The 109,106-nt window shown below is 38.4% G+C and overlaps 1 protein-coding gene across 4 annotated transcripts; it reads right to left on the bottom strand.

Moving 5' to 3' along the window:
* Positions 1-253: 253 nt before the first annotated feature.
* On the bottom strand, positions 254-107,007 carry LOC130438375 (A disintegrin and metalloproteinase with thrombospondin motifs 2-like). 4 transcript variants are annotated; one of them, XM_056770267.1, is made up of 23 exons: positions 106,810-107,007; positions 104,947-105,338; positions 65,173-65,344; positions 31,781-31,980; positions 24,902-24,985; positions 19,887-20,043; positions 19,586-19,691; positions 18,800-18,943; positions 18,420-18,552; positions 17,741-17,770; positions 13,513-13,626; positions 13,293-13,438; positions 11,763-11,938; positions 9,805-9,938; positions 9,604-9,724; positions 9,216-9,296; positions 8,965-9,128; positions 8,704-8,869; positions 8,241-8,373; positions 7,519-7,726; positions 6,777-6,906; positions 5,717-5,806; positions 254-2,354 (listed from the first exon to the last, which is right to left on the bottom strand). In XM_056770267.1, the coding sequence occupies exons 1-23, from the start codon at positions 106,892-106,894 to the stop codon at positions 1,465-1,467; spliced, it is 4,056 nt and encodes a 1,351-aa protein (XP_056626245.1). In that variant the 5' UTR covers positions 106,895-107,007; the 3' UTR covers positions 254-1,464. The 4 variants fall into 4 exon arrangements, with proteins under 4 accessions (XP_056626245.1, XP_056626247.1, XP_056626246.1 ...); XM_056770269.1 differs by lacking the exon at positions 5,717-5,806; XM_056770268.1 differs by lacking the exon at positions 17,741-17,770.
* Between the last annotated feature and the right edge of the window lie 2,099 nt (positions 107,008-109,106).

The raw sequence follows: 109,106 nt of genomic DNA, 5'->3' as shown, positions 1-109,106 counted from the left end.
AAAATGGTAAGCATATCAAGAAAATGATTACAACCCTTAATTTAACAGTTTAATCTGCGTTTATGTGAAGACTTATCGTTTAAATTACTGCAATATATATTACTATCTATAATTAATTAAAACGATAATATATTTAAAATTGTATGTCGAATCTTTATACAGTACATCATTGACCCTTATATAAGAAGGTCACAGACTTTTGTATTATAACTAAAGTGCGTCTGATGAAATAAATGAGGCTTTGAAAATGTACTTTTTGCAACAAACAATTTATTTCTGTTTTTGACATTTTTTTCTGCTTTTCACAAAAGTAAATGGTTAGAACTTTGAGGACTGGGTAGATGATTCTCACAATATGTCAATATCTCAACAATAAAAATCTGATCTGGCTTGATAAACTTTCAACAAAAGATTGAATAATGCCGCAAAGAAACACTTCGAAAGCATAAAACTCTAATTTGTGTAAGTATGGTGAATCCCTGAATTTGGTTTCAACATCATTTGACTCCTCATTTAAAAATAACATTGGCACAGTTTCTGTATCATAGATACACTCAAGTCAGGAGAGATTGCAAGAATTTAATGACTGATAAATGTCTTTTTTAACTGTATGTAATGTCAGTCTACAATGATGCAGTGTTTGAGTTTGAGCTTTACTCTGCAGTTCTATTACTGGAGTCAAATGAAAGATGGTAATGTACTGTATTAATGTGCCACATCACCACCAAAGGTAGCACATTTCATACCCATTTAGAATGAATAGACACTGTTATTATATGTATGTATCTTCAGCTGAAACATACAGTAGCCATAAGTACATGTTAAACTAGTAACACCTGAATATTACAACACTTTCATGCATTTTAAGAAAAAACAGTATGTGCCTCTTGTCTGTCATTAAGCATATTTGGAGTGAAAGAATTTGAGAAGGATAGACTAGTGCAAATTATAATGAAACCTACTCTCATTCATGCTAAAGATTACTTCAGTAAAATGTTGTGAATGGACGTGACCGGGGTTCAAAGCAACTGTGCAAACATTAGCTAGTGGTTCTGTTCCACAAAAATCAGTTTGCCATACCACTTATAGGTGTTGCAGAACACATTTCTTTGGAAAAAGCACACAGAAATGTCCTACCTGACAGATATCACTAAAATTGATGTTCTGAGAACTCACACCCGACCATTTTAAAAACCCTCATTAAACATTATTTTGCCTTTCCGGTTAATGACTTCATTTGGAGGCAGAGTTTTGGTGAGATGGCGTGTGCTTAAAGGGATCTAATTTAGTAGAGTTTAGCAGAACTTTGCGTATTGTCTAAAATAGCTTACAGCACTTTAAAAAGAGTGTGAGCGAGGATATTGTGGCCATTTTCCAGTTCTTGACTCAAGCACCAAGAAGGTGTCTGGATTCAGACGTAGCCTTTGACAGCCTCAGATGTATCTCTATAAGAGAAACTGGGGTTTAAATCCCCTGCGCCCTTTTCATCCGCATCAAAAGGTTCCGCTTCTCCTCAAGAAGTTCTTGGATGCGTTTATTTCGCGTTCTCTCATGCAGAAACACGAATCCTCTTCGGGAAATGATGTTGTTCTGATGAAACTCGTTGTCGAATGGCACTGTTTGGTATGGTATATCAATGGCATTGCTTTCGCTTGTTTCATCCACCTTTTTTGGCCGTCTGGTCATCTTCGCTGACTCTGTAATCGTTGTTATTGTAGTCGAAGATTCCTGCGGTGTACCAGATGTTGCCACTGTCAAAGTTACTTTCTTTGGAGTGGGTGTTGTAGTGGTAACTGCCACCTCTGCAGTGAACGTCACGGGAGCGCTGACATCCGGCAGGTCTGAAATGATTAATTCTTTGTCATCCACAAGTGGAATATCACTCCTCGCAAACCAGACGGTGGTAGGATCTGATGTGGGAATGACATATGTTGTGTTCTCATCTGACAGGAGATCCAGAGTAGCATGCACTTGGATGCGAGTTGTGGTGTATTGGTGATCAGGAGCTGCAGTGTATCCAGGAGTACTTGTCGACACAGACTTATAAAACCAAGGCGTGCCAACTGAAGTAACATCTTTCTCTGGTCTAGATCCCAGAAAATTACTTGTGGAGATTTTCTGAAAAGATGTGCTGGTCTCTGTGCGTGTGGGAGCACGGGTTGTGATGGAAGTTGATCTTCCCTGGTTAGGTTTTGTCGATGGGGACAGCGGCTTACTTGTAGTTGCCGAGGTCTTTGTGGAACTCCCAGGTCGGCATGACTTACAACACAAACGTTGGAAGCTTGGCAGTGAGCAGTACTGCTGCAGCACATTCATACGACAGAACGTAGAACGGTCGCCATAGCAACGGTATCCTGCAAGACAAGCGAGACAATGCTTAGAATGATTGAAATAAATATATATGGTCCATGATATATAATCATGTACATCATGCAATCTGTAAGATGTTTCATGTCCATTGCTACATAAAACCTAAATAAATGCAGAAACTAAAGTTATGAACTGACCATGCAGATGTGAAGAGCGGAAGAACATTGGAGAATACAAGAATGTTAAATGGATGAGTTACAGTCAAATTGCTGCTATCATGCTGAAACCTCCTATCTCCATATTTTGTAAGCATACTTTCTGCCATTAAAACAGTATTATTGGTCACAAGGTGTGTAACGATATGCTCAGCTCAGGATTGGATACGAAACATGATAAGGATTTACGGTTGAAATTGCGTCACGGTATTTGGGGGGAAAATCTGACACCCAAATATAAAAAAAAATGTTATTTTGTTTAAGAATTTACAACATTCAAGGTTGAATTCAACCATATTTAGTCAGACTATTAAAAAAACATCACAGAAAAATATAACAGATTTTTCCCATAGAAACATAAAAAACATATTTCACTTAAAAATGTATTGCCATAGCTTTGAGACACATATCTTAATAGCTCTACGAATCATATCTGTATGTTTTTGTATTGCGAATTGCGACACTTCGATATGTTGTTACACACCTAATAGTCACCCTTTTGTTTGTCACTGAGTGTTGGAAAATCTAACCAAAAAGAAGTACAAAAAAAAAAATCCAGAAAAACTGCAAATTCGGACATCGTAGGTTTTGGAAGGACAGCGACGAAATGTAGTTTCGTCTGTGTGTCCATTTCAAAGAATTGTTTATTGGTGTCTAGCCTACAGCTAAAACATTTAATACAATTGACCAAAATTAACGGTCAGTCAATATGGGTTTACATCGATATCAACTGAAGAGTGAGTGGCTGAGGGTCGATATACAGTACACTAGTTATGCTGAAAAGGTTCATGATAAAAATGTCATGTTAAATAGTCAAACAAATCCCACCTTTACAGAGGAGCAAGCAGAAAGGAAAGCCACAAGTTAAGAAACACACCAGAAAAAACGTCATTTACCGTTTTTATAACACTTTTTATTTCCTACTTTTGCAGTCGATCATGACAGAAACTTAACAATGAAATGCACTCCCACCCCCCTTGAAACACACAGATATAGTTGTCTTCTTCAGAAAAATAAATCAACTGTATTGAAAGGTACAAGTTCACAGTAACTTTGGTTAAACACTTCATTACTTTGAGAACAATTAATCCATTGGATATTCAGATGAACAGGTAAATAAATAAATAGGTCATTGGTTAAATAAAATACAGGATTTCTGTGACGATGTAAAAACTAGCATGGCACATACATGTGTCATATATTAAACATTTACAAAACATTAACAAAGTTTCCCTGATAAATCAAAGTGCATATAGACGCAGTGCACGTAAGTCCATCTGAATATTCCCCCGACAATTTCCCCACAACAGCCAGCCATGACGCGGTTAGGCCAGTGAAGTAACATGACAGTTACCCATAGTATATAATATTAGCATTTTTTTCTTATAAGTAAGGAGATAACAGTCATAAATGTTATTAAATACAGTAAACACCAACGTTTATTTACAGTATCTCACTGCAAGGTCTGGCTTTTCGTCATTTTTTTTTTCTTCACGGCTTTGAGCATGAAAATTCGGATAGCTCGCTACATAGTCACAACAGAAATGTGTTTCACAATACAATAATGTGATAAAGAGATGCCAAGAGCTGGTTTCCGTTAAAATGCTCTCCGTAACCAATGGGTTAGTGATCGTTCTTGGATGTGTATGTCAATTGGCTGATTGGTTGGTTGTGTAATACGTTTAGTTTGAAGCTGCCTCAGGTGTGACAAACCACGTTTCTGTGCGCAAAGCCATCACTTCCACACACAAATGCCGATACATTCAAACGTAGTAAGGCATTGTTCTTGCGTTCCGTGTTTTCTGTCTCGAAAAAATCAGCTCGGATGGAGATGAAAATTCATGAGGTATATTTATGTGTAGTTGTCTCTATAGTATGGCCACTGGTAACCGTCGTAAAAATGCATGCTGGAGAACACACACGTCGCATACGCTCGAAAACACACACACGTGCACGCTCTCATCACGTCGTTCGATGCGCGATGGACATGTGATTTATGACCCGCCATGAATCCGAAGAATGAAATCACTTCTCTTGGGAAAAACTGAGAAGAAACTGGCTGAGCAAGTCCTGCATAATATATGTCTTCCCCGCCCCCCAACACTTAACCTCTGGTATTAAATAGCAATAGTTCTGTATTTATGTAAAATCAATAAAAAAATACACGTAACAGTCAAGAATTAAAGCAATCGATAGCAGTCAAAATGTTAGGCTAATAAGCTACTGCTTATTCATGGTAAAACAAATTATTAATATTTCATATTATTGGTACCCATATAGATTTATAGTCATATATAAATACAAATATAATTATATGTTTGTTTAAACTCTGCAAGCACAAATAAGCTGCATTTATTGAATTTGTTAACAGTCAAAGAGAAGATGGAGGATGAGGTGGTTATGGCAATCGATCATGTGTAGTAAAGCGACCCTGTTTATCAAGTGCCACCTCATGTTCACCATCGGCCACCATCGGCCAAGTATGGCGGTGGTTCAACAGTACATCCCATGTTAACAGCGTAAATCCTGCCATCTCATGTGTTTGTGTGTTTGTTTGCTTGTCCCGTCGGTTTTCGAGAATGAACTAGGTTGTGGAATGAGCACTTAGCAAAGATTTCCTCATTGTGACAAGTTCACATTCACAATAAAGCTTAAGTTTTTTTTTTTAGCCACTTTCATTTTTATATTTTCTCTCACAACGTTTGCTCGGGCAGCGCCTCAAAACGTGTCTGCCTCAGGAGCGCGAGCCATACGGACGCAGCTTGCGGCGGACGGTAATTCACAAAAATGCGCCGCCTCCCGCGGAAACCTCAGCTAGCTTCACAAGCTGCCTGTCCGATCACAAATCAACAAACGTCCTCCAAATTTTTTTAATGTTTAGTTTTGTCAACATTTTCTTACTGGCCAGCGTTCACAACACAGAGCTCCACAAAGGAGAGAGAGAGAGAGAGAGAGAGAGAGAGAGAGAGAGAGAGAGCGAGAGACAGAGAGAAACATATAGATCTCCCCCTATCGGAAACGCCCCGTAAGGGAGGACCACCACCCAGGAAAGAGAAGCGTGCAAGCCTCGAATAAGAAAGGCAGTCAGGGGAGTTTGCCTTGCAGAGCCAGGCAGAGCGACAGAGGGAAGGTCCAGCTGAGAGACGACAGACAGCGCAACGCCACCACATGGCTGGAGAGAGAAGCTTTACTTGTCATCCTCTGCACGGGGTATTTCGGGTCGTGACGCGATAACCACTGTATCAGGAAGTTGCCATGCCTGTTGAAGTCGGAAGTGCTTCCTGTTGTGTGCGAGGGTAGAGTCGGTTTGGGAAGGAGGAAGCACAGGAAACGGAGAAAGCGAAAGAGAGAGGAAGAAATATGGTCAGCTGTATTAGTGCATCTGTTGATGTAAAATGAATTAGTATGTTATTAGTCTTCAAAACTGTGCAGCAAAGCAAGTTTATTTTGTTACATAATGTCTAACAGAACATGTTGCCTTTGGGCAAAAGTAAAAAAGATAAGAATATGTACATTTAAATTAGAATGTAAACAAGTGAATGTTTATACATTTTCATCAGCTCTTGAATTCTGATGGCCTGGGCTGCGTTTCCCAAAAGCATCGTAAGCCTACGTTGACCGTAGCTTCATTCGTGACAATGGTTCCAAGATCAACTTAAAGGGGAACTCCGACCAAAAATAAAAATTCTGCCATTTATTACTCATCCTCAAGTAGTTTACATCTCAAATTAAGTTCGTTTTGGAAGCTGCCTGACGCCTCCTTAGATTGCAACGCAAGCAATCTTCAAAGCGCTGAAATTGCGTAGAGACATCGTAAAATTGTGCACGCTAGTCCCTTGGTTCAGTAAAAATTAATATAATGCGACAAGGACACTTTTTGTGCGCAAACAAACAAAACTAACCACTATATTCAAAAACGTCCTGATTTGAGTGTTCATTTCCAGCATATGTTCCCGCGAGCCACATGACAGTGCATCCGCTCTAAGCATTGCTCGACGCATGCGCATGGCTGACACCGGATGCGATATCATGTGGCTCGTATGTGGAGTCAGAAAGCTACCAAAAGTACCTCAATTTGCGTTCTGGGGAAAAGCGGAGGTCCTAGGGATGTTGAAGTATTTGAGGGTGAGTACTTAATGTCGGAGTTTACCCTTTAAGATTACAATGCTTTTGGGAAACGCAGCCCTGATCTGTTAGGCATTATGGTTATGCATCATTACTAAAAGCGTCACTAGAAATGTATGTACGCACTTAGGCAGGGATCCATTCTGCAGGGTCTAAATGCCGCTGGTTTAGAGTCCAAACAGAGTCCGATGGTGTTGTCACGAGTGTGGCAAAGCACATGCCTCTCCTGAGTCCCATTGCCACATGTGACAGAGCACTAGAATAGTATAAACACATGCACAGGAAAAAAAACAGTAAAATGATACATCAATGCATATTTTATGTATACATATTTGTGTTGTTAAATGTGACCCTCGATCACAAAACCATTCATAAGTTCATAAAAAATCATGTTCCACAATTTCCAATACCGTAAGTCCTTTTTGTGAGTGGATGCAGCAAAATCTCCAACAGAAATGGTTGTAAACACGTCTGAAAACTTACAATTTCCACTTTTGGGTTCATCTACTCACCACAACCTCATTACAGCGATAAGCCAATAGAGGGCGTTAAAACAAACCTGTTTCTTCTTGGCAGCGGCCTGCTACAGAGCCTCTGATGGATAACTAGAAAGGTGATTTTCTCAAAATTGTGATTTTTTTGGCACCCTCAACTATTTTTTAAATAGTTGTATCCTGGCCATATATTGCCGTAACATTGAAACATATGTCAATGGAAAGTTTTGCATCAACGGAAAATTGATTCAGCTTTCAGATGATGTAAAATATGTTCCCTTATGACTTGAGGTTTTGTGGTCCGGGGTCACAATATAAAATCACAGAATCAAAGCAAAACATTGTGTTAGTGTGCTTGTGATAGATGTCTTCACCTGTGACCAGGGTCCCAGTCTCCATTCAGCGGGACACAGGTTGCGGTTGCAGTCCCTGCGGGACTCCGGGCGCTCGTCGCTGCAGTATCGACTGCGAATGGATTTGAACTTGCTGTCGCCAAGAGGTTGCACGCAGCGAACTGAGCGTGTCTGACTGCCCGTCTTCCCACAAGATTTACTGCATTCGCTCCACTCTCCAGCCACCCAGCTGCACACACAAACACACCGTCAACCTAAATTCAGCACAACATTTAGACTAAATTCACACTGATGGAACCCACAAATGGAAGCGGCTCAGATCAGATTTAGAAAGATCAAAAACAAATCGGTGGCAGTATGAACATAGTCTGTGAAAGACTAGTGTTGACATCTGCTGGATGTGAAATACAAATGCAGCCTACAAAATTTTGGGGAATGATCATTTCTGTTGAATTACTTAATAAAACACTACTGATAACTTAACTCAGACATTTTATTCCATGAGTGTTTTAAGCAAATTCCACACCCTAACGCTGGTAGAATCCTTATATTGGGCGAAATTAACTTTGACATTTTTTCTTCTGTAAAAACGAAATATATTTGCACAGTGTTCCGTCCATTCAGATCTACTCTTGCAATTCCTCCACAAGGATGTCCCCAAAGGGAAGTTTAGCTCAGGCATGTCAAGTTTTTCTTACCTTTTGGTACAAATTTGCCCCAAAAATATGGTTAAGCACACTTACATGGGCTGAGCACACTCTCTCAGGTTACAGTCTCGAAACATTGGTGGAGGCTGCCTGACTTTCTCGCAATATCTGCGATGAACCATCCTCATGTCTACGTTCTTTCGGCAGCCGTACCGTGTAATCTGAATACCTGTTCACAAGAAGAACACATCACTGAAACACACATCTTGGATACAAAAAGGAAAAATAGAATTGAAATGAAATGACATGGCAAACCTTCTACTGAACTAATGTGTGACAAAAACCACAGAGGCAGAATATCAAACACTAATATCACAATAACACATCTGAAAATCAAAATATAGGACTATAGATGTTCACACAAGCTGCAGTTAAAGTTTGATCACTACCTTTTTAAAGACAGGTCCTGCAAATGATCAATTGCATTTGACACTATTTCCATATTAAATGTTACAAAAAATAGATTCTGGTGACCTCTTGTGGTGAAACAATGAAATACCTCCTCCACAGGTTTTTGAACAGGGAGTCCACCTCTTCACCATCCAGGAATATGGCACAGCATAATCTGGCACCATGTTGTTTTCATTGGCACTGTCACTCAGCCTGTCACTGTCAGTGATGTATTTGATTGACACCTTCGCCTTGGCCGTCCCATGCATTCGGATCTGAAACACAAAAACAATGCAAATGCTCCCAAATAAGTCATTATTATAATTTGCTTAAATATTAATCCGCGTGTGAGCAACTCATGTGAAATTACCATGACAACCACATCATTTTTCAGAGGTCCGTTCATCTGAATGGTGTCCTTATTGTTTTTATTTTCATACTCCCATTCGAGCCCTTTCTCTATAACTGAGCGTGTCTCCGGGAAGTCACCGTGTGCGTTGAGAAAGAAATCACCTGATGCCTTATTCCTGACAGCTATTCACATAAAAAGAGAGAGAGTGCTTCATTGAGTGAAAACAGCAGCCGCTTCATTAAATACTACAGGAAATAATAAAGCTTCACCTAAAATATGAGAAGTCCCATTGAGTTCCTGGATAAGGAGGTGCCTCGCCCCTCGGGGAACATCCAGCACTTTAATGACACCTAAATCAAAAGCAGAACATCTGTTTCTTACAGTACATAAACCACAGCTCTGTCAAAACCCTTTGCTTTTTATTCCCAGTTTGTGTTCCATTTAGGATTTTTTTACTTGTCACAATGCATTGTGGGATGTATTTCTTTCAACCAAATTCTGATGAAGTAGCGCATGTATTCTTTGTATAAAGGCATAATAGAAGGCTACACAGTCATGCTGCCTATCTGTTGAAACCTGTAATACTATACGGTACCCGAATACATCCCTAGTTTTACAGATCCTACATACAGTACTACATAGACTACATAGATGTACCTTTTTTCTCCACGAAGGTGAAATTGAACTTGTGAGTTTCGCACTTGGTTCCGTCCCCCCCACAGACCCCACACTTATCTTCAAGTAGAGCTGATCCGACCACATTATCACAGCCCATTTTCTAAAGGGAGGGAGACACCATCAACGTCAGGCAACTTTACACACACAAACACACAAAAGAAACACAAACAATATACACACCTCACAGTCTGCGTACACACACATGCTGTAGGGATCTTTGTAGGAGCACTGTGTTCCAGGTTCCACTAGAGTCTGCATGTAGACTACAGCTCGAGTCTCTTTGGATTGACAGTACAATTTGCAGCGTTGCTTGGCTGCGGAAAAAAGACAGTCGTTGAATGATGTATGGAGAAGTAAACGACAACAAGATCAAGTGCATATTGAAACAAATTGAGAAGAAACTGTTTCCTCGTACGGAAGCCAATGGGTTTGTTTAATGAAGAAAGTTGGGATAACTTTAATGATAACCACAGCATAACTTTATTAAAGATAACTATATTGGAGTCCACACAAAAGGATGATAATGTAATGCGCAAGCCCTTTTATTTGGAAAGAATTTTGATTGGGTGTTAATGTTTTCTTGCTCTTTAGATTGAAAAAAATCCCTGTGAAAGCGATCCAAATAATAATATTATATATTCATAATATAAAATAATATTATATATTAATGTCTTTTTTTTAGAATTAATTAGTTTAATATTATATAATTTTTTATTTATTACGATTGTCTTCTTCTCTTACATTCAGAAAAGAACTTTATCTTAGTAGCTGTTGTCCTTGGCTTGGTAAAAGTGTATTTAATTGGAAAATAATACTTATATTAAATACCTAGGGATTATTATTAATACAGTATTTGATTAAACTACTACTAGACAACTAAACTTCTAGTAAACAAAACTTTTTTTCATTTAGCCTAGTAAAAAACGAACCACTATAAATTGTCTTAATTATGGAGTGAACGTCGAACGGCATCACTTAGGGACGAAATGACGTATGCCTTTAATAAAACTATGTAGTGTAACATGTAAAACGGGAACATGACAGGAATATTCTTAAAGCAACTCATGTAAATACCTTAATGGTAATATTGGCTTATTCAGAATAAGGCATATAATTCTATTACTGATGTACATGTAAATGTGGTCATTGTGTGTTATATCATCTCAGACAAATTCCCAGCATGTCCGTGTACAATTCCAAAACTGCATCCAGGGACACTTATATTCCTGAAGGGTTCAGCTCATTTTTCCATTACATGCTCATGAACAATAAGATGCCTGTCCAACTTCCCAGGAAGATTTACTTTTTTTTATATTTTACTCACAAATGTCAGAATAAATCAAGAACAATGGTGTTGATTTCTCACAAGTGGATGATGTAGAAAGCATCAATGCAAAAATTGTTTTTCTCAATTGCTCAAGGGTATCAAAATCCCTTCTAAACAGCAGGGCACAAACCACCATTTCTTCTGTGTATTCCTCTGCTTTGGTAATACATTTTATGACATATTGTAAAAGGCTCAAAAAGTCTCTCTTTGAATGATTTTTACTTTGGACTTGTCAATGTTGATTATGAAACCAATGATGTACAAAGTGAAGATGACTCTGTGGGGACTGTATGTACTACACGGACATGTGTGCGATGATGTCATTATCGGTGTGGAAGAATACGTGGATGAGATCATAACTTCATATATGCCCACAGCTTAAGCGAGAACAGCTGTGTGGAGCGAAACATTACATCAGCTCATTTACAGCCCTGGATAATACATTGAACCGAATAATGCAGAACAAAACATTCTAGGAAAGGATCTAATGCAAGCGTCATAATAATTCAGCTTACTACCAGAATCCTGACATGTTGTGGAATTAACATCAACGTCTAAGTATTAAAAAATACAGATTTGAACAGTACGTTAAATGTTTTGCCTGTGATGTCTTTCTAAAAAAATGTCTTTTGGTTTGCTATTTGCCAATGATATACATCATTGCTTACAGTCAACATTATTTTGGAGCCAACGCACTTTTTTTTAAACCTGTTCAAAATGAAAAGTGTAGTCTTCTTAAAATGTCCAGTCGGTCTTAAACAGAGCCATGTCTTAAATCTATATCTGTCTGTAATGTTTTTTTGTCACTTACAGTCAGGGTGTTCATAAGGCAGCCAGTGGTGCCGGGTATTCTGGTACTCAAACTTGTTGTCCATCATGCTACATTGCTCGGCTCTGTAGTCTTGGTAGGGGTCCTCGCACGCTTGAGTGTTACACAGTTGGAACTTATAACTCGGGCCAGAGCAAGAACGTCCACCATTAGCTGGACTGGAGGAAGTTAACGAAAGTGAAAAATATCAAGTAAAAGCAATAAAGTAAAACAGTAAAGTTCCTCAATTACTGTTAGCCTAGCCTAACAACGCTTATCGGACTTTAAAGGCACAGTTCACACAAAAATTCTTTCATTATTTACTCACCCTAAGGGGCTGTGTCCACCGAGGCATTTACGCCCACGGCTGGCGTGTTTATTCAATTGTTTTCAACGGTAACGCCACGCTTTTAAAAAAGCCATCAGTTGACGTTTGTTTTTTTTGCTCAGCGCTGGTGCTATGCGTTTTTCCCAGGATCAGCACCGGCATTCTACCGGTTGCCCAGAGTTGAAAAATGCTCAACTTTGGGAAGAACGCTGCGCCTGCAGCGGGCGTTTCCAGCTGCATAAATGCACCTCGGTGGACACAGCCCCTAAGGTTGTTTCAAACTTAAAATGTATAAAATTCTTTGTTCCGATGAACACAGAGAAAGATATTTGTAAGAATGTTTCACATCCTCCACTACCATAGTAGGAAAAATGTGGTGTTTTTTTACTACAAAATGAAATATTTTGAAGAATTTAGGAAAATAATCAGTTCTGGGGCACCTCTGACTACCATTACATTTTTTCTATTCAATGATGTCCCGGAACTGAAAATTACAAAAATTCTTCCAATATATTTCTCTGTGTTCATCAAAACAAGGGCATTTATAATATAGGTATTAAATTACATGAGGGTGAAGAAATAATGATAAATCAGCCCTCATTTTTGGGTGAACTATCTTTTGAATCAAATATTTTATTTAAGATGCAATAAAAATGTTAAATGCATGTTGCATCAATGTGTTCAGAGTACAAACTAAAGCTCAGCCTTGAGAATTCAGAAATAATTACACAAAATATATATGCAAAGTTTATAACACCTAGCCCAGGAGAATGACTATAAAAAAAATTACCATAAGAGAGACCCAACACATTTTAATAATTGTTAAAAATACAGTCAATGTTTGTATTATAGTCAACATTTTCCAATGAACGTTTTTTGCGATTCATTTCTATATAATAATTGTATATTTTCTTATTAAAATATACAGGACGTTAGTCTTAATGATCAGTTACTTCTGTTTAAATTTCACTGGACAACGTAATTCTGCTGTTTCAAACACAAAGGTGATAAATTATGACATAATCTTTGTTTGTGGGAAAACTTCCTCTACAGTACGTTGTTCATGGTTAAGCTATCATAACAAGCGTTGACTGACAGCGACGATCACTGCGGGTGAAAAAAAATCTTGAACAATTCCATACAATTGTAACATTTCAACACAATCACTCGACAAACAAAGTGCACAGATTCACAATTGTACGCACAGTGGATTGTTGCAATCTCGCGTACGAAACTGCACTCCCCTGCCGCAGGGGCGAGAGCAGGCGCCAAACTCACTCCACATGCCCCAGCTTCCGTCCTGTTTAATGATGTCTGGAGTCAGCCACACACAGTGCCCTTTAAAACAGTGCTGAGACACAAGAGAGGAAGTGAGCGGGTCTGAAACCTCAGGGCATATCTGCATGAGAGCATGTGTGCCGGTACCTTCCCGTCTCCACACGTAGTGCCATCAATGGGCGGTCCTTTTTTGGTCTTGCAGAAGAAGGGGTTGTCCGGGTGAGCACACCAAAGCTGCTTACAGGGGTCAAAGGTGCGGTACTGAGAGACAGAGGAACAGAGAGATAATTTTATTCTCCAAACTATCTAACATAAGAAATGCAGCATTTCAAATTCAGAGTCAGCACAGATTGGGCAGTGAAACTGCTTTTTTACAAACAGGCAGTTTACCCCCCCCCCCCCAAAAAATAATTCTGTCATAGTTTACTCACCCTCGAGTTGTTCCAAATCTTTTTTTTTGTTCTGATGAACGCAGAGAAAGATATTTGTAAGAATACTTGTAACCAAACAGTTCTTGGCCACCATTGACTATTATAGTAGAAAAAATGTTAATGGTAATCAGAAGTGCCCCAGAACTGTTTGCTTTCCTACATTCTAAAAACAGAACAGAACAAAGAGTTTGCCGAAACAAAAACAAACCCCTACTAGTCAATGGTGGCCAAGAAATGAGTTCATCAAAATTGATACTGATTTGGAACGACTCGGGGGTATGTGAATGATAACAGAATTTTCATTTTTAGGTGAACTTTTCATTTAATGATGTGGACAGAAGACAGATGCCAAAATACGGACACAAGTATAGAAGGTAAAATGCAGTTGATCCAGAAAGAACAAAAAACTTGTTTATTTGCATTACATTTACATTGCATTTAGTCTAGACATATCTTTTTATCGTTAAGCATGTTCCATGGGATCGAACCCACGACTTTTACGTGGCTAGCGCAAGGCCACCACCCAATGTCCAAAACCAGCTGAGAACAAGCGCAATAAAGTATAGGACAACCCTCTCTCTCTTTCTGATTTGCAATAATTCATGCATTTAAATTCCTGCAGGACATTAAAAAAAAATGAGACAGGACTCATGTCACATTAAAAGAAAACTGTGTGTTACAGCAACTGTGTACAACACAACAGACCCTGTGTTACTGCTTTGCGCAGAATTTAGGCTCGATAAAACAACCAATATTACACATTTACACCCACTCAAATTTTATGCAGTATATGTAACAAATTTCATGCAAAACAATGATGAAAATGTATTAGTTATGGGACAGCCTACGACCAATAGCACAGCTGGATGACGAAATGTTGCGCAGTGATGGGATATATTTTGTTTTTCCTCAGTAAGGTGCAGAAGACCTCATTCGAATGCGGTGCGAATGATGTCAGAAAGCTTTTCAAACACATCAAAACATCAAGAGCAAAATAATTACGGCTACTGTGATCTCTGTTTGAATAAGAGTTTTCTTTTGAAACAATTATTAAGCACCTGTAGAGATTTTGAAATGTTGAGGGAACTGTGTTGAACTGTATTAAACTTGAGATTGCAGCATATTCATTGCTTTACTTTTCTAATAAATGTAGAAAATTCATTGTGAAGCCCCAAAGGTTGCACTGACCTGGCTAAGCTGACATTAGGGAAATGTTCTGTGCTCAATACAAAATAACTTTTGTGGTTATATTCACTGCAGTGCTTTCCACTACCACAGAAAAGATTTTTGACCCTTAAAATTGTTTACAGCAAAGCACTTACAATAGGTCATGGCCCTAGAAGGTTTAAAAGCAGAAATGTAGGCCTTGTGCTTTTTAAAGGTGTAATTGTAACCTTATAATGAGTTATTTCCATCTTCATATACTGCAGGTCCCCTAACATAGAATTTGTCATGTTGTTTCTATAGTCGCCCTTAACAGACAAACTGCTCTACAGAACAAGTTTCGTAAATGTATTTTTTCTCGGGCAAAGAACCTAAAACGTGATAACATCTTTGTCCTGTGTCAGCCACCGTAGTGCTTCGAAAGGGAGAGGGAGATGTGGAGTGAGCCATTGGTTGCAATTCGCAACCTCACCACTACATGGCGCTTAAATCTTCAGCTTTGCTTAAAGGATTCTTAAGGCACTTACATAAATATTATGAAATGTGTTCTTTCAACTATAAAAATGTATCTATATTATTCTTCGAGTGACGGGATCGATCCAGGTGGATGGATCTATATGTTATGTTACGTATGACTGATGTCATTTCTGTGGGTGGAGTTTGTTTGCACCCTTTTCTGGCTATATCACATACAGTATATCTGGAATTCTTTTTGTGCCAATAAAATTGAACGCAAACTTAAAAAAATGAACAAAAATATACAATTAGAAAGAAGAAAAACACTATAAAACAATGTAAACAATAAACTCAATTGCAAAAATGTGACATGATTTTCAAATAAATTGCATATGTTTTTGACAATAATGGTCTATGAATTCGCTGATAGATTTTTCATTTGCAGTTTCCAAGTATTTTTATAGCTTCTTGAGTCTACGTTCGTCTTTCTGGCACAAATCTCATGTGTGGGCGGCATTTAAGATCACTCTACTCTAATTGGCTAGTGAGATTCGGATTAACAGCTCACTGACAAGGAAGTCGACACTGAAGACAGTACAGCGGATTAGAGAGTGATCTGCATGTGGTTTTCTGTATTGAATTGATTTTGTTTTAGTGTTTGTACATAAATGACTTTCTTGTTTTGGTAGTATATAAGATGGGTTGCCAACTCTCATGCACTTAGAGTGGGACACACGCGTCCAGGCTCTATCACGCCATGACAACAAGCCAACGTACAGTAAACACAGGATAGATAAATGAGCCAAATTCACAGGCAACTTTATGTGGGCCGTCAAGACAACACTGTATAATTTAAAATTACAATCATATCAGGAACATGAGATGCCTAGTGAGTTATGAGAAGATAGTACAATAAAGTGTGTCTGTTTTAAGTTCATATTTATTATTCATAGCTAATAATCGCGGTGGCATTTTATGTTTGATTCTATCTTTTTGTTTATTTCTATTTTACATTACATTTATGCATTTGGCAGACGTTTTTATCCAAATCAACTTACATTGCATTGTATTAAACATTTGTTTCTGACTATGTGCAATCCTCTGGGATCGAACCCATGACCTTGGCATTCCTAGTGCCATGCTCTGACCACTGAGCCAGAGATAATAAAATTGCGAAAGGTAGTTATCGCTGTACAGTATGCAGCAATGTTTACATTTACCCCATTTCTCACTCCCTAATATTCTGCAACTTGTCTTATAATTGAATGTTATGTTGTCCGTTGCTGTTATAGAAAATAATCTTTACAGTCCATAAAATAAAACCTGACGCAAAAAATAGAGCACATAATGAACGAGCTAAACCAGAATTGCTACTGTACAGGAATAAAACTTTAACAGATTTTCTTTATTACCTGAATAACATTCATTTACCTGAGGTGAGGATGATGATGAGGAAGACGCTCGGATCCACACCACGCATGACTAAACAACTAATAAATAACTAAGATACTAACTAAACAAGAGAGTCAATTTAAGTATTAAACAATAAAAAGAATACTAAACAATACAATAAAGTTAACAGCATACAGATCGCTCTCTAAAATCTTCTTTTTAAAATGTTCTCGACTTCCTTGTCAGGGAGCTGCCAATCAGCGTAAAGTGGCCATAAATCCCGCCCACACGTGAGATTTGTGACAGAAAGGCGAAAGAAACTTGAGAAGTATAAACAAAAACTTTGAAAGCCCAGATTAATAAACTACCAGAATTCAAAAACTATAATTGGCAAAAACAAATTTAGAAATTGCTAAGAAATTTTTTCCTTCTCATTGCATATTTTTTAAAGATTGCGTTCATTTTTTATGGCACAAAAATAATCCCATACATAAAGCTAAAATCATTGTGTTAACTGGCACTGCACAGGCCAAACAGATGTTTCAGACAATGTTAGCATGAGATTTTATTACAATTATCTCATGCTACCACTAATGTTGCTTTTAGTTTCAAAACAATAATTACTTTGCATTGAACCCAGAACATGTTTAAACTTCATATTACGCAGTTTTTAAATTTAACTAGTGTGGAAAGACAAAACAAAAAGAAAAACACAGTGCCAAATAATTCCGTCTTCCATGTGAGTGTCAGAAGCGAGTGAGTAATGAGACACAGATTGTGGGTTTAGGATCCCGCTGCGTACATGTCTGAATAACGACAATGAGTTTAACCACAAGCAAAAACACGTAATGAAACGAGTAACGGCAAGAACGTTCGAACTGAACCATGTTGAAACAAAACAGGTCACATGGCGACTGAGTAGAACACCTTACCTGGGCTCCGGAAGGCCCCACCTTTTGCAGCTGAGGGAATGTTTAACAAGACAGTGAAGTACAGACCAAGCAGTGCTGTTTAACTGGAATTTAATTTGTTCAATGTGAACAGAAATGATTCTTGAAATCATTTTTAATCCAGTTTCTTGATGCGACATCAAATATCAAGTGATTTCAAACATTTGCCATCTGGTTTTGATAATCTGATAAGCCTGATTTCTGTAAGGTGTTACAAAATATACCCCACATTTATTTAAAACAGGGGCTTAGCCGAATAAGCAGCTTTAGGTCCATAACGACTGAAAAGTCAGACAAAAAATGATAATTACAAATTCTGGGGTTTATAAAAAATGCTTCAAATTATGAATCTGCCAATTGTTTAAAAAATAAACTATACTTTGCTATGAGTATCTGTTTCATCTGTTCTTCCCTATGGCAAGTACAGATATCAAAACACAGTCGCTTAACAAAGTGTAACACCCATAATGCATCATTGGCATGTATAACACATACTGGGTCACGGTAATCTACTGTAAACCCAATGACTCACAAATGGTGATTGTTGTGGAAAGCTGATGGTTGTCAAAAGAGTTTATACATGCTCAGAGATTTTACAATCTCAGTTATAATGCATTATGTGAGAAGAAAAACACTGTGCAGCAGCGATTGTAACACTCACCGCTGTGCACATCATGTATCCTGCCCCGAAGTCAAAGCGACATTGTTCGTTCATGGAATAATGCAGTCCGGGCAGCATTGGAAGCTCCTCCCACGTGTGCTCAAACGGGTCATCACGTAGACAATCGTATGAACTACAGTGGAAGAATGGGATGGTGTGTAATACGCAATCATACTTTTTTTTACATACAAGTGTGGTTAGTTGTGTAATGTATGAGTATGCATGACTTGCACTCAATGTTGCCACTTAAATTTGCAGGGGCCGGCACAATGTGGGCCTTTCAAACCCAGACCCAATGAGTAGGCTGTAGCCATGTTGGACCTTAGTGGAAACATGTTCCCGGTTGTTCCACCCCTGACAACGGCCATGCAAGTACTCACTTTAGGTAGCGGCCTAGTTCTTGTTGACTACAATGGGACCAGTGGAACCGGTGGAAAGCAGCTTGCACTAGTGGGGCCATGATGCTCCCCATCTGCACCTCATCTCCACAACGATTCCCCTGCCCATCATGCTCCATTCCCAACCTATAAAACAAATCTTACACTAAACTGTACCCTTAAACTTTCATTACAGCTTTTGGAATTACTTCATTTTAATATTAAAATAAATAATGGTTCACTTATTTTAAAATCCATCATACAGATTGTCCATGACATTCCCAGTTGGTTATAAATACCGGTCATGGTTTTCCTGATCAATAAAACACTTCATTGCATAAATATTTGTTGATACTTAATACAGATGAAGAGTTTGGTCAATGTTTTCGAAAATCATGTTTTTTATTGTGCATTCCAGTTAATTTAAATCAAACAACAGTAAGTTTGCTTTGGTTTATGCCATGATTACTCAAAAATACAGCTTACTAACACAATAAAATACAAAAAAAACAAGATAACAATAAAAAAGATGAAGCAAACTCTTCAGATATTTCAATGAAAAATCTAGATTTTCTCATTTAAGAATCTAATGAGAATTCCGATAAAGTCGTCCCTAAAAGTATAATAAAATATACTTACTGCAAAAAAAGATTTGCAAAATAAACTTTACACAAAATTTACACTATATAAGTGGGACTCAAAAATTTGTTAGTTTATATTTCAAGATCTTTACAGCATCTACACCTTGACATCTTCAAGCAGGCATGCGAAAGTGCAGAAGATACTCACACGTGGCCGGTTTCATGCGCCACCACAAAAGCAGAAGAGAAACCGTCCTCATGATTGAGGGTGCAGCTCCGCACGGGATGACACATGCCTGTGACAGGAGCGTAACCTAGCAACACATAACAAAATCTGATTTAGCTTGTCTTCCTCATATTTTCAAGACTGAGGTCAAGATCTTATCAAGTCAATGTGGCACTTCAAGCACTTTGTCTTTATATCAACACAATCTACATTTTAATGATAAACAAGCTGAAGTATCTAGAGGTTGATGATGCTGGTGTGTGTCTGCTGTTTTTTACTTTACCCTGCATTCCCGTGGGCCCGAACTCTTGGCGAGTGAGAAAGATGGCATGATCGTGGTATTCTTTATCATTGGTGTCCTTCCTCTGCTGTTCAAAAGCCCAGCGACACACATTCTCCAAACTCTGGGATGGGTTGCCTAGCTCAATGAGGCTCGTGGACTGCAAAGGTGATCGAAAGCATCATAAAACACTATTTCCAAACGCATGTTTCTGCTTATATTGTGCATGACGTCTGGTCACATCACAGATCTTGTTAATATAGCTTATTGCGTATCCAACCCAGGACATTTAATCACAGGCACGTCTAAACAATGTTATCAACACATTCAAACAGTACAGTAAAATCAAACTTTAATGATTATATAATTAAAAAAACTTTTATATAGTTAATCACTGAGGGCATGATGTTATAACAGTTAAGCTTCCATTCACGCTTGTGTGGACACAAATGTAAACAAAGCTCCAGATCTGTGCAGGGAGAGAAACATTCAGGCGTGCGTGTGCAGCTGTATTTTGATGACGTGGCCACAAGAGTCATGGAAGTGAAAGATCCTTTCCAGATGTGACTATTCTAAAGCCTTGAACTTTTAACCAACACGTTTTTTTTTTGTAATTGGTGTTGTTGATCAGACTTAAATGACATTCATTATTCTTTCCTGTTTTTTATACATATATTTTTTACATTTTATAATATTATTTGTATCTTTTTGCAGCTTTTGTGTATATTGTTACTAAATTAAGCTTAAAAGAAGCTTTCCAGCTGCGTGTCCTAAAATGCCTCTCAGCCTTGCTTTTTACGTCCAATCAGGTTCACGACTACTCGGCAAAATGCTGTAATACCTCTAGTATGCTATAGGGGGCGACATATTCATTCCAAACCAAAGCGCCACGAGAAAGAGGGCGGTGGAAACATATGGTTAACTCGGCTCAGCATCACTCCCAGCACAAGTGGCCGCTGCTTTACTCTCTCATTACGCTTCAATTTATTTGCCGACTAATAACATCAATATAATAGGTATGTGTACATAGTTTCCCAGCGATTTATCACATCATTTCACCATGTTGACATTTCTTGATAATATCACAGCGAAGGGTGGTTCTCACAGGAGAGTTCCTCTCGTTCTAGTGAACACGAGACATGACAGACGTGCAGGCTTTCTCAATACAAGAACATCACTGCATCTTTATCTGCTCTCAACTATATAACACGCGATGTTTTCACTCGCACCTAAGCACACACGCGCACCCAAGCGCTCGCACACTCTTTCTCCGAACTGATGTCAGGGTCTCTTTCTGTGGGAAGAGATATGCTGGAGAAACCGTGATGTTGGAGGTGCGCAGGGTCAGTCTGTTGATCAGTGCGTGCCGCTGCCGGCAGCAACGGTTGCCACAGTAATTGGGAATGATGGACAACCTGCTGGCAAGACGGGCGAGGCTGCATGCTGATCGGGGCTGGGCGGAGGAGAGGAGTGGGTGTGGAGGAACCAGGCGTTTGTGGAAGAGAGAGAGAAAGGTGGAGAGAATACAGACGGAGAGAGATGTATAGATGACTGTGATGTTGAAATAAGTGGGTGATCTAGAGCAGTTGTTCTCTTAAAAGTAAAGGAGCTATGAAGAGTCGATTGCAGAAATGTCTAGGAAAACCCATTTATGGAACAATCCAATAAAAAGTTTTATATACCACTTTGTTTAATGTCCGACGCTGTTCAAGGCAGGTCCAGAAGAATGTCCGTTTACGTTTTTACCCAAACGTCTGAACAGAATACAACCAACAGAACGTTAAGAAATGAATCAAATTGTGAAACGTGTTTATATTTAAGATTTAATTGTACATTTAAGATTTTAAAATGAAATAACGGTAGTGCTTTTGGATCAGTGTTTACATCTCAGTGATTACGCCTATCCCTCACCCTAAACTGAACATTTCTGAATTCATGTTTCTTTTCAAGGACATTTTTGTTTGTTTATGATAATCAGTTATGGGGGTGTTGGGTCCCATGTCCAGAGAAAAATCAACAGATCTTAAGACAGTTACAATGCATACATCTCAGCAATATCTGTTTATTTACTAGGAATAAACAAATCAGTGCTTACCACATGTCAGAAGAAACATCGATGGCAATTTTATGCTCCCAACACACCCCAGTCTAATCGTGCAGCATTTGAGTTATGGTAGCCATGAATCCTCTCCGTGCACATTTTTGACAATGTTTAAAGACTTTTTAGGTGATCCTCATAAACCAAATCTCATTCTACTTACTGTATTTAATATGTCAGCATAGCAGTAGGAGATTTTGTAAAAAACATGACATGAGATGTCCTCAGTTGTACAGAGTAGAAACAAAACCTTTTTGTTTCTTAATAGGTTTCCATTCAAAAGCAAATCCTTAAATAGTAACTTTAGACAACATATCTTAAAATGTCTTGATTATGTTTAAACCTGGTTTATTTTAACACTTGTTATGATAATCCTGGCAAAACACGTTCAAATACGTTATGAAAGCTGCGGGGGAAATACTGCACGTCACATTCAATCAAATCAGACGTTTTTAAATTGAACACATAAATTGAGTCAGGGATGTTGGAAGAGTAAAAAAATCTGCAGACCTGTCTGCCTAATACAAGATATTGAAATGGTTATGGAAATAGCCATTTATTCCTTTAAAGTTACAAAGCTACATGCATTAAATAATACATTTCTAGTGTATATGTTTGTGTTTAAATACTGTAGAAATAAGTACCGAGTATTAGTTAAATTAGGATATTTAAGTTACAACATTACTGGTTCTGTATCTTGAGACAAAACAATGGCACTGATGTATTTTAAGTTTATTTATTTTCAAGTTATAAGACAGCTCAAACATTCATTTTAGTCTGAGACTAGCCTTAAGCCTTGTCTGTGAAACTGGGCATTAAACTGACCATTACAGAACATCCAAAACTCACCATTTGTGGTTTCACAAATGTGAAGTAAGGAAACAGGCGTAGCAATGGAGAAACATAAAAAATTATATTAAATCCAAAACACCAAAAATGAGCCATAAAGGGATACGTGAGGGGTGTGTCACCTATGCCTTCACAGTTCAACACCAAAGCACAAGTCATTTTTGACTTGATGTCGGAACTTTGTCTCTATTTGAAATCTTTGTATATTGTACCTAAATTTAGTTTCAACAGTGAGCCCACAAGCACACCATCCCACTGGGAAAAGTCTGGGTGCTCCCTATGGGAATTCCATCCCTGAATGAGTGAAACAACAGTTAAGAAGAGAAAGTGTTCCTGTAACTCGGCTGGTAGAGCATTGCATCAGTAATACCAAGGTCATGGGTTCAATTCCGAGGGAACACCCTGATAAAAATGTGTAGCTTTGGATATAAAGAGTGTCCTCCAAATGTGAAGAGAGAGATTTTGAAAGTAATGGAGAAGAAGAGATAGCGATAGAAGTAAACAGTGAAAGACCTGTGTGCCAAGCGCCTGGTGAGTTGATGCGGTACAGTTTGCATTTTAAGAACTTAATCCTGAAAAGACAAGGCCAGCGGGACAATCACCACAAATCAGCCCAGGAAACGCCATCTGCCTGACCCGCGGCAGACCTCTCTCTAACCCGAAACCGCATGTAATCACCATGAAACCCCCACACTATCTGTCACAGAGGAAAATCACCATTTATCATAATGGCTGGGGGGTGGATGTGCGTCTGAAAATGAAGAGCAGAATGTGAGGGCACTATAGTATTGTGAGCTATTCCTCCGTCTTGGTGAACTGACATTTGCGGTAATGGCAAGCTCCGTGGCCGAGATAGAGAAGTGAAGGATTGTCATGTTTAAGTGGCTTAAAAAATATCTTCCTTACAGGTTACATATCCACTTCTGGGGAAAAGATTCTACCTGGGTGAACCATTCATAAGTGGTTTATATGTTAACTTCTCCATTTATTCGTGCAATTACTATTCCAGACATCAAATGATTCAGATGTTCTCTAAAGAAAGGTTTTATTGTTCAGAAGAGGATATCAAAGCTCAGGCGTTCTCAGTTACGCTTCGTTTAAAGGCGAAATGTGTAATTTTGAATACATTAGCAAAATCAAATAGTAATGTTTCCCAAACACTTCGTATTATCTATTAACCCAAAAAGCCTACTATATACAACTATATATTTTATAGACCATTTTAAAATTGTTTTTTCATTTTGTGAATGGGTAAAATGATCATTTTTGTTTCATTCTGTGAATTACTAACAATATTTCTCCAAATAAAAAAAATATTGTTTCTATTCGCATTTATTCGCAGGCAATGGAAACCAGAGAAACGGGTTAAAATAACAGAAAAGATGCTCTGTATTTTTATCAGAACTCAACTACTGAGAAGAAAATAAGTTCATATTTACTTTAAAGCAATACATCAGAAATATGTGTACATGTATTTTGGAAAAGTTAAAAAATACTTATTATGTGATAACCTCAATTTCTATCGCAGTTTTAATGAATGAGGCATCATTGATTCTTCATTCTTCCCAGAATGTTTTGCCGGCTCCATAACGGATCATATGTGTGTGCGCATGTTTATGTATGCGTACGTGTTGGGGAGGGGGGTTCAGAAAGCAATTGCATGACATCAGCACTCTGTGTGCATTGGTGTTGAACTGTGAAGGCGTGCGACTTTGAAAAGACTCCCCTGGGAACGGCATGCTTTTAGTTCCCCGTGTGTTCAGTCCGGTGGAATAACAGGTCTAGGCCATGGTGAGCACCCAACAGGAGAGGTGGAAAACGATGTGCATGTAAGCCAAGTTGGCAGTGTGTTTATGTGTTTGTGTAGGTGCGAGTGTTCGAAAGATGGCATATGAGAGAAAAAGGGGTGTGTGCGCCTGTACATGTTAACAGCAGATACAATATGTCAAACTGTCACGATACAGAACTGCAAAGGTGCTAAACGAACACAGTCAACGCTGAGATGTATCGTTTTTTTATTTCTGTGAAAGGGAAAAGCGTTTTTTGGTTTAGTAATGAAATGCATGCTTACTTTTTTGGCATCCACCAGAACAATCCGGACTAGCACCACGTTAATTCGTGCCCCAAGAGATTGGTCATGATAGATCTCGTTCACCTGTGAACAGAAAAAGCTGTTAGATTCAACATAAAAAATACCCAAAGCCTTATTCTTTTAAAATGTATTTGGGTTCTTGAACCTCTAACAAGTTTGAACTCAAACACACAATTTTTGCATTTGCACATCACAACATTTTCCAAGCGTGTACGTGTCATGAAATATCACACCTGTCTCAGCCCTATGGCTATGTACAAAGCACAAAACTACAGTATGCAGTACATTTAAGCTTTCATCTTACTTGTTTTGGCTGTCATGCACCTTCTTTAGAGGGTGGGGTACAGTTGAGTTAGTGACAACATGCCCCAATTGTAGAGTTGAGAAGTCACCATGGAATATGCCATTAAATAGATCAAATAAATACAGCCGCGGAAAAAAATAAGAGACCATTTCAAAATTATTTCACGATCATTTTTGTTTCATTATGTGAACTGTTTAATATTACTACCAAATTTCAAATGACAATGTTTCGCAATAACAGCCGGCTGCTTGTACATTATTCCGCTTATTAAACGGCTACTTGCCACATGAGAAAAAAACGTAAAATGTGAATTTGAAATATTTTATTAGCAATTTCATTACCGAATGCAGACCTTCCGCGAGGAAAAGCCGGTTAGTTTCGGTTTTAAAGTAAGAAACGACGTTCAAACATCATGAACAGGCAAATTGGTTTTATCATTTGTGAACATAATGCCATATATGTTATTTAAAGCCATATTTATAATTCATTTTTGTATAAATGCCCCTCTCAAAATGATTTGCAGCATCCGGATTACAGGGTGTTATTGGTTTTGAGCTGTTGTTATTTGAAGATAACAATCCTTAGAATGTCGCGACTGGCCAATCAGAATCAAGCATTCAAATGAGCCGTGTAATAAGTTAAAATAATATAAAAGATGCTCTGTGCTTTTTCTGACCTCAAATACCGTAAAGAAACCAAGTTCATATTCACTTTAAAGCCATACAACTGTATTATTTGTACATCTAAAATCTGAAGTAATTGTTTTGCACCGACTTACTGTACAGTACTCTACTCAGAAATGTATACAAGCATTTCACATGTGTCAACTAGCCTCAGCATCTTTACATGACCATGCCTTCCTCACAAAGAGAGCAAAACCTGAGTCCTGACACACACATAAAACCACATACACAAGCCGTAAAAAATCGAAGTCTGAGCCAGAACCAATAACGCACAAGAGAGCCTTTTTCATTTCCCATGATTCTGCAGTTTGACTTTTCACCTCGCATCTCAGCCATCTTTACTTATTCAGTTCAATGAAGGATGGGCCTAATGCACTGTGGGAAACACGGTTCCCAGACAGAAAGGGAGACAGAGACAGACAAATTGGTACAGAAGTTCAGACATGGTGTCCTCTGCCGCTCTGGAAGCCTGCTAATGAGACACTGAGATGTATACACAGCCAACAATAATGAGATTTCTGATGGACAGACTGCAAAGAGGGAGAGAAAGAATAAGAAACGCAGACGGAGAAAAAGGAGTTTAAAGGAGGCCGGTAGGTAAGAAAGGTGAAAAAGGGGACAGAAGAGCAAGGAAAGAATTACACAACACGAGCACATGCGTCGAACCAGCTCACCTGCTTTTAATACGCATGATTCACCGGTTGCCAAGCAAACTGCAAACTTTACAACAGGGTAAAGTTTTTCGCTTTTACTTTCTGAACGCCCAGCATTCTTAAAAACTTTTTGGAAGATACAATTTTTTGAACCAGTATATACGCTTGTCTTTGAAACTACTGTGCTGGACTTTCCTGAGTGTTCGCAAAGATTTCTTCAGAAAGAAAAAGCGGAGCTCTCAGTCTCCGTTACCTTAGAAACCGCGCTAATACAGATGACTGCCAAAGGCTTAGATGACTTCCAGGTGACCATGACTCTAGTGTTCTCAATGTTAATGATGGTTAAACTGAGGCACGACTTTCATTCAGAACACACACTAAGAAACACCTCAGGACTCCACGTTGCATGGTGGGATATGAATACTGCCTTGTTTCCAGGCTCCGTTTCAAAGAAAAAAACAGCCACGGCTGGCCCTGAAAACCCTGTGCGCATGTAGTGAAAAGATTGAACAAGTCGGATGGATATTGTATTATATATTTTACTGGCACATCTTCGGCAACACAAACAGGGTCGTGAAGCTCTAACAGAATAAATGTGTGTGTTAATGGCTGTGAGAATGTAGGTTTCATTAGCTCGGCCGGCCTTGTCCAGCACTGGGTTTCATCAGCCTACAGGTAACTAATGGAGACCTGGAGGTCAGGAAGTCAGAAAATCATTAATATGTCATTAATAATGCAGACGAGGGGGGCATTGTGGCTTCACTGCTTTAGAAGATAGAGGAGAAAGCAAGGGTGCAGATGGAATGATATGGTTGGAGGTGAACTGGTAAGGCTTATATTGGGGAGTAAAGGACAATATGATGGGGGAAAATGTGAAATGTGTCGTCAATTAAACTCTACAATATCAGATAAATCAAACCAACCAACCAGAAAAGAGTATGTGAACGGAGCCATGATGAATGAACCGTTTTGTTCTGGGAACTAGAGTAGATTTTCAAAATACTGTAGCAACTTGCATTTCAGTCTGTTGATCATTAAAACTATTAAGCTGCTTTAGAAGAGTAGATTTATAGTCACAAGTGGAATTCTTTTTTAATACCTTTACGCTGACAATGAATTTCGTATATTTTTGTCTGTTTTTACAAACAAGATGTTTACTTGACAAGGTAAGTGACCTGAGATGTTAAGGTGATAGTTCTCCCAAAAATGGGAATTCATTTATTCGCCCTCTTGTCATTTCGAACCTTTATGACTTTCTTTCTTAGCAGAACACACAAAAGTTATTTTGAAGAAAGTTGGTAAATGAACAGCGCCGGCACTCATTCACTTCTATTGTATGGGCACAAAACCAGTTCCAGTGAATGGGTGCCGATTAACAACATTCTTCAAAATATTTTCTTATCTATCTTGTGCAGAAGAAGGTCAAACAGGTTTGAAATGACAAGAGGGTTAGTAAATGATGACGGAATTTTACTTTTTGGGTGAACGGTCACTCTGAAAAGAAAATATAAGAATTAAGTGTATGCCTAAAACAAGCAAAACTTTGCACCAATGGGGTCAAAAAAAATACTTAACAAAAAGGTAAAGCATTAGTTTATTCCTAATTTGCAGCTTTAAGCATTAACTCACATAATTTTGATGATTTATTTATTTATTTTTCAGAAAACAAGACTTAATACCATTTTGGCTTTGAAGTATCTTAATTTGACAGTTTTTAGATATTTGCACTACTGCAAAAGAAGACAAAATACTTATTTGGAAATTCATTTTTATCTTTGGCATGTCTTCATGTTTTTGGGACTACCGTGATACAGTAGCTAGTACACTCTTTAAAACACACCCTTGTGTTCCACAGAATAAAGAATAATAAATATATAAATATACAGTGTGTTTTTCACATATATTTTATTACTGTATAAATATATAATATTTGAAAACACAAATGACCGCCTTCCATCCAAACTTAATTTCAGCATCTTTAGACACCACTGATTTTATGTTAACATCCCACAGGTATACAATATAATGCAGGCGGACCGAATCACCATTGGTCTGTTTATCTGGACAGTGAGTGTGGTCTTCTTAACATTGATGTGTAATGTACAGGAATGCTCAGAGACCTGAGGGGACACACAGATGGACAGTATTTGCTCAGACTCATTTCTGAATCTCTGCCATTTTCACTTGACATTTTGGACCATTATTACCTGCCTGACATTTGAGGATGAGAACAACGTGTCTATGAAAAGTTGATTACATAATGGTCTGCCCGCCTGCACGTCTTGTTTACACCTGAGGAGCGACTAATATAGACGGAAGCAATTAATAAAGTCGACTTTCAATTCACACAATTAATGCTACACACAAAGGTCTCAGCTCCATTACACAGAGTAAATATGTGAAATGAGTCCGAGAACAAGCGCGGGGGAACAAGGACACTGTGGTTGTGTGTTTCAGGATCTGAGGAACACTGATCTTAGATCAGCAGGTTTTGAGATTTTTCAAGATAAAACAGAAAAGCAGTCAAACAAATGCATTCTGGGAATCCAACAGGATAACACGTTTTACTATTAAATAAAATATATTACTAGGAATTACATATAAGTTTAAGTTTGACAACTCATTTAAGTCGAGGGCAGACAGCTTGTTCTCCAAACAAGCAAAAATCCATTCACAACTACCTCGCAGAGACTAGTAAACTGAATTATTTTAGTTTCAGAACATTCACAAACACATAGCGGTTCTTGACTGGTTCTGCTTCAGGACACAGGTGGTGACCAAAACGGTAACAAAATTGTTTATTGTACCTAGTATAATCAGGTACAGTGAATTTATCAGTTTATTCCTTTTTTATCAGAACAGACCAGTAGAGAACAGCTCTAAAGCAAAGAAGATGAACAACATCCTTACACATCTGCAGGATTATGCACACCCCAGACATAAATTTTGGCATTTCCGAAGCCCTTCTGAAAGGGCTTTGTGTTGCCCACATGCAGTCCTGATGCCCGTAGTAAACTGATCTTTACTCAGACATCTCCTACTCTCTCTTCCTGTATTCTGAGACACCAGCCACTGACCAAAAGACCTGAATAAAACGCCGCTGATGGAACGAACAGCCGCTCTATATTTTCACTTTGACAGTCTCGCACAAATGCACACACCAATACGATAGAACGACAAACACATAACACATCATCACACGGCCCACAAATGCAAAAAGACAATCAGCTAAGAGGAGAATTCAGGGAAAATAGTTGGAGGAAAAAGGGCAAAAAATTTGCTCTTACACCTCGTCACATTCTTTTATGTCTCTCGCTTTTCTTTCCTTGACTCCCGGAGAGCGAGCGAGCGAGACATGCCATGCGAAAGTGAGCAAAGTAAACTTTCAAGAAGAAAGCAGCGAGAACTCAACGCGTGGGAGAGAGAGGAGACGCGATGTTATTTATATATTTCTGTTTATCTGTTTTTCTGTCATTTATTCCGAATGCTGTGTTTGAAACACCCCCTAGGACGAAAGGAGACAGGAGAAAAGGAAATAACAGTGGCACAGCTGCGGAAAACGTTCAGGGACCTGTGATAACCGAAGAAAATATGCAATATAGAGACAAATTGTGAGGTTATAACTGATTTTTCATCCGCCTTTTTTATCCCATCACATTTTGTCTTAGATGGAGTGATCCGAGATGTAGAAAAATGACTGCAGAACTGATCTAATATGTTTCAGATTTTACCTCCCATCATTGACCATTACGGATTACATAACATCAACCCAGCTTGTGTTTTTTTTTGTCATTGGTTAGAAGGTCTTTCTCTCTCTCTCTCTCTCTCTCCCTATCTCTCTCTCTCTCTCTCTGCGTAGGTTTAATTTGTGAAGATTAAAGGATGGATAGTGAGGAGCAGATGAGTGCTGTTTCGTCCTCAGGCATATTGTTCCCCGGCTTACAGTCACCTCGGACCACATGATGCAAAGCCACTGATCTGCTGGATCCAGCTTTACCTAAACTTAACACTAGCATCATTTTCATGAAAAATACAGATTTTATTCTGAAGTCTCTAAGGGTTTGAGTTGTTAACAGGACAGCACATATTTCTGTGTGTTATCTAAGAGGGTCTGACCTGCAGTATGCCCGGCTGCCAGAGTCAAAGTTTTTTTTTTTGTATACAGTACATCTTTCATTTCACTTAAAATTGTAAATATTGTTTCTTGTCAATAGGGAAAACGTACACTTCATGAAATCGTTAAAATTGTTTGATTTCACCTAATGTATATGAACAACTCCCTGGACAACAAAACCAGTCTTATGGGTCAAGTTTTCAAAATTGAGATTTTTACATAATCTGAAAGTATCTGAATAAATAAGAATTCTATTGATGTATGATTTGTTAGAATATGACAATATCTGGCTGAGATACAACCGTTGAAAACTGTGGAAACTGAGAGTGTAAAAAATCTAAATATTGAGAAAAGTGCCTTTGAAGTTGTTAATGAGGGGCACTGTGGCAGGCCATCCACTCACAAAAATGAAGCTTTTATAAATTTACAAAATATCTTTATGGAACATGATCTTTACCTAATATCTTAATGATTATTGGCATTAAAGAAAAATCGATAATGTTCCCGTGCTACTTAAGACTGGTTTGTGATCCAGGGTCACATATATTATCTTAAAGGGACAGTTCACCCAAAAATGTAAATTCTGTCATTGCTTATATACTTTCATGAATGCATAACTTTTCTTTTTTAATAATATTATGCGAAATTTTTCATTGGTTTTCTGTCCATACAATGGAAGTCGATGTGGGCCAATGTTGTTTGATTATCCACATTCTTTAAAATATCTTCTTTTGTGTTTTGCAGGAGAAAGAAAGTCACAGGATTGGAATGACATGAGGGTGAGTAAATTATAAAATAATTTGTATTTTTGGGTGGACCACCCCTTTAATTCCTATTTTGATATACTACTCATATACTCAAACGAATTGTTAAAAACCCCTTTCAAAACACTACAGAACTGAGAATAACCAAAGTATTTCTGGCGTCAACACTTTGCCTCTAATGTTTCTCCACCAGCCGGTTTTATCTTAGCTGTTTATTATAATGCTGTCTTCCGCCTGCAGAACTGCCACACTGTTGACAGGGTAGTTTCTATCGTTCTTTGATTTTTCTCAAGGGTAACCCAAACACAACAGGCAGCGTGGGTGGCTTTAGCACGCTTACAATGTTCATAAGAGTGAGGAGGTACTTCTCCACATGTTGCTCCCCGTGAAACTGCACCACGGAGTCATCCACCCCCAGCAGAACCTCGATGTTGTACGCTCGCTCGGGGGACTGTCTGCGGGCTCGCCGGCTCTGGTTTATGCTTCGCTCCACACCCTGATAGAGAGTCTCAAGATCCATCAGACCGCCCAGACCGGCACCTGTGGAGAAACAGAAAAATGCACAATTGTTTTAATTCTCGTTTCAATTATGCACTTAATCCATTCGTTTTTCAACTTGTTTTTCCCTGACAGACTTATTAAGTCACACGTTACTAAAAAGATAAAAGATAGAGCCACCCTGTGTTGTAAAAAGAAAGATATCACAACACTAGCCACTGTTTGGAGTGTCACAAGGTCATTTCCTTTCCAGGCAGATGGATGGAAAACGGCGAACAGAAGACGTTGAGGAAGATCTATCACCTTGTCTACATCACCCAATCAGCTGGGGGCATCTTCTATGCTCCAATTATGTAACGTTTCCTTGGCAACCTGCTCATGGGTAAACCAACGCTCGGTGCAGGCTAATATTAGCTCACCAGTCACTTTCTTATTGGATGATAATCCGCGAGTCAGAACAATATTCATCATGCTAACGCTGAGAGTCAGTATCACATTATTACAGGACTACAGAGGCAAAGAAAATTCCCAATAAAACACACAGATATGTTTTTTCTTCAACGCTGTTGTTATTTGGTAGGGTTGTAAATTTCCTGGCCAGCAGGGGGTTTGGTCCTCACAGCCCGTGTCAGCAGCTTTTTACTCAAAATTAGCAGAAAGCCTGCACAACAGAAATGATGAACGTGACCTTGGCTCTATTGTACAGTATGCATGTGAGAGCCCTTCAAAATAACCTACATTTTTACATTAAAGTGTCTTGACCCTTATAACTCTTTTTAGACATTCCAAATAACAGTATCTGTTTTGTTATAATATTATTATGGTATAGTCCGGAGAAAGAGCCATTATGTCGCAGTAGCTCGGTAACATCTTGTTTACCGGAAGAACAAAACAGGGAAGGTTAGTTGACCTCAGAAACAACTGTAAGACCTTAAAACCTGTTAATACAAGATGTGAATAAAGAACAGGAAGTATTAACTATTTGGAAGCACATTTCTATCAGAAAGGTTTGTATACAAGTATTATAAAATTACTAATTAAACCGAGACTTCTCATAAAAAAAGAGTTTTAAAAATGTCCAAATCAATTAAAAACAAAAGCAAAACATTTTTACATCCTATGCTAAAATTATTATTTTAAAAACATTTCCACTAAAAGAGACTAAAAATTCTCTCATCATTTACTCACCCTCCAGTTGTTCCAAATCTGTATTTATTTGTTCTGATAAACACAGAGAAAGACATTTGAAGAATGCTTGTAACCAAACAGGAAATACAATGGTAGTCAGAAGAGCACCAGAACGGGTTTCTTTCCTACAATCTTCAAATTATCTTCTTTTGTATTCAACAAAGAAATTTATAAAGCAACAACTATGGTAGTCAATGGTGGCCAAGAACTTTCTGTTTACAAGCATTCTGACAGATATCTTTCTCTGTGTTCATCAGAACAAAAATGCGTACATTATGGAACGGCTTGATTACGAGTAAATGACAGAATGATCATTTTTCGGTGAACTGTCCCTTTAAATGTTGCCAACATCTGGCTGTATATTGCCCTCATCCCTCAATTTTGTGCCCTACAGGTGATGGGAGTCCTTCATCTACTACGCCTGTCTTTTCCTGTCACCCCCGTTCAGCTCTATTACAAGATACTCTAAAACTTGACCCATCGCCCCGACTGTCAAACACGGCCGGCTCTGCTTTGGTCTCATGAGAGAACATTCACATTCAGGCTGAGGAGCCCTCGCCCTTATCAGGACACAAAGCTACTTTGTCTTTCAACCTTTGCAAATGTCAAGAGAACTTATGAAGGAGAGAAAGATGGAGGAAACACAAGATGGAGAGAGAAGGCTGGTCAGGACATTAAAAAAGATTGATATCATTGCACGGGTTAAAGATTTCCTTCGAGTATACGTACAACAGCTGATTCTACACATGCACGGTAGCTAATTTTAAAAAACGAATCGCGTCTCACTGAGTGACAGATTTACAGCCACCAGGCCAACAAAATGCAAAGGACTGAGGCGAAATAAAAGTTTGATGTATTTGCACGGACGAACCCTGACATTAAAGCACACACAAAAATACACACGAATACGCAAATGAAAACATTAGAGCGTGTTGCTAAACCTGAGAGCCTTCACTGTATAGATTTCTGTGAACATTGAAAGTAACACAAACAGCCCTAAAGTGAAAACTTCTGATGCTGAGATTCACAGACAATAATCACAAAGCGGTGTTCCGAATTTGAAGTTGCAGACAAAACGTCACAAATATGTAAACTGACATTGATGTAAATCTCTCAAAACACAATGACAGACAAAAAATTGAAGTAATTTGTAGTATTCACAAAATATTAAGTTTTGTGGCAAGAACGAAATCCAACTGTTTGCCAACATTGGCGGTATGCCGATGATGTCAGACAACGTTTTAATTAAAGTGTGAAAAAGTGTGTACACGCCAAGGATGTACAAGCAAGCTTTTCTGTGTTCTTGAAGAAGGGTATCGCAACCTTAGGGAAATCTGATCCAGCTACACACATTTTATAACAGCCAGTTCTCAACTAATGCTCTTTCAGGCTTTTAATCTTTAATGGTGTGTTGTAAAAGCCAAGATCAAATTAGGCCTTTAGGACCAGGCCATAGAGAGCCGGTAATGATATCAGTAACTAAATCATCTCCGGCGGTAATAAAGTATGCCATTTGATTAAGCTCTGTATTAATGCCAACAATGCAAAAATGTTTACTATATACTAAGTAAACTGACTAAGTTACTATAGAGGACGTTGTAATGTGACTATTAGAAGAACCGTAAGATATGCTCACACATGAATGATGAGATTTTGGAAAGATGATGCAGCTTTGCAAAATCATTTATTTCCATTTAGTGCAAAACAATTTCACTTTCTTTTAAAGGTTTAGAGTTTCATATTCTGTATAGCAATTCATTGACTGTATCAAACACAGACACATACTGTATAATGTACTGCTAAGCATCATGGGAGAAATTCTCCGCTGGGCTATATCAAGACATCCAAGCAATTCACACATTTTACTCTGGATGTCTACACAAGAGAAAGATTTCATAAGAGTGCCATAAGAACGCCTCTTATGAAATATAAGAACGGGGAAAAAAGACAGTTTGCAGCCTTTTTTTGTCACTGCCAGATCTCGAAGATAAACAGAAAATTCCACCCACTCAGGCTGTGGTGGGAGGGGCTCTGCTGCTTCCCAGCGTCTCTGCACCAGACGCCCGCTCTCCCACAGGTCAGCTTTCTATTCTTCATTTCTTATACCTCTTCTCTCTGTCTATCAGTGGCTAGAGAGAATGAAAGATGCTGTGGAAAGGATGCTGGGAGATCCGACAGACACACACACACACACATCTGTCTTAATATTGAAATATAAAGAATACAAATAATAAAAAGCATGTGCTTCTTTCGTCATGATTGTGTACACTGTGTTATAATTTTGTTCCGGTATTAATTTATCACACCAGTGCATCAATACCGCTTAAGGTAATTTGAGAGTGTGAGAGGAGAGAGTAAGTGGTGGCATTCGATACAACTTCTAACAGTTACTACTGCTACTACTATTTCTAATTTCAAACCTCTAGAGATTTCCCAGACATCCCATCTGCTAAACAGAATATAAAAATAGGTCTGATCATTACAGTGCAGTAAGGGTCACTGTCCATGGATTTGAGCCAACCAGGTCAGTTGATCAAACCCAGAACAAGTGATGGATCAATAGATGGAACAGATAAGGCCACAGTGACCTCCAAACGTGTTGACATTTTAATAAGAGCACTCCTATTCTTCTCCTCAAAGCCACAACAGGGCGTTGCAGGAACAGGGTGCCTCTTTAAGAAACATTCTGGCTAACAGAAATCTTGAAAGGCAACTCTGTCTACTATCAGCTGGAAACAATGCCAGTAGCCACTGGTGCTCTCTTAAACAACATTGTTTGTTGAGTTAACCATTTACTGTAATTTAAATTTGCAACCAAGCAGTTTACGGTCCATTTCATTTACTCATTAAAAGTCACATAAGACCTTTTTGGAGCAAACTTTAATTTACAACTAGGTGGTTTCAGCATTTTTAAAAGTCACTGCTTTGTTAGAAAAAATCCAGTAAATAAATCATTGTATTATTTTCCCCACAGAAAAGACACTGTTTAATATAATATAACACATGATACTTTGATATAATCTGTACCATGTAACTCAGGGGTGTCACAAGTCAGTCCTGGAGTGCCGGTGTCCTGCAAAGTTTAGCTTCAACCCTAATCAAACACACCTGAACAGCTAATCAAGGTCTCACAAAGCGGACTAGAAACTTCCAAACAGGTGTGTAGAGCCAAGTTGGAGCTAAAGTCTGCAGGACTGTAGCCCTCCAGGACCGACATTGGACACCCCTGATGTAACTGAATGATGACCATATTTATAACAGTATTTCCATGTCACACTAATGTACTCAATCCAAAAACCTAGAAATTAGAAAATACATACTAGAGTATGTAATTGAATATTTGCCATATTTGTGCCCCTCTTCAGATCTCATACAGAAATCCAAGTTGTACATTATAATTAGGGGTCAAGCCCCAATGGGGTTATAAGAAGTTGTATTTTGTTCTAAGTGCCTTCCCTATGTTTCTAAATTTGATTGTTTTTTTTAAATCTGATCATCTGACATGCCAAAAATATTTCGGTAACACTCTCCTTGAAGCATGTGTGTTGTAATGCATTATATGAAGTTGTAAAGAATTATAGCCGATTTAAAATGTGTAATGTATTTATGAACTGCTAAGTGTAAACTGAAATAACAATTATTTATAAGACATTACAATGCATTAAAAAGTGCATTACAATGCTTTAAAACTACTTTTATAATGCATCATACATACATGCTTCAAGGAAAGAGTTACCAATATTTCCCTTTGAAAAGAGCTTGACCCCATAATTGCTGCATGCAGCTATATTTTATATTTGATTCAACATTTCAACAATTTAGCAAAAATGTGTCCCTATCTACTGTGATCCAAGTAATGGCAAAAAGGTGAAAGATACTGAGTTCAAAAAGATTTTAAACTAACGACTTGGACTTCTTTAAAAGCATTTCATGACTGCAATAAGACATCCGGTCTTACAAAACCCACATTTCAATAGAACTGAACAGAAAAGAACACGTTTATTTCAGCTATTCATTCATCTCTCTGGTTAAATTATAGCGGTGTGAATTTTACCTATTCAATCCATTCATCATTTGACCATGACCCCTTATATTAAGAGCAAAATACACTTTGAAAATCTCCAATATGTTGCATTAGTAAGAGACATCAATGTCACATAACCAAAGGTGAGAAATGGCATCAATCATTGTGTTTTGCTAATGAAGGATGTTGTACTGCACAGACCGGATTTTAAACTTTCCTACATTATAATTACTTTCTCTTTTCATTTTTTTCTGAAAGGTAAATTAGTTGTCAAGCAAGTCCTAGCTCATCCTCGCAAACTCTTTCAATAACATCATATTGAGAATGACACAACTACAACGTGATGATATAATTCACAGGCTTGATTTTGAGACGAGATTATTTCAGATAACTGCCACATACAGCTATCTTAACTGCAAGAGATTGTAGAAAAGGTCTTGAATAGAGGCGTCTGGAGTTGAGAAAAACAAAAGGTGTGAGACAATATGTATGCAAATGATCTCGAGTAGAAGTTCTCAGAGGGAATGTGGAAAAATATCGGTTATGATTTATGCGAATTCTTCAGCTGGTATATATTCTTTAATTGAGCAAATGTATGGAAAAGTGACTGGAAGCTTTTAAATTAAGATATGCATCTGTTCGGGTAAGGAATGTTCCTCCAAATACAAGACCGTGATTTACTACAATATAAACGGATAAATCGGACGCACACGCCGGCCCAAAGTTTACTTCCGATCTGTGTTTGTTGATCGTCTGGCTAGTGGCTTATAATATAAGTATTTGACTTCATTTATATTTATATTAATAGTTTATAGAATGTGGTGAGGCGCAGACCCGGGATCATCTACCGCTGTGCCTGTTTGACCACCAGCAAGAGAGAGAGAGAGAGAGAGAGAGAGAGAGAGAGACGACAGCGAGGGAGACAGAGAAACACCCAACTACACGAGCACGGACTGGCGTTTCACCTTGGACACGTTATTTTAAGTTGTATTATAAATTCCCCACTGGGGTTGCTTGCACCGTCATTTTGTGTGTGTGTCGTGTCTCTTACCCTGTCACAAGCATTTTTGCATTGAATAAAAATGTGTTAAATTGTATTGTGTATTCAATATATTAAATAAACAATTTGTTGAATGGATCGTGTAACTTTGTCACATTTAAGTTTTGTCAAGTAACAGTCCTTCCACTGGTGACCCAAAATAATACTGGTGAAACATACTTTTAACTTGCTAGCTAATGAAATTTACTCGGGCTAGTCACTAGCAGTTCCATTATACAACATTATCAATCCATGACATCCTAGTTCCCAACTCTTCCATTAATCAATACGCTCTCGCATCGCTGTGTAACTGTATACTCCACATGCAGCAAAGGGAAGCACAATATCCGTTCTTGTGTTTTGCCATTTAAATAAACTGAAATTTTAATGGGATTATCTGTGGCGGATTGCCGATCCCGAGCAGATGTCCAGTGTGTGTCATTCCCATGGCACTGTCAGAACAAATCTGGACTTTCTCCGAATCCTTGGAGAGGAATGGGATTTTCAGACACACTGTTTACTCTCATCTCTGATAACTGTGGCTAGTCATGCATGCACAGCAGACCAATTCATATGAATGAGTTCACACATGACTACGTGTGTGGCATCAACAGCTGTCAACAACAACAGTAAAGTCTCTATACAGTATATAAGGCTTGGGTAGGAAAACTAATGTTACATTTATTCAAAAATGTGTTAAATGTTACAACTAGTGGTGGGCCGTTAACGGCGTTAACGCCGTTAACGCAGTGAGACTATTATCGCGCGTTAAAAAAAATGTCGCCGTTAATCTATTCTCAAAGTTGGGTTGGCAGCTGGGTCTATACTACGCAAGCTATGATGACTTTCACCTTGATATTTTAGCGCGGATGTATACCAGCTTAACTGCACTGTACGGGGCGAGAACAGATTTTTCAACTCGCGTGATTCGCGTCATTCGCGGAAGCAGAAGCCGCCTCATCATCTCATAACCAGGGCTTCATTCGCGCGATTCGCGCAGCAAGTAGGTCTATTGGCTCTTTGCATTAACAGATAAATCACTCGCGCTTGACACGCCATTCGCGTTTGGTCTGAACACAACATAACGTTACTGTGAAATTACCGCATCAAACGTGACGTGCTAACATGGATGCAGCTATGAAGCCGCCGGGTTTGCTTCAGGGAATATTAATTTTTAAGAAGCTTCCCAATAGGAAACATCGACAAGACTAAGGTTGTTTGCACCTTGTGCAATGCGGAATTGGTTTAAAAAAAAACACTTTCTCTCAACAGGTAGTGGTCTAGCTTTAGTTGAAACCAGTAACTTTGTATTGAGATCTAATGTATTATGGCTCCTGTATGACATATCGCTTGTTGCTCCCTCACTCTTTGTAAGTCGCTTTGGATAAAAGCGTCTGCTAAATTACTAAATGTAAATGTACTGTAGGAGCTCTTCCAGTCTCAAGTACCACCTAAACGCAAATCATCCCTTAGCTAATGCGGAAGTAAACACAAGTTCATCTTATTGAACATAATTTAATTTTCATCACCAATTATCATAGTAGAACAGCTTTCTCAAGCAGTTTGTGATGCATTTTGGAAACAGGAGATGAGCCCCTGGTCTAATGCGCCACCTGGCTTGAGAAACCCGTTCTCAAAGACTTACTTTTAGTCATTATTTGGGTAGCACACATATTCTGAATGCCTTCGGCAGAATTCAAATGAGCCATTTTAATCTAGATTAATCTAGATTAATCTTGGAATTAATCTAGATTAATCTAGATTAAAAAAATTAATCTATGCCCACCACTAGTTACAACTCAATAATATTTTGTTCAGTAATCATAGAATAATAAGATACCTCAAAGGCTACCTGCAAAATCAAATAAACAACAGCTTGTTTTTGATTATTTGAGAGCTGATAAAGAGTTCAGTCAATCAAACGTGTGCATGCATCACTGAACAAAAGCGTACACAGGGCTTGTGGTATTAGACAGTACAGTAAAGTTGTTTGGACAGTGAGAGCTGAATATGCAGCAGGAGAACCAGGAAGAGGAAATGTTGTGGCTTATCTTTCTCTGATGAAATTTAATAACAGCCTTCAAAGAGGTTTATTCTTCCCATTTCCAATCTGAACACGACACTGAGTGTTATTTAATTCTCCTCGCTTTGTTGCACAGGTAATGTCCTTTAATCTAACAGCACGCCGATCATTGAGAGAGAGCGAGAGAGAGCATCACTTGAGACATAATAAATGAATAATCAAGCTGAAACAGCAATAGAAAATAGACTAATTCAATTACTTTGTCAAGTAAACTACAGGGCGGGTTTCTGACTGTCCCGAGTAACAAAAACATTGCCCTATAAAAGAGGCGGTGGTGACCTCTCCTGCCTCTGTAGCAGAGTGTGTGACACCATTGCTCACAATGTGTCTACACTGGCACGACGCAGCACGACAAAATATATTAGAAACGCATTAGAACACATTATAATTAAAAAATTTGTCCGCATTCGGTGTAGACACGGTGTTAAGCTTTACCCCTTCTGGTTTTAGCATGAGGATAGCTATTTCATGCACTTTGTAAAGATGCATTAGGATGTCTATAGTAGCTGTTTTCTTTAACGGAGTGTCTATTTACACTGAGTACAAATAGCCCGCCTTGTCGGCAGAGACTATTGGCACTAATATGTGATTGAAATAGAGAAATTGTAAGAACGACGCCGTTTCAAACGAGACCAATGACGTAAGGTGTAAAGTCTGTATAGCTTGGCACGGGACAATGGGGTCCTTCTCCACCTCTCGCTGAAAATGCTCTTTAATTTTTATTTATTTCCTTACAGAATAGATTTAAGACCTAAAATTCTTTTTTTTCATAAAGTTTGGGTTTAGGGAAAGGTTAGGGGTAGGGCTTTAAAATCTCTTATAAATATAATGATTTACGCTCTGTTATTATTCTATAATCTTTAATGCACCATAATACTGAGGTGCAAATAGTAACATTATCTGCCACTATTTATATGTAAATAGCCATGAACTACTATTTCTACTTAATCCAAACAAAAAGCAGCTAATCTCCGTTAGTGTAAAAAGCATTTAGCTAAGAAATGCTGCTATTTTAGTGTAAACACAACCTACTGCTATATAAACTGAGTGTAAATATCATCTGTCATTATTTTCACTTAGTGTAATAACATCTATTGCCGCTTCCTTTCTTTAAACCAGTGTTTCTTTAACTTTTTCTGTCATTCCCCACTTTGGAGATAGGGAAGGGTTCCAAGCCCCACCTGTCCCCAATCGCCCCAACAAAATGGTAATAAATTTAGGTCCACTGTCTGTCTTGGTTTTGTCTGTTGTTGACGAATTTCCTGTATTCTTTTCATTCCATATCACAAACTTAACCATTGCTAACTTTTTTACCTGCTATCGTATCTCCACGTTAAAGTTTTTGTTGCGTATAACTAACATTCCCCTGTGAAATTATTCTCGTAAGATACTATGGTTCCGCGTGACATTTTCTTCGCAGTCTGATGTTGTTTTAAGTACGGCTTTTATTTAAATGTGTCATTGTTTTGTTTCGAGTGTATAGCCAATAAATAAAGGAATTATTAGAGATGGGCGTAAAAATTGATGAATCTTTAATAAAGGAATGGTTTACTTAAAACTCTAAATCGAACCCACAACCTTTGCGCTGTAGACAAAACACTCCAAATAAGCTATAATAACAAATAATTAAACAATAACATTAATTTAGCAGAAAAAAAACACACAGTATAGCCTCTCTCTTCGCATGTTCCATTGTAAGCTTTGAGATCTCAATATGTTTACCAACACTGTAGATCTCCATCACGAGATTACATTTAACGGTCCCAGTGTCATCGGGATCAGAGACCCTCCCTGGATACTTCGACTCGCACACTACACTTGGGTCAACCACTTCTGGCAGGCGGTTTACAAAAGGTCCGCGCAAAGTGCATGCCCCAAATGAGTTCATTAAACACAGCACAACAAACGCAGCAATGCAGCAAAGCGCAGCAGACGGTGACAGCAAACGCACGGCCCGCGCGTTTGTTCTGACAACAAGGCGCGTTTCCTTTGTTGCCTTGCGAGCTACGCAATTAAACCAGCCATGTATCGAGCATGTGCTAATTCAAGCTCTAAAGCTCCTACCCAGAAGCCAAAGCGTGTAGCCCTGGGAACATGAAGTAATGAGATAGCATCCCTTCTCCTGCTATTCCTGACAGAACGGTACGGATGGCAGTGAAGAGCGTAAAGAAAGAGGAGGCGGGGGAATCGGTTTCTGAATCTCTCTTCTCCTTCCCCCCCACCTTTCTCTTGTTCTGAAGGCGCTGGCTCGCCATTCTATATCCAATTTTAATGAAGTGGGTCTCACTACGATGCTGGTGAAAATTGCCTTTTGGTCTCTGCATGTGAACGTGAGTGTGTGCCTGTAGCCCTTGAGGCCTTTTAATCTCTAAATGTGTGTGTGTGTGAGAGGTTGTGATTTATTGAGCACATGCTCGTGGCATCATCAAGCTACACGAAAGCTCACATCACAATACAATCTAGACCGTGAACACAAAGTAATCAAATGTACACAGTCCCAGTTTGGGAGCACAGCACACGGTCAACATCAGAATGAAACTTATTTACTTTGTTAGAGCTGTAATATGTAACTTTTGCCTCTGTGTCGACATTTTTGTTTGAAAACTTATTTCTACGTAAGTTGAGGTCAGAAGGACATGACCTGCAAAATCAAACCCGACAGCTCACCTTACAAATTATTGTTGTAAGCTTAACATTGTAAATCGGGGTAAAATAAAGAGACAGTTTTGAACACTGATTGTTTATGTACCATTCACCCAAAAACAAAAATGTGCTTATCATTTTACTCCAAACTGGATCGACTATCTTCTGCAGAACATAAAAGAAGATATTTGAAGATCGAATATCGAATATCGCGGATGAGAAAAACGTTGGTAACCAAAGAACATGGGTCCCCATTGACTTTCATTGTATGGACACCAGTGTTGGGTAAGTTACTCTGAAAAAGTAATTAATTACTAGTTACTCATTACATATTCATGAGTGTAATTAGATTACTGTCCAAATTTCTCTGTCCAAAAAGTATTACGTTACTCATTACTAATTACTTTCTATATCCTACATCAAACTTGATTAGTTAAGTGATTCAAGGATAGACATGAAATAATATAATAATTAATAACAAATAATATTATTAACTGGCCAAAGTATTACAAAGGTGAGAATTATACATTAAATCACAGATTTAAAAGTAAGACTTTGAATTTTGATGTCAATTACACTATTGCACACACATATATTTCACAAAGTATTTAGTTTAATTACATCAAAAGTAACTATAATTAAATTACAGAAAACATATGAGTAATCCCTTACTATACTTTTTCAAGGGAAAAGTAATTAAATTACAGTAACTAATTACTTAGTAACTAATTACACCCAACACCGATGGACACAAAACCACATTTCTCAAAATATCTTCTTTGGTGTTCAACAGTGGATAGAGACTCATACACATTTTGAACCGCATGAGGGTGAATAAATGATTACAGAATTTTTACTTTTGGGTGAACTATTACTTTAAATGCGTGTAACCAGCTTAATCCTGAAGGACTCAATCAAGCATTTTTCTTGTAAGAAATCAAAAGATTTAAAGATGTTTTGCAAAAAAAATAAGTTTTAAAAAAAATGCAAAAGTTTAAGTGATTGTTCAACCAAAACAGAAAATTCTGTCATCATTTACCTTGAATTTCTTTCAAACCTATTTGACTTTTCTTCTGCAGAACACAAAAGAAGATAGAATGTTAACCGGACCCATTCATATACATTGGTTCTGTGTCCATACAATACAACTGAATGGGTTCAGGCGCTGTTCAGTAACCAACTTTCTTCAAAAAACAAAAATAATTTTTTTTTTTGGGTGAACTATCCCTTTAGGTCAACCAGCCGCCTCCTCAATTCACATGTCATGTAAAAACTATAGATATTTAAATTTGAAAGGGTTCAAATTTATGCCATCATTTCAACTCATTAATAATGACAAGGTTACTTATTAGTTGGCTGACTGTACAGTGTGAGGATCTGTAGACAGAATCATTGAATAGAAATAATGTGTTTCGACATCAATACTGTTGGTCATTGTGAAGTGAAGGTGACATTTACAGATGAAGACCAAGAGAAATGGAGAGAGAGCTTTTTGCAGCTATTAAGATATGATCAGTGTGAACACCGCTTAATATAAAGAGCTATAAACTCCAAAGCATTCTGTGCAGATCAAAAACAATTTGTTATAGGAAGTCAAAAACGCATGTTTGTAGTTTAAACGGTCTTAGGTCAATATTAAAGGAACAGTTTACCCAAAACTGAAAATTCTGGCATTGTTTACTCACTCTCCAGTTGTTCCAAACCTGTCTACATTTCTTTGTTGTGCTGAACACAACGGATATAGTTAGTTAGTTATATTAAGCCATGTTCAGTTATGTCACATCATTAACTACCATTGTAGGAAGAATGACAACGGTACTTTCCTACATTCTTCAAAATATCTTCTTTTGTGTTCAGCAGAAATCATTTTGGGGTGCATTATCCCTTTAATACAAACTGCCTACATGCCTGTCAGTCAAACACTTGGTGCTTAAAAACTATATACCAACATGGCTTCTTAGGTCAATTTACTCTGAGCCTTTGTTTTAATTTTTAAGAAAACAGAGACCAGAAACACATTTAAGGCATCTGCGACTGCCACCATTTATTTTCTGTACATTCATGTTACTCAATTCCAGTATACATGTAGTGTAAGACCGTTTTTATTTTACAATAGATGATATTTTGAGGAATGTCTCAGTGGTTTAGCATCCTTACAATGGAAGTCAGTTCGGTCCAATGTTGTTTGGTCACAAACATAACGTTAAAATACTTTCTGTGTTCTGCAGATGAAAGGCAAACAAGTTTAGACTGAGGGTGTGTTAAAAAATATTTTGTGGTAAACTATCCGTTTAAAATACTTAAGTCACCGTGGCCAGTATCATGAAGTCCAACAGAAGACACGAACCCAATTCAGCGCAGTCAAAGTCCGCACCTAACAGTTGTAACCATCGCTAATAGATTTAACACCATGCTTCGGGTGAAACAGCACTGTGGTTACACGCAGAAAAACTAGAACCCTTAAAATAACACTGTGACTTACACTGAAGTGTTGATGGTTCTCAGATATATCACAGCTTGTAATCTCATATGTTCATTAAAAATAACCTGTGCCGTACTGTCAAAACCACCAGCGATAGACAGCTGCTACATGCAATAACTGATCTGATGTAATTACAGGTACAACAAGCGTATATTTTTCTGTCTGTATGAATACACTGCTCATTTCTCAACTGCCTTGTTTTGCAATGGGCTTTACTGCATATATTATGGTAATGTACAGTGACACAGTACATGAACTTTCCATATGCTCGATCTCTATTCCTGTACACTCAATACTACATTTTACATTTAGAAAACGCTTTTACCCAAAGCGAACTACATTGCATTATACTATATATTTGTTTCTGTGTATGTGCAATCCCTGGGATTGAACCCATGACCTTGGCCCTGCTAATGCCATGCAGTAACCACTGAGCTACAGGAAAGCTACTACAGGTGCAAATTATACTGAAATGTGATGTACGTTTCCAAACACAAGCACACTTGTCCATTTAAAAAGCACACTGTGGTGGTAAATGATACCTGGTCTTGGACAAAATCTTGGGTGGCCCTAAACTCAACATGTTAAAAAGTGGATGTAGCAGAAGTGGCTTCAATTACCATTTGGCTAATATTACGGTACCAGAGAGAGCCGGGGCGGCTCATAGCCAGCCTGACTGATGCGGGGGGGATGGGGTGATTTATTGTTGCCTCCATGTTTGAGACAGCAAGGAAGAAAGGTAATCAGCGTGGCGCTGCAGTTTAATGCGGTTTCAGGGTCACGCTGCACTCTGCACTTGACTCTTGCATAAAATATGCTCCGGCTATTCTGTAACAACGTGGCTCTTTGTCCACCGTATGAGTTGATAACGCTAAAAGGTGTTACAAGTTACAAAGACTGTGGACCAAGATCATTCTGGGAACTGTCACCATGGGAGTATTGACACTATGGGAGTATTGAAAGTATAGACTTGTACGGGAAGATTGCATTTGATGGGTGGCACTGAAAGGGAATCGAACTAATGGGATAAATGAATATTGGCTTTAAGTAAATCTTTTTAAATTTCTTCTATAAAACAATTTACAGTCAAATGTTTTCATTTACCATCTATCCAACAGTGTAACATGTAGCCCGAGATGCTGGGAAAGACTCCAGGCCTCCACCACAGAGAATGGATGGATGTGTTTCCTTTTTCTAAATAATAGTGTAATGTTAGAATACAATAAGCAAATAATATTAATAGATTTAAAGTTGCAATGTGTAATTTTTTGGAAAGATACACGCACAAATATGCAAAATAATATACATAAGGATGTCTTTAGAGGTGTATTAAGACCTTACATATGTTTTTATTTTCTTAGAATGAGCATTTTCTATCTACATACGCCACCGGTTCACTTACAGTACATGGAATTCACCATGTTGTTTCTACAGTAACCCTCTACATTGCCCATTGCTTAAATACGTTATCTCAATCGGAAATGAAATGTGATGAGATCTTAGTCCTGTGTCAGTCATCATAGGGATTCAGAAGGTAGGGGTGAGCGATAGTGTAAGCCGTTGGTTGCATTTCGTAACCTTACCACTATATGATGCTAATTTGCTAAATTTTCCTATGTAAATGCAAACGCACGGTCCCCAGACAAAAACATTTATATAATACGATTTCCAAGAGAAGGAAACACAACAAAAATTGTATTATGACTTGAATGCTATAAAAATGAAACATTCTGTTTTAGCCATCCAATGCACTCTTGCAAATTTAATACATTTAACATTTAATAGCAAACTTCACCCTGATAAATTAGCCAAAGTGCAAAGAAAACTCACAGATAACTGCTCTTGTTACCTCCTGTCTAAGATCCAATCACAAGAGACCTGGGTCAGTTCTTCTGACTGACTGCATTAAATGGAAATGATCTTATTAGCCACGCTATAATTTTCCCAATGGTGAATTTAAATTGACTGATGGCATCAATATTTCATTTATTCAAATGTTCAACCAACGTCACCCTTCACATGCACCGCCAATTCCCTGATCCAGCTGCTGGAGAAGACATGAACAAAAAATGCGTCAAACCAGAACTTGGAATCAAACAAGCCTTTACAGCTTAATCAATACAAAAGACCATGAGTAACAGGATTCATGCATTTAAACATTTCTCAAACCCTGATGAAACTCAGACCTGATGGGGAAAATGTTGCATAAACATAAATATTCACAATAGACTTTTGCATTCTTCCCCATCATGTCTCGGCTGTCAAATCACAAGATGCATTTCACATCCTATGGTTTGTCGTTTAATATGTTGAGCTTCTATATATCAAAACCTCCTGTCGAAATTGATGTCTGTTGAGATGCCCACTACATGATGTTCAGACACATACACACGCTTAGCCAGCTGAGGTCATTTATGCTCCACTCTGAGAATCAGGTAAACTGCACTTGGCATAATACATGGTTTAGACCGAGACCTTGAGAGTGAGTTGTTATTCTACATCCCTTGGCTGGACAAATCCGGCACAAATGTGCTCTTATAAAAAGAAACAAATGCTTGTATTTTAAGGCCAGTTTCAGTTTAACAAGTACAGACATTAAATAAAATAGGCGTGTGTCTGTATTTGTTGAATAATTTTATAAGCAAATAAGATGCCAGTCGTCATTAAAGAGTAATAAAATAACATTGACGTTGGCATTATGTATTACTTATCTGACTTTGGCACAGATCGACAAACATCAAAGACACTTGATACTTGACTGGGTTTGTTTAAAGCATCTTTAAGACATCATTAAAATCTAGAAAAGTTCATAGCAAACAATCTTGCTAGATTACAGTTTAAATGACAGCAAGAAGCATATTTCTTGAGAAGCGTTTCATCAAACAAAGCCTCTCTAGAAATGTCCCACCTGTCAAGTTATGTCCATTTGCTATTTCAAGTGTGAAAACTGATGTTTAAATCATGACTTTTCAAGAATAAACATATGGATGAATGGAAAGTGACAGAACAACAAATCTGTGTTGTATAGCATTGAAGTATTTTTGCTTTCCTCAAGTATCTGCACTTTATAATTTTGATTTGGGAAAAAAACTACATTATAAAGAATATATAATTTGTTTTACTCCACTACATTTCCTAAATACATTTTAACATGTTTTTTTTACCGTTAAAACATTTTTAAAATGTAGAAGGCTATTTCCCATTTTTAAAAGCAAAAAGTAAAAACACTTTGTAAAAAGAAAGTAGCCTATTAAATTTTAATGTACTTCAGTATAAAACATAAAAAAACAATTATTATAAGATCTTGTGGAGTTAAAAGTATGATAAATGCTTTAGAAGATTAGAAAGTTTATTTTTTCACACTATATTACATACAGAAATATATATACAGTAGAATACACATAAAAATGTACTTGAAAGTCAAAATACTTAAAGGTGCTATGTGTAGTTTTTCGGGAGGATCTTTTGACAGAAATGCAATATAATATACATTATACTATACATTTGTCTTCAAAGGTATATAAAGACCTAACATAAGCTTTATGTTAATTTGACCTTAGAATGAGCTACAGACACCGCTAGTCACAACCATGGAATTCGGCATGATGTTTCTTCATTAGCCCTAAACAGATAAACTGCTACAGAGCACGTTTCATTAATACGTTATCTCCTTTGGCAAAGAACTGAAAACGTGACGACATCTTTGCCCTGTGTCAGCCACCATAATTCTTCAAAAGGGAGAAATTGGTTCAATTTGCAACCTCACCACTAGATGCTGCAAAACTCTATACACTGGACCTTTAAGTACTATACAACACAGCAACAGATTGGAAGAAAAGACGGAAAGGGAGAACAAGACAGGTTTGCAATCTGCAGAAATTGTTGCAAGTTTCTAGAAGTCACATCTTGGCCACATTTGAAGCCAGACGCAGCGGTCTATTGCCCAGCAGGCTCAAAGTCATTGGGCAGAGGTTTGGAACATGAGCAAGACTACAAGGGCAGGGCATCTCAGGAGTACAGACACATGCCAACAAACATGCCAAACCTGCACTTTTTAAAAGAGGACACCGTCAACACATTCTCGACCAAGTAAACAGCGTTGTATGATACGAAACATGAAATCATCTTTCATTTTAAGCCACAAATTACAATCCACGGTTCATTCATGAGAAGTAACATCTATTTAAACTACCATAATTTACTTGCTCTATTGTTTGCCGTGCACTTCGTGACAACTCAAAACACAAAACACTAGACATGTTCGGTCTCTCTTTCCTTTAAGAAACAGCTGGATTGTGGAAAAGTGAGGTTGGTGTATGGAACTGGGGATTTTGTCCATGAATGCTCCTTTAGCTAGAAGTTGTCAGTATTCAGGGTTTTAGGATCAGCAGACGTTACACCTAACTAGGGTAGTAAGCACTTAAACAAACCATTTCTTAGTCCCTAAGCATGAAATGGATAGTTCAGCCAAAAACTCCAATTTGCTGTTTATTTACTCACCCTCAGGCCATCCGAGATGTAGGTGACATTTTTTCTTGAGTAGAACCATAAAGAAGATTGTTTGGTAAATCCGCAGCCCTCTCTGCTTCATATAATGGGAGTTTATGGGGTCCACCTGTCTAGGAGTTCCTAAAGCACATAATTCCAAAAAGCGCCTCCTGGCGACATGTTGACGTTTCATGAAGCGAATCGTTTGATATTTTCATAAGACTGAACATCGTTTTTCACAATTTAGCCATTATGTGCAGCCTCTGCACACATCGCAATCTTCTTCTTGTAGTATTTGGTGGCGGATGGCATACCAGCATCTGGTATGTCTAGCGCCACCTGCAGAAAGGGACCTTTGAGGCTGTACAGGATGGCTAATATTATTTAAAATGACGTTCAAAATTTTGAAAAATCATATATATATGAGTCACTTCACGAAACGTCAACATGTCACCAGGAGCCGCTTTTTGGAATTATGTGCTTTAGGAACTCTTAGAATGGTGGACCCCATGTACTCCCATTATATGAAGCAGAGAGAGCTGCGGATTTACCAAACAATCTTTTTTATGGTTCTATTCAAAGAAAAAATGTCACCTACATCTCGGATGGCCTGAGGGTGATTAAATAAACAGCAAATTTGAGTTTTTGGCTGAACTATCCCTCAAATGCATTTGGCAGATGCTTTTATCCAAAGTAGTTTCTAAGTATGTGTGTTCCCTAGGAATCAAACCCATAGCATTTTCACTGCTTGTGCAATGCTCTACAAACTAAGCTAAAGAAAAATTACCACCCTACAGACACATTATAAACTAGCTAGCCATACCCGCTAGGCTTTTTACACATCAAAGTTTGACATTTCTTTTTATGCGCGCAACTTAAGATGGGAATTATTGGCAAATATACGATACAGCACAGGGCGGGAGTATAAGCTTGGGTTTCTTATTCCCTTCAGAGGTGCCCTAAGTAATAGTGACAGTTATTATAGCTGGCTGTTATGTTTCATTACTATCAGTTAAGCTGCCAAAAACACTTAAAGGAGACAGCCCTCTCTCTGTTCTCTTCATAACGCTGATATACCGAGGTGAGGTGTCTGTTATGCTCCATTAGTCGCTACCAGCGACTGACAACTTCCGTGCGTCTTTGTGTTTTTGCGAAGCTCTCTAAGAGAATAACAGCTCCCAAAGAGAATATCACAGTACTTTGCTCGGCCAAGTGCACTAACACCTCATGCATCTGAGTAAATAGTCATTACTGGCTTTTAATTTAAAGTATGCATGTAACATTTAAAAGAACAATTTATCAACAAAATAAAAAAGACATTTTCAAAGGCAAAGGTGAATATATCTTTAATTGATGATTTCTTCCTGGATGTGCAACAATAAATTGAAAAGAATATCAATACAAGGAGCTCAGACTCTTGGGAATAAATCATGTCCATCACATGGGGTAAAATTGATCTGGGTATTGCAAACACAAGATTCGCTCCAGTAAAGGTGTGAGGCTGCAATAAAGAGGTCCTATGGTTTTCCAGCACACAATTACTCAGTAAGGGAGTAGAGGTTTCGGTTCATCGCTTTAAACATTTTCCAGACTGTTTTTATTTCCCTTCACTCGCCCTGATAGATAGATAGACACAGACAGACAGACAGATTTTATTCTTTAAACGACTAACAACATGTCTACCAATTTTCAAATAAAATATTGTTTCTATTTGCATTTATTTCCCGAAAAGGAAAACTGGAGAAGCAGGTTGAAATAACAGAAAAGATGTTTTGTATTTTTTCAGACTTCAAATAATGCAAAGAAAACAAGTTCATATTTATTTTTAAAGGTCCGGTTGAACCGGCAGTTTCTGCCAATCTCATATTAATCTTGAGTGCCGAAAGTAGTTGCATGCTCCGTTTCTTTGAAGAGTATTTAGTTTGATCACATTTATAAAAGATGGATAAAGCTGTACGATTATTTCCGAAAACACACAACATCCTGTGGGTGTGCAGGGGGAGGTACTAAATCACCAGCACACAAAACATCAATCGCATTATCCCTGCATAACATTTTGATTGACTAAAAGTTTGTGTTGTTTACGTTATACACGTATGCGCCGATTGCCAACAAAACACGGACATGTGACTTTGTTTCACTTACCGCGTGGGGTTCATGTCCGGCATCTTTTAGCACTGGGACCGCGCCATCTATCAGTTTCAAACGATCTGCAAATCCAGCGTTATATCCATCGTTTATAAAACATCCATGACTGAAATGCCGTGAACAAACAAACAGACAACTTCTTTCAATATCGCAAGAGTAACGAGATGCAATCTTGATGCAGCGCAGCCAATCTTGATGGTTGGCCGATCTTCCTATCATACATAACATTGTTTACCTTGCTCGCCATAAAATCTAATTGCGAGGGAAACACCTCAGATAAGATTGACACGCTAACAAATTCTCTGTATCTGCCTTGCAGTACACTACGCTGTAGGTAGAAGACATACATGAGATGTTTGCACATTTTTATTCTTCACAACTACTTGATTATCAAGGTTTCCCAGGTTTGTCAAGCCCCCATGCTACTGAGTCAAAGAAAAAGGATGATAAATCAGATGAGAGCTTATTCAATTAGCCATGCCTCAAGGACAGTAGCATCGACTCCCTCAAATTACTGGAGATCATCCTTTAAATCAGGCTTAAGCACATTGGCTTTTACTTTTGAAAGAGAGCAAAGCATACAGTGAATACAGGCAGTCGCGTAAGTATTCACACATTCATATCACATTACTACTGTCAATCTTTCACTCTTGTATGCTCTCACTGCACTGCAGATTCACTAAGCCGTCTGACCGCACAGAGTGGACATAGAGTGCCATAGCATATCAAATAATCAACAGCCCAGAGAAAACGCAGGTCTCTGAAGCTCTCACAGAATGCATTGAGAAGACTCCACACTGCTTTAAAGGACCAGTGTGCATTATTTTTACACAGAAATTAAATATTATACATAGCTATGTGTTCAGAGGTGTATAACCTCTTTCATAATAAGGCATAATGGTAAATGATTAAATGTTTTAAAAGATTAAATAGATGACAACCAACTGGGACAATAAAGACCTCTCTACTATGGTTGCATGGTGTACCGGTGCTACGGTAGCATCGCGATGCTAAAGCTTCAAAATTCCTGCGATGCCCCTCTGTTTTTTAAACGGTAGAATCGTATTCCCATAACTGTTGCATAGGCGCATTAACGTTAATTTGAACACTTTCATCTGTCTTTTTGCAGTGTTTCTCTCCTAAACGAATCCGTGTTTTAAACAACTCGGATGAGATAATGATTCAGTGAGTCATTTATCAAGACACTTGCTTCATTCTTGAATAAATCAGCTTTTTTGAACCAGTTGGTTAAATGATTCAATGACTCAATGAAAATTTGCCGCCATCTACTGACGTTTTATTCACATTCAAAGTAAGCCTTATATTTTCCTTTATTGGTATAAGTTGGTATAAGTTGGTATAAGTGCAATTTGTAGCAAATTGATTGAATTAGCTCCAATGTTTAAAAAAATACTTCTTTAGTAGTTACTACAGTAAACGTTGCGAGAATTAAAAGACACTAGTGTTTCTAAATTTTACCACAGTAAATATTATAGTACACTACAGTATTTGCTAAAAATGATCCAATTACTACAGTTAATATTACAAATATTGTATTGTAGTGTGAAGTATAATACAGTTCACTAAATACAACATGGTTTTGGTCTATTTTGTAGATTTTAATTACGAGCATGACAGTAACGTGATATTTCATAAGGTATAGTATCGTAAGCTATGTTTATGGTACCGTGACAACCCTGCTCTCTACCACCCTTAACCTCACCATAAACTTTATTATTATACACCTGTTAGCCATTTTCAAATATTTTCTTAATTTTGTTGAAAATAAATGACTGCATTATCTGATATGGGATGTGAATGTAGTTCAGCAAAAGGTGGATTCTATCTTGTACTCATATGCAGCATCAGTACTACTTGTCACTATACCACAAAAGCTGCTGGAGAAAGAGTGTCATTTTTACACTTTTTACGGAGAAGGAACCACTCCCATTTGCCTATGGGTAGACGCACAAATTGTAAACCACCCCTTAGTGATTCATACACGACATGGTGATAAAATATTCAGGGCTTTACTGAAAACTTTCGGGGCTTAAGCCTCCTTAGCCCACCCCTAGCGCAGCGACTGCTATGAACATTAAACCCTTCCCCTCCTCTACAACATAAACATCCATCATGCTATTAACTAGCATGTTTCATCATCCTAGCACGTGAACCATCTGGAGCTGAGGGAACGGCCCTATATCATCAGTTCAAATCGTCATGAAGTGGCCTGTTCTTGCCTTATAATTATACAGAGTCAGTACAGTTTATAGATCACTAGTTTGCTTTTCGCTACGGAGCAGAAACGGTGTCACTTCACATCTTCTTTGCTCACGTGCGCAGTGTGTAACCAGACTAAGCTACACTGTTTTGGCAATTGTAATCAGCTCTGAATCAGCTCAGAATGTACAGACTTCATGCCTCCAGGGAGCGCTGTGAATGTTAATCACAACACATTAATGAATTCTAATGGGCCAGGGGTGTCATTTGGGCGTTCAATTACCCCGGAGCATCGCTAATTAAAGGCCATGTGAATGTCTATTAAAATAGCCATGTTCCCGGAAATTCAATGAAAAATGTGACATATGTATCGCATAATGAAACAACACAAAGGTGGGAGAGTTAAAAGAGGGCCGAAAACGACACATGTCAAACACGAGTGCCAAGATTGTGATTGTGTACGCTCAAACCAAAGCCACGACAAATACACCGCACATCTAACTCTGAACAGCTGATGTGCATTATCCAATTCACCTCTGACGTGATTGATCTGTGTGCCATTTCCCCCAAACAGGCAAGCCCTTGAATCTCACAAGTTCTCTTTTGTCACACTCAATTAATTCCAATTCATGCATTTTAAAAAGTAACAAACATGATCTCTATAAATGGCTACAAAAGGTGGAAACATTTAAAAATATTTGTGTGTGTTTTTGAGTGTTCTCATGGACACCGTGGTGGCTAGAATCACCAGTTTTGGAATGCTTATCCCAGATGCTAAGGCGGACACATACCCTGTTATTTCCCACAATGCTCCCCTACCAATAATGATAGTGGTGTGGCACTGAGAGTGACAACTCAATAACAGACCCACTGAGAACAACACTCACCTGAATCACTCTCACAGTCTTGAGAATGAGAATCTAAGATCTTATTTCAAGTCGTGTGTTAAGCTTAACCTTCTGAATAAATGGATGTAAATGATTCAACTTTCTAGTACGGAAATGAAAGAATTTCAGTGCTGGGTGTGTTCGTACAGCCAGTTGCTTTCTCCAGTTCCCAGTTCTGTTGGGTCTATCTCTGGGAATACTGGGTGTGTTGTGTTTTCGCAATATTAAGACTTTCAAAACAGATGGAGAAAAGATCCCATAAAAAGACCACTAAAACCTGCGGTGCTTCCCTGTAATCTGTCCAGTTCAAACAAATCCATTGAACCACTTCCAGAGCTTTTGGATGGGAATGGAAGAGTGAAATAATAGCACACTGCTATGAACACCAGCTGACCACCTGTGGAGAAACCAATAGAGCGAACCAATCTGATGCTTCATTTATACAACGCCTTGCGTTGTATAAATGTTTGCGTTGAAAACTTAGTTTGCGTTGAAAACTAGACTTCTGTCATTATTGAGTCACCTTCATGTCAGGATCATGACATAGACCTTTCCATAAAACGTCGGCCTAAGGCTTGTTATGACATATATGAGAATGTGAATGAGATTTAACGGATTTGTAAAAGTGAAATACATAATTTTTTTATCACATTCCATTCTTCACAAAAACCTTGTGTTTGACTTTATAGGACCACATATTATATAAGGTATGGATGGGAAAATTTGTAATAAAAAAAAAACTGAAATTTAAAAAAAATGTTTTTGTGTCTTGTACGTTAAAGGTGCTTTGTGTATTTTTTGGGAGGATCTAATGCAATATAATATACATAGCTATGTCTTCAGATGTGTATGAAGATCTTAAGTAATGAAACATTATGTTTTTATTACCTTACAATGATCCTGCCTTGATGCCCGATGACTCCTGAGATAGGCACAGGCTCCCCGTGACCCGAGGTAGTTCGGATAAGCGGTAGAAAATGGAATGGAATGGAATACCTTACAATGAGCTACCTCTATCTACATAAACGCGGGTCTCCTTACATGGAATTCACCATGTTTTTTTTATACATTAGCTCTAAACGGACAAACTTCTCACATAACGTGTTTCGTAAATACGTTATCTCCTTCTGCAAAGAAACAAAAACATGACAACATCTTTGTCCTGAGTCAGCCACGGAAGTTCTTCCAGTGAGCCATTGGTTGCAATTTGCAACCTCGCCATTAGATGCCGATAAATTTCATACACTCAACCTTTAAATGATAAACAAATAATAAATAAAATCACAAGTTTGGAAGTAAGTAAATAATGATAGAATTTTAAATGTTTGGACCTAAACCAGGTAACAAATAAAAAAAGAAATAACCATATTAAAAAATACCCCCCAACAACTATATTTGGTGTATTAGATCCTGTAAACGGTTTGTATCGCCCTAAATGTTAGCCCTGTTCCCTGAATTAAAGAGAATAAGAAATAAACAGCACTTCACGAAAAGCTTTTTAGGGTGTGCTCATCTGCGAAGGCATTCAAATTAAACAGCCACTTCTTAAAAGTCCAACTGAAACATTTGTTTTACATGGACGCAGTTCAAAGGACACGTATGTGTTCTCAAAGATCCTTTTCCTGACCAACGATAGCCAGCAATGACTGATGAGATTTCCTGATCTCGAGGGTCCCCGTAGAGCTAGACCATGAGCGTGGGTTGCCAATGGAGACGGAGACAAACCCGGATATTACTGTCCACAGCTGCAAGGGGTTTAACTTCCACCCAACAGGTGCAGGAGAGCTGGTGTTAAAAACAACCCTTTGCACATCTGTGGTAAAGCTTGATTAGGATTGTCGGACATTCTCTCATCATTTTGTCATCCTTATGTCATGGAACATGATCATATACATACAACTGCCAACAGTTACTTAGCTAAAAAAAATACAGAAATTAAATATAAAGTTTACATTAAAGGTAAAAGTACTTTTAAGTTTCACTTAACATTTCATCTTATTTTCGCGATGGACCGGCCACTTGTCTTGGGAGTTTCCATCACCGTCTGTGACCTTACAATGAATAAATGACATACTTTTTTTTATTCAGTCTTTGGATGAGTATGGAATCACAATTTTTTTATTTTGGAGGCTGATCACAAGGCCCTTCATGCACTCCTACAGTGCAAGCATTTTATTACTCGAGTATTTTTAGGAAACTAATTGAGATTTACAAAGACAAAATGCTTTTTTTAATTTGTGAGAAAGCCAAAAATGTCTAAACGCTTAATCCCAAGTGGCACCATCTTGCTCCTTGTGAAGCTGCTTTCTCACGGGCTTCCAGTTCCAATTTTGGAGGATCTGTGCCATCTGTGCACGTGTGAGAGTTTACAACCATTAATTGAGTAGGATAGATAACATTTATAATGGTGTGTGTGTGTAACATATACACTACAACCGAAGCATTTCTACTACACTTCATTATCACTTAATACAGCACAATCATCACAACACATTTAGAAAAAAAGGATATATTATAAAACTTATGTAAGTAAAACACTCGTTTCATTTGAACCAAAACAACCAAAAGAAGGAAGCAGGATTTTTTGACCTGTTCTTTTTTCTCACATCTGTCCATGTGCAGTTCTCTCAAGACATGAGGTAATGGCCTTGGAATGCCACTGTGTAGGTTGTTCTCTTTACAGCCACGATTAAATAGCTGCTTACGTTACCTGTGGGTTTGCTTGAAGAAACAGTCGCAACAGGGGAAGGCCAGTTACAAAGATCTCTGACGTTTCTTTGCTTTTTCCCTTTTTTAACAAATTGTTAGCTATTAGTTACAAAATTATTTTTTATAGAGATTACATTTACATGTAAAATGCTTAACCAATGTTTTAGACCAACACCCAATACAATTTTTAGTTTTAAACAATATTTTTGACAGATATTTTTGTTTCTATTTATGGTCTAATGAATTGTCAAGCACTGTACATATGATAGATATAAAGAATAGGATATAGATAGTGTATGTTGTTAAATACTGACTGTTATTTATCATATCTATTCGGTAAAAGGGTAAAAAATATATGCGGTTTCATCGGACGGATGGTCCTGGCCCAAAATTAACTTCCACTCTGTGTTTGGCTATATTGTAACAATTTATTATATATTAAATTTATTTTCATATTTAATTGTATATTAAAGTTATTAATTACATTAAAACTACTCGACATTAATCAATTCTTTGCAGAGTTTTACCATTAGTAAAGTTTGGGCAAAGTTTATGTGGTTGCTGCTGAAACGTCAATAGCCAAAGAAGTCGATAGTGCCCACATTTTAGAGCTAAAAAAAGCTAAATAAAGTAGCTCACAATACCAACTTAGCACTATATATTGCATGTCTTAAATTTACATTAAAGCTCTGTGCAAAAACTTACTTAAATTTGACATCTAGTATTCTTTATTAATAAAAATGTTTAAAAATGATTACTGAAAGAGATGGTGCTAAGGGTAGAAGCATGTACTCGTACAGAAGCAAAACAAATATTCAAAGTCAAAATGCCTTAAATCTGTCTTTCCTCTGTCTTATTGCAATGAAAACAGTAATAGATAAATTGGGTTGACATAATAATAGCATACGAAACCATTAAGACACCTCACTCATAAATCACATTTCTAAATATGACACATGAGATTCAGTGAGTCACTAATACTCTGTTCATGTGGGTGGTGCATATCATCTCAGAAGGGATTTGCCAATATGTACAGACTTACAATGTGACAATTAAGTGCTACTACACCGATTGTTGGACACTCCACTTGCAACCTACTTTTCCCAGACAAATAACAAAACAGCCAGAAAAACATGCAGTTTAAAATGAAAAGTTCTGGACAGCTGTCTAATGTACTAAATGAACCATCAAATGAGGACTCAGACAGAGTTCAAGCCGACCGAAAGCAGCACATCCAGAAAAAACAAAAAGTACAGAGTTCACCAGACAAACTGTATTCAAATGTAGAACGTCCTGCTTAGACTGCAGTTAAAGCAGGTGATGCATTGTGGGATACATCTCGTGGGGGTCCATCTGTCAATGCTTATGCCGGTGTAAACCTAACATTATTTAAATCAGAGATGCTCTTTATCATCTCTCTTTGAATGAGAAACAAATTATAAAACATACTTCTCGGAAACTTAAAGGCCATAACAAGTATATTAAATCACTGTAATATGAACAATATTTTTAATGATAACACTATTACAGTATACAGCCATTAAAGGGATCCTCCAGCAATGAAAAATCTGAAATGAGTTACTTTCCCCCCAAGATGTTCCAAACCAGTAAAAATGTCTTTGTTCTTTTGAACTCAAAAAAATTATTTGGAAAAATGTTAGCAACTGAGAATTCTGGGACATCATTAACTACCAAAGTAGGATTATTTTTTCATTTATTTAAAGTTAAAATGAGCAAATTTTAACATCTGTTAATCGATGATGGCTCCTAGTATGAAAATCTGCAAAAAGAACACACAGTAAGGTTGTTTTTGCATCACGTGACCGTCTGGCCATGAAAATTTCACATTTTCACAACAGAGTGCAGCACGACCACCTCCCAAGCGTCGCTTCCCACGCCATCCAGACTCGCCCAAGCACTTCATCGGTGCGTGCTCTAGCTCACCAAGCAACAGGGAGGCGCGTGCATCCGGAGACAGTGTTTGTGTTACAATGCATAAACAATAGGATCTGTGGCTCAATACTGTGTTATCCTTACTGTAGGTTTTTACACAAAAAGACAAACATTCAACATGGCACCTACCGTTACACTCTAGAAAAGGGATGAGAAGAAAAGCAGGTGTCACTAACAAGCATCAACACCCGTCTACAGCTCGCTAAGAACTGTCTAGATCATGCTGCCAAACACGGCTATGAAAACTCATTTTCCCCCTGCACAGCTTGTTTTATTCCTTTATTATTGGTGGCCCTGGTGTCAGGCGCCATCGCTCAGAATAGACCTTCATAATCCCCCATATTCAACATACGCTGCAGGATGCGCTCAATGCACGGGTACACAACACAGCGCAGGCGGCAGAAAGTTATGATGCCTCTCATACCAGAGAACAGCGCGTGATCGCCCTGGCGCTAAAGGTCGCGATTGATTGAACTTTGTGTGATCAATCGGACTTTTAAAGTGGAACGACAAGTTTTTGGTCCCTCCAACGTTATATTATATAAGGAACGCTTTACTGAAAGTGATGAAAAAGTGATGAAGTGCCACTAAACAACATTCTTCAAAATATCTTAATTTGTGAAAGAAAGAAAATCCTACAGGTCTGAAATGACAAAAGGGGGAAGAAATGATATGAGAGTTTTAATTTTTGGGTGAACTATCACTCTAAACCCATTCTGTGGCCAGGCATACACTACAAAACAGAAGGTTCCAATGTATGGCATAAAGATCAGTAAATGATGAATTTTGGGTGAACCTCTAAGGTCCACCTGCCTTGTTCAAATATAATCACAGTCACCGACAATGTAACTCCGAATGTGCAGATTTGTAGGGCGTCTCACACTAGATGAAGCACACACACTAGAAGAGGGTTGGCGACAGGCACGTGCTGGCTACCATCTGTGGCTTCTTCTCGCATCCTTGCATCATGAACTTCATGAACTGCAAGGGGGGAAATCACATTACAACCTTCTGATTGTGAGCGTGCAATCTTTTCCTAATTTCTGTCAATAGCTGAAAGAGCTGACATCTAATATATCTATCTAATGGAGAGCCACATCACAGTACAGAGAATTGTGCTGCGAAGGACAGGCCGTTTTGCCTTTCGAAGCGTCAGCCGAATAAATTAAGTCAGTACAAATATAAGCTCTTCCTTGAGCAAGCTCATATCCAAGGCCTTTAAGCAATTACACAAGTCTATGAGAGGATGATTGTGGCACATTATCGCATTACCAAAGCCCCTAGACACAGAGCTATATATTTTAACTTTCTATTTGAATGCGTTAGAGTTTGGTTCCAAAAAGAGATAAAATCATGTTTTTTTATTGTGCAATCAAATTAATATAAATCTACAGTTGGTTTGTTTTAATTCATGCCATCATAACTAAAACAAAAACAGCTAACTTACACAATTAAACACAATAAAAACATGTTAACATAATAAAAAACTAAGTTAAGAATGGAGTTATCTCCTTTTGTAACCAAATTCTTCATATGTATTCAAAAACCGTCTCTAGTTTTTATCAAAATGTATTGATCTCTGGTCAAAGAGATACAGCCGAAGAAGGATACATGCACTTATACAACCTAAAGTGCCTCGTTTACATTCAGCAAAAAATATTTAATTGTTATTAAAGCCAATGCTTATAGTTTTATCGTGTTGTTTTAAGAACGAGCTGTATAACACTATACAATACTATACTATACACTATACAATAACCCAGCAAGTGAGGTTAATTTTTATATATATATACTGGCTTGGAAAACATTAAGAGACCATTTCAAAGACCATTTGCATTTTTTTCTGAATGTACTATTTGTAGGTATGTGTTTAGGTAAAATTATCAGTTTTGTTTAATTCTGTAAACTACTAACAATACTTCTTCCGAATTTCAATTAAAAATATTGCTTTTATTTGCAGAAAATGAAAACTGGAGAAACAGGTCAAAATAACAGAAAAGATTCTCTGTATTTTCTCAGACATCAAATACTGCAAAGAATATTCATATTCACCTTATGCAATACAGGGTAATACACATATATTTAGGAAAGGAACAAAAATATATATGAAAACCTTGATTTTAATCACAGTTTTCATGTGTCTTGTCATACTGTCACATTGCTGTTGCATGACTTTATGTCACTCCTGAGATTTAAAGGAACGTTTTTTATGGTCTCTTAATTTGTTCCACAGTTGTATAATCAATGGTAAAAATCTGTTTTATAATCAAATGTTGTTTATCTCTTTGCTTTTATTGAAATGTTTTACCAAACAGCTCCTGTAAATGGGTTATTATAAAGAAACAAAAATTTGTTTCATAATTGTTTATTTGCATGTGCAACAGTTCTTCTCCCCCATATGGCTGACACTCCAATGAAAGGCAACCAAATGTTCTTTCAAAAAATCTGTAAAAAAAAACTGCTGTGCCTGCTGTTTAGGGCTGACAGAAAGCATCACTTTTATCTGCTTATCTGAACTGAACAAAAGCCCAGACAGGTGAGCATGTTAAAAAAGACAAAAACTGATTATATGAATGAACTTAAGTATAAATGCATTTCACATTTTGCTCAAGTATTTTATACCTAAATGAACAGGCAACGTCCCACAGCACAATCCTCAAAACAATTTTTTTAACTTCCATTGCATAAAATAACAAATCAATGTCATATCACTTATTTAAGAGGGTTTACATTGCAGATGTATTGATATGTAACATTTCAAATAGGGTTGAGTTGGTCCACGGCTTTACCATAAACACATTCACATAGGAGAAAATACAACTGAAACTGAGACTAAGCTTCGTGCACACAGAGAGCAATGGAGGAAAGGTTTTGAATTGATTTTTCTTGCTTCTGAATAGGTACATGACCACATGGTGCTAACAACATCTCACCTAGAAAAGCTGTTTATAAGAGCTGCAAAATGTCACTCCAAACATTCAATGGCATGCTTAAATATCGAAATAGTAATCTCAAATACAGAAGTAGATACAAAATCAAGGCATCTAAATGTGAAAATTTATATAATATGATACCTAAAATGTGTGTAATGTTTGCTAACAATCCAGTTCTAAACTTAGACTTTTTTTCTATGTACTGGGATGTTTGAAAGCAACACAAAGGTAGACTGTTTACGCTTCTCAAAAAATAAGCCTTCTAGTGGCTGTTTAAAACAATCAATCATTAATAGTTTATATCAGATATCAGGTCACAATCCTTTATCACATACAGCACATTTTCCTAATAGAATTTTTAAAGAAGGTAGAAATGGTGCCTCATAGCGATGTCATCGAAGAAGCATTTACTTCATACATTGTTGTTGTCTAAAGAAAATTTTGTCCACTACAAAGAAACTTTTGTGCAAAATAAATCTTTGGATGTAAAAATGTTATTCAAGGAAATCTGAAAAATGGTTACTCTAGTGATTTAAAAAACACCTTTCAAATAGAAATTGGGATATCTGCTACCAATTTTCTCCCAATTTGGTACCAAATAACCAGCCATATCCGAATTGTCCTACTGTTAGAACTAAATAGTTATTCAGCTTCCACGAAATTTCAACTTTTTTTAACTGAAAATGTTAAAAGCAAACTTATAGGGACAGTTTACCCCAAAAATAAAATTCTGTGCTCATTTACTCACCCCCCTAGTTGTCTAAATTAAATTACCTAAAAATAATGACATTTTTGTTGTTCCCCTAAACACAAAAATTTGAATTATTTAGAAGAATGTTTTTATCCATCAGTTCTGGGGCACTAGTGAATTCCAATTGTAGGGAAAAAACTACTAAAGTAAAGAAGGGTGCCCGAGAACTGTTTAGTTCCCCATGTTCTTCAAAGAATCTCTTTTGTGTTAAGTATAACAAAAAAAATGTCCAGTTTTAAAACAAGAGGGTTAGTAAACAATGACAGAATTTTCATTTTTAAGTGAACTATCCCATTAACTGTCTTAAATTACTCACAGATTTCATGGCCCACATTTCTATTCAATTAACATGATTCATGTAGGAAGAGAACTCTCTCTGTCTTTCTTCAACACAGTGGTTTATTAAATCCAGTATAACACATAATGTTGGACTCAGCTGGGTGAGGATCCCCACAGTCAAACCCAAACTGCTATGCTCTGTCTCTCTGAGACCAGAGGTCTCTATTGCACTTTGGGTTAACTAAGCATGTCTATCACGGGAACCATTAGTTGTAATCACACTGACAGTGAATGTTGGTACACTGGACAGATTAAATAGGAAGACTGACTGACTTTTTACTGGCTGTAACATTTTACATTTTACAAATGCTCCCATAATCTGCTAAAATTGAAATAAAAACACTTTGTTTTTTGGCCGATTCTCGCTCTGTCAACCCACTGAATGTACTAATTGAAGTGTGCATTGAAGATAAATCGCTGCAGGCAGTTGCCAAAGGCATCCGTTGAGGCCATGTTTTTAATAAATGATAACACTGATGAATCTGATGAAGTGAGTAACCCAGTTCATCATTTAATAGTCTATCTGGTGCCTTCTTTGTAATGGTGACTAGCAAGGGTAAAAATGCATTAACTACAACTTATCGCATAATAGTTTGACTGATCAAACGGTTTAATAAGCATTAAAGGAACAGTTCACTCAAAAATGACAATTCCGTCATCATTTAATCACCCTCAAGTTGTTCCAAATCTGTATAATGTCTTTGTTCTGATGAAAACAGAGAAAGATATATGAAAGAATGCTTGTAACCAAACCATTCTTTATGTTTTTTAAAGGGGTCAAATGACAGGGCTAAAATGAATATTATCATTTGTTTTAGATGTAATGCAATGTGTATATACGATTTAATGTTAAAAAACGCTGTATTTTCCACATAGCGTAAATGTTTGTATCTTCTCTTTGCCCCACCTCTCTGAAACGCACAGATTTTTTAAAAAGGTCATCGCTCTGAAAAATTGAGGTGTGATCTGATTGGCCAGTTAACCAGTGCGTAGTGATTGGTCGAAACACTGCAAGCATGTGATGGAAATGTAACGCCTCTTATCATATTTGGAACATCAGGTTCCAAAGCAATTGCGCAGACAGGTACGCCTAGCTTACTTGCGTATACATTTGGGCGGTATTGGTCAAATTATACCACGAGCTGACAAAGATTTGTGGGGGTGTGGTTCCACGAGGCGTTTCAACGCTGTGGGAGGTGCTGGGAACAATCGCATTCGGATTCGGACCGCATCAAACGGGCCCAGTCTGAAAACGCCCTAAGAGTGACATATTGCTTTCTTGACAAGAAGGATGAATAGGACCTGTGAGTTATATGCTAGAAGTGAAGGCCACTAAACACGACTGACCTTTGGAGTGGAAGTCTGCGGCTAGCGGGCTAACAGGAGGCTTCTTCACAGCAGCCGTCCGGTACACAATGTGAGAACGTCCACCACTGTCCTTCTCCTGCTCTGTCACATGATGTCCTGTTTCCACCGGCTCGATGAAAAACTCCTCCTGCTCGGTTCTGATCATCCCCGCCTGGAAGATCAAGAAATATGAAGAAAAATACAGTGAGTCAAATGTACTATAGGATAAACAAAGGTGTTATTTAAGCTAATATCTGATTCATTCTTTTGATAAACAATGGCATCTGTGCCATTTGCAATGCATCCTACAGATTTTTTATATATATACAACATGCATGTTCAAACTCATGACTGGTACTACATAAATAAATACCAACAACAAAACAATGATATCACACTGAAAAGGAAAAGGTCACATGGCCAAAAGGGAACAAGCTTCACATTTTATACCAATACAATAATTTGGCCACTCCGTTCCTCCGTGTGAGCGCACGTGTGCCCATTCAATCTTGTTTCTATGCAATTTCACTCTACAATTTCCATTTTAGCACCTTCCCATTGCTAATACGGCTCCTGCACAAAGAAGAACTCTCCTCTGGGCAAACGTTAACACACAGTTCTGAAATCCTCTTTCCAGCTTTTAGACTTTAAAAGGTTTAGTGTACCCTTAGGCCCCGTTCCACCTGCTCTGAGACACATTACTCCCTCTGCTATCCACTCGAAGTCAGTCAAATCTCAATTTTGGTCTTATGCCGGATTTAGGATCAGTTCCTCTATTACCACCTGCATCTTAAACACCGGGACATTAATAACAAATCTGGCTCTGAATCAGCTGTGGCACACCAAGGTTAGAGAAACTGGATTTGTGAAGCACCCCTAGAGAGTGATATGCTACAATGATTCTCAAAAGAGACGGATCGTCTGCCTTTTCTTTGGCTGGAGTAGTAGTGCAGATGTCTGCAGTGTGTACTACTGTGAGACGCTACAGGTAAGCAGTCATGGATTGTGCTGACAAATGCATCCGCTGTCATTTACTATTAAACTGAGCTGTGCACCACCAACCAAATTAATATAATTTATATAATGTGCATATATGAGTCAATGACATATGTAAGGATTTTTGATATTAAAATATACTGTAAATAAATAAATAATATTTATTGCCATTATTCAAACAGTAAGAATGTGGTGTACACATTAATGCAGATTAAAATGTTAGATTAAGTGATTTTGGTGTATTTATTTATGAATTGGCCATAGCCTTAAAAAAGTAATGTGGTGCAATCATGATTTATCTTAAAAATAATTCATTTCCTTGACATGTTTTAAATATTTTTAACAAATCATTAGTATTTCAACTGTTTAGAAACAAAGTATTTGCATTTCTTCAAGTTTTGGTAATCATTTCATATTTTCGTTCTATAATTTTGTCTTCTTAAATTAACAAAATTAACAAACTTTTTCCAAAAAATCACATACAACTAATATATATTACCGTTAACTCAAGCAAATTGTTTAAGAGATTGATATTTCAGCCACAAAAATTTGATTTATTTTATTTGTAATTTAATTTAATACAATTATTGATATTTTTGGTCGCACAACATGATAAGTGGTTGCTATATGTCATTGACCCAGATATATTTATATATAAAATACATTTTGAATTGTATACATTTATGGTACGTTTGTGTAAAAACTCCTTTTTGAATTGTGCATTTGTAATATTTGTAATATATCTAATGCAAGAAGTTTTGAAGAGGATTCAGAATATTTCACAAATTTATGTGACCCAGTCTGTGAAAACTTAAATTAAATAGTAAATGTTATAGTAAATGTAAATTTACAGAAAAAATAATTTTGAGATAGCCGGCATCCAAGTTTGATTCTAACCATTAAAGTGATAGTTCACCCGAAAATAAAAATTATGTCATTTTTTACTCACCCCCTTGTCATTTGCAACCTGTATGACTTTCTTCCTTCCGCTGAACACAGAAGAAGATATTTTGAGAAATTATGAAAACTGGACCACATTTACTTGCATTGGTTTTGTGTCCATACAATAGAAGTAAATGGGGTACAGTTCTGTTCAGTTAACAACGTTCTTCAAAATATCTTCTTTTGTGTTCTGCGGAAGAAAGAAAGTCATAGAATTTAGAAATTTAGAAATAATTGTTTAGTTCCCAAAAATAGATTTGGTTGGTGAATTCAGCTTACAAAACACAACAACTATCCCCTACCACCACAAAACACAAGCCGTGATCCCTAAATGGACATATCTGAAAACCACCCAGGCACCGTTGTTGGTTTAGAATAAGTACACGGTGGCCAGAGCTTTCATACAGGTCACTGAAAACGATGCATTCTTGACATGATTCACACCGAAAGGAGGCTTAGCCAGGAGCCGTCACCCCCAAGCTGAGCACAGTTGGAGTTTGCTGCGCAAAAACACAGTAAAACATCCATATGTCAGGCTGAGTTATGTAAGCCATCTCAGAAGGGCATCTACCCTGAATGACCTTCTTCTCCACGAGAGAGGGTGAAGGAAAGACAGAAAACCAGGAAAAAACATGACGGAACGTAGAAGGAAGAAGGCCAGAGGGCAAGATGTATCCTGTCAGGAAGGTGAAAGAGTAGCTCCAGATGCTGGTGACAGTAGAGTGAGAGATAAAAACGTCAAGCGGAGGCGCTAACGTGCGATGTCAGGTAATCTTCCTCTCTCACTCCTGCACTCTCCAGCTCTGCGCTCCAAAACAAGCTCTCGAAAATTGCCAGTCACTCTCCTTAATTCCATCTGTCGGTTTAGACGACTGGTAATTACCAGTTCCCCTGACTGGATCCATGCAGCGCTCGTAGGGGAAATCGTGCCCGCTCGCTCGCACACAATCATACAGTCATGCCTCGGGCTTGTTCCACATGCATGTTGTCGTTCTGTGCTCACTATGCTGACACCTTAGACAGGGACGGTTGAATGATCTGCTGGTGAGCAATTTCATTTTAGTGCTGCTTAAACATCTGCGTGCTGCAAAAAATCTGATGTGGTTATACTATGAAAAATGTGTTAAAAATGTTGTGAAGTTCTATGCATTATCTTATGTGGGCATTGCATGATATACAGTATGCTGTGCTATTACTTTCCAAACCTATTGGTTAAACTTTTAGGCAACATCCACATGATCCCTATCCATTCTTTTTTTCCTTTTAAAGGCATTGTTTCGCGAAATATTGGTGTACACACGAACCCGCTAAACCGACTCAAAACAATGTAGCATACATGCCAAATCAGTACGTGGCACTGTTGTTCTGCCACAGAGACACACTTAAAACACAGAAGATTTGGAGTATGCACGTAAACTTGCACGCTGGGGTGATGACATCATCGTTTCAGAAAATATACCGATCGACCGCACGCACGAAAACGTAAGGGTCCGTGTGGACAAACCGCCGGTATGATAAAAATTCTTTACGTATACAGGTCATTATTAATTCTGTTTATAATATCAATGTCTTGGCACTTATTGCAAAGTTTACACATCTGACAAAGTGAGACAATCTCACTTTCAACACAAACTCTCGGGGATTCGTAACTATTTCACAAGGTGGCTAATTCGTACGAATTTGTACAATATTATTGTACTACTGTACAGAGCGCGTTTTGAAAACGTAACAATATGTTTGTCCTGTGTCAGTTGCCATAGTGTTTCGAAAGGGATGGGGAAGGGCTGGAGTGAGGCGTTTCTTGCAATTCGCAACCTCACCACTACATTCAGCTAAAATCTCCACATTGATCCTTTAAATAAAAGTATATAAATATTATTTTGCTATCATAAATCACGGTCTGTAATTTTAACAGCTAACAAAACATACAGTTCACACTCCTATACACATCAGACTTACAATAACCTATCCATAAAAATTAAGGATTAAATATGGCTAGAGCAACATACTCAAACAATTACGAGTCTACGCTGTCAATGTTCTGAGTTATGACTGAGGCTCAATAATGAATGCCTGTACACCATCTGACTGTGATTTTATGTATTTACATCATAAATCAAGTTTATCAGCCTATTATTTACAGCTCACATAACCACAGTTCAGAGAAACAAACCGGCAAGGAAAAAAAGTTCAAAAGTTGCCAACGTGTCTGAGAAGGTTCTTGGTTCATCTCCAATTCTCGCTGATGGATCTACACCCGCTCTGGAATACCAAACAGAGGAAGCCTGGAGTGCGCAGCTCAGGAGAAAAGATGACGCGAGGGGCTCTGAGACACGGACGTATCGATCGCTGAAGGGAGAGGCGAGGGGAACCGGACAAGTCTGCACTGTCCCTTCAGCTCTCAGAGGAGAAGCTGAATAAAACATAAGGAGGCCGAAAGAACACTGTGTTCACTACCAAGATGGGATATAGGAGACAGGTAGAAACACACAGAGGGCTAAAATGGCTGCTCGTCACGAGAATTCTCTGTTCGCTCGCGTTTTGGAGTTGTACGGATAGGGCACAGCAATTTATAAAGAAAGCCACAGAAGCCTCTCGGTGGGTCGGAGAGAAGGCCACACCCCAGTTACCACGAAGATCCCATCATTGAACAACACAATAGGCTTGTAACACATTGCAAAGAGGCAACATTGTTCCGTAGCATGACAATATATGAAACACAAGATGCTTATTGTTTTCATTCTGTATATCAATAGTGTTTTTGCGATAACCACCTTTAAATCTGCATAACTCTTACATAACTGAAAATCATGAATTTTTTCCTGCACCGCAGCTGTGCACGTTGTAAAACAATCCTTCTCAAATTCCACGCCGACACAAACTACCTGTGACAAATTTCCTGAGAATTGTGCAAATACAGTACTGCATGCAGTAAGCACAAAAATTAGCTTTGTGCCATAAACTGTTATTCCATGAATATACCTGCGGATTAAACCACAACAGCTGCTCACTTGATACCCGGTTTGATTGAAACATGTTTCTGCTTAATGAAAATAGACAGTTAGCATTTGCGCAAGGTGTCAAATGGTTTTAAAGATGGTTTCCATGGCACCGCCTATGGATTTCAAGGTGAGCGGGGCCTAAAAAAGACTAGATGTAACTTTGAGCAGTGGGGAGGCTGCGGTAAGAGGCATGACACGTTCCATAGCAACCTTAAACCCAGATTATGAATATTTTGTACCCTGATAAGCACAGCATGTCCTGTATATTAAACAAATGATGAAAAACATTATGAATTATTTATATGATGTTGAGGTGGTTTCCTGGACATGGATAAGCCGGTACTAGGCCATAGTTAAATTTGGACATTTTAAGATGTCAGTTGTCAGATGTGATGTTATCTGTCTGTCTATCCGTCTATCCTTGGATGAATATATGAATCTATTTAACTTGTTTATTCAAAATACAGCAGTGTTGTAGTTAGCTTTATACTTATTGTACAGTTTTATATATATAAATATTCGCCCTGTTTTACTGTAAATCAACATTGGGGCTTCAAACACCTATTTATTAATGCACATTTTAATTTGAACTTTGTAACCCATCTTAAAAGTGCATCTCAGGGTGGCATGTGGACTAATATCTAACAAATCGTTCCATCTCATAAATCCCTGTCTCTTACCATTTACATGAGCTTACTGAGGATTTATATCTAATGTTGTTATAGTAAAAAACAGTGACCTGGGATTCAATAGCAATCAATTGGAAAATGTTGTGTTCAGCTTTAAGGTCTAATCCCATTCTATCATATCTTTCTCTCTCTGACTGTCTGAGACAATCTGATTTAAAGCCGGCCCTGACCTTATGGCACATACAGTCATAAAGGGGACACAAGGCAGCCCAACGGAGGAGAAAGATTCAGAATACAGTTAGTTGAATGAGTGCAATAATTATCAGCGGAGAGAGAGAGAGCGAGAGAGAGAGAGAGAGAGAGAGAGAGAGAGACGCTTTGTTTTAAGAAAACAAAGGAGGAGAGTGTGATTTTCAAGGCAGGGCACAAATCTCTATTTGTCTCTTTCAGACACACACAGAAGACTCATTCAATAGGTACACATTGATGCACCGATTTTCAGACACATTGACAAACAAAAAGATTAAATAACAGATGAGATGCAATTTTAAGAGAAATCATTTACAGTAAGTCCTCTGGGAATCCGCAGACTGAATTCCTCGCGTAAATCAAATATTTTACTTTGACACTAATCAAAAAAATTGTCAAAAAACATGAAGTTTTCCAAGTATTTTGACTTACAGCTCAGGCACCATTTATATTCTCTGTACATAGCAAGTGATGAACTGAAAATGCTTGTTACGGCTCCTGTCTCCAGGTGTGCAGCTCTTAATTGGTCTTTCCATCATTCTGCTGTAGGAAAGCATCTAATGATCTATGCTGGTTTCTCCTGATCACTGGTGAGCTTTGAGGCTTTTAAGTGTGGAAAGCGGTTAATGTCTTTGTCAGGCAAAGTTAAGCCTCCTGTGGTGTCAATAGCATTTTTTTTTAACTCAAACCAAAGCAAGTGAAAACGGTTGGTCTGAAAAATACATGTCTCGGCATTTGAGCCAATGCAGCATCATTTAAAATACCATTGTTGTCGCATTTTATTGCTATTGAAATGTAACCTCAAATTCCAGCAGATACAAGATGGCATAGTTCACCCAAAAACGAGCATTCTTTCGTAATTGAATCCCCCTCATGTCATTCTCAACTTTTTCATGATTAACGTTCTTCTGCAGAACACTAAAGAATATATTTTGAAGAATGCTTGTACCCAAACAACGTTGCCCCCCCATCTATTCTATTGACACAGAAGCACAGAGACATTGCCCAAAATATCTTCTTTTAAATTCCACAGTCAAAAAGTCATTTAGATTTAGCAAAATGCAAAGGTAAATAAATGAAAGATGGTCTTTCCAGCAGACCAAACAGAGCTAGTGTTCCTAAGTAGCTCCATATCCAATGAAATCCCATGAATTTTAAAAGCCATAACAAGCTGACAGTGTGTCTGCTCCATTTCTGTATTAAGGTTAGTAAGTGCATGTGTGTGTGTATTTGTACGTCTGCCCTAGTTTTGCCAACATGCACACACCCCAAGCCATTTTTATTCACACAAACTCATAAATTCTCACAAGAGATGGCAGATGTCAGGCCGATTTACACCGTAAGAGACTTATTGACGCAATCGTGTCTCCATCCCAGCATCCCTTTCATTACACCGAGTGTTCCCTGAGAGACATACTGTCCTCAGATCAGCTCTAACATCGGCATGAACCCTCACACCAAATGATACATAAAAACGAACACACACAATCCACAGAGTATGTCAGACAGTTGAAAAAAAACGCTTGGGTCTTTCTTAATAAAGTGCTAATGTTGTCTTTACTAGCCAGGCTACGCTTTACTTCTGGCTGTGTATACAAACTAAATTCTTTCCGATTGCTTTTATTCCACATAGTTGGAATGATCTGCTTGGATTAATGACTTAAGTAGCTTAACATATACAGTGCAAACATATACATAAAACACATCTGCTGATCTTTGGCAGACACAATGAATGGAAGCAAGACGAAGCAATTCCTACTGAGCTAGGAGTAAAAGCAAAACTTGGCATATCCGACAGACAGCATTTTGAGTGCTGGGGAATTGTAGAACAGCTCAGTACGTGCTGACAAAGTTGTCGACGTGTGAGAGTCTTAGATTATGAGAACAGTGAACAAAAACAGACAAACATGGACGATCAGAAAGAAGAGGTGTGAAGGTCAAGAAATCGAAAGAGTGATAAAAAGTTGAGCCATCTTAAAAGCAAAGGTGTGTGAAAAAAAAGTCAGCCCTGTCATGTTTTGCTCCCCCGTGTGTCGTTCCAAATCAGTTTTTTGTTGTTGAGAGAAACAAAACTATTTTTCGGAAAATCTTTGTGTAGACTGAAACACACACTTTATGCAATACTGTATGCATGCATCATAAGCCATCAATGATGTTTAAATATTTTTGGAAACACCTTCAGCCGAGTTGCTGGACCGGCCGCTAGCGCCCTTTCCCCTCTTTACCCTATTAAGACTCCACACATACACTGAACTTGTAGGCTTTTCTCTAGGATGGATTCTTGCAGAATGTAAGCTTGCAGCTTGCAGAATTTATCTCAGCCACATACCTCACGCCCATGGATGCATTTCGACTGGGGAATTCTAACGTCCCAGTCTTATTACTGTTGCCTTGAGAACACATCTTTCTAGTTGCATTAAAATTCTGCTGGTTGACAATATGACACAGTGACTAAAAACCTATAAAGCTGCCTATGAAGACAGAATCTTAAGGCTCCAAATAGAAACGTCCTAAATAGTGGGCACCCTTATTAAGCTGCTCACTAAAGGCGGTTGCACACCGAACGAGAATCCAAAACCACGGCCAGGACAATTAAAAGGACCAGTGTATCATATTCTGGAGGACCTTTTTTATGGAAATGCAATAAAATATACATTTATGCATTTGCCAGACGCTTTTATCCAAAGCGACTTACATAGCATTGTACTATACATTGGTTTCTGACTATGTGCAACCCCCTGGGATCAAACCCTTGACCTTGGCGTTGTTAGCAACATGGTCCAACCACTGAGCCACAGGAAAGCTGCATTACTATGTCTTGAGAGGTGTATAAAGACCTTATACAATGAAGCGTGTTTTAAGTTTTTATTACGTTAGAATGAGCTAATTCTATACATGTAGGCTTCCTTCGGTTCCTTACTTGCACTTTAGTTTGGAGCCCCCCTACATTTGGCGTCCCCCTTCACGGAGGGCCCTTCAAGGGCACATAAATGCAGTTTGGAAAATGACCAATGTGATGGAACGCTTAAGGGGACAGTTAACCCCAAAATAAACATTTTGCCATCATTTATTCACCCTCGAGTTGTTCCAAATCTGTTTATATTTCTTTATTCCGATAAGCATAGAGAAAAATATTTTGAAGAATGCTTGTAGCCAAACAATCCTTGGACACCATGACTACCATTGATGGAAAAATTGCTTTATAAGTATATTTTTTCTGTTGAACAAAAAATATATTTTGAATAATGTAGAAATGCAAACAGTTCTGGGGCACAATTGACTACCATTTTTGTTCTACTATGGTGGTCAATGGTGGACAAGAACTGTTTGGTTACAAGCATTCTTCAAAATATTTTTCTCTGTGTTCATCAGAACAAATAATTTTATACAGATTTAAAACAACTTGTGGGTGACTAAATGACGACAGAATGTTCATTTTTGGGTAAACTATACCTTTAACTATGTGAGTAGCACTCTGTGTCACTGTCATTTTGAGAGACGTGTTGCCTTTGTACCTAATAGACGGCTGGCAGTTTACTATAGTATTATTTACATATTATAATATATATTGTAGGTGGCTTAGTGGTTAGCACGTTCGCCTCACACCTCCAGGGTTGGGGGTTCGATTCCCGCTTCCAACTTGTGTGTGTGGAGTTTGCATGTTCTCCCCGTGCCTCGGGGGTTTCCTCCAGGTACTCCGGTTTCCTCCCCTGGTCCAAAGACATGCATGGTAGGTTGATTGGCATCTCTGGAAAAATTGTCCGTAGGGTGTGAGTGCGTGAGTGAATGAGTGAGTGGGTTGGCACTCCATCCAGAGTGTATCATGCCTTGATGCCCGATGACTCCTGAGATAGGCGCAGGCTCCCTGTGACCCGAGGTAGTTCGGATAAGCGGTAGAAAATGGAATGGAATATATATTGTATATAGTGTTTAAACAATGTTAAGTTATCATAACTTAATCTCTTTATTAATGACAACATTGGGGTTTACAGTGTAGGTTTTGGTGTACAGCGATTGTTTCTGAACCCCGATATAGCTTGTGCTGAAAGGAAAAGATGCCAACTTATTTAATAGGAAATATCAACAGGGTGAATAAACAAGCCTGGGTGTGAACAAATTAACAAACAATTGTTAGTCAGGCACACAATAAAGAGGCTAAAAGCTTTTTGTGTAATGAGAAACCAACGTGCCAGAAAATGAGCCGTTTGAAGAAACAGACAATTACAATTACAAACTGGAGTCACTTCAGATGTAGTAACTTCAAATAATCGCTTTTATAATCTGTAATGACAGTACTCTCTGTGAAAGAGGTCCCTTGTTTTTTAAAGATAATTGCATGAGAATGAGATAAATGTGAAGAATCAAATGCATGTGTGTGTCAGTGTATAGAGGAAGTGTGAGGAGAGAAAGTGGGTTGGTGCTCCGGTGTGGAGTAATTGGTGTCAGCTCAGGGCTTTACTGCACGAGGGGGTGAAGAGCACTGAATGACGGGGGGGTGAAGACAGAGTGAACGACAGAGAGAAAGCGAAAGAGAGAAAGAGAGTAAGTGACAGAGGGAGAGAGAGCCACAACGAATGAGTGACAGCGAGAGAGAAAGAGAGAGAGAGGTAGAGGTAGATGTTTTGAAAGGGTGCTGGAGGCTGATGGTTTGATCCAGTCAAACAGAGAGCAGCCGTGAAGGGAAAAGCTATGAATGTCACATTTCCACAGAGACAATTGAGGCCAAAAGTTTTCAAAAGTAAAAAAAATATTCTTTACAAAAAAAGTACTGATTCGATCCTTTCTGGTTTCCTTTAGCTCAATACAGAAAAAAAAATCTGTTAGCATTTACTCACCCATAACAATCACATTTTTCTACAGTTTGCCATGAATATTTATATATTTGGAGCATGTAAACTTTGAAAAAATGGAAATTTCACACAAATAACAGTACAGTATAAAAGTTTTTGAACAAAATGAATTGTTCAAATTTGAGTTTGTACACTAATGGTTGGGTTAAGAACAAAATAAATGGGTGATTTTAGCCCAGCAGTCAGTGTGCTCTGTCCAACATTTAGCATAGGTCAAAAACAAACCAGCACTTTTTAGAGCGTATGATAATAAATGTATACATATATCCTGCAGAATAATGATCCAAGTAACTACATAAACCGCTCACTCAATTTATTCATTTCCATTGTGCATTATGTTAATATACAGCTAACATCGTATTCGACTGGAGTAGATTGTAATGAAGCTATCTAATTAGAAGACAACATAATGATCAGATTTTCTGCAGTTGGTTGCCTTGATTCTGGCCTCTATGGCTTATGACCCATTCTAATTCAATTACGTTCAATTGAACCCAGTACAGTCGAGTCACGCCACAAGAATAAGCTGGTTTAGAAAGCTGTACTCGAGGGGTCTTCCAGCTCAAGTAAAAAGCGATTCACTGCCAAATCCTGTACACACAAATAAATCTCTTTACTAAAAGGCTATTTAATAATAATAATAAGTTTATCACAGAAACTAAAATCTGTTTGGTGACTAATTGAAAGCTCATAGTAACACAAAGAAAAAACATTTTTGCGCACACACATCATAAAGCTTTGAAGCACTATGAAAAGAGAATTTCTTTTCATCTTTATGGATTGATCAGACGCACATAATGAGAAACTGTCTTAAAAACAAATAAGCTAATCTACCAACATTTTAATCGGAACTAATGCAATAGTGTCTAATTCCTTGATGTTATTTTGTGATCCCACCTTAATATGCCAAAAGAAAAATACCTTTTTTCTGTTTTTCAGTACGTGTTTATCTGCAAAAAGGTATTTTTATAACCTTCTAGAAGACAGCTAAAAGATATTACCTAAAAAACTTTGACCTCATGTGGTTTTCATCCTTCTCATCACACAAGATTCTCATTATCCTCCTCTGTCTCATGTCATAACCGTGTAGCGTGTCTTGGGCAGCGTTAACAGCATGTACTAGAAGAACCCCAGCCAACCCTGACAGGACCGTATTGATTGGCGTGTGTTGGGAAGCTCGGCTCGTTGGCAGTCCTGGCACTTCTAAATGGACTCTTGTTAGCGATTCAGATTACTGATACAGCCCTGTCCCGAACTTCCGATGCTGGCGTCCCGACTCTCATCTGCCACATTATTTTCAATGCCGAAACACGAGCGCAGAGAGGCGCCTATTCATCACTTTCTCTTGACTTTGGATAAGGGGGTGGTGATAGATTACCTCAATTATGCCGGACTGACTGGTTCCGAGCAGTAATCTATGAGAAAAGAGGACCGTGAGCTTGGCGGTGGTTATATTTACACAGTGCCGTGATGAATGTTTAAGAGCTCGCTAATTCCTGTACAAGCCAATTGCGTTCAGGACGTAATAAAACTCCCATACGGTCCCACCCCACCAGCCAATATTCAATTAATAGGCGACAGGATGTTGTAAAGCAGCCGTGTTTAAAGTGACAAATAACACTCGAACCTTGTTAAAATGGAGCATCAATCAACAACATTAGGAATAAATCACAACTAAAGAACTTTGAAGGACAGCACAACTTTACAAACAAATACAAACACCGCCAACCGGCTAAAAGTTTCAGGAATGCCATCACCCCGTTTCGCACTTCACGTTCTTGTAATCTTTCTATCTCCATCTCTATTTCCATCTCGACTATTAGGTATACCTGTAACCTAGCAACAGTGGAAGACATTGTCCCGCCCTCCACCTTCTCGCACAGTGACAGCTTCAGCTTGTCAGCCAATGCAGCGCAAAGAAACGCATCTCCCTGGGTGCCCGCTGGACCAATCCCAGAGTTCTAAAGGACCTGTTGAGATGCATACCCACCTCACACACACACAGAGACACTGTGCCCCACCCAAGAACGGGAGATAAAAAAATGACAGGATGATAGCAAGATCAGCCTCTACATGGCATACAAATAAAACCCATACACTCGCATACATGCACAAGCCCTCACCTGTCAATCAAATTATTCCCATAATTCGCAAACTGTCGAAAGCAAGAGGAAGGACAATACGTGCTGGTAAATCAAATCAGACCTCCGTACCCTTATCAGACAGCTGTGTCACTGCCATGACTCCCCTAGAACAAAACAGCCGAGCGAATCATTAAAATCGCACCCAGCCCTGGCAAAAAAAACACATTATTTCTCCATCAATTTAGCACTCATTTATTTCAAAAGGCACAAGCAGTTAGCTCATTGTACAACACAACACTGTGCGGATCTCGCCTCGTCGTGGTCTTCTAATCACCCCAATATTATGGTCAGTCATGCCTCCTCCTGTCGGTTCATTATCGTTCAATCCCTCCATACCACCGTCTCCCTCCCAGGCTCAGTCAAAGCTAAATTAACCCCTGCTGTGCCACCTTAAGACAAGCTATTCCTTCTTAATAAGCTTGGCGAAGGCACAAGAAAGTCAGTCGAACATAAACATGAATGTCAACCTGATATGGCAGGGTGACTGGTTATGGAAAAAAAACTATTTGCAACATGGTCTATTCCATGATCATTAATTGTTTTTAAATATTAAATAAAATGTATATTTAATTTTAAACATTTGAATTTGTATATACTTATATAAAGTTTGTGTTTGTGTGTGTGTTTATATAAAATAGTTACAATTACATTAAACTTATGTATGACTTGTATCTATTTTAAAATATGAATAATTATAAAAAACCTTTTTCATTTATTTATAAATTAAAAATAATTTGCCCTTTTTTTAAACTACAATATTATTTACTAAATTAGTAATAATTTAAAATAATTTAGTTGAAAATATTGTATTATGATTAAAAACATTTAATATGCGTTACTATTTACACACTATTAACTTAAGTCACAAAAAAAGTAGAAAAGAAACAATAGGCACTATTCACTGTCTACATGGTTGGTAAATTACACCGCTAGTGTTCAACGAAGACACCCAGGTACTTAGTACTAATAGTCAAAAAAAAAGTAAAATGTAGAATATTAGGTAATTAACATAGTGGAAAAAATGTATACTTTGAATGCAGCGGAGGACACTTTAAATAAAATTATCAAAATGCATAAATACAAATCTTTGTTGTTAGTCTGTTTGGTTTAAGAAACATAGGTCAAAAGATGGGAATTTGTGTATACATTCTTTAACTTTCTTTACTTAGATGGGTCATCCATTAATACATACTATAAAAGTATGCAAATATGTAAACAGCATATACTGTATATTTAGCTTACTTCTCATCATTTTCACTGCCTGTGTTAATATAGAACTGGCCTACATGTGTAGTTTCCTCAACCACTACACGGGTACAGATGAGACAGAGTCATCAAACCTCAACAAAGAATTTCACTGTTTATTTTGTGTCCTTCCACACCCTGTTTCTCAAAATACCACGGGATACAAATGAACAGATCACGATGAGAAGCATACCTCTTTCCTATCAGTTTATGTAGTTTCTAATAGGATAATATTAAACATGAAATTAGCAGGTTGTCAGACAGGAAAATAGCACAACTGTTGAAAGTGAAGCTGGGTAAGAGACAACATCTGTTCTGTTCATACTCATTTAAGTGCTCTGCTATTGCTCCAGAAAGAATTTGATCCTCGTTGGTGTCTAGGTTTCAAAATTTTTGTTATACTTGTGTTTATACGTTTCATTGAATTTGAAAAGTTTGCTTTAACAGATTCTTTAACCAGCGTGCAGCACAGTGTACAAAAATAACACTTGCCGTTTTTTTTTTCTTCATGTAGGGTTGGGCGATGTCTACCAAATAGGCCACATGCCTATCATGAAACATCACGATAGACGATGACATCGGGGGGGGGGGGGGGGGGGGCGAGGCGGGGGATTTGGGTATATCAGTTTGCTAGATGCCCATCTGTCAAAACATTATAAACAATTACATCAGAGCTCCAGACTGCGACCAAATCGCATCTTGCGACTAGTTTTCAAGACAGTACTCGCAGCTTCCAAATCATACTTGACCGCAGATAAGCGTGAATGGACGAGCTCGACACATGTGCATGCCGAATATTATACTGTTTTGACTAAACTGTGAACATTAGTCTTGGCAAAGTGAAGTACCCGGACGGGATGTGCGGACAACTGTGGACCCTACTGAATCATGATGCCGGTGATTATTGACACTGACAGAAAGAAATGATACAAAGTTAACTTATAGACATACGGATAGATGGATCTGTGTTTTGTGTAAGCAAAGACAATAAGCATCCAGCAGGTCAATGACAACGGCTAGTGGGAGGCTGAATAAGAGGTCTGTAACGGACATTTGATCAGTAGATGTGGAGCACAGGACAGGAATGCTTTCTCATTACCCAGCTGGACAACATGCCCGCTGCTTCCCACAGCTTTAATGAGCCAACTAACCATAGTACAGGTAAAAAAGGTCAACTTATACAGCACATAGCCAACTACTTATTCTCTCGTACGCACTCGCACACATAAAGTGTGCAGACAGTGAGCTGTTTTTATCTTTGCAGACTGTGTGCATTTTAATCTCATTTGTAAAAGACAAATGTTTCAGTATTTATAGCTGTCTCAGTTGTCAAAAGACAGTTTGACAGCCTCCACACCTCATGACTTCAGCAGCTCTTTTGGGAATGGCGCTGTACTGTCAGATGACATGTGCAGAGTGCATAAGGGGACCTTTGCCTAAAATGCATATAAATACTCTTGGTCACTTCACAAACATATTCGCCACATCCACATATGAATTATGCATCTTCGCCATCATAGACCAGCCAAGAATGCCTATTAACACATACAGTCCAAGTCAACAGGGGAGCAATGTAATAACATCCCCGAAACGTTTAAATAAGAACTATAAACTTTTATCAACATTTATATTTCTCAACTCTTTTCAACAATTTGAAATGAGGTATTTTCCAGTTGTAACAAGAATTAAAGAATCTGGAGACCGAAGTTCTGCATATATCATAAATTATTAAAATAGGCTGAGAAATGTAAATGTTACTGTGTTTTTATTAATTAAAACGGCATAGTCGGTCTAATCTGGTCTAGGACCGGCTGATATTTCATCAACAGGCCAAAGTGCTCAACGTATGTCTATGGATTTGTCTCATTCAGCTCCTTTGTTCAGTAGTCAGGGAGTCTGACATTTTTAGAGCTGTCGAATTCCCTTTCAGTGCATTGAAATCGTTCCCTAAAAATTCCCACAATGCAACGTAAAAATCAAGGAGCATCAAAGCTACATTTTTGGAAGCCGCTTAATTGAGATCGCACGAGCCAACTCAATAAACTTAATGAAACGCGACTTTCGAAAAGACAAACGTTTATTTTATGTATAAACACAAACTGCTCGACGGGCATGGAACAGAATCTACTTAAAATTGCATTTAATAATCAACCAAATATGTGGATGGATGTGTAACAGAATAATAATATAATTGTTTCTCATAAGCGAGGAAGGCGTGGCGAGAGCCGTCAGACAAAGGGGCGGGGCCGGTGGCGTGAGTGATAATGGCTATCAGCTGTGCGCACACCGGCTCCGCATTTCTGACGGTGGAGATCGGAAGCATAAAAGAACGAGCTGATAGAAGGTACGGGAGAGAGGACCGTGCCCGAACTTGTTTGTGTTTGGTTCGCCGGCGGTCGGCCGTGAGGGGCCGCCGGCTATTATTACTTTATTAAATGTTTGTTTAAATGTTTACCGGTTCCCGCCTCCTTTACTTCCATGTCTGAATCATATTACATTGGTGCCGAAACCCGGGAGGAAGGAGAGACATGCTGTCGGAGAGCTCTCGCTGCTGAGGGGCATCGCGGTGCTGAGGAATTCGGGCAGCGAGGACGAGGGAAGTCCGCGAGTGGCTGCCCGAGGCGGTGGTGCTGGAACAAGTATTCTGATGGGACGGACGGCTCACTGACGTGCTCCTGGGTCAAGGTGGGGTGGCTGCCATCAAGGAGGGAGCGAATGAGTCGTTGCCTTTGGCCAGAGCCTGCTGCCGTCCGCCGTGAACAGGAGGAGCAGGAAACGGGAGACTCATTGCTGGCTGCCCTCAGCTGGAGGAGCCATCGCCGGCCGCCAGGGGGGGGGGGGATCGAGGCCTCCACCGAGCGTCCAGTACCACCGCATGGCACCGCGAGGAAGAGCCTTTCGGCTGGCTGAGGACCGAGCGGCAGCATGTCGGGGAACCGGACCAGATTGTTTTTTGTTTTGTTTTTCCTCTCTCCCCTCTCTCGTCCCTGTCGCTCCTGGTGCTTCCGTCTCTGTTCTCTCGTCTCGTCGGTGCATACCCCCAGGGGTGGTGGACGCCGAGACTGGCTCCCCGGGGGGGGGAGTAAGCACAGTCTCGGGGGTACCCCCGGCCTGTGAAGGGCGATGGGGGTATGTAGCGAGGAAGGCGTGGCGAGAGCCGTCAGACAAAGGGGCGGGGCCGGTGGCGTGAGTGATAATGACTATCAGCTGTGCGCACACCGGCTCCGCATTTCTGACGGTGGAGATCGGAAGCATAAAAGAACGAGCTGATAGAAGGTACGGGGAGAGAGGACCGGGCCCGAACTTGTTTGTGTTTGGTTCGCCGGCGGTCGGCCGTGAGGGGCCGCCGGCTATTATTACTTTATTAAGTGTTTGTTTAAATGTTTACCGGTTCCCGCCTCCTTTACTTCCATGTCTGAATCATATTACAGTACTTAAGTCAGATAGATGTCGGGTTTGCCTGTTGTTGATAATTATCAACTGTGAAGTATCACAATGCACTTACGAGGTCACTTGTCAGGAAATTAAGTGAACAGCGTCCCAATTTGAAGTAAGTCAGGGTCCTTATCAGTGCCCGAACCTGTGTACACTATATACTGATTCAATAGAGAACAAAATTTCTGCTAAAATGAGAGAGACAATTAAAAACAAAACAGGCAACCTTTGTGTAAGTTAAAAACACACTTGGCCAGGATTTTTTCCTTTATAAGGGCACTAAACCTTTAACACCACGCTCATCATTGAGCTTTCTTTTATTATTAGTGCTGAATAATTCAGCGATCTATCAATAATGCAGCTTTAATTAGCTGTAGTTACACTGTCTGCATTTAGACATCTGAAGTGCAGCAGAATCTGCCCATGCAGAACACAAAAAACAAATCCAATATGAATGAGAAACCATTGGAAACAACAGCATGTAAGGCAGAGAGCAGGGGACTGAAATACAGTACATAAGGCTATCAGAATAATAGAAGCAATTCGTAAAATCAAACCCAAAAACACTTTTTCACGGGTTCAATCAAGCTTGTTTAAAATAATAAAAAGATAAATCATCTTTTAATGCTCTAGTTGTGCATTTTTTTCATTAATGTGTTAATAGCTTTAGCCGTTTTCAGAAGACACTAACTTCGTTTTGGGTAAATGTGTCAGCCAAATGTCTAAAAGTGTTTAGATGAATAATATTACTGGGGTGACCAGGCGTACCGGTTAACTCGGGACAGTCCCGGATTCACAATGTTTGTCACAGTGTCCTCTTCAATTCTCTTTCAAATTTAATACGCCCCAGTTCTAGATTTTGAAGTTCGTTTTTACTTAAAAGTCAAGTATATTTAACGTCCTCAACGAGATGACAAAAAACGAAAAACTCTTTCTTAGCCAACGCAATGATACTTCTCCAGCAATCATCTTAGCTATTTAGTTGCTGTTTATTTCATTTTATTCGGAATTAAAACAGAAGCAATGACACCATCAGGAGGAGGAATGAAAACACGTTTTATGTGCACGTTCAATGTTAAAATACCTTTTAACACAATCTGGGTTTGAAACCAAGTGCAACACATAAATAAGTTCTGTGGCCACCCATCTTTCACTCTCACAAGTCTCTTTAACTTAAACACTCAACACCAGCACCCACTACAGTTCTCCATGCCTTATCTTTCCTCTCTGTCTTCCTCAGCAGTGAGAGATTAGATAAGAGGATCAGTTGTAGAGAGTTTGACCCGGTCCCTTAAGGCTAGTGTGAAGATGTACTGTAGTGTGCAAGCTGTTAATCTGAGCAAGCTCAGTTAGGAAAGAAGCTCTTTTAGACTGACTATTGAAGCAATGTATCAGAAGGAAAGTCAGAGTTCTTACCCACTTCTCATGTGTCATTTTAACATCTGGTTTTTCAGTAGCACAGTAAAAAACTTGCCTATAGGTCAGTAGGTCAAATTAAAGGAACAGTTCACCCTAAAGTGTTATGATAATTGAAATAAACCAGATGTCATGGATTCTTTTTAAAAACTGTAATCTCATATTATAACTGCTAGACATGTGTGGCTAAACCAAAACTTCTAAATGTCTCCTTTGTGTTCCACATAACCAAACTCACTCACGTTTAGACGTAACATTACCGGGTTTTCATTAACCTGGTTTTATGCGCATTTTGAAGTTTTGAATCAGAAAGGAGTGACAGAAACGTCAAATTCTGAAAATAAAGGCGTTAATCCTCAAACAGTTTTTACGCTCATTTGAGGTGTTTTTTCTTTTTTGCAAAAACTGTTCATGTGAATATGGGTGATGGAAACGCTTTTCCCGAATAAATTCTGACTTAGTGAACATTAAAGCCACGAGGCGAAGTGGCTGTTCCCGTTGATTGTCTTTCTGGTTTCCAGATCTTTTTTTTTACTGTTGGTTAGGTTACCAATACCACCGTGATACGCTCAAGGAACATGATGCATTGCAAACCCACCAATTTTGCATTATTCTTTCTTCCTGATATCGCGAAATTTGAAAAGATTTGCATCCCGTTGAAATTGTCATTTTAAGGTGAACTATCTCTTTAAGGGTGCTGAAAATGGAAATGAATTGGACATGAATAGGAAAGGGATGGAGGAGTGTGACAGCTAATGTTAATGGTCACTGGAACAGTGCTGGCGCCTCGTTCGTGCTGCGCTTGAAAAATTAAGCAACCCTTCCACCGTTGAATAATTCCTAGCCTTAATGCTAGAGAGGCCAAAGGGAAAAATGAGCCAGCACTTACTGTAGCCTATTTTTCCCTACTTAAAAGGGCAACAATACACACGGAATTACACAGGCTACCTATAAGTAATCTACAAGCATAAACATAAAGGTTTGAACTGGTTTTCCAAATAGAAGTTGGTGCATCCTTTCCAAATCTTACATAATGTAAACTGTACCATCTAAGCATCATTTAAGTATGTTTACATGGCTAAATGCTAGAAAGCTTCTAGTCTTGCGGAGCCAAACTTTACACTAGCAGCTCAAACTCTGATCTACTTACAGCCTAGGACCAAATTTGAAATGATAGGCCAGCAAGGAAGAATCTACACAGCGGTATTGGTAATTTATGGAAAACGCACAAAATTGCTGTATTCATGTGGACTGCTATAACCTAGCTTTCACAAATTACATAATGCCGCTTAATCAGATTTTTTCGCACCATTTTTGTGACAGCCAGTGGATGAGACGGCAGTCTGTAGACATCTAAGGCTTAAATGTTTCTGTTATGCTTGAGGAGCTAAAATGTATACTTCTTTAAAAATCAAGCTTCTACATAGAAGGCATGCCAAAATCCAGCTCTAACCAAATTTCAAATTTACCAAAAGGAAACCAGTCTAAAGCAATTGTCTTTGACTAAACACATTATTAGCCTTTAACTCTTGTCCAACATCCAATTGAATGAGATTTATAACCTCTGGCTGCTCATTGATGGATGATATCTGCCAGACTGTGACCTGGGCTTTACACTTAAAACCCCTTTTGTAGACACACACCTCAGTGATCGTTGCTTAGAGCAAGATGGACTACAATTGGTTCATCTCTAAGACCAAATACATCGTTTCTGTAAATCAGTCATTGACCCACAGCCTTCAAGACCATGAAGGATCAAGTGGTGCTGAATTAGGACAGTTATAGTGCACTGGGATCTGTCTTCGGTTTTGACTTTTCTCACAGGCTATGAGAGTACTAACCGACATTAAAGGAATAGTTCAGCCAAAACCAAATATTTTGTCTTCATATACTCTTGTGCTGTTTTATGGTAACTTAAAGAATTATTTTGAAAAGCTCCTTAAATAGCTCCAGACGAAAAGAACAAGGAAATACAAAGTACAATATTTGAACAAATATCCACCATTTACAGTCAAGGACCGTCTGTCATGATTGTTGTTGCAAAAAAATTGCAGATAACAATATTATTTTAAAAAATATATACGAGATTTTTCTATTGTAATATAATATATGTGTTGGGGTACAGCTGCTATTTCCAACAAGCTCAGTTGCAAGACAATGCAGTATTTACAGAAAAATTGCAATTCCATTTGAGAACATCGCCAAGCAAGACGGTCAAAATAACCACTTTTGCACAGCACAGAGCTGAACTTCTGAACTGAAGGTGACATTTCAACATTCCGAATATGAATCCAAACCGCACAGATTAACTCAAAGCCAAAACGGATAATCATGGGTCCACTTTGATGCTTTGTTGTATGCTCTCTCCATAGTAACCCCAAACAAAAACAATGAACTTAAATCAATCCAACATTTAATTTGTTTTTCACTCGCAGATGGACTCTGAGAACATCTCTGTTCTTAAGAGCACAAAGGGAAAAGACGGAAGTTCTGCACAGCACTCATTTTGTGCTCCAGTAGCTCAACTGGTAGAACACTGCAATAGGCATGCCAAGCTCATGGATTTAACCCCCAAAGAGTTCACATACTTATAAAATACAGCATACATAATAATTTGGATAAAATCCTATGCAAGATACAGTACATATTATTTCTAAGCTTTTACATTTTCACTAAATTCATTAGTGAAAATGTCACTCTTATCCAAGTTTATCCTTTCCCACAATTCTCATCTTTCTATTCAAATTCACTTTAATTCTCCATTTCTGTCGAGTCTGTCTTCATTTTTTCCGTGGCAATGCACCCAGAAGCCAAGTCTTGACTGAGCCAGCATGACAGATAGACTTAAATATTTCAATGGTGGTTGGACACTTCACTGCAGCGTACCCGCACAAAAACTCCCTCAATATCTACCTACTCATCCACAGTAATGCAAACACCCTACACAGATTTCATCAATGCAACATGCATTGCAATGCATACATTTTCATCATGACAATATTTATTGTTTATTACAATCTGGGCGTGTCAGAATTAAATTTTATTTAATGATCGACACAAACTATCCAAAGTCACTAGTCATCTGCACATTATTGTAAAGGTTTGACATGAACACATTAGTTGTCCTCTTGCTCACATCTTCCTCCGTTAACTTTCTTTCCATCCCTTCCGCCCTCATTATTTAAAGTATATTTGATAACTAGCTTTTAAGTGTGATCTCTGGCTGACAGGAAGTCAATAACAGCATCAAAAATGCCACTACAAAGACGTCTCCAGATTCAGAGGAGAAACAACAGCCAAACAAAGGGCACAAAGAGCCAACAAAACAAGCCGAGTGTTAGCGGCAAAATATAAAACATCATTTCTGTGATGAGCCTCAATATTGATCAGTTCTCGAATCGCCCGGCCTCCCTCCTCAACCCCTCCCTTCTTGACCTCTGCTGACTAGATCAGGCCATATTCCTTTCATAAACAAGGTTTCCACGAAGGAGCTCCTCGTATTTCTTCCTTCTATCCACAACCATTAATAGGTTACCGATGCCTGAGTCGACCGCCATCCCACAGCCCCCCAGTTTTTGCTTTTTAATTACCTGCTGTCTCCATCAGAAGCCAGACAGAGAGACTGCAGTTTATGAACAGTCCCTGCCACTGATCTTTCTGTCTCCATCTGTCTGTGGTCTGTTTCTTATCTATTTCATCTCTCTGTTTGTTTGCTCAACGGCTGAACGTCTGTGTATCCGCGTTGCGTCTTCCTGTATCTTCCAAAACACTTGAGCTCTGGTCGTTTAACTCGGTTTTACAAAATCACCTCAAATGTGTGCCTGAAAAAATACAGTTTGCATATATGAAGTGTTCTTTTAGTACAATTAATTATATTAAATCAAATAGACTGGTGCGTAAATTTCAACGCTATAAGAGGAAGAGATTTTTGCAGGTATTAGAGCCTCAACTATTACTTCACGCAACAGCCCTTGCCAAACTTGTCAAGTCAATACAAGTTTATCTTTTCGATGAGTTACTCATCTACCATCATAAATTAATATAATGATCTTCATATCGTTACCCTAAACAAAAATATTGAGTACAGGCAACGTAGAGTATAAAGTAACCTTTTATCTTTTTTGTACTCCTTCTTTTTCTCATCCACACTTCCATCTTCCAACGTTCAACCCCTTCCATCCTGGTTAAAATCCCAGAAAGTCCATCTGTGGCCGGCTGTGAGAATAGCTCACCACCCGATACATCAAAAGCTCAAGTCTGAACAAGATCTCCACAAGCACTGTGTGTTGAACGAGAGAAACCACAATCAGCCAAGTGTGCTTCAGTTGGGGTCTCTGGTTGGCTTTTGATGCCTCATGTTGACATGCGTGGCATCAAAGGGCCCACGGAATGGAAGAGGGCCACTTCCTGCAGTGCTGGTTGATTTTCACATGAAAGAAAAACTCATTGACAAACTGGCGGTGGCACACTGGGAACTAAACAGAAACACATTGTGATTATTTTTGGCCGTATCGTAATGAATTGTATGAAGCACAAAAGAGCACAGAGTATGATTCACTGATACACATACTTGTGATGTAAGCGGCAGGGTTGTAGACCATTCAGAACTGAACTGAGAATGTCGTTTTAAATTATGGCAAAATTCCTGCTTTTAAAGTAGCAAACATGTCAAAGGTAGTCTATACGTGTAGTTTATAATAATAGATTTTATTTATCAGTATGAATACATGCAGTAAGTATTTCAACACATTCGCGAGGTGTGTGCATGCTGACATTCACTGCAAGGCGGGGTTGACTCAAGTCTTCTGTGCATCTCTGATTCCAACAAAACAATGTTGCCGTGGTAACGCAGCATCAACAGGTTATAAGGGCTCTCTCTCATTACTCAAGGAAGCATTTGTCTAACACTCGAAAAAAATATTTTGCCTCAATTTGTAAACTAATGCAACATAACGCATACATTTTTTGCTATCAAACTGAATTTATAAACAGATAATCCATTTATCATTTGACCAGTTACACATCCATAGAAACTAAGTTATGGATTTATTTTCTATTTGTATCCTCATTTGTCATTCATTCATTTTAAATGAGCTGCTCAACTAACTTAAAATACCCGTAACATCACTGGGCAGAGGACTTCCAGTTCCCATCATGCTTCGCATGAGACTGCATGGAAAGAGAGATTGTCAAAATTAAGTGTTATTTTATGCATTGAGCAATATGAGAAAAGAGGGAGACTTATTAGCATTAAATGTTGTGGTATGTTGGAGTTTTGGGGATTAAGCCTGTGGTAAAAAGTGGATCTTTGAGCCTCTCTCAGTTGCTTAGTAAAATCCCTCCCTCACACATAATGCTACCAAAAAACCCTTATTATCTCTTATTACTGTGATTGTGGTTGATATATCCAATGATATCTCCATTCCACCATTTAGATAATTGACATTTGGTGGCTTTTTAATCCCCGGAGTATATTACCCTCCCCCAAACTATAAAGGGCCCCCTAAAGCAAATCCAAAACTCCCGATTAGCCATTTTAGTCCTTTTTCTTTCGTGTCATCATTCCATCTGTTCAAATGGCAAAAACTACACTCATTTTCTATCTTGCTCTTCACAGCAAGGTGCCATACCTTTTTTTTTCTTACTTCAACCGAGAACAAAATTCCACACGTGGACATACGTACGTATTGAAATAGTCACTAAGGAAAAGTGAAATAAGGGTCTAGGTCCCATCTTCCCAATTCAACAAGAATATTCTGTGCTCACACCACGCAGCTCTTTTTATTAAAAAGTCGGTATATACAGTACTGTTGTTTACAAAAAATGTGCAAATTTACACAGGTGTTAAAATCAAATAAATGATAATAAAATGTATTGTTATTTCATACAGTATGAGCCCGAGAGACAGATGTTACACAAATGACACGGAATGAGTGTGAAAACGAAGTAATAATGCAACTAGGCGAAAAAACAAGAACTAAGCACTGGTATTAAAACGTCTCATATTAAATTGTATGCAAATAAGAGTATAAACTTCTGCTCAAGTCTTCTGTTCATTGTTTACTAGCACACATTTATGAAAGCAACCAGTGTAAGGTCCCGAGCATCTCTGCAGACATCGCACAAGCTTATCTGATTTGCATTCATATTCTGCCAAGGTCACGGTTGCAAAGTTAAGGCTCGGCTGCTTTACAGGACTTCGGCAACGTCTACATCAAACCCACGACATGTAGGAATTCTAAGCAACTATAGTAAGCGGACTGTATGTATAATGTTGTGAAGCACAGACCGTTCACACTGAAACATAAGTGACGGCCTGTATATAGACTGTTGAGCGTTTCATGCTAATATCTTCAAAAACCGAACAGTAAAATCTGATAATGATAATCAACGTACCCCAGTGACAGCTTGGTAACAGCTATTTTTTATCTGACGGTGTGCACGCTTCAAAATAAATTCACACCGATGGCATAAAAGAACCATTCAGTCAAAGTTTCTTTAAAGAACCATGGCTTTTTTACCTTTATATAATCTGAATAACCGTTTTTAACCACCTAGAACCTTTTGTAAAACATAAAAGGTTCTTCGGGTTTTAAAGGTTCTTTATGGAACCAATTATATATGAGACGTTCTTCTTTGGCATCGTAAAACGCCAATATCCCAATCCACAAACAGTAATTCCATTCCGCACTTCTGCAATGTCCAAACATCACCACAGCCAGCTTCACCCGGCCCAAAAGTGCACCATGGGAAGTATACATAACCGCCTGTCAACGGTGTGACAAATGGCTGAGGAAATAAATAAGAGGATCAGAGTGCCGATACTGCAGGCAGGGAAGAGTAATTAAAAAGCCTCATTACGTCAAATATTTGATTATGTGCAACTCAGCCTCGAGTTTTGTAATGATGCGGGGTCCTCGAGGGAGTCTAGCAGAAAAGGATGCGAGAGCGCTAGAAAGCAAAGCCAACGGAGCAAATTAGAATAAGAGTCTTCTTAACATTCGCCATCAGAAAATATAATTATTCATGAACTCTTTAACCGATTTCAATTAGACTTCCAGCTCAAACACAGATCGCATGGCAAGCGCTTGATAACAGTCCGATTTTAGCCTGGTTAGGTGAAGAGCGGGGTGTTTCAAATGGATTTTCTCTGCTCTGCTATACTCTGCCATCCTCACCCCGGCCAGCCTGCCACGTTGTACGTATAAATCCTGACAAGGGTGTCAATATGTCAATGCAAATGGCCCGCGTAGCACCTCGCCTGCTGTACTGGGCCCCGCTCCAGCAATAACATGAAGACAAGAGAGACAACCGATGTGTGTATACATGTGGGCTGCTTATATTTGATCCATTCTGCTATATGAGATACTTTATGTTGGATAAACTGTGATATAATAGGAATAATACAAAGTTATACTATAAAGGCTGTTAGGTGTCAATGGGTATGCTACAGCTATAATATTTATTTATATACTTCAAATCAAATTGGTTAATGATGACATGTAATATAGCAGAGACACCAGGAGAGCTAGAAGAACTCTCGTTCCAGTTGGCAAGGCAACGCCTTTAGTCCTGCTTAATATATTCCTCTCTTCTTCTCAGACTTCATCAGAGGGGCAAGGTGGACGTGTTACATGACTGCGGAATCTCGACTGCTAAAATGCTGTTAAAAATCCATGGCTTTCATCCATCGGCATCAATGTAAAAGTTAACGCAGAGCCATCAGGCGAACTGCGAGAGAGATGCGTTGGAGGTAAATACAGGTAATGAAGATAACCTAGTTCACCTAACCAAATCTGTCAATTAGATTTTTACATTTTCCAAAGAAAAGCTGAGTATTGAATTTCCTTCGATGTCATGTGTGTGGCGGGAGGTTGTCAGCGTTCCACTTTGCGGCTTCTAAGGTGTTGCGAGTTATTTTTACAGCATTGCTATGCAGAACGTTCTGGTTGTTGTTGGAGTATTTGAATGGGTTGACAACACTGTTATATTTGACTCTAGATAAAGCTTTTTGGGGATATTGATTATTTAAAAAACCTCTTTGATAATGGTATACAGGTGAAATAATAATTAAGAGATTGTTTCAAAAACAGTTATTTTTATATTAAAATGTACTATTTATAGGTTTGTGTTTAGGTGAAACAAATACCTATAAATAGTAGGTTAACCTTTTGTTTCATTTTGTGAATTACTAACTATATTTATCCCAAATGTTAAATAGAAATGTTGTTTCTATTTGCATTTATTTTCAAAAAATGAAAACCAACAACAGACATGCTCTATATTTTTTCAGACCTCAAATACTGCAAAGGAAACAAGCTCATATTCACTTTTTACCAAAACAACAGTGATATTTGTACATGTATTTAGGAAAAGATAAAAAATATGTTTTATGTGATAACCCCATTTTTTTCTCACAGTTTTGTGTTTAGTCTAGCTGTCAGTCTTTCACATTGCTGTTGTATGACTTTATGTCACTCCTGAGGTTTGACACTAGACTAGAATAGCCACAATACATCTAGAAATGCTGATTCAATGAAAATTTGAAATGGTCACTTAATTTTTTTCCCGCAGCTGTATATTTAATAAGCCGCACAGGACTTTGCAGTGTGTGAACCAACAACCGACCCAGACTTAAGATCAATAATAGCCCATTAGGTCACACACCCCATTAGATCCTAACATTTATCGAATACATAATTCTCTGATACAATCTGAAATATCTACAATCTTATGCTTTGTTTTACTCTCTAATGTGCAGAAGAAATTGTTGAGTATAGCACTTTAACGGCATCACTATGAACAGTTCACCCAAAAATGAAAATATTATTTACCACCTTTATGCTGTTCCAAACCTTTATGACTTTCACCCTTGTAGCCCACAAGCCAACATCTTAACACTTATTCTTGATTCCCAACAATGACTTTATATGATGACTAAGATTCATTGTTTGTGTTTCCCATAAGAACTAGTTTCATTGGACGTATGCGACTGGCCCAAAGTTAACTTCAGGTCTGTGTGTGCATGTGTAGTAACATTTGTTTATATTGTTGCTTTGAAACCATCTCTAGAAGTTCAAAAAAGAAACAAAAACAAATGTATTTTTGAATGAACCATACCGTAAAGCGTGATTAAGATGTCACATTAAAAACATTTAGGCTAGTAATGACGGTCATCCTTTCATTCAAGTCATAATGAGGTATAAATGTTATACACGATAAGCTCTGATTGAAATTAAACGGCTCATTGTCAGAGAATGCAAGTCGGAGACGCTTCCCAGTATTCATTATTGACTCTTCATTGATTAGCCACATGCTGGCAGTTTATAAGGGAAATGCTGATGCGTGTTGCTCTGATGCTCTATATTAATGTTGATGAAGCAAAACCACTGTAATAAATCACCAAATTGAAGTTACCACTGACTCCAACCTGGTTAGATCCCTAGAGACTGATCACACACACACTTCCAAACCTAGGAGAGAAGGAGGAGAGATGCTATATAGGTTATAGGTTTGCTAATTGTCAATAGGGTTCACAATTTTATAAACAAGCTGGCGATTTAACCATTCCATCATGATATTTAAAGCGGGGTTAACTCCGTCTGCATGTGGATATAACTAAAGGTTTTGAAAGAGCAATTTATGCAGGATGATTAATTTCGAGACGCACATGTTTAGAAAAACTGAGGCCATCTACTGAACATAAGAGCAAGATTTCCCTTCAAAGTCTTGATGCATCTGACCAGAGTGATTGATGTGATGCCTGTAGATTTCTATTGCTAATATCATGCAGCGTGATAGAAAACTAATTACATCCAGTGGGTGTAAAACGGTACTTTAACTTGTTTTATCATTCTTGCCATCTCTAGATACACCATAATGCTATTACGAGGTCTCAGACGTTTTGCAGATGTACGTTCTACATGAGAGAAACCAAGAACAGCCAATGTAAACTTTATTAACTTTCCTCAAAATGTATGACTCTCAGCCTCTTATCTTAAAAGAATGTGCGAAATGATTGTAAATGACATATACCAAGCCTACAAAAAACTACAAACAGGTAATTTCACCTTTAAAAAGTACTTTGCGCGACACTATAGATCTCTAAATGCTATTAATGTAACATTTTATCCAGCGAGAGGCAGAGGCAGACTGGTGGTCTGTCTCCCAGCAGATACTAACTGTATGTGATTTATCTTACAAAATAACACAGTAGCCAAAGATTATCTCAAAGTGAGAAAAAATGTGTCATGTCATTTTTAAGAACATACCAGAGGTCGCAACCGTAACAAATGACCATGAGGGAGAACTCCAAAAGAACGCCTCGGTTTTCCACAGTATGTGCATCTTAAAAATGACCGACATCCGTAACAGTACTTCAAGTGCTATTTCTGTTATATAAACACTTTTAGTTGCGATTTCAATGGTTAGAGCACACCATTGAAGGAAATTGTCACTTTGGCCATTGTTCCCACATATACAGTATGAATGCCCCACATGCAAGAGAGCCCCACTGATGCGGATCGGTAATGCGTCGCCTCTGATTCGCCGAATTACCACGATACATCACGGCTACAGCTGCAAAAAGGGAAAGTGTCAAAACCACCAAGTGCACCAAGCGTGGTCATTTCTCATAGTTAACCTCCTTAACTCGATTACCCCTCTCTTCTCTACTGCAGCCTCTTTAGATTCTGCCTCTAAAACAGGGTCAAACACAGCCACAACCTTGATGTCGAGGCTTGACGACAGCAGATACTAGAGTCCAAATATCCTGGACGTGCTATCGGATGCAATAGAGCAAATTCTCCAGAGGCTAAATCTCAGGAATTGTGACCACGTCGATGAAGGTTCAAAAGCAGAGGGGGTCGGCAGCTTGCAATTAATGTGTATTGACTTTCCTCTCAACCTCTGGTTTACTGTCTACACTTAAGTCTAACACTGCAAACAGTTGTCCTGGGTTTTGGACAACAAGAAGATGAAATGGCCGAGCCCAGAGGTCCTTTCCTCCAGAAGTCGGTGAAATTAAGTTTTTTTAAGTTTAAAAAATTTAAGTTATGTTGCGGTTGACAGCTGGGGTTTGATGGGATGCTGCTGCGAATCCCTGCAGGATTTACCCGATACCGGGTGACTGAGAGCTCCGTTAATTTGGATTCAAGCCCGTGAGCAGATTGTCAACCTAATAAATGACATCATAATGTGAGCATCAGCCCTGTTGGAGAATGAACGTCTATGCAAAAAACGTGATTTTGAGCTTGGGTGAGGATACAGTAGAAGTCTTCATGTTTAAAACATTCAGTATATTTATTTAATGAAGGATCCAGTGTTTGAAAGTTAGCGGCATCTAGCGGCGAAGTTGCGAATTGCAACCAACGGCTCACTCCATACCTCCCTTTGAAAGAACTACGGTGGCGGACACAGTATTAAAGGGACAATACAGCTAAACAACAAAAAATCCCCATGTTTTACACACCCTCGAGGCATCCTATTTGTATAGTAGTTTCTTCTCTCAGAATAATGCAGTCAGAGTTGTAATACCACGTATCCTGGGTCGTTCTAGATTCAGAATGGGAGTGAACTGTGGATGAGATTGTATGGCTTGTATGGTTGTGAAATAAAATAAGCATTGTGTATTTCAGGAAAACTTGTATTGTAAACACCTATGATAGCAATAGTCAAACACAATTCTGTCTGTAAAGTGTAAGCTGCATGCCATCTATATTTAAGATGAAAACTACGGATTTAAATACTGAAATAAAATCTAGAATGGACATAAAACTTAAGAAAACAGATAAAAAAAGAGATAAACTTAATGGGTCCTGAAAGTCTTGGTTCTTGCGTAACCTCATATGTCCAGCTCTTTTGAAAAGAAACTTTTTTTGCTTTTCCTGTAACAGAGGATATAATACATGATCTCCTGAAACATTCCAGCTAGATTTTTGACCTCTTCATCACGCGCCCCAATCCATCTTTCTCAAATCACGCTTTTTCAGCAAAGCAACTAAACACTTAAAGTCTAAACACTATTCCCACAGTCTAAAACACATCTCAGCTGTGTGCTGGCCAAGCAACGAAGAAGAACCCAACCAATGGGTCCACCGGCTAAAAGGTTACAGCCATTTCTTTGGAGAATATGGTCTGTTTATTGCAATTCTCCACAGACTTCTGCTTCATGTGGAGGAGCTTTAATCATATTAAGCTTATTAGGACAGCAGCGCTGTAAATCTATCTGTTAAATGTCGCTTACAAGCTGCGCATATGCCACCCGGCTCACCCCGGGCACAAATTATACAGCATCTGTATGAATCCGATGCCTTCTCGCCCTATCAAATTTGTTTAAAACTGACTTTGCTGTAACAATTACCAAACGTATTGCTAGCAAATCTGCCGCTCTTCCCACGGCGGCACATTAGAAGCTCAGATGGGCAGAGGAACTGAAGGCTTATGGTGGAGATAGATCAGACAGCATCAGTCATCTGAATTTACAGCCTACAGCTCATGTCCCCAAGCTCAAGGGGGAGGTGGAGTTATCAGAGGAAAGACACAAACAGAGATAGAGAGGCAGTAAATATAATATGGAAAAAAAGAAAGAGCTTTTTCTAGGAAATCAAAGTGACAACTATTCAGGCAACATGTCACACATGAGGAAAATGAAAATGACATCTTCATCAAGGGTAATACAGGTGTCAATAAGCGCAAATTAAACATTATATTTTGACTATCTATTAAATAATGATCTGCCAATTTAATCACAAACGTAAAAATAATGCATGGAATGAATTATTGTTAAACATCGCATGAAGTTTGATCTCCCCCCATCCAGCCAGCTTAGTGCTAGTCTCGGTTAGCCTGGAACTTATTGGCACTTTCTTTGGCGAAGGACCGCCCAAGAGGCCATTTAACTGACAGGTAAAGCAACCAATCACGTTTCGTTTTGTGTCGCATCATGATTAGAGGCGTGGAAGTGTCCCCGCAGTAACATATCGCTGTAAATTCACGAACGTGTCAAAAGTTAACAGCAACAAAATGATTTATGTCGCGAACCTCACATCCTTTTAAGAATTAAGTTTTTAGTCGATCGTGATGAATTCTTATAGCAACCGGTGTAAACACGACAATTTACTTCTTAGATCAGGCGGCTTCGGGTTTTTTTCAGGCGGACAGTTAAAGATTGCGACACACAAGTCTCCCGGAAATCCTGTCAAATTCAACCAATCAGATGACGACTTCGAACGTGCTGAAATGTTTCAAGAAAAGTGTCCCTTATGCATCAGACGTTTGGCCAACGGTACGTGGGCGTGACGTCTGAGGCTGAGACTAGCTTATGCTCTGCATATTAAGCTGACTTAAAACTTAGCCTAACAAAACAGCAAACATAAAAATAACTAAGGCCTTTGGCACTGAACTGGTGATATAGAAACTGAATGATGGAATTAAAGATTAGCCAAGCCATCTTTTTGCAGAACTATAGAGTTAATAGCACAGGAACATGAGAGGCAACAGATCTCACCACAGCAGGATCCCATGGAGTGAGATTCTTCACTAACGGAGGAGCAGAAATCGGTAAGTATGATGATTAGCATGTAACTAGAGCAAACGAGCATGGAGAGCAAACATGCATAACACGTTAAAGAACTCCTGAAGAGCCTCGAACTGCCAAAAGCCTTGTGTTGCATCACACAGCAACCATGAATTTCTACATGGTAGTTAGATGCAGGTAGGCCTAATATTTGGGGGAGGTACATTTTCAACCTATAAAGAATTTGATTGGACAAGTGGGAAGATGCTCACAATTAAGAAATATACTGGCATGTAGATGGTCTTAAAACATACATATACTAAATCCTTCAAATTTTGCTTAATTTAATTTAATAAGATCTGTATGGAATTTTTTTTTTTTTTAGTAAACTGATCTTCAGTGCTTATGCAAACAATTGCTTGATCTACAGTGTGTTACAAAAATTTATGCAAAAAGGAAGGCACTGTTTTGCAAGATAAAATCTGGAATGTTCTTAATGATTCGTATAATGGGTCTCATTCAAAGATAATTATGTGCAAGAATTCTTTTGTGCACAGAAGCAGGTATCATTCAGGTGTAAACAGGTATCCACACGCTTAAATTTGCTCTTACCCTTGCTCTAAGTGCGGTCAGTTTAAACTTTACTCATGCTAAATTATTTCGGACCCTATACAAGAGCTTTAGATGAAAACTCATAACATTATGGGGCATTTAAACATATCACAAAAAAAGCACTAAAGAGCATGCACATCTCTACAATCTCTTAAAAGTGCAGCCCTAGATCGAGCTACAATTGAGATTTTTATGTTAAGCATTACACAAGCCGAAGCAACAGTATGTGAAGAATGTGCTGCATCAGTATCAAAAACAAGTAAAACACATCTGCATCTGGATTACTGGAGGTGTGAAACGGACAAAAAAGTGCAAATTGCCTGATTTGTTGCTTATACTGAATCTCCAACAACTCTACATCCCCAAAAGATTATTGAAAAGAGAAAGACAGATAGACAGAACATAGTGAGATGGAGAGAAAGGATCTCTGGAGCTACAGGTGAACATGCCGCTAAATGCATAAAGGCCCATGGATATTGGTTAAGACACAATAGTCTTGCAGTCTGGATCAGGATCAGGAATATCTATATCAGGTCAAACATTTCAAGGCGTGATGTTAGTACCTTTGTTTTTTTTATTTTGTCAGTTATATCATCTTTTGACACCCTTGTAAATGCACGGTTTTGTGAATCTCTGGTCTGAGGAAAAATACACTTGTTCAATAGAACAAACATCTACAAAATAACAGACATTTTAAAGTTTCTAAAAAAGAAAGCTTCACTGATTTTGAAGGCGTATTTGCATCATTATCTGATTTGCCTAATTTATTTTGTGAATTGTGATAGTGTGTTAATAACATCCCAATTCTGTCTTAGCAAGATGCTTTCTGATTAGGAATTTACAGTAAATAGATTTCTACAAAATAAAGCATGACATTTACTGCGTTCCGAAACAGAAATGTACCTTATAGGAGCAAGGTGGAGACTTTAGCGACATCTAGCGCTGAGGTTGCGAAATGCAACCAATGGCTCACTCCACCCCTCACCCACCCATTCACCCCCCTCCTTCGAAGCACTACGGTGGCTGACAAGGGACAAAGATGTCCTCACGCTTTTGTTTCCTTGCCGAAGGAGAAAACATATTTACCAAATGAGCTCTGTAGAGCAGTTTGTCCGTTTAGTGATACTGTAAAAACATGATGAATTCCAAGGGGACCTGCAGTAGATGTAGACAGAAATTGCTCTTTCTAAGGTAATGAAAACATAACGTAAGTCTATGTTTATTATATTACTCAATTCTCAGTTCGTCCTCCTAAATATTACACACAGCACCTTTTACTTAATTTTACATTTGTGGTGAACTATTCTTATAAAAATAGACCTACATAATTTCTTTACTCATGTGGAATTTCCTTATGAATTACCAACGGGAAATACCTTATTTTTGCCATCTGTTTCATGCAGAAACTGTGAAACGGCTGCTGAATTGCAGTGGGTAAGAATTGGTAATTGCAGGTTACGAAAAACATTCCTGCCCTCGCGCTGAGCCACCGACTGGCTGATAAAAGCCACTCGATTGAGTAATTGTGTGTTTGAGAGCCGCACGTCAGGGCGGAGTCTGCAATCATAGCATAATCTCTTGTTCGTTCATGCCCAGCACCAGCCAATTCACACAAATCCGAACATAAAGGGGTCAATAACAGCTGCTCTGTCGAAAATTGATATAATGATTATACTCAGAAGTAAATGGCACTTGAGCTCTGCTATCTCCGTTCACCAACCATGGTTAAATCCATGCCTACGCTTGCACTTTTCACTCAAAAAAAGTGGTTGCAAATGAAACCACCTGTGTCATCATTATCGGATCATCAACTTCTAAAATAAACCACTGACTCTGCCGAGTTGTTACAACTATTATATGATGACTGAGAGGCACTTATGGGACTCGAAACAGTTTAAACGTGGAGTGGCCCTCCCTTACGCTACAGGAGTGAGAGCAGCTCAGAGAGATCAAATAAATATCACCTCAAAACTTCACACCAAGTGCAAGTAAATGCGAAGCAACAGAAACAGCTGTTCCAAGCCTGTAAAGCGAACGGTGCTAATGTTCCTCGTGGGATTTTGCTCTCTCTTCATCGCCCTGTCAAAATTAGACACGCTGCCGTACGAGCATTGGAAGTGTCAAGGAAAAAATTAGCTCCTACAACAGGTCCTCTAAGGGTGGAGATGCAGTTGAATGCTGCAGTTTTGCACTTAAGATAAAAGGTGGTGATTCGAGGTGACACCAGGGTTGCCAAATCTGCAAATTGAAAACTGAAAACTGTAAATAACAAAACTATTTTTTTCATAAATAACTTTGTCAAACGTAGAACGACATCTATTTAAAAAGCCTAAATAATTAAAAAGCAACCTGCATGGACAGTTTACAGTATCCCAAATTCATGGAAAATCTGCAGACCTGGCAACCTTGAGCAACAATGAGTGATGGTGCAGCTCATGTGATCCACCAACTGATATAGTTATCATGCTAGTTTACATAATTAATGCTAACATTAGCATAAACAAAAGTCTGTTCTCACAAAATCACAATAGAAAAAATAGTACACAAAAATTCCAAAATGTAGTTAAAGATTAGTTAAAGATCTGCTTAGATCTTTATCTACTTTATCTGCTTAGTTAAAGATAACAAACACCAGTGAACTGCTTCTCCTTGAGTTGTTGATATTGTGGTCGACTCCTCTAGCAACGCACACCATGGTGATGGGCAGAAGGCCTGATTGATGACATGAGAGCGTTGCTGGATGCAGATTCGCCCCCAAGAGAAGAGAAGAGGCGCGAGTATAATTGCGCCGGGCAGTGAAGTGTGTGAAAGGATTAGTCCTTGACCACTCTTCAGCACACCCATATAAAAGACCGCCCGCCGCCGGGAATAAGTGTGCCAGCCTGCTTGTGTACTGAAAGCAACGCATCGACAGCGCCATTCGTCTTATATCGCAGCTCCTCTCCTCCCCTGCTTGTTTGCTATCAAAACCCAGGCCTTATCTTTCACCAACCGTGGCGTGTCCTCCATGAGCCTGCTCAGCTGTTCTCTGTCTTCATTAGTTTGCTGATATTATGAGGGCGAGCATCCCCTGGGATCCATGGCAGCGTCTTTGACCTGTCTGTTTCTACTTTTCTAATTTCACCTCCCTGTTAGGTTCTCTGAACGCGTCCTGTGTAAGAACAACAGGCCAGAGAGAAGAAACCCGGAATGTGTCTTGTAAATGTGACGATTGTAGGCAAATATATTTAATTTCTGAATATTAATTAATGACACAGTTCACCAAAAAGAAAAATTTGCAGTTTCATTTACTCACCAGAACAGTATAGTACTTTTGTGTTCATTGTAATTGTGTTGGGAAAAGTATCCTTATTTATCAATACTACTTTGGGACATCGCAAGGGTGAGTATTTTGGGGGATGAGCTATCAGTTTAATCTCACTAAACAAACAATGGTTTTAAGATAAAGATACACTTTAAAATACACATCAATAAAGATAGTTTCACCGTTTGTGGTCTACATTATAAAATAACACCCTGTTATCTTCGGAGTGGACAGCCTTAATTTGTCTAACTCGTAAAAACAATAAAGAGTATTCCCTCGGGTCTATATCATTACTATCCTTACCTGCAACACTGGGCCATACCCCATAATAAAACAGATGTATGCACAGTCAACATTTTGCTATTAATAAAATAATATTATAGCCTCAGTGATACAAGAGTCAGACAAAGTTGTTCTCTCAGCTCATAAATAGCTTGACAAGCAACCTTTTGCATATTTTGTCACAACAAATGTACGCTCTCAAAAACAGCATTGTTAAAGGATTCACAATTGTAAATTCAAATGAAAAATGTCTTGCCATACATTACATTGTCAAACAACTGTTGACAAATCATGCAAAGAAAATGACACGTTCAACACATACAGCAACATCCCACCCCTGACACCTGTGCACCAATAACTGCCTCTCATTTACAGGGAAAGAAGTCTCAGCCAAAACACAATATCACATAAGTGAATTTCTCTTTAGTTACCTCCTGTTTAATGAGCAGATTGGTTCCAGTAATTTTGAAGCAACAGAACAATGAGACTCATATCCAACAACAACTCAGCAGACTACCAAGCCACAAAATACTTATTTATAAAAGCAGTTACAATCAAATCATCCATATTTGGAAAATGTCATAAACACTTCAACCTACTAAAAGATGTAGTGTCTTCAAATACCGTAAATTGAAATAATGAATTATTTAAAGAGACAGTTCACCCGAAAATAATTTTCTCAACCCTGAGTTGTTCCAAATCTGTATAAATGTTTTGCTTTGATGAACAAAGAGAAAGATATTTGGAAGAATGTTTGTAACCAAATAGTTATTGGCCACAATTGTCTACCACTGTCTTAAATTCAGCCAAACTTACATTTTCTAATGCTTATACATGACAACTCAAAGTATATAACCGTTTTCAACAGTGTTATTTAAATAAATGCCCTTACCCACCCACTGTGTCTCCTTACTCACTCCATCACAAAATGTAGTAATCTGCACTGTTTATAAACAAGTTTCATTTTATCTGATGTCTAGAACAACTTTTAACCCTCCACTTGGTTTCATTCTGAAATGCATTGTACACTTTTAAATATAAATCAAGAGGAAAAATGACAATGGTAGTCAAAACAGCCCCAGAACTGTTTGCTTTCCTACATTCTTCAAAATATCTTCTTTTGTGTTCAACAGAACAAACAAATTAAGAATAAATCCTACTATGGCAGTCAATGGTTGCCAAGAACTGTTTGGTTACACACATTCTTCCAAATATCTTTCTCTGTGTTCATCACAACAGAGAAATTTATACAGATTTGGAACAACTTTTTATTTTTGGGTAAACTGTTCCTTTAATGATGGCTGTATTTTTCAGGCACGAAGCAAAAAACACTTAAAACTAGAATAGTAATTAATCACTAGTCCAAAAACAGTTATAAACAACAACGCTAACTGACTATTTAGATATAACAGAAAACCATAGTCTATAATATATTACACAGGGACTCAAATCTGTCCATTGGCTCACTGAGAAAAGGATTAGGTTAAACTTAGGTATTAAGGAAAAAGGTTGATACCAATACGATAAAATAAAAGGTTTTTGCAGATCAGTATTTATTCTGTGGCACCATCACATTAACAAACAATCTTCTCCTAAAACAAACCTAAGCCTGAAACATGAAGAGCTGTCAAACTAAGCTTGCATGTATTCTCTTTGTTGAGCCCTATCACCCTCAGAGGAACTGTAACTGCTGCTGTTCTTTATGCAAGATGCCCACGGCTGTAGCCCTGGATGACCCTGAACGTTTGAAGCTGAAGGACAGCATGGAGACTGGATTTAATCCTATGGGCACCAGGCCCACTAGAGCACACACACACATCCGCAAGGGTGGACATACCTTTCTGCATTCGCAAGCACAGTAAAGAAATGCCTGTCAACATGATCTCGTGTGGGGCATTTCTATAGGTTATGATGTAAAGAACATACGGACATCTTGAAACAAGCCATACAGTACACACAGCAAGCAAATAATAGAGGCTTATCGATACATTATTGTATTTATAGTTTTGTCTTTTTTGTATATTATTTTTACAAATAATTGCACAGTCTATAGAGTGGATCTCACTGCTGCTTATATAGTCTTTATGTGTACGTGACAAATAAAAAATCTTAAATATATGATTGACTGATACATTGGATGTTTTATCTCTTGGAGAGGAAGGTAAATTGTTTTATGCTATTCTTCTCAAACAGCTTTTGTAATACTGTTTTTTGCATCAAAAGCATTTATTTTCGTCCACCCCCTTGTGACACACAAGTGCATTTAAGTTAACTTTTTAAAAAGCTACTTGTTATGCAAATAATACACTATGTTATTAGGTATTATAAATATATTACAAAGTATATTCTATAACAGTACTTTTTAAGATGTTTAAAGTGAAATACGCTACTTAAGCGTACTAAAATTAATAGTGTACTGAAGTGCACTTTTTTTCACATGGGTCATAATACAAACCAAACCAAAATACAGCATAGCCATGCACTGGCATTCATTTCTTTGACCTTTTTGACCTTTCCCTCTCTCAGCCACAGGAGGCGTACGGGTCTCGTAATCTGAATGTTTGAGCTTTTCATCTAGGCTGCATGATCGTTTAGTCCACAGAAAAAAATGTTTTATCATTAACAAGAGAACTCCAATCCTCATCTGTGGCCACTTTGTACACAAAAATACAAAGAGTGGCACTTTGCTTTGTATTAGGAAAATTCAAAGATCTTTACAAAATCCACGACTATTCTATGTGTAAAAACACAATTTACATTTTCATCTTTCCATGTTCAGAAGACAAGTAGTATTAAAAAGTTTTAGTGCTGGGCCAGTGACCAACCAGGCAACTTTCCTGGGTCCAATTAAAAGGCTCCATCACAGAGAAAACATGAAATATTACTAAATGGCTGATATTAGGATAGATAAAATAAATATTAAGTCAAATTAATGTTGTCTCCTAACCACCCGACTGCCACAAACAGTAACAACCCCAGTGGTGTTCTGATGTTATAACAGCGTTCCTGCAACGTCTCTCGTTCAATGACGAGAACTAACAGTTGTGATTACGATTTTTATCTTACACCAGGAAAACTTCATGCAGGGATTGTGTGAATTAACAGGACATACTGCATGCTATACACAGATGAAGGCCAGTGTGCCCACTCACCAGACCGTCGCAGTTACTAATAGCTACTGAGGCTCCCTGTATGTCCGTAATGTCACCCACATACATGCAGTCGCTCTTCAGAGGCTCGGAGTGCATGCTGCCGGACTCGCTCCACTCCATCTTGGCTCCGGGAGCCACCAGTCGCGTGTTGCGATGCAGACGCAGGTGAAATTCCCGGCCGAAGACGGTGACGTTGTAGTAGAGCCGGTCAAGCGTGCCTTCTTCAGATTCGTGGGGGGCGTGGTCGGCCATTGCCGCCTCTCTTCTCCAGCGCCTACGGAACTGCCCATTTGCTGGACCAACCGATACCGCGTGCGACAGGAAGCGGCCTTCTGCATCCGTCAGAACGGGCTTTACCAGTCCATAGTCCCCCAGTACATGCTGCAGGGAATCTGTGTGGAGCAAGAACAAAAAGACTATAGTCAAATTGCATTCAATAATTATATTACGTTAGTATCTATAATTGATATCAATATATAGGAACCTGTCATGGAATGGATTATTGAAGCAATGTTTCTTCATCTTAATCTTTTTTAATAAAAAATTTTTTGATATTTTCCACTACATAAGTTTGTGCTTGTCTTTTCCATGCCGTCAGTTAATGCACACGAGGAGCCAGGGGTCAAACAGCGACACAGTGATAATTCACAATAACACTTGTTTGACACCAATTTAATGATGCCTGTTTTTGCAGCGAATGTAATACTGTGAGAAAACCGTGAGGTGTAGTTCTGTTTTCGTAACAGTACATCTGGTACACCTGCCTTGCACAAGAAATGCCATGAGAAAATAACCATTTTTACTGGTCCCTAATTTTTTCCAATGATTTGGTTTAGATAACAGGTTTTCAAGATGTCTGATAGAGATTTTTGCAATGCTGAATACTGAGGAACTAATAATCAAAACATTTTAAAGCAGCCATAACACATTGATCTTCTAACTGAGGGCTGCTGATCCAAGGTGCCCACCAAGACACAGCATTTTTGGGAGTTGTCAGCTCAGCTGATTGTAAACCTTTCATTAATGCCTGCATTGGCTCCAAAAAGTGCTGCATTCACCTATAAAGTCCCCAAAAAGTTATCCAGGCACCTGTGATGCTGCTTACAAGACCTATGCAGCTTTAATGCTCAAAAAAAAAGTCTGCACCTAACTATGATGCTCAAAATGCTGCCTATGTAGGAAGCTCACTTGGATATGAGACGCGGCCGTCGACCGATGTCAGTTTCAGTGCTCAAGATGCGAAGTGATGCTGAGCGTTGCGCATATCTGAGGAAAGCACTTAAACGTTTATTACACAGTACAAGTCATCATATTAGTTTTTGCAGCAGTTTAAGCAGAAAGCAACATTTTGGTCTTGTTTTTCCAAATCCCAAAAGTTAAATTCGAAGCTATGGTTCTTTGTTGATAAGAATATACACGTTAAGCAAGCAACCCCTTCAAAAGATCACGACAGAACGGGGACATTTTTTAATTTGAAATCAATACAGTCGGATACTTCCGCTCTCAGACAGATCAATAGCGCGTCCGTCAAAGATCGGCTCGTCCATGCAAACGCGAAGAAAAAACAGCAATAACATTTTTCTGCACACTGCACAACTGAGAACGGCGCTTCCTCTCAAAATTAAATTTAATAGCACACTTCGCAACAACAAAGAGTGATGACACAGCATACAATAATGTCAGGGGTCCGGAGAATAAACAATCAGAAATAGCCACTGCCACAAGTTTCTCTTATGGAGGGATAGTGATGGGGACAGTGCGCGCACATTCAGGTTTACTGGGCACTTGGGTGGTACCACACCGGACAGGACATCTTGCGATGGGATGAAAGTGTAAATAGGTAAAGACAGCAGCCCCACGTACCTATGCTACTGGCGATATAAAGGCCATTCGTCTGGAGAAAAATCGGAAGTGTGATTAGGATAGTAAATCCGGGCGCGAAATCCATGGCAGCTCCGAACTGCGCAGGTAAGAGAGACGGACTTTGGGATCCAGCGTGTTAAAGTTCCCTGCGCGACCAGCAAGCGCCACGCCAGCAACAACCGCCCGCAACTTACTGCAAAGTGCACTAGGATAGAGCGTGTGCCTCTCTCACTCTCTCTCTCTTTCTTACACACACTCCCTCTCCCTCCTCTCACCGGCTCGTACTAGGTTTCTGTCAACACCTGAACGCGCACACACAAACTACACTGGCGCTCCGGATAAGCGCGCGCTCGCAGCGCAAGGAGAGGGAGGGATGCGGAATAATTCCAGCTCATGTAGTATCTAGACATTGGTATGTGGCATTCATTCTCGCCTACGTGGATTGGGGAATCCATATTATGCGTTACAAGTACATCATGAGGTCTTAAATATTGTTGCTTTATTTGTTATAACTTTTTTAAATTCTGTGCGTAAATGTTGTATCCAGCATGACCTGCTGAAACTTTTAGCAGCGCTTCATCACGTCCAAGTTAAGCATCAGCTAGAGCAATAGCGCCCCCTTGAACACAAAGATGCGTGGAGCGCAAAAGGACCTTCACTTATTTAATAACACTCACAGAAAGAACTATGAAGTGTTTACTATGCGATGTAGTCCAACATATAGACCAGATTGCAGAATTTGTGGGAGTCCTTGGTGTTATTTACGTATGTCATTGCAAAACATGGTTGTATGTATAAAATAAGAAATAAGTCTGAACAGGTCCCTTCACGATATAACTTGCTTTGGCAATATGCTCTAGCTAACCACTTGTTACAATAGTGATAGGTTTGCTATCAAGCCCTATCACTGTACTTAAAAGGGATCCGTATGATTTTTTGGTGAATTTTGGTCAGGGAATTTTGTCTGAGAAAGCAGATGAGCCGATGGCCTTTCTGAGATGTGGACAGGGAATGTCCTTGGTAGGGTCAAACACATGGCATCCATTCGTTTGCATGTATTAACATACCTAATGAGCGATGGGATGGATTTTAATTTTGCTCTTGAAAGGTTAGACTCCTGAGCATCAGGTTTAGAAAGTGTCAGAATTAATCTGACATACTCATTAAAAAGCTGCCAGATCCGATGAAAGCATAGTGAAGTAGAGACAAAAATACAGAGGAACATGTATGGAAGCGAGTGCCTACCATCTTTAAATCAATAACAAAATAATGCATTTTTTATATTGAGAACATTTTTACCTAAAGCAGTCGGACTCGTGTCAATACAGCCCTGAAATAGCAATGTCTGATGGTTAAAAAAAGTTTAAACTACTGTTACCCACATCTTCACCAAAGGCGACTTGCACACCCACAAAACACTTTCTATTTTGCACAGCTATAGCCTTTAGTTTGGTTTGTCATATTTATAATAGCTTGATTAAATCCAAAATGGTTCACATAAACACCCTGTCATAGTCATTTCAAGTCACAGCAAGTGTGAGAAATCCTGTCATAACTTTTTTAACTGAAAGACATGTTGGAAGGTCATATGTGCCACAGTGGATTTATCAAGTACATTAATGTAACAACAGTGTTACTCTGTCAAGATCAGAAGCGAGAAATGTGGGTGAATTTTGTCACTGTTCGTAAAGAAAATGGATCTCATCTCAATCATATAGTATTGAGAAATTAATTAAAATTAATATTTTAAATACACCGCATAGTTACAAGTCAAAAAGGCCTGACTTAAAGTAAAAGTGCACCAAAACGTGACATATTGAAGAAAATTACATTTCTTTCTGCAAGAACTGTTTTTACAAGATATGTATAGTTTATAAAAATCAAATAACATCTGGAAGCATTAGCAATTAAAAGCCACAGTGTATTTCTTGATTGTATAAATGAAAACTAATATGTTTAATAAGTATAATTTCACGAAGATGCAGCAGGTACCCATATAAGTGGCAAACACAAACCTCTGGGTTGAGGGATTAGCTTGGTAAGGATACGGTTTTGGAACCCGCGAGGAACAATAATTTGTCAGTGGCTATAACTAGTGTCTCAGTACTATGATTAGGTATAAATCCTGTCTGAATGAACTCACCTTTAGTGTTCCTGTGGAATAGGAGCAGTTGCTGAGCAACAACATTCTACAATACCTTGGAGATACAAAAAAGGTTCATTTTTGGCGATAATGTGTCAGATCATATATCAAGAAATAAATTAGGATTTACTGACGATTAAAACTTTTACCAGTT

This window comes from Triplophysa dalaica, chromosome 16, assembly GCF_015846415.1.
Source record: "Triplophysa dalaica isolate WHDGS20190420 chromosome 16, ASM1584641v1, whole genome shotgun sequence".
Classification (NCBI taxonomy): Eukaryota; Metazoa; Chordata; class Actinopteri; order Cypriniformes; family Nemacheilidae; genus Triplophysa; species Triplophysa dalaica.
This window is presented reverse-complemented; position numbering and strand designations above follow the sequence as displayed.

Bases quoted from the DNA above. Each gene is read 5' to 3' on its own strand.
- LOC130438375 (XM_056770267.1), bottom strand. From the start codon at position 106,894: ATGGATTTCGCGCCCGGATTTACTATCCTAATCACACTTCCGATTTTT. The intron at 17,771-18,419 runs GTGAGTGTTACA...ACATTCCCTCAG, and splicing joins GATACATGATGTGCACAGCG to CTGCAAAAGGTGGGGCCTTC. The intron at 2,355-5,716 runs GTAAAGCTTCTC...CTTGTCTTGCAG, and splicing joins CCCCGTGCAGAGGATGACAA to GATACCGTTGCTATGGCGAC.